Genomic DNA, 130582 nt, shown 5'->3' on the forward strand with positions numbered 1-130582 from the left:
CATTTAAAACATCTTTCTGATGCAGCTATATAGGGAGATGTTATCTTTGCCCTGAAATCACCAAAAATACACTTGCAGATAAAGGACTTTAATTTGACTCACTGCCAGGAGAAAGATCTCTCTACTCTTTATTCAAATATTTGTGAAAAAATGTGCACATGTTGACAGTTTCAAGAACTCCTCATAGAAATACTGTATGTGTCATTCCTTTTTTGTATTTGTCACACTACGGTTTCCAGTTAACATGCCAGTAGGTGAGCGTTGGCATGGTTAGTCACCGAGAACCAACCTTTTTAATCTGCTCATAGAATTTTACTGGCTTTGTATTGGATTTGTTAAATTAACACATGTGACACTCCATAAGTTGTGAGAGTCAGCTAATTGCAATGAGCCGTATAGAGTATTCAATACTTCTAGGATATGCTGCATGCTACTGAGTGTGTACACATGTGCTAATCAGCTGATGCTTCCAAGAAGTGTAGGATTTATGGACACATGCGCTAAACCATCCACACGTTCATGTGTTGGTCCTGCAGGTCAAGCACTGTACATCTGATCTATTGATGCTCTGAGGAAATATCGCAGCTTTCCAGACATACAATAGCTTGGTTGGAGTTAGTGAGAAATGATGCCAGCTGCCCAGAAATCATAGGTGAATGTGAAAGATCCTCTCATTCTGCTCAGGCAGAATTTTAAATGGAAAGAGACCATAGCTGAGACATATGGGAACCCAAACTACACATAAAATGCAGGCTGTGAGTCACTGTCATTGTCTAATGCTGTACAGTTAGAGCTAGGAAAAAAACAAGGCTATAATTTGCAATCTTCATTCTGTCCTTAGGCTGGCTCTTTCAGATTATCACTTAGGCTACTAATTAACTTACACATGGCAATAAATGATCAGACATGAGCTCATATTTTCTGTTGATTCCACCATTTTCTGCTTGTCCTTTGCTGTCTAAACTTAATGAATGGCTCTTGTCAGGACACTTGCGCAGCCAAGTGCCTTTGTTAAAAAAAGTTCCCCCTGACCTCATCTACAGTATAGAAAGATATTGTAATTGTGGATGAAATTTTCAATCAACTAGTTTTATGGTGCTTTTGGTTTAGATAGTTTATAAGACTTCAAAGGGGCCTCATATTTGAAAGCCATGCTTGAAGCTTCTTAGGAATGGATCACATTAAACATCTGAAAAGCAAGGCAGGCAAAATCATGAGTCACTTATTAAAAAAGTAAAACATATCTGTGCTTTACCAGTGATACAATTATGTGCATTATGTTAAGAAAGCTCTTTTTATTAAAAAGAATTTTTAGCATGCACCCTCCTGAGATATAAGCAAAGAAATTAGCAATAGAAATTACCTGTTTGGTCATTAAGTCCATCCCTTCACAGCAGGATAATTGCTGTGCAATAAAGAACACAAATAGCTCAAATAAGCTTAAATTTCTCATGGAGAAGGCTGAAGGCAAGATATGACTTCTTTATATAGATTAAAAGGACTTGCCTTGATGAAGTGGTCAGCGTTCGTTATAAAAAGAAAGAATCATTGTGCCAAGAAGACAGTGCCCAGCCTGACCCAGTTTCTGAAAAGCAAAAACTGTGGTTTCATCTTTTCTGCTCTCTTTGAGTATATGGTTCCTGTGAGATATGAGAAAGATGTGCTATTGGAGACTGATTAGAAACAGGCGTGCTAAATACCATTTGCTGTGAAGAACTTCTCCCACTTCTCCCTTACTGATCAGAGTTATTTGCCATTCTTCACTTTCTGAGCAAATGTGTTGTCCTATTCTGTAAATCTTGCATGAGTGCCATTGGATATGTGGTGTACTCTGCCGGCATTCCCCACACCCATGTTAAATGTAAAGGTGGAGGGCAGGGTGCAGGGTTTCACACACATTACCCATGGCCCTCTCTGCTAAACCAGTGGAGCCGGCTACCTCTGAGTCACCCCACTGTGGGGGAACCACCAGTGCGGGGGAGACATTTGTATCAGATGCTCATAGTGCTCCCACACATGCTGCTTGCTGGTAATTTTTATTGTAAGTCTCACAATACATCACTTGTTTCCTTGAGTTCCTATTTCACTTTTCTTCGCCATAGCCAAATGGCAGAATGGACAACAGTTGTTTTTCAGTCTTGGATGAATCCTTGGGAGCATGTAAGGGGGAACCAGGTATACACATTTGATGGACAATTGTAGAAGTTAGGAACACTTCTCAGCTGAGATCAGAGCTTCACACCTCCCAGATATGGGGTACAGCCCAGAGTTGGGCTGACAGGTGTTTTTGAGAGTGCTCTCTGGTTTGCTCTCTTTAAAAGGTTGTGGCACTGAGGAAGCCCTGGAGCACACTGAGCACTACTTTACATTTTAGCATATTTGCATCTCAGCTAAGGAGATCAAAAGAGCAAAAACAGAGGAAGAAAGATAATGAAGGAGCCAGAGTGGTCTGAACTTACCCAGTAAACCTATATACAGGTGCTGCTAAGATGCCCAAGAGTGCTGTGTGAAGCATTTGAAGTAAAGAAACCACAGGAAATGAACCTGGAAGAGTTACAGGACATCTGGAAATGCTGAAGAAAGAGGATTGAACTCAAGGAAAGAGATAGCTCCTGTCTGAATCACAGGAGAGGCTCATGAGGAAAACAATAAGGCTGTAATACTCTTAAGCCTTTCTGAAGCCCACCTTCTAAGTTGTTGCCTTCAAAATTCTTGGCAGTGCTGAGTCACCTTGTACTCTGCGATGACTATTTCACTTGCTGTTCACAGCTTGATTACACTTGACCAGGTACCTCTAGATCTATCTCCATTGCCTGATTGGTTTTGTATCCATCTGAAGTTTCATAAGCTACATTTTGCATCACTATAGTAAGTCATTCCCAACTGGGTATGCTGCCATCCACAACAACAACATTGTTTGAAAAAGAGAGAAAAGATCCTGTGAGAATTTTCAAGGCTGAGGTGCATTTTGAGTAGATATAAATAGACTAAAGCAATCATCACACCTGCTTCTCTTTTTCTAACAGTCCCACAGATCACAGGCTCTAAGTGTCACACTCAACAAGGACAGGAGAATACAGAAGAAAGAAAGGAGTACTGCTGGCAGTGTAAAAAATACAAAGTTCAAATTTATTTCTGGCTCACAGGCCCTAAACCATGACTATTTTGTGCAAGTTGTGAGTTCAACCGTGAAAGCACTTTGGGTCACCTTGCTACCAATATAACTCACTGCTGTTTTCTCTCATTGTCTCATAAAGTATGGCAGGTGACGTTTCAGTTCTGCTTTACTGTTCCAGCTCTCTGCCATTCTGCAACATCCCTTTCCTAAAATGTTTTCTCCAGTCCCCTCTGTAAATGAAAAATGTTTCCAATTCAGCTTTTGGGTTTTTTTTTAAGATGATAGCAGTTGCTACAGAAAGTCAGACTGACAGCTTAGCTGGCCCCACATTCTGTCTTTGATGGTGTCTAAAAAACCAAGGATATTTATTGAATCCCCGAAAGATACTCTACTGAAATCTCTCCCTAGCTAATACTTAAAAGGACTCAGATGCCTCAAAGCAAATTAACAACCTGAGATGTCAAAAACATCTCTTCTTATCCCAAACAGTGATTGCAATGTCCCCATTAATGAAAAGAAAGACCAAGATTTAGGCTTACAGTTAGATTCAGCTTCAGGCATAAATACTCCAGTGACTGCCTTGTAACTATGTGCTTATAATGACCTTGCCATGTACCACCCTGCCCAATCCTGCATCGTATCAAGCCACACCTCTGCAGCAACTGCTGATGTGGAGGCTTTAATTCAAGATAATTGAAGGCCTCTTTAAAGACAGCTTGATGTGCACTGTGGTACAAGAAAGTAGTGATGCTGGAGCAACAGATGTGTTCTTGTGGAAGGTGGTGTGTTTGCAGCTCCCAGATCTCTTCTACAGCACTCTGTGCAAAGGCTAAGCCAGTGTTAGGACTAGCACTGCCTTGTAAAAGCACTGGTGAGGCTTGGGAAGCAGGGTACTGTATGGGGTGAGGCACTGGAGGTGAGCAGAGAGAACATGGGAGAGGTGGAAAGGAAGAAGACAGCCATGGGATGGGCTCACACTACATCAGGGAAGGTAGAAGTGCTTAATTTAGAACTTAGATCCCTGAAGCTGAGTTTGGCGAGTGGCCCAGTCTTTTTTTCAAGCCAGTCATTACAGCACACATTCACTCCTCACCAGAGAAGGAGGAGAATTTTCTTCACAACATCTGAGCTGACAGGACCAGCTGGAAGCAGAGTGGAAAAGGGAAGGGGGACTTTGAACTAGTCTTCAACTGGCCTGGTTGATGGCAATAATTTAATTTGTTCCTTCAGCTCAGAGGCTCTGCAGAGAGCAGTGTCTCATCAGCATCCCAATTTGTGTTTATGACCCTAGGGCAGAAATCTGTGCTGTATTTTTTGCATTGACCTCTCAGATTTAATTTTTTGTAAAACTTTTTTTTTTTTTTTAAGAGAGGGCACAGGAAATTCCATGTGCTCTAACAACATTTGCTGTTTGTTATCCTCCATCTCATTCAGATTATGGCTTGCAGCTTCTGCGCACTGGGGAAGTCTGCATAATAGTTTCAGTTCACTTGTTAACAGTAATTATTTTTTCCAGACTCTCTTTTGATGTAAGTTGAATAGCTTGGCCTCTAAGAGATGTAATTAGTGATTCCTGCAGTTTTCTATGGAGTGGGGCAATTGCATCATTAAATTCAAGATAAGTCTTAACTTGGTGTTTCAGGCACTCATATAATATGTTATGCAACAAGGGAATAAAAGCTGCGCGATCCTGCTCATAAGAACTTTGCCCCAGTTATTTCTGCCTCTCCATAGCTTTAATACAGAGAAAGAAAACACCTATTTAACACTGCAGATGAAGGGATATCAGCTGCCCAGATAGCATCAGCTGGCATATCCTTGGCTTGTGTGACATGGGATGAAGCGCTGCAGCTTCCCCTGCTTCCTTCACCCTTTTGGCTGTGTAGCTAACAGAGTCTGGATATAATATATGGAGCAGCAAAGACGAGAAGCGATACTAACTCAAGAGAAACAAAAAAAACAGTCCCAACGTATTTGGAAGGAATTGTGTCTGGGGAAGTCAGGTCAATCATTCAAGAGTATTATCATTTACTGTTTTCTCTCAGTTTGTTTGTTCTCTTCTGTGGAAACTCAGTTACTGTACTTGAATTTTTTTTAGCATTTACTGCCAGTGGATCTGAAAACTCCTAATATTATTTAAGCCTCATCTCACTCCTGTAAAGTAATCATGATGTTATTAATAGGAATATCTATTCCTTACCTCATAGGGAAACCAAGGCACAGAAATTGTAATGTTATGTGTGAATGGCTGTACATAGAATAAGTGGTGGAGTGAAGAACTGATTCCTAGTATCATACAGCTTTGTCACTTCCTTACCTTCCAATTTTACCCCAGTAACAAAATAATTCAGAAAAAAAAAATCACAGGGAAAAAAATAGAATTTTATTTAGTAATACTGAAATCTACTGTTTGAAATATTATTTACTATTTTCATTTTATTCAGCCCCCTTCTTTGCAGATAACTCAGGTTGATTTTAAGGTAACGATTCCTGAAGTTTACATATAATCTCCTCAAAAACATCCCTGCTTTGAGATTGTCCTTTCCTCAAAGTCATTTGGCAACCCTGTGACGAGGCAGTATTGTACCTTCATACAGAAATCCTAACACTGCTGCAATGATTGATAGGACACTGCCACATAGGAGACAGGAGCACGGTTTTAACAAATTGCAGTCCTGTCTTAGGATCAGAACTGCATGACACTCAAAAGAGGTGGCAACTACACCAAAACTCAGCACTTTTATTTCTGTCTCCCCTGCCCCGAAAGCTAATACATAGCTGGATGGGTATCTCCAGTATTTCTTATCAAACCATCAGTTGTTCAAACCACACAAAACACATGGAGTCATTCTTTGACTATTCTCTGAGGTGCACCAACATACATACCTCAATTCTACAGCTGTAAGACAGTTTTGCTAGGGTTAATGCCTTGTTCCTCTGGCATTATCAGAAAGCAGAGAGAGAGGTGAATAGAAATGTTCTCTTCTTTCATTATGTTGCCTTTCCCCACTTATTTTTGTGTAGTGTATCTCTTGCCTAAATACATATTCTGAAATTCCCCAATTGTTTCTTTTCCCCCCCTCTCTTTATCTGTTTTCCAACAGTTTTCGTTCCCTTTTCTCTCCACTCTCCCATTCCAATTCTTCACTTTAAGACTCCTAGAAGAATATCCCAGATATCCCAATGGATCCTGTGAATAATTGGCCAGATTTAAAATCCATTTTAACTAAGGGTAATCTCTCCATTTCAGCTATAGACAAAAATAGCATAACAAGAACTGGAGTTTGGCATATCTGGTGTCTTCTTCCAAAGTACAGATCACACATTGGAATTTGGCAGCTCTGTCCCATATGTTGTTTTTTAACTTTGCAGAGATACAGTCCATTAGTAGGCCTTGTGCATGTTTCCCCATTTCTGAATTAGCCAGAGCTCTTCTAATTTTAACACCCAGATTCTCTCATAAACATGTCTTATTACAGCAGTATCAGTATGTCCTTGAAGATAATATCCATTGCATTTTTGGCTTTCTTGGACAAGCTATGTCTTGCCTAAAACCTGGAATCAATTTTTGAAGATATGCTTTTACACTCAATTAATTTGTTTATCATATCTCATGTATCAGGCATTTAATTCCTCCTTCTTGCTGTGGCCAAGAGCAAGAGAAACATATCATTCGTCTAAAACTTGCTACCACAGGGATCAAGCCCAACTTCTTAGGATGATTTATGGGATATGCATGGCTGCACTCAGGTGACTGATCCTGTTTCTTTTCCCCACCACTGCCTTTCTCATTGATGGATGCACATTCTTGGGATCTGTGATGTGAGAAGGACTGGTCATTATATCTCTTCCCAACTTTGGTTCACATGATCCTTCTCATCTCTGGATGGAAATCTCTGATTAAGCTGAGAGCTGAAGCTGTCCTAGTGACATATGTGAAGAGCAGCTCCCCTTGCATTCCCAGGAAGCTCGGCTACCAATAAATGTTAATTAGTTCATTAGCATCCTCATTAGTGTCTGACAGCATGTGATTAAGTTGCATAGCACACAGTGGGGAAGCTAGTCAACAAGTTAGGAGGAACTAAAGTCACTCTGAAGAAGGCTGCCAGCAACACAGATTTGGAGGATACTGCTCTACAGTGTCCACACAAGTCACAATGACTTCTGCGGGAGTGAAAGGGAACGTAGGTCCCACCATATGTGAGGGAACATGAGATGAGTGCAGCATTGCTTGCTTTGGAAAGGTTGACTGGGTTGCTCTCTTCTTTCTCAATCTCTTCTTTCACAACATCCCTTAAAAACACAGACCTCTCATTGATTCCCAACATGAGGCAGTTCCATGGAGAGCACTGTCCATCTGTGGATGATAAAGGCCATAGCCCACCTCTGACCTTTGCCTCTCTCCTCTCCTTAAGCTAAGGCTTAAGGACTTGCAGCTCTGAGCAGAGTAGTGAGGCACGGATGCAGATAGGTGTTCAGCAGAGCTGGCCCACAGCAGAGTTGGCACAAGAAGAGTGTCACAGACAATGGAAGCGTGACTGCTCTGCTGTTTTGGTGTTTTCGGCCCCGTGGCTGTTGTAAGCTGTCATACTACCCTAGGATCACCCAGCACAGGTTTCTATGTTCTTATAAAGGCTTCTTTCTGTAAAATAACTGGATATAAAGTTTTCTGAAAGCACAGCTGTGGGGATTATTCATCCATTCATTGCTAATGCAGCACTTTCTTACACCTGTATCTTTCATTGCATTAGCATAATTTTGTTACTACGGGAAGTCGCTACCTAGCACTATTTCTTCTATTTTTTGTTCTTTTTAATGTGATGAACTGTATTGCTGATGGAAAAACTGTGTCTCGTTATCTATGGTACAGATTCTGTGCATTGGCTATCAGCCATTACAGGTGGATCCTTGACCACCAGACTAGAAAAGAGTCTGAACTTCTTTCTTTTTCACAGAGAGGGAAAGGTGTATGATTGTTTGTCTTATAGCTCCTCTGTTTCCTAGTACCCACAAGGCTCCTCTCCTTGGATGGGAAGTGGGCAGGAGCATCACTTTTGTGTGTGCAGGTGGTTCTGCCTTAAACAGATGCTCCATACCCAGGACTCAGCAGTGAAGATATGCAGAGGTTGCAGGTAACATTAGCACTGGCTGGACAGAGCTTGCTTGCACAGGCACTTACACCAGCCATGCTCTGCCCTGCCTAGTTGATTAATCCCTCACAAATCCACCAGGAAAAAGAGCTCAATAAATACCTGAACCCCCATTCTGGTTGTCACCATCTCCCACTTCTTCTCAAAGCCAGAGGGCATCACATTCCAGGTCAATGCACATGTAGGCCCAAATCCAAAGGGTGGCATGCCCAAATCCAGAGCTGCAGTTCTTTGGTGTCCCGTTAGGACAATACAGCTGTTAAAAACACCTCCTCCACAATAGCTACAGATTGTTTTGTAGAAGTTATTTTACAATCAGCTAGGGAAATAATTTCTCCATTCATTGACTATTGCAATGACTTTGCAGTTTGTGAGAAGCCTGGGCCTTACTGATTTGAATGATTCTTTAAAGTATCCTCAGCTCTTAATTTTTAATAAAGTGGCTTAAGAAAGTTCTAGTAACTATGTTATAGACATTTTTTTTCCCAGTGTGGCTGTCCTGGTTCAGCTAGGATAAGGTTAAGTTTCCCCAGCAGTGGGGGGGAGCTCTAGCTGGGTTATTCAATACCATGCTGATGTCACCTCCGGGCGCCCAAGCGCGGGACAGTCGGTGAACGTGTGTGTTGTGCGATCTCTCTGCTCTCGCTGCTGTATCGGTAGATACCTTGCTCTGTTCATTGTTATTACTGTTATTGTTATTGTTGTTGTTTGCTGTGTTGCTGTTGCACCGTTGTATTAAACCTCTCCTTATCTCAGATCGGGGCTTTGTATTTCACTCCCTTTGTGGGGGAGGGGCAGCGGCCGCATGGTCTCAGACCCCGGCAGGGACTAAACCGCCACAGTGGCTTAGGCACTATTTTTCCTGCAGTTTTCTTACTCTGATGAGGAGCATAGATCATCAGTTGTATAGTACTGTACTAGGGATACATCCTTCAAAAATGTGAGAAATAAGCCAATTACTGTAGCAATTATTTTGGATAGCTGAAGAAAGCTGCCTTCACATGCCAAGCTTAGCTATCTTGACAAGTCATTAATATTATGTTGGCAAAACCCTTCTTCTTCTTTTTAATCTCTATTTTTTAATTCAGCGTCCCCACTGATTTTACAGAAGACTAATACTGGACTAATACAACCAGTTACACAGAGGAAACAATAAAAAGGAGAAGAAACATGAAAGAGCATATTGTGGCAGGGACTGAGTTCCTATCACTGCCTGTAAGTAAGGCTGCCTGACACTTCCCAGATAAGACTGCTTTCTGCTGACTATAATTATATAACTCTTTAGCTGTTCAGGATGAAACTTGCCTTGCTGGGTGCCTGCCGAAGAGAGATTTTTTTTTTTTTTTTTTAATGCCAACTAAATACTCAGTGACAGAAGAGAAACCCTGGGGAAGCTTTCCCTGATGTTCACCATCTGGGACAGTAAATTCCTCAATGGCATCCTATGAATCAGGACTGTCCGGAAAAGCCTCTTTAACGGTTTATGATATATGTGGCTATTGGCATAAGCAAATAAAAAAGCTTCCTGCTTCTCTAACCTAAGTAGCAATGCCCTGCCTTGGAAACCTCAGCCTCATTCAGTGACCTACCCATTTTTAAGAGAGCACTCTTTCTGTGATGGGATGCAATAACTCTGTTTTGCAAGGTAGTGCAGTATATCAGATCTATTTTTCTGAAACTAAGAAAAGCAAAGGTGAGCAGCTTTGCCACTAATGAGGAGAGACTAAACCTCAATATGTATTTTCACCCTTGCAAGAGACAGCTGTGGTCAATGTTGGGAGCTGCAAGTGCAGTAGCATGTCTTTTCATGTTAGCTTTGCAAGGTGACTGTTCCTTTGTGCTTCAAGACCAGTGCTCCAAAAGTGCTTTCTGACTTCACCTGTTGATGGCTCAGATCCCATCTCTCCTATGTAGAAGGATGAATTGTGTAAAAACTGTCACTCTACCCTGAACCTCTCCATCCCTTTCTTCAGCCATCACCCCCATGTATACTCCCATTCATTGAGGTTCATGTTCATCCTTAAGTTCATCCATACCCACTTTTGGTTCATTGTGAAGGATGGATCCTTCCTGTTGCTGTAAACACTGCCCACACCCCTTAGCTTCAGGTCCCTCTGCGGAAAGCAAACAACAACAATACTTGCCCCAGGGATCTATGATTTGTGACCTGCTTTGGCAGGGTTACTTCAGCTCTGCAACATATGACAGACCCAGACCTCATTTCTAGTGAATGGAGAGTGGCCAATGGACCAGTCTGAGGCATGCAACACAGAGATCAGCCACAGTGCCCCTAGGGACTGGTCATTACTTCTCTGAAGTGTTTATGGGTTATGTTATATAAGTGTATAAAGAACACACTGCCTTTGGAAGAGACACTCACATCTCAACTTTATTAAAAACTAAGGAAATTAGTCATGACACAAACGAACTCACTAAAGCACTGCTTTTTCTAAGCATAACTTCTGAAGCTAAAGAGAAGCTGCGCTTCTTTTTTTCATTCTCAAGGAATTCTTCTGCAACAATTGGAATTAAAAAACATCAGGTTTGTCCTTGTATGATGTAGAAAACATTTCCTTTTTGGGTTCTGATATCCTGGTCAAAATCATATTTTTAATATGACATACAATGGTGAAACTTGGCTTGTATGCATACTATTGCCGGTTCTACCAAATCAGCTAAGTAAAGCTAAAAATCAGTGAGTCATAGCTGGATTCAGAATGCTGGTCTATAAATACACCCTGAGCTGAAATTTCTGTTACTGATAGGAATGGTAAGAGTTGCCAGATTTTTAATGATTTTGTAGTTTTTGCCTTCAAATCTTGATTTAATACTGAACTTTGAGACATAAAACCTTTGAAATAGATGGCTTAAAAATACTCATCTGTTCCTTTGATTATCTGAATTTACACGTCACCTACTTTTGCATTTTCTTAGAATATTTTTTATTATTGGGTGCTTAGAAACCTCATCAATTTCCAAGCTTCTGGTAGCATTCCTTCCAGAAAAAAAGTTGTGGCTTCTTAACTCTTTGGGTGAATGGAAGTGAATTGAATGTTGTTTTTATAAGAGGGTAGTTGACAAAATGTCCAGATTTTGCAGTACTTTAGAGAGATTGTTCATAGTGTTTCAGTAGCAAAGGGGAAGATTAACTTTTCCATCTGACTTGACGTACCCCACCATTCAAAGTCTCATTTCATGATATTTCACTGTACCCTTTCAAAACATGCTGTACCAGATAGATAGCTTTGGAAAGCAGAGTCAATACCTTCACACAGACAGTTCCTCTCATCGGATTAAAGACTTGAATGCCTGATGCTGTGACTAACACTTCCCACTTTATGTCCTGAAATGCAGCATCCTGTTTGGATCATTTCTTGCTTCCTTTTTCTTCCCCTCGTAGTTATGTAAACAGCTTTTGGCCTGTATCTTATGGTGGTTTTGGCTTGTTACATTCAGAGCATGTCCGTGGCAATAAATACATGTAGTTCATATTTCCTTCTGTTGCAGTCTGCTTTCTACACCTGACACAAAGCCTGACCTATGAGCAAAATCATCATTGTGTGTGCTCTATTTTTCCTCCACAAGAAGTTGTTATTGTTCCTCATAATAACTAATCTCAATCACATCCATCATGTGACTTGTTTATTTAATGTCCTTCAGTTTATTTATAGGTCATTTGAAATCATCATCAGCTTTTCCCTCATGCAGCAGAATATTCAATCATGGAAGCTGGTTCACAAAATTGCCCTGAGCAGGATGGCTTGCACAGGTGCTTATGTTAACCCTGTGTCCAAATATCTGGGCAACACAAGATTTTCCTTGGATGGTTCTGCACTGGAAATGCACTTTCTACACTTTCAAACATTATGCTTTCTGTGTAATCTCTTTGGTGGCTGTCTTGATTGCACATTGGAAGTACCTGAGCTGGACATTGTGTTTACTTCATTCAATGTATAAAGGCACTTTTGGTCAACACTTTCTGTGTAGCCTTTTCTCCTTAATTGCAAGAGGGTGCCCATACTGAGTCAGAACAAAGACTCCTCTAACTCAGGATTGTGTCTCCAATACTGGCCAATACAGATACATAGAAGAAATTAAGAGAAAGGGCAAATATAAAACAATGTTTATTCTATTTCTTGATGCCTCAGCTGTTGAGGCATCAACAGCTGGAGGTTTTTGGACCAGGAGGTTTTCTTCACCTCAGAGACTTAACTGGAGAATGTTTGAAATGATCCTTAGTTGACTTCTGCGTTAGTGAATATGTCTAGCAGTTTTTTTAACCCATTCATGCTTTAGTCTCCTCAACACCTGTGGCAAAGTGTTCCATGGTTTAACTACCTGCTGTGTGAAAAAGCACTTTTTTTAAAAATTTATATTTGCTGCCAGCTATTTTGTTTCAGTGCTCTTTCATTCTTTCACTATGAGAAGCAGTGAAGATCTGTTGTCCTTTTCCAAACCATTATCATTTCATAAACCTTAATCATATTTTTCCCCAGTCATCTCTTTTCCAAGTTAAAAGGCTCTAAGCTATTTCCATAGCTTTGAACAGACTTATTTCCTTTGTCCATATCTTTTCTGAAAAAAAAAAAGAAAATTTTTTTTCTCTGAAAAACTGTGGACACACATGGTATTTATCTAATCAATGATGGTTTCTATTTGTGATTCCCATTCTTTTTTTTCCCAATGTCAATAGCTAAATTAGAGCCCGTTTACTTTTATGTACACTTAGAAATGTTTTTCCTGTATGTGATACAATGATTTTAACCTTATGTTTCATCTGCCATTTTATCTTGCAGCTATTCAGCATTGTGAAATCACTTGGTCACTTTTTGGAGTCAGCTTTAGAACTGATTTTACTAAACCACTTTTTATCATCACAAAAACTTTGTCACCTATGCATGCACCTCCTTTTCCATGCATCTGTAACTGTTTCACAAGTCCCAGCACATAACCTTTGGGATTCTTGGTGGTAACTTCCCTTCATTATGAAAAGTGACAGTTTGTTCCTATCCTCTTTCCTCTATGTCATAAGCACATTTTGATGACAAGAGCTCCTTCTTTTTCATGTCATGATAACTATATTCCTTTAAGAGCTTCCTGTGAGAGCTTACTGAAAGCTTAGAAAGGAGCCCTGGAGCAGGGGTGACCTCTGAGAGCTGGGGATTCAGATTACAGCACCAAAGCATCTGGGTCAGCCAGAGGGAGCTAAAGCTGCTGAAGGTCATGACAAAACAGCTGGAGAAAATATTAAGGAGACTTAAAATTAGGTCTGACTGGGAGAAAACAGGTTGGAGAGGCTAAATGATGAGCCCATATCAGGTCTTGCTCAGAAAGCTAATTCAGATTAAGCCATGCATGTGAATGCAAACAATTATATTAAAACCATGTCACAGGAAAAGGATTAGATGACTTCAGAGAGAGCCTGTATGTCTTATTCTTATTTGACTGTCAGTTTAAATCCAGATCAGGGCTGTGTTGCTCCAGACTTATTAGCATCTTGTGGCTCACCCGAGTACAGTATGAATCTCTATTTGCAAGTGCTAGTCATTCAAATGAGGACAGCACAGAATTTCCTCTGGATGTCTGCTCCGTCCCTGGGCCAGTTCTCACGACCAAGCCTGGTAGTGTGTACAGATGGCACTTTGTCCTAAAATACCACATTAGAAACTGTTCCTCTTTGGGTGGCAATTATTTCAGAGGGGGAATAGCTCTTCAGAGAGATAGTGGAGGTGGGTATCTTAGTTTGTCCCACAATAAGTATTGAGGAGTCAGAACCCAAAGCTGATTTTCTCATCAGTCTGTTAGTGATGAAGGGTGCCAGCAAAGAAACCAAAGACTGACTGGGTAGGAGGAAAAACCTCATTCCCAGACCACCAGCAAATCCATTTCCAATGGGCTTGTACTGATGACTGAAGACACACAATTTTTGGTTGGTGAGATTTTTCACTCAGGCTCTTCTGTTTTCTCTTTATGCCACTGCTTACCTCTGACCCAGCTGATTTATACATGTTACGTCACTTTGAGAGAGAGGCTCAAAACTGGTTTTGGAAAATATTTGGAGTTGCCTCTTCATTTCCCAGCCCTGGCTTTTTGGATGTGCTGCATACCCAATCTATCTTTGTAAGGGTACATGGAGCCTGCTGCCATCAAATTGTCCTTCTCAGTAATAAAATTGTGGTATTTAATCAAATGTAGTTATTCCCCAGACTTCCATTAACTCAAACTGCTCCTTCTGCAGTGTTAATATATATTTTAAAAAGGCAAGGAAACAAAAATACCACATGATCTATTTGAAGCAAAGTAATGTCTGACAGGGAACTTGAGTTATAAAAAAATACATGTTTTAGCTGACTGAGACAGGGCTTTAACGACATATCAGAAAATTCCTTTAATGTGTGTTGTTATGTGACCAACAGAATTACAGGGAAAAGACCTAGCATTTCTTTGTATAGTCGTCTCATGTTTCATCACAGAAATGCATCTGGTTCATCACTGAAGGGATGTTTTTGCTGCATGAAAAGACAGAGTTCATTATGATATGTTGCTGTGCTGTGCTCTGCTAGCGGTGACTTTTGTTATGCCATGCACACAGCCAAAAACTCTTTCAGTTTAGATTACTTTAAATTTCAGATAACAAAGAAAAAAGAAAATTTCCATGTCAGAGATAGTACAGTGTGTGTATGTGTCTTTTCTTCTCAGAGTATTATGAACTCCCAGAGGATTATTAGCTTGAAAAGTTAGACACATAGAGCCATGAATCTCAGAAGTTGTCTTCACTGCCTGTGTCTAAATTAACATTTCAATTTGAACAAGTAGTGATGTTTTTAAGAGAATTCTGTGATTGTCTCCACTTATGACCTGTTCCTTTGGTTCACCAAGTGGCATCCATGCACAGGAACTGGATTTGCTTGAGAGAAAATGAAGCAGGAAGCTCTGCTACAGCTGTGCACAAAATGCCCTCCCATTCTTACTGGGAAACATAAAAGTCTGGAACAGTTATTGGTCCTTGGGACAGCTTTGAACCACAGGCACATAGGACCATTGAGTCCAAGAGTCCATTGAGTAACAGTAGTTCAAAGTAAACCTTCTGACTTGGGTATATTGTAGACAGAGGAGCCTCATCTGCTCTGCTCCAATCAGCCCAACTTAGTTGCTCATGCAGACAGCTGCTGCGTACCCCAGTCCACAGTCAGCAGTACTGCAGAATGGGCAAAACCAGACCTCTTCCAAAGATAAATTACCTCTGTCTAACTAAGACTTCATGGCGTGGATGGGAGGAGCAGCCCATGGATGCCTCACTGTGTGGCAGGGCACTGCCTTGCTTACTGACTGGAGATCAAATAGATCATCCTCAAAGTTCAGGGAACAAGTTGTGCTCTGGTCCATATACCTGCTTCCCATGTGGAGTCAGGTTGGTTAAAAACTGAGTTTCCAGTGAAAAAAGATTTTCGGTAATAAGACATACTTTCAGCTGAAGGTGTTCTATTTCCAAGCAAAACATTTGTCTAGAACATTTTTGTCCCCAAATTTCCAGTCTCTTAAAAAGACCTTCAAAAACCTCCTTGCCATCTTCTCTGCCTTTAACCCAATGCATTTGCTGATCAGTTTTCATTGGGAACTTGATGGCTGAAGCTGAAGACACCCATTTTGGGAATACCCTTCCACTCCCACCCATTGCCCCTTCACTCACCCTTTCCAGGTAAAAAAGAAAAAAATAATAGCTTTGTGTTTGGGTGGGTGTGGGTGGGTGTGAGTTAGTGGAGTAGGTGGAAGGTGAGAGAGGCAAACTGACAAGAGTTTGGATGTTTGAAACAGTGGGTAACCAAGGGAATATTTAAAGGGGAAAAAATAAACGTGAGTTGAAATGTTTGAAAAAAAGGGCAGAGAAAAGCAAAAAATGCTAGAACTGAGAGAGAAAAGGGGCAAAGGAAAATCAATGTTCAGACAGAAGGAAAGAATAAAACTGTAGGGAAAAATAACAAAAGGGGTGAAAGCCTAGAAGAACAGTGTTAAAAAACCGTCAGTATTTTCATGACGAGAAAGCAATTTGGTTTTACGCATTAATGAATGAAGTTGGCTGTGGTGCCAATTAGTTTCTGAGGGCTTACAACTTGTCCTCATTTTTCACTGCACTTTTCCTCTTGTCTCAGCTGCAGTTTCATTTCATGAGCACAGCTGTAATTCTCTTTTCTCTTACTGGAGTTCTGGGAGCCATGACCTGCCATGTCACCAGCATCTCAGTGAACATGCATGGAAAGCTGCGGGGGCTGTCGAAAGCAGGACAGATGGCAGCTGTCTTTAGACAGGGCTTCTTCAGCAACCATGCACGTTCCTCAGCATAAAAACCAAACTGGTCAGGGTCCAGCTTCATCTTTGCAACTGCTGACAGGTTCTCAAATGGCATTATTGCAATTCGAGGCTTCAGAAATTATTAATTTGGGGGATTGTTTGTTCTTGCTGTCTAGCCCTTTAAGGCGGAGACGTACTGTTTTTCAGAGGAGTTGATGTGCTTTTGGTAGCATTTTAAAATTCTGGGAAAGGCATAATTTTGCACTGAAAGTTACGGACTTTTTAAGATGAATTTCAATTGAACTCGATTCAGACACTTGAGCACTCTGTATTTCCTAGAGGTCTCTCAGAGGAGAGGTCTTCCTAAAGCCACAGGATGCTGTGCAGAAGGACAACAGGAGCAGCAGTTCTGAAATAATTTTTTGGCATAAGGAATAAAAATAAAGTTTCAACCACGGAAAGGAGAAACCTCTCACATTTCCAGCTGCATGGAGCATAACAGCCCATTTCCAGAGCTCCCTGAAAGAAAGTGGTGAGATTTATTTTTATTCTGCATGTGCCACAGTGCTGTCTCTCAGCCCTCCTTTTAATCTAAAAGCAAGGTACCCTATGACTAATTTGTTTAGCATCAAAATACTCCTTAATTCCTATTGCATTCATCAAAATTTGTGGTGGAACAGCAGCGCAAAACGTTTCATTAAAATAAAATAATAATTGAATAAAAATAAGTTTCCTTGTGCATGAATACTCCAGTAAGAAACTTTATGGAGAGCATTTTCATTAACAACAACAATAATAAGAGTAATAGTAATAATAATAATAATGATGGCAAAAGAAAGAAGAAATACATTTTGCATTTATACAAAGGAATAATTTCTCTAGAAATTTGCTTCCAAAAGTGATATTCTTCCAGTCCAGAGATGTGCATTTACCATGTTACATACATATCTAATTAAATCTAGGCAGCAATACTCTAATTTCAGATATCTTCTATTTTTAATAAACTGTACAAGAATAATATCCATCTGACAATAGCATGAAGATCTTTCAGGGGCAGGCTTTATTAATCTTTTTTCCTGCCAATGAGCACTTAGTTACATGGCGATTCCTGCCTAAATGAATGTGAGAATATTGTGGAACTTCTGCATCTCCATAGATACAACTTTTAGATATAGCGCTTAACTTTGGGAAGAAATCTTATCAATGCTGTCTAACCGAAGGGGATGGCTGACCAAGACATTTGTAAGTCACATATCCAGATTTGTAAACAATGTCTGAAATGGAGATTTTAAAGTCACCTGCTATTGGTTTTCATCCAATTTTGGGGTGTGCATGGTAAACATGTCTGTTAATCTAGCCCTTGTATTGACTCCAGCAACCAACATAGAATGCATTCTGCTTATCAATAATGAAATGCTTTCCCTTGCATTACTGGAAAACTGCCATGTAGTATCAGATTTGGATGGTATAATCATGAGTCTATATTTTCCCTCTGACTTTGAGCCCCTCAGAGTTCCTTTAATGACTCAAGTGGTTGATATATGTTACAGGTTCTGTGCTCCTTAATTTAAATTTTTATTATTATTATTATTATTACCTACTGTTCTTCCTTCTTCAATGTGTTCCCTCATTGGCAAGAGGAATGGATGTGGCAGGTTTAACAGAAAATTTCTGAAGTCCATGCTTATAGAATTATTTACATCTCTGTTCACTCCCTATTATCCTTGGATTTTTTAGATTCAGGGAAGGTAAAAGATTAACCATTATGTTGATTGCTAAAAAGAACAATAACATCAAAATCCTTTGATTATTTTTATCGTGTAGTAAATTCTTATATTTTGATCATTTTTCAGTGTAAGTCAAATTCTGCTCAAAACTAACTGCCAATTTCTTTTTAGATTGTAACTGTGCAGGTATTACACTGGGGGGTTTTTTTTTGATTCTGGAGAAGTTTAGATACCTGCCTTTTCCTTCATTGATTTACCTCTGGCATTTCTGGTACTTATCTCAGCAGAATTATTGACTTAAACTAAGTCAACCACAACAAACATATGCAAAGCTACACCCACACACCCACAATTTCTGCCTGGCATCATGCATGAATGACAAATGCTCTTTTGCCTATTTATGCCAATCACCTATATTCTTCTTCAGTTTGAAGGCTGTCATCATTTGTCCTTTAATCAGGTAACTCTAACACCTCTCCATTGCTGCAGCAACAATTTAAACAAGCACACTTGCCCATCAGTGCTCATACTCACTTTGAGTGGGCACTTGTGCTCAGGTGGAGATGTGAGTGGGTATAAGTCTCAGAGGATTTTTCTGGTAGCAGTTCTTCTATGTGAGTCAGATTCTACATGGGCCTTGAGAACATAGATTGAAAGCCCCTCCTCTAACTCAATTCTATACATTTTCTCTACATTTCCAGCCTACAGCTGTAGGCAGGCATCAGCAGCGTCTGCAGAGGATGTCATGACTCCAAATGATGCAAAGGAAAGGGCATTTGAAAGTCAGCAAACTATCTCTCAAGAGAGGACTCAAATTTTTTGGCATCCACTCATCAGGACCTACAAAGGACCTGCAAATGAATATTAGATATTAATTTTAAAAACTAGCTCAAAATTTGCCCCAAATATCTGTTCCTTAACCATGCTTGCATGCTTTCTTTTGAAACATGCCTGGTGAGCAAAAGGAAATCTAATGAAAATAATGATTTTGCCTTTTCATTTGACTAGCCCATTACCTGTGTTCAAGACTGGGGACTGTTCACCACCTGAATTTTGTTGCTTGAAGCCATCTTGATTTTGTGTTCAAAAAGCATTTTCAGATGTAGTGAAGAAGCACTTTTCCTGCAATGAACACTCTTCTCTCTGTGCTACTTTCTTGTTTTCTTCGCAGTGATTTTTCCTTTTTTTCAGGGACAAACAGCATTTAGCGCTGAGCATTACCATAATGTTTTCTAAAAGCACTTTCCATGATTGAAGACACCGCTGCTGGATTCCTCACAGACCCGCTTGGTAGCCTTGCAACAAGCTAAAAAAATAAAAAGTAGGGTAATGAGAGAAATCTGCAAACTGACATAATTCCCCACGTTAATAAATATTTCAAGTCATCCCACTAATGCTACGATTTTCTAAGAATACCCAGAACCTTTCATTAATGACCTCTGCTAATGCCTTTTCCTGGCTAGAGTCGTTCCTCTCAGTCACACTAATAGCAACATGACAGACAGGCCAGTAATGGCATCCTGGGGGCCACAGCCACCACAGCCCAGATGAGGCCTTATGCCGGGGAAAGCAAGCTGGGGGAAGCCATGCCATTCCCCTTATGATGGCCAAGGAGTTGCCGTCAGCGGGGGATGCCTCTGCCGGGATCAGCTGGCAAAGAAGGGGTGCCCATGGGAGAACTGGGATGATGCAAAGAAAGGGAGAGGTAGCGCAGCCCATGAGCTGCTTTGAATTACGTGGGGGGATGAGGTTGCCCATAGCTGCTTCAGCAACAGAGAAGCTTTGTCCCCACATTAGTTGCTGCACCCAGGAATGTCATAGAACATTTTTACCATAGTATTTACTTTTGATGTTAATATTTCTGAAGCAACATCTCCTACAAGTGCAAGGAACTAGGAGCAACTGTTATTTGTGTAACAAAGGTAAAAAAGAATCTGGATTTTGGTAATTATCACTCATTCATGATTTCAGTCTCTATATACAAAAAAGTGAATTCTGAACTCTTCCCATGGAACATTTCTAATGCATTTTTCTAGTATCTGTTGAAAATGTAGGTATGCTTCTACCCCCATGGAGGCCACTGAGGAGTAGAAACTGTCATCACCTGACACTCATCTGGAGGAAAACGCTGCTGCTCTGTCAGACATGCTGGGACATGTTCATGTGGACCAGAGGGGAAGGAAAAGGCTGAGGGTTGAAACAGCACCCTGAAAGGTCTGTGCCGGTCACTGAGGCTGGCAGAGGACCCTTTGGGAGGGCCTTTAACTCTTTAGGAGCTCACTCTGCCACCAGCACAGAACTCACTGCCGGACCCAGCCTCTTCTGTGCACCCCGGAACACAACTCACCAGCATTTCTTTTGGAAGTTCCTTGCCCAATTTTCAATAGCAAACTTGCCAGGGGAGACTTTGGGGTCACCACTGACATCGGGATTAACAGCTCTGCCAACAAACACTCATTACGTCAGCCATTCCCCAAACTACTGTTCCCCCAAGAGGGGCTCTTGTGCACTGTATTGCCCACATGTGGCCATTACAGGAGGGTTCTGGTTCTTTACTGTGCTTGAGCTGATCCCAAGCATAAGTCGTACTAGGTGAGGAGACTGATGGGAAGAAACAGTGATCTCTGAATCCTTGCTTGCAGCAGAAATGTCTAAACTGCCTGTGTATGCAGAAGACAAACATGACACTGCTCCTAACATTTTCCAGCACTATCTCTGTCATGCAGGAAATTATTGACAAACAGCTCCAGGTTATGCAAAACAAATGCACCTGGTGTGCACCTTGTGCTGTAATGCCTTTCATCTTCACCATATCAGTATCTTTTCAGACAGATGCCAAACAGTTGTTGCAGGGGTGTTTTTTCAAAGAGGCTTCTGGTGTGAACATCTTTTCTTGGTTCTCCAAATGAAAAAACACAGATCTATAACTCAGCATGATCAGTTTCCTTCCCCAACTTACAGTCCTCAAAATAGCTCAGAAGCAAAGAATTTATAAAATCTAGTAGACTGAGTTTTTCCTCCATGTTCTCCTTAAACATGCGGAGTTAAGGAAGAAACTGAAGGAGCAAAGTTTAATCAAAAGTAATGCAATACAACAGCTGCTTTTGACAGAGATGTCAGATATGCCTAACATCAAGCCAAGGTGAAACCAGGTTTGCCTCTGTGTTGCATCTTGAAGGGAGGAAGATATTTCTAATCTTAAACTGATTGAAGGACATCTTTTTTTTCTTATTCTATGCTGAATGGTGCTTTAACACGTATTTTGGGTATAGACAGAACAATGGTCAACTACAGCAAACAATAAGGAACATTAAGGGTGAGCAATCAGAAACGCAGAGCTCACAAAATAGTGGGCCACATCTGCAGCTGATAAAATTAATTTAATTGTAACCCAAGGACAACACTGGTCCATTTGCTTACAGGATATGTCCAACACTCTTTCCCACACATTCTCGAGCAAGGCACTAGAGAGTATCACAGACTACCACTTCCATTGTGGCTTTGACTTAATACTTAATAGTATGCAACATGTGTACCTCTCAGGGACATCAACAAAGAAGTCAATACAGGAAAAGTTCTGGTGAGTGAATTTCATATGTTCCACTTTCAGATATATAATCTGACAAAAATGCTCCTGTAAAACCCACTGAAGTGCTAAATGAAAGTAATTTTCTTCTTGATTTTGAGATCAAAAATATTAATTGTTTTTCTTTAAATACTGCCCTTGATGAAGATTATGTTACCCTGAAGCAGCCTTAATCTGGAGATTTTATAAAACATTGAGCTATTGCAGTCCCTCCACTGGGTGAACTCTAAATGTTTCATAAATGTTCATAAACTAACCTCAGCACTTACCCAAGGAATAGAAAAATCATGTTGCTTTTCTGGTTTTACAAACAAGGATGTGCCAGAGCCAGTGGGAGGGACCAACTCTGGTTGTGATTCCTGACTGCCGCCATCTCCTCCAGAGGCCGGTTTCCTTACTGGAACTTACATGTCTTCCTTCATGCTGCTGTGAACACAGGGGCATTTTGCACAAAAAAGGGAATCACCTTCACGTCTAGCATTTCACAGAGCAGTGTGCATGATCAGTCCAAATTTGGATCAACCTAAAACCATAAACAAACAGCTCTTCACAAATAGGAATGTTTCCACTGAAAAATACATGTATTTTCAAAAAGCTGATCTAATTCTCCTCCAAGTAGATTTAATGTTTTATCTCTTGTAAGACATATTTGGACTCACCAAGTAGAAAAAAGCAAGTTCTTTTCTATCCGCTGCTGAGTAATTAATACATCTAATTTCTAAATTGATATCTCTTAAATTACATATAGCTGAAAGACTCAGATGGCCAAAGAAATTCTGTTTAAGCTTAAAAAAAAAAAAGTCAAATTGGGCTGAGACTGAGAAATCAGATTTCAAAACCCCCCAAAATTAGCTGATCAAAATTGTGTTTGCTTGCATTAAATAAGAAAAATACTTTTCTAACATATAACAGAGTTCCTTAGAGAGTTTTTTATCACTCAAAATTTATGCATTTAGGAAAAGAACTACATGGAAGTAAACCCTCCTAAAGAGTTCTCAGGCCAAATTTACTCTTGGTCAAAGATGATACAACTCTTTTGAATCAATGAGTTACAGTGGATGAAACCTGTGATGCATTTGGCCCTTTGAATGAAGCTTTGGACCATCAAGGTAGTTTTCAGCAAGCTGGTTTCCTATGGAATGATGCTGATTCATTCAAGCTGAAACGGCCTGCAGGAAAGTGCCAGTTCTGGTAATTTTTTTACCATCAAAATTTTTCAAAAGTGATTAAAAGAAGTTTCAACATAACTAATTTTCTAATTTCAGCATATTTCCATTGTGTTTAGAGGGTTTCCCTATGTTGAAACACAAGCCATGGTTTGAATAAGATAATTGTGGGTGGAAATGTTTCAAAGTTTTTGAAACAAAAAAAATGACACAAATTAAGTTTCTTTCTTAATTTAGTCAGAAAAAAACCCAAAATACCAGGATTTCACCTCTTGGTCTATAGAAAAATGGAAATTTTTATTTGCTTTGTTTTTCCTAAGAAAAGTTTGGGTGAATACATCTAGTACATGAGTTAACCAGAAACAACAGTTTCAAAACACTGACTAATATATTCATTTGTACTTTTTTTTTCCCAAAAGAACCTGATTAAGTTGTGAAAGAAACCAATGTGTTACAGTTCAGTACCATAAGGAAACTACAGATGGTGAATCAAGCCCATGAGAGACTCTTTAACAGAAAGGAATGGTCCTGTAGCTTATAAAGACACAATAAAGGTCTAAGAATTCCAGTGTGAATTCTATAGGCTGTTCTCAATCCTCCAGCAAAAATTAGCACCTTGGAAATTTCTGCAGTTGAAAGCTTCAAGACCAGTCTCACGTTCTACTACCAAATATTAGCATCTGTGGTTGTACTGTATAGTACCTCCAACAGACCTCTCACTGACTAAACATGACCCATTAATAACAAGTTATTTTTTAAGTTGACATGCATACTCATATTGGCAATTAGAAGATCAGTTTGTGTTATTCAACTGTCTTCTGTTCCAAGGTAGCATCAGGTCACTTCCACCCCCTCACACGCATTGGCATGTTAAACCCCCCAAGAACTGGTTATCATAGTTTGCATCTGTCTTCTAGAAGCAAAGGGTGGCCTGCAGTGTGTTTTTCCATCATTGTTTGTTGGTTTATCATCTCTTGGTCCTGAGAACACTGGCTTTAAAATACAGACAGATATATGCCAGGCATATATGACAGACACATATATGTTTCTGCTATGGCCCACAAGGCTGTATTCTCTTGGTTTAAAAATTAATTTTAGTCACAACTGAGCAACCCCACTAGCATTGCAGAGGTAAGAAAGGCATAACCAAGACTAAGTTTGTCTCCATTTGTAACTGCCCTTCTCACCCTGGTACCTTATGCTACTGTATTTTATATATTTGTTTATTTGTATTCTCAACATCTTTAACAAACAATGCCTGCATTCAACTGTTTTTCTTGTTAGAAACAGCAAGATGGCAAACAGACATAACATGAGGCCAAGCCTGCAAGTGAAAAGGCCTTGCCTCTTCCTGAAGGACCTCGATCCAGCCCCAGTATCCTGTTAAGCCTACTGATCAGTGATCTCCTACCTGGGTTACAATATGAACCTTCCACGGTGGCCTTATGCCAAGGCTTGATTTGGTTTCCTGAGAGTACAGGTATTTCCCCACCTCCCTGGACTGTCCTCAGCTAGATGATAATCATTGCTTGTGCACTGACAACGCAGTGACAAAATGGCCTCTTGACTCCCTCCCTTTCCTTTCTATAATTTGTTACTGTCCTTGTCTGTTTAGCGATGCGTTTTATCATGGAAGCTGATTCATTCGAGCTTAATAATGCAGCCAAGCGGCTTTCTGGCATTATCCCAGAATAATCACTATAATTCCTTCTGTTTCCAATATAGGTCAGGTTATGCCTGATTCAATAAAATATCATTTTTAAGTAAGCATCATTCATCTTAGGGTGTATAAGTCTGTTTCATTTTGGTAATTGGTCTCTATCATTTTTGTTTGCTTTTTCAGATTTTCCTTGCTCTTTAACTCTCTAATCACACGATGGATTATTAAAAAGTTGAATCCCTGTTAAATAAGGTGACCGTATACAGCAATTTCTTCACAGTTCAATTTCCATTCTTTCAGGCTTCAGTATTCATGCTGTCTTTGAGTTGAGCAAAGAAATGAGTTCTAATTTTCAATTACAGGCATAGAAAAGAAGAGGAAAGAAAGGGTCTAGTTGCAGTCAAATCTGAAGCTGAATAGGAGTGGAAGTAATTTTAAAAATAACTGGACTAACTGAGAAGGTTTAGGGAGTCCAGGGACTGGAAATCTGGTATTTTCTTGTTCAGCATAGGATAACTTTTAGAATGTGAAAAACATCACTGATATTGAAGAGGGAGAGAGATAACTGTAGGTGTATGGGATTATACTTCTCTTTATTATTAGATGTGTCTGAGCTCAGACTCCAAAATGACAGACGTGCAAGTCAAAGAGATCAGTAATCAACAAATTAAGAAGAAATACTAATAGCTTTTGTGATTATAAGTGGTTTCAGCCTAAAAGGGTCCTCTCTGCCACATGCAGAGATACCTCAGCAGATGAGGGTCCTAAATGTAAAGACTTACATTCAGAAGAAGCAGTTTTTCAGAAAATTCCCAACATCCATGGAAAGGATACATGATAAGAGTTAACCAGAACTTCATTTTCTTTTGGTATGTAGTACAAAGTTGTAAAAAGAGGTTGTATTTTGTATAAAAATGAAATTTAATTTAAAAAATAAAAACTTAAATTCAGAATTTAGATTAATTTAAATGTTAAATACTTTATTCTGATTCTACTGAAACACATCAATAGTGTTAAAACATTGTAAAATATAAATATATTTAGTACACGTTCTGATAAATATAACATTCTGTGTAGCATAATATTAATATTTTAATATGAGTTAAAATTCAGTATATGAAAACAATGCAATCTGAATGGAATTATCAATACAAGACAAAACCAAGCTATTTATGGCTGTTGCCTATTGAACATGTGAAAGAAATTGGCATATTTCTGTGACATTTTTAGAGGGAAATCACATTTTTAGGGAAAATGGGTATATAGATGTCTTTTCAACTAACTGTGTTTCCGGCAAGCATTTTTAAGTAACACTGCTCACTGATGACAGTTGAGAGTTTAGCTTATACCATGAAAACAAATTAATACTGAAAGTAATTGCCAGCAATTATTATATATTATTTATTCTTACTTGTATGCCTGGTGCTCTTGCAGCTCCATAGACCCAGCAGAAGGGGTGGTGCCTTCCCAGGAGAGCAGCTGGAAGATTTTGATCTACGACAACCTTCCTACTCCTTCAAATAAAGTAAATGTAGAGCAGAGGTCTCCCTCCTTCTTGCGTTATGCAGAGAAACAGCGGCGCACCCTGCCTGTTTTAAAAGTCTCAAACCAAATTACCATTAAGAGGTGTGTGAAAAAAGAAGAAAAATGAACACATCATGTGCACTTTGCAGCTAAACCTTTGCGCTGTTGAGAGGGCTGGATACGCTGCAGCTGCGGGACCAAGGCCATCTGAGTGGCACCAAACCCACCACAAACACAGAGGGAGAACTTAGATCAGGCAGTTTTTTATATATGTATATGCATATGCACATATAGGACATTGATATTTGTGCTTGGGGAAACAAGCTGATAGTAGTTGGAAGAATAGTCTCAGCAGGCCAGTCACTCCATAATTATATCTTGTACCTGCCTCTCATCCTGGGCACCATCTCTGGTTAGGTGGATTCCCAATGAGGAGGGAGTGTGTGCACATGAGGAGCTCAGCCCAGCAAGCAGAGGGAAAGCCAAAGGTGGGATGGTGAAAGGAACACCCAATCTTGTGGCTGTACACCGCTCTGCTGCCATAATTATGCCCACTGAGAGCAGGGTGGCTGCTCAGTACAGAGGCATTTTAGCCAAGTTCTGGTTGGCTCTCAGCATCTCTTCTTCAGATCAACAGAAGGGATGGGACTCATCTGGGTGATCTGGGGCTCTCCAAGGCACTGCTGTGCCCCAGAACCATGTGCTTGGCTGAGGGAGCGCAGTTTGGTGGGACTGATTTCTGGGGAGCAGTGAAACCCTACAGATGTGTAGAACGAAGTGTACAAGAGGAGTGTATGCTACCCTGGCTGGGGGGGAGCAAGCAGGAGCTGGCATCTCATGTCCCCTTCCCTCTGTCCCCTTCCTCCTCTCTTTACAAGCCAAGGCTGTTTACCGACATCTTACATGAGAGGAGCAGAGTCCTTCTCATGAGTCCTAGGAATATCTAGGGCATTAGAAAGGGTGGTAAAACACAATCACTCTCCTGAGCCACCACTTTTTGCCTGTGTGTCTCTGTATCTGAAAAATAACTCAGCTTGTCTGCACGGCTAGCAAGCCTGAGGATCGGAGCTCTTCCTCCCTTCCCATGCTCCTCATGCAGCTCCTGCCTGCCTGCTCTGCACTTCTATCAACAGCTAAAGAGGGAGGGCATGGGGTGGCAGTGAGGGGGACAAGAAAGAGTGCGGACAGAGCAAAGAAGTCATACAAAAAAATAGGGGTGGATATTTCTGAGCATTAATGATCTGACCCAGCTCTTGCACACGAGTCTCCCCATGGTTTTCTGTTCTTATTTACAGGTATTTCTGACAGGAAAGGAAACAAAGGGTAGATGATCATATAAGACAAGTGAAGGGCTTTAAACTTTTACACTTCTTCACAAAGAGCAGAGAGAATGCACTTTTTCCTTAGGACAGGATGTGTAAAATCACTGGGAGTGGTTGTTTCGGACTGAAGACAATGTAGCAAATGCAGGCTGTCTCAGCTCAGCCACCTGTTTGAGTCGCTCCTGCTCTAAGACAGCTTTTGCCTTTTTTTCAGGTAAGATTTATCAGGCTAAGAAGGGGCCATCTGTTTCTAGAGTGGATCACCTCTTCCTTTTTGGGTACGGCAAGGAGACTAAGGTAGGACAAGTCTCGCGTTATGCAGCTGTCTCTGTGCTTGATCCTGTCCCTCTGAGCACATGGACACCTGGACAAAGTGTCTGTAGCTTTTCCTTCAAGTTGCAAACCTTGCCCTTTTGGCTTTGCTGTTGGGCAGCAGGCTGCCAGCATCACCGAGCTGGTGCAGAATATGGAGGCTGCCTGGGAGCCTTTGGCATCTGTTCTTTAGGACTTGCACCAGATGAGAAACCTTAAGTAGTATTTGTAATCCCAGGGACCTATCAGTTAGCAATTGTAATCCTAGGGCAGACTGCTTCTCTAACTCTGCCCTCAAATACCCAGATTATAATTCTCACCATGCTATTTAGCCAAATAAACCTAATAAGACTGTGGGTTCAGAGGCCAGAAACTTTTGTGTTCATTTCTACATTATAAATCTGGAATCACTGCTCAAAGTTTCTCCAGACTTCATCCCGTCCCCTAACATCCAAAAAGGCTGTCCACAGTACATTGATCATTGCAACAAAATGGATGAGAAAAATATTTTAAATTAATGAATTGTTAGACTGTCACAGATTATTCACCCTGGTTTAATTCCATTTCCTTCAGTGACTAACATCAGTAATCATTTGGCCCATACCTTTTGGATCTGTGAGTTAAATAGCTATTAAATTCCATACATGAAGTCAGACCTGTCAGCGTGCCTAATAAAATTAATACAACTCTTGTCTGATTTGACATTTTTTCCTGGGCTGGTCTAGAAGACACTTTTACCACACTGAAGAGCAATTGAAGATGATGTGATCTCTTACACTGATTAAGTCTTTGACATGACTTCTTGAGAGATCTACTCTTTTGAAGATAATAACTGTTTTATTTAAGAGTGCCGTGATTTCCAAGTGCATCTGTGTGGGAAAAAAAAAAAAGGGAAATTCATCTCTGTCAGGTACAGCAGCTAGGGTTGTGAGTTCCTGAACCAGCAGTCACTAGCTTTTAGTTACCTTAGAGGATGACTGAAATCAGAATATGAGAAGAGGTTGCTGTGCAAGAGGTGATTTTAAAAGTAGTCAAAGCATGATTCAAATAACAAGTGAAGTGGAAACAGCTGTCTTAAGGAAAAGAAAACCTTGAACTTCAGACTTTCCCTAGCATTTTATTTTATGCACTCCAATTCATGGAGGCCCAAGAGACTTCATAATTTTTCCAGGGTTTTTGCTCGTGTAGTGGAGCTTCAGTAAGTGGCAACAGCTTCTTATTCTGGACACAGTCTGACCCCAGGCACTGGAGGAGATGGAGGCAGATTTTCTTCTGCTGTTTCACTGCCATTCATAATAGTGCATGTGACTAGTGCTCCAAGGAATCAAAAAGTTTGTCTGCGACATCAGTTAAACATGGCTAGCCTGGTTTCCAGATCAGACTTATCCAGCATTGATTGGCCTGAAGGTGTCCCCTCTGGCAGGGTGACAGGGCATTCCAAATGGGAAGCAGAAATACCCAGGCTTGCTGGATGCTTTAGCCTGTACCCAACATCTCTTTTGGGTGGACTGGCTGGTCTCAGCACTGCCAGAGCTGAGCACATGCCAGCCCAGTCCACCCGTCCTGAGTGGAGTTCTGCTGAAGCCTGAGGAGAAGCTCCCAACCATGGCCAGCCGTGGCCAGCCACATGGACTGCTACACTGGTGCAGTGCTAGTGTTTCTCAGTGCTTAGGGACAAGAAGATCCACCAAATTGTCTTTGTTGTTCTCACCAGAGGAAGAGGGAAAATTGCAGCAAGGCACAATAGGTTTTTCTCTTCTAAGATTTTCTGTCTCTGGTGCCTGGGGGACACCACCAGAGGACTATAAGGGCCATTCATTATCTCTGTGCTAGACCTCTAGTGAAGTAATGGGACAAGTCAGATACTCTCCAAGCCCTGGGGAAACCTGCTATAATTCTGCATCATTTCTGGATAACAGCATGGTGTTTGCTTGTGTTTGGAAGAAGCTGCCTTTTTCCACTCTGACCTTTTTATATAAAGGGACAGAATAAACCAGTTTCCAAAGATGCTATTGCTATCTGGATTTCTTCAATGCTGGCTTCTTTCCCCCATCTAAGTCTACTTTAATATGCTTTTTAAATCTGTTAATGAGTACATTCATCACAATTCTCAAATATTTTTTTTTGTAATTCACTGACTTGTCTATTCTGGAAATCACCATGTTACACTAAACAATTCTTTCAAAGCAAAGATTTTAATTTTAAAACAAAGATTTTACAGCAAAGTCCATTTTTCTTCAGGCTTTCCAGATTTATTTTTTTTCTTAGACTTCAAAGTAACCAAGAGTTATTAACTGAAGCCAAATCAATTAGTCAGATAAAAATAATAAATGAGGAAAAATCAGATTTATAACTAAATAGGGAGAAACTGTCTGGTCTCTATCCTGTTCCTAGTCTAGTAACACTTTTTACTAGAGTAATCGGGAGAAAAACAGGTTAATTTAGCCATTTAGACATTCATGGGGTCAACAGAGAAGTATAAAAATCAGTTTGATTGATTGTCATCTCCTTGCAAGGGACTGAAACGATTAAGCTATTCAGATAGTATAAAGCCAACATATGTGCACCATAACCCCCTAGGTGCAATAAAGAGTAATACTGCTTGGAGCACATGAATTTTCACATGAAATATTCTAAGACAGAACTGCTGGAAGCCACTTAAAGCAATAATGGGTGTAAATTCATATGTAATTCATTAACAGAGGCAATATATTACATGTGAAGAACCTTACTGTCACTAAATGTGTGGAAAATTTTAATCAAAATAATTATTTTCATTTATTCATTTCATCTTTTCACAATTTAAAAAATATCAGGAAGGGAACTTGGAACTAGTCTTCTAGTTTTTATTGTTAGTGGTACTGTGTGCTTAGTACAGGCAACAATGCAATAATCGAAATGAGGCTGTTTACCCTACCAGCTGCTGACATTCAACCCTTGCTTCCCCTGTCGACTTAAACTGCACCTGGGCTCCTCTGACAAGTGCTCCCTGGTGCAGTTGTGTGCTGAATAGCTACATCATTTCTCCTCTCATCTTTCCATCTCCTCCTTCAGACTCCACTGAAATGCCATCATTTTCACAATTGCGGCATCTTTGATTATTTTCTGTCCTCACCAGGAATTACACTAAATGCTGTTATTCCTCATTGATAATGTCTACTTCATTCAAATATGAAAGGAGAGGTTGTATGGTCCAGATCTTGGTCATCTCTTACCTCTCACGCTGCAAATTGCTTCTCTGTAGCTTCCTCTCATCAAGCTACCTGTTCTTTCTGAAGATGGGCCGAGGAAAAAAAAGTCTGTATCATTTATCTTCATATGAATTTTTGTATCCTTGTTTCCTTTTCCACACTTTTGTCTCTATTTTTGCATTAAAGCACCTCAGTTCTGAAGGTCTGCATCTCATTATGTTCTAATCAGCAACTATTATTCATGAAATAAAAATTGGATTTTTTTCTGGATAATTCTTGAAAGCATCAGTTCAATATTCAGCATCCATGAAAAAGGAAAATAGAAGGCTAAAAACTAGTAAGAAAGGAGTGGAAAATAGAATAGAAAACATCAATAGGTCATTGCCAAAGTTTGCAATGCATTCACACCTTGAAAACTTCATGCAGTTTTGATTAATCAATCTTTAAAAGGATACAGTAAAACTTGAAAATGTACAAAAAATATAAAGTCATATAAAAATAAAATATAAATTATATATATATATAATAATGAACACCACAGAGAAAATTAATGAAGAATAATTATTGACTGTTTCTCACAATGCAAGAACTGAGGGACATCAAATGAAATGATCAGGTGGAAGGTTAAAAACAAAGGAAATACTTCACAAGCTGTTCTTAAATTGTGGGATTCATTGCCACAACATGCTGCAAAGGGTGTTGAGAAAGTTGCAAGTACAAGTCTGCTCAAAAAGCAATTAGAAAAATGATTGGAAATAGAGCCTACCAAGGCCATTAGACAGAGAGACGTAGTTACATCCATCTCTGAAAGTTCCTAAGCAGATGAGAGCTCAAGGCTGGAGGTTAACCATGGCAGCATGACAGCTCTGTCTCGTTAGGCTTTTCCTCTAAGCTTCTGCTACTAGTGCTTGACAGAGAGAGCATGTAGGCAAAAGAGACCATTGATTTGCCCCAGCATTATCATTCTTATTTTCTTTCCTTTGCTCTTGCTGGGACCCTTTGTCTTTTGGTCTTCACCTCCAGCAGGTCACCTTTCCTACTGTAAACCTCCCATATCCTCCACCTCTTTCACAGGATTGTGAAATTCCTGGTTATTGAGTCATCCTGAAAACACATCATGATTTGTCTTATACCTTTAGTGTATATGTCATAACCTGAACTGAAACATCAACTGATTTTGGAAGGTGTCATCCTTTTTAACATTTGCAGATTGCTGAGAATGCCTTCAGGGATGAAGAAATGTCACTGTATCTTCCAGATTCATAATATCATGCCCAAATGTCACAGACTTTCTCGTGGTAGCAGAGATCAATAGGAAAACAGAAATAGGAGAAAGAAAGAAGAGATGGATGGGTGCACTCTGCATTCAGCATTGATCAAGGGAATGAGTTTTGCTTCTGACTTAATGCAGAAAAAGTTAAGGAGGTGCTGGAGACATCTGAAATCCTGCCCAGCAGAGTCTTCATGGAAAGGAGGCTCCATGACAGAGGGTTGCTTCCGATGGAGGACCCAATGTCGCCCATCTCCTGTCTTGTGACAGGATGTTCATGTGGCATCTGGGCATGGCATCTGGCACTCTCCATCAAGCAATCTGACACATACCCATCACCCAGTGACAGCACTGATCTCTTAATTAACATGATGGGCATACATCCAGTCACTCAGAGCTGGCTGTCACTGCTGGAACAACTCATCCAGCAGCCAGCTATCCGCTGTGTCTGAAGAGGCTTTTTGAAAGAACATGGCAGAGCCTTTGTGAAGTAAAAAGTGGCACAGGTAAGGTAGACCTTGTCAGTGTCTCACAGGATCCAGGCTGTGAGCCCAGTGAGCCTACATTTCTGTGTTGCTCCCCATGCCATGCACAAGGTGGAGGAGGGGAAAAACTGCAAACGCAAGCACTGACAAATAGGAGCTTCCTCAACATGATCAGCATATATCTTATGGCCAGATAAGGCTAAGAGGGCCAAATATTATTGAATCAGACAGTTACAGCCCCAAATCATCTGGCCTGACTTATTGATTGATCTCACTTAGTACTTGCCGCAAACACATATCCTCATGAACAAGCAATCATTCATTGACATGGCAAATGATAAATATAGGATATTTATGTGATGAAGGAGTAGCCAGAATTTCTGTAAAACATGAGTACATTTTTGGCAATTATATAAATTCAGGTATACACCCTTGTTCCTGAAGAAGTGCACATATATGGTCAGCTATTTTGTCAGTAGCCTTTAGTTATTATTTTCTCTCAGCGGACTCAATGTCTCTTTACTTAAACCAGCAGACAAAAGGTGCCCAGTACTGAACAGATCTATTTAACAAGCTTTGCAAGATAAATTTTGCAGAATATATATTTGGAAATACATTTCCAAGACAGCTAAATGCTCAGGTTTTTCTTTTAGCTTTCACTGTGCCTTTGTGTATTTCAATATCAAGGAGATTTATGGGATTTGAGCTCACTGAACTAGGAGAAAGGGACAGCGTTACAACCAACAGCTGATGATTTGACCTCTGCTCATCTTTGTAGAGTCTCTGCTTGGAAAAAGGAGTTGAAATTAAACAAAGCTGACTTAAAAGTATAAATCCAGCTGCATTCATCATACAGTACATTAAGGCTGTGAAATGACTGAACATTCAAAAATAACTCTAATAAGTGTCCTTGGAAAATAATTGTATCAAATTATTAATCTACACTAAATAAATTGGTTTGGCTTGTACTGCAGCTGCCTGCAGCAAATGTCTATTCTACTAAGAAGTTCAAGACTCCAGAGAAATGCAATTTACATACCAATCTTTAAGTACTGCTAAGACTAATTGTCTTTGGGAGGGGGGTATAATTCTGGCAGTATGCTCCTGAGGTACCACCTTGCTAGTAGGTGTTGAAGATGTTGAAGATGTCCAGGATGCAAAAGCTGCTGAGTAGTTTTCCTGGAGAAGACAGAGGTCAGAGAAGACATCTAGTAGCAGTAACTGAGGATGGGAAGAAATCATGAACTAGATTTTGCCTTCTCTCTGGAAGGCAATGACATGGGTTATGCAGGAAAACATGAGAAAACAGAAGCCCAGGAAGGGCACATGCAAATTTACCCAAGGATGGAGAAAGAAGAAAAGCTAAAGGGACTTTAGGTTAACAGCATATCCATGACATTTTTTTGGTGGCCCAGTGGCTATTCAGTCCATACTTGTGAGAAAACTGTGGAAGTTATTACACAGTACGGCTTGTGAAGGAAGGCTGTGTCTACAGAGCATCATGATCGCCCCTCTTTAATGGGTAAGGAATTGTAGTCAGAAGAGAATGTTTACTCTGTAGTTGTAGCAGTCACTAATAAGGATGACCAGGGTCAAAATCAAGCCACACAACCTGTTTTTAAGAGTAATGACTACAAATCAAAAAAAACCCACAAGATGTTTTTATGTCAGTTAAGTCAGTTAAACATAATGTACTGATTCCTCATTGCTCCCCAAATAGATACCAGGCAGTGATATTAATTTGTACTTTCTTTTCTGTATTTTGAGCATGGAGGGGAAGAGAATTTGGAAAAAAAAACAGTGAGCCACTGTGAGAAAAGACTCCTAAAGGCAAAAATGAAACCAGGGGAACCTTACAAGGAAGATGAAGTCCATGAACCTATGCTCAGTTAAATCAGTGACAAAAACCCTTACCGGTCCTGATGAGATCAGGGAGACCAATTCAGGGCTGTGTGTAGGGGAAATGCAGGGAACCAGTGTGTCCTCAGCCTACAGACTGCAAAGGAAGCTCTCATCTGTGGCATCAGGCTTCCCAGAGGAACATGCAACAGTTGTATAAAGTGGGGAAGATGAAGAAAGATGCAGATGTTGTGTAAATCAGGAGAGTAAAGTCATATTTCTATGTGTAATTTGTGTAATCTCCAGGGGTTAATTTTACCCAGAAAGAGCTTTGAAAAGGCAGGTGACCCAAGTGAGGAAAAGTAAGTGGGCACTGCAGTGAACAAATGAACGGTCTGACAGCAAGCAGATAGAATATTTTGTGTAATATCTGTTTTAAGCTTCAATAACTAAACTGGCATTCAGAAGGGTTTATCTTCTTTCTTTTTTACTAGACTCTCTGTGTTACAGAGTAACTTTGAAGGACTAATAGTTAAGTATCTGACAAATATCAATGTCACTCCAGAATTTAGTGAAGACCCAGTGCCTTTACCCACGGTTTCTCATTTACTTCATGAAATTAAGCAGACTAGGACATGACACATGAAGCACTGTCATGTTTACAGTGGTAGCTGAATTTCCATGAACATTCTGCTGCTTTCAGCATATATAGCTTTGCCAAAAAAAAATCTCAGCAAAGCAGTGCTCACCTAGCAGGAATTTTTTTTAAAAAAGAACAAACATGAAAATGTTGTGTTTTCTTTGTCCCTTTTTTGAGAAAGCAGACAACAGAGAAGGCTGATAGCCTGATGTCAGAGAAGGTACTTGCTCAAATCCAGGCCTGATCTTTGTAGAGTTCTGGTAGCTAGTCGATGTTCTGACTGAAACACAGTGGTGATACTCCAGACAAACTACAACTCGAGTGGCTGACCAGTGACAGAATGAGTACAAAGACTGAAGTAGATCCCTACAAGCAGTCTCTGCCAGTTTACGAAGAGTAATCCCCAAGCAAAGACACTATGAAATATTCCAACGTCTGAGGACAGGACTAGTCTGCCACGAAATCCCAGTGAGCGGCAAGTAGCTCCATACCATGAGACAATGCACTGCAATAAACTGAGATACAACAAGAAACGGTGGCTTTATATTTCATATTTTGGATTTAATCCGTAGGTTGGTACTGTCAGAAAGAAGACACTGTGTCACAAACTGTTCGTAAACAAGAAACTGTTTGTAAGGAGGATGTCTCAAACAACTCGAGTGGGATGCCCTGTGGGGGAGAAGCGAAGCGAGCTCTGCAGAGGTGGGGCAGTGGGCTGTTTCTCTCCCCCTCCCTCCTGTTGTTGCCCAGAGACAGAACTTGCCTAACTGCGCAGGTACAAGCCAGAGAAAATGAGAACCTTCTGGAACAACCTACTGCACATGCATAAGAAAGACAATAAAGGCAATAACACCACGTGTGTCTTTGTCGACACACCACCTACGGACCGAGCTGGCTACTCTGCGACGATGCGGGATCCAAGGGTGGTGATCTCCCCTTTTCCTCTCCCCTCCTCCTCTCTTTTCTCTTTCCTCTTTCTGCTCTCTCTTACATATATTCATGTGTATAAGTTTTGTAGGAGTTGAATTGCAATGGGTTGACATTGACAGGTCTTATTACCAAAGTGCAATAAGATTCGTTCTCTGGATGGTTATCAGTTGATTGTTGCCAAATTGCCTCCATTCATTCACTAAAGTGGTCAGTTAATAAAATCACCAGCACAAATGTTCCTCTGAGTCGTTGTGGTGACTTGGCCCGCCCTGCCGCTCTGCTAAGCAGAGACTAGCTCTTCACAGAATCACAGAGTCTTCTAGGTTGGAAAAGACCTTGAAGATCATCCAGTCCAACCATTGACCTAACACTGACAGTTCCCAACTACACCATATCCCTCAGCGCTATGTCGACCCTACTCTTAAACACCTCCAGGGATGGGGACTCCACCACCTCCCTGGGCAGCCCATTCCAACGCCTAACAACCCGTTCTGTAAAGAAATACTTCCTAATATCCAGTCTAAACCTTCCCTGGCACAACTTGAGGCCATTCCCTCTTGTCCTGTCACTTGTCACTTGGTTAAAGAGGCTCATCCCCAGCTCTCTGCAACCTCCTTTCAGGTAGTTGTAGAGGGCAATGAGGTCTCCCCTCAGCCTCCTCTTCTCCAGACTAAACAACCCCAGTTCCCTCAGCCGCTCCTCGTACGACATGTGCTCCAGACCCTTCACCAGCTTCGTTGCCCTTCTCTGGACACGCTCGAGTAATTCAATGTCCTTTTTGTAGTGAGGGGCCCAAAACTGAACACAGTAATGGAGGTGCGACCTCACCAGTGCCAAGTACAGGGGCAAGATCACTTCCCTGCCCCTGCTGGCCACGCTATTTCTGATGCAAGCCAGGATGCCATTGGCCTTCTTGGCCACCTGGGCACACTGCTGGCTCATGTTCAGCCGGCTGTCAATCAACATCCCCAGGTCCCTCTTTGACTGGCAGCTCTCCAGCCACTCCTCCCCAAGCCTGTAGCACTGCTGGGGGTTGTTGTGGCCCAAGTGCAGCACCCGGCATTTGGCCTTATTGAAACTCCTACAGTTGGCCTTAGCCCATCGCTCCAGCCTGTCCAGGTCTCTCTGCAGAGCCTCCCTACCCTCGAGCAGATCAACACTCCCACCCAACTTGGTGTCATCTGCAAACTTACTGAGGGTGCACTTGATGCCCTCGTCTAGATCATCAATAAAGATATTAAAGAGGAGTGTCCCCAAAACCGAGCCCTGGGGGACACCACTCGTGACTGGCCGCCAACCAGATTTAACTCCATTCACCACAACTATTTGGGCCCGGCCATCCAGCCAGTTTTTTACCCAGCAAAGCGTGTGCCCATCCAAGCCACGAGCAGCCAGTTTCGTCAGGAGAATGCTGTGGGAAACGGTGTCAAAGGCCTTACTGAAGTCAAGGTGGACAACATCCACAGCCTTCCCCTCATCCAGCGGCACACAGGCTCTCGGGGAATTCAAAAGATTCACCCCCCTCATAACCCACCACGTGGGACCAGACACACTGCAATAGCTGGGGCATTGCCAGCAGCTCTTTGCAATGGTGATTCATTCAGTGATCCACCCTGTAGCAATGATATGGCATACATGGAAAAGCGGTGTTCTGGCTTTAGTTAGCTGCAGCTGGTCACCAGCATTGCTTTAATGCCTCTCAGACTACATCATCTCCCTGCAAAAAAGGATCAGAGTAGGATTCCATCACATAAGAATGTTTTCACGTTTTCTTAAGATAGTCGGAACAGGCTTTTTAAAGAAAATGTTAAGCTTCTCTTGAAATGTAATCAACCCAACACACAACAAGGTCACCAAACTGTGAAAAAGCAAGAGAGTTTGTTAGGGCATACCCATCTGAATGAAAGTAACAGGAATTAACCAAATTATCTAAGCTATACAAAAGCAAACAAACAAAGGGAAAACATAAATCTGACGTAAAAAATTATTTGTATTATTTTTTCATTGTAAAATCATTTTCAGCATCATATAGAGGGAACTTCTAAAAATGCATTTCAGTTAATAGTTTTCTCCATCTCGCATACCAAGAAGTCTGATTTTTATCTTGACAATGCTCTTTGGAAATGTTCCTCTTTTGACTACTGACTGCATGCAAAAACTGGCATGCAAATAAACCATTTCTGACAGAGGATCACAAACATTTTTTCTAGATGTCTTTTAAATATCCTATTTCTAACAACATTACCAGCTATTTAGAGACTACAGCTTCTGGAATTGGTAGCTTCCAGTGGTGCATCTCAGAATAGAAATTCAGAGTGTGCCAAGCCAGCAGTCACTGATGTGCCCTGAAAGGACTGTTTGATGGGCCAAATCCTGAGAGCTGGGAAGTGTTTCTGTGTTTCATTCACTGCTGCAGATGTCCAATTACCCTCAAGAGCAAAGCCCACTTATTTTGTGATGGTTGAACTTTCAGCCTTTGCTTGGAAAAATAAATTATCTCCTATAGGGTAACAGATGTCAAACAGAAGGTATTTTTGAGATTAACAATTTTTTAAAAATGAAAATAGTCTCTCTCACTTTCTTCTTCCCTGTATCCTCACACACTTTCAATATTAATCCCTTTTATGATCACATTTTGACTTCTGAAAGATTTCTTTTGCAGGAGCTAATTGGGAACTGGATTCTCTCGTGACTGTACTGATGGAACAGAGTGGGTAAACTCTCTGAATTTAATGGTGACTAACAGCCATCTGCCATATTTTGTGACTAACATTATTCCATTTTTGTGGGAAGATGTGATTCCATTTCAGATCCTTAAGCAATTCAAATCACCCTATACAGAAGATATTTTGCCTTTTCAGCCTCCTTTTTTTTCTCTGGAGAGAAGCTACACCCCCTAAAAAATGTGATCAAGGAGGCTGCTTTTGACCAAAACGTAAATGAATTTGTTTGGTGTCTGATGAAATGCAACCGAGTGTCAGTCTGAACTTACTCTGCTAACCTGTACTGCTTTGTAAGGACTACCCATTTCAATACGATTATAATTGTCTGACAAGTTACTAGCACAAAAAAAAAGAGGTAATCTCTTATGAGAAGGTTTGGCATAGGTTGTTGATGGCTTAGAGCCTATTTTGATAACACTAATCAATGCATTTGGCAACTGCCAGATGGGATACTGCATTTCCTGGTGGCTTCAAAAGGCGTTTTAGAAAAAGATGCTAAAAACCAGAATGCATTTCAGTATAGAAAAGGAAAGTGGTGTTGGATGGCAAGGATAAACAACTTGAGGAACTGGTCTGGGGCATTGTGGCTTTTCTACCCACTTATGGGCTATGTTTTTTGTCTCCAAGAAAAGGTTAGTGTATCTTTAGGGTCACTTTTCAATTGTATCTTATATTTTTATTATTACTCTAAAGTTTAATGTTTTATTACTGGTATTGGTAAAGTCATTATTAACTAATCATTAATTATTAAATATTTATTATAATATTATAAATTATTAATGTTTGTACTTCTGTGTTAGAAAGGTAAATTTTCAAGCCCATACACAAAAAGAATAAGCAAGTTCTGCAGCTGCAGAACCCTGCAGTTTGAGCTGCAATGGGAAGAATAGATGCTGGTGTAGTCTGTAGAGCAAATAGCCAGAATATGGCTGTACCCATGCACTCAGGCGGGCAGGCAGGCACCTGACTCGGCAGCTGAAGCATGCCTCTAGGAAGGTCTCAAGAATGTGAACTTGGAAATATGCAGACTGGTGGTGATAAAGCAAGGGCAGCCATGGCAAAGCAAATGCTATGCAAGACAGAAAACAAGGAGCCAACCTGGATGGGATCCTGTTCTCTAGTCACCTACCTCCTTCATGTGTAGCCACAACATAGCTTTCTCTGAAAAAGGTTTTATATTTGACAGAGATAACAAACAAACAGGATAAGACCTGAAATTATAATTTACAGCAAATGGGGTTATAGATGATAGAAATACAGGTATGTTTGAATGTGTTATTTGCATAGTAAAGAGTGAACGTGTTATCACAGACCTGACTGTGAGTTGCAGGTCCTGAGGAGCAAAGTTCCTATCACTAGTTTTGGGCATCATGCCCTGCAAACATAATGATCCTGTAGTGTGTTTTAATAGAACTAACTAGCTAAACAAAGAGCCTCCAGATGCTACCACACTTCCAGTCCCAGGGACTTTCTAGGCTTCAGTCCCTTGTTGATCAAAAGCTGAACATGATTTATACTGTGGGGGACACAGGCTGTTGTAGAGCATTGGCTTAATGACTGCAGCCTTTAACAACGCTCCCATGAGGCTCTGCCTTACTGGATCAGGTCTTACTGTGAAGTGTGTGCATGGGATCAGCCCTTCAAAAAGTGCATTACAAAACTACATGATTTTCAATGGAAAAATAAGTGCTGCATTAGAGCACTCTGATTTTTAAGAGACAGCATAGTTCTCTGCTTCTGACCTACTGATATAGCTTCTGCTCCATGCACACATCAGAGAGCAAGACAGGGCTTTTGCAGACTGTTGCAGCATACTCTACACACCCTCCATAAATTATTGATGAAACAGCTAATCTTCTATGCATGCATGAGCAACACACCTTATCTTTCTCTTTGGAGCTTAGGTGACACTTGTTCATAATATAGCTTTTGCTAAAAATGTACCATGCGTGCACAAAACATGGTTTTCAAAAGCCCTTAAGCCAAGTAAATCAAGTGTTCATCACTGAAACACTCAAATTTCTCTGCTAAATTTTAAATTTCAGCCCACACCTGTTTCAGCATGAGAAGTGTCAAAAATCACCTCTCCCTTTTATATTATGAGAAAAACATATTTGTTCCCTTTCTCTCACTTGAGAACAGCAACTTACTTTTTTCCTTGAGCTTTGAGTTAACCTCATATCTGAGCAATCTGAAATATCAATCCAAGAAATAGAGGGTTCAAACACTACGAAGAAGCTGAAAACCAGAAAGCAAAAGGAAATATCTACATAAGTGTTTTATTGTTGCTATCATTCCATATGTTGCACATACCTGAAGAGTTTAAAAGAAAAAAGCCCCACCTGTCATCAATGTTACTTCCAACAGGAGAATTGTAGGGAGGAGGAGAAAGAGCTTCACAATTCCCTGCATGGAGCAAGTACATTACGCAGGGCACTACAGTGGCAAATCAAGCCTTACAGAGCTGCTTTTCCCCATGCCATGCAGCCAGGCACGTAACAGAAGCCTTACTGCAGAGCATGGAGACCAATGTAACATGACTGGCTGTGGTTGTGTAAGTTTCTTCCCTGCGAAGTAAGGACATCGCATGGTGATGTGCTGAGAAACAGCCTGATCTATGATCTCTCCCAGGGCCGGGGCAGCTCCTCTCTGCCTCTTAGGGGCTTGGGAGGAAACCATACACTGGCTCCAAGTCAGGACTGTTTGCAGTCCTGATGAAGCCTTTTTGCCAAGTTTTTCTGTTCACCTGAGGCAGGGCAATAATGGAAGAGGGAACTGGAGCCTATTGACCTCACGCTGGATGAACAAATCGACTCTGACTCTACAGACTCCTTTTAGGAGGGCATTGAGATGTAAGACAGTTTGAAATTCAGTTTCTGGGCTGCACTTGCAGAACAGGGGATTAGAAAAGAATAATTTTGTAACCTGATTAAATATTATTCCATCTCGATGTATTTGTGCTGTGAAAGGACCAGGCACACACCAGGGCTTAGGTCTACAAACTCTGTGAAATCAATAGGAAGTGAGGAACCTTAGGTAGGAGATAGAAATGTCAATATTCTGTTGGATCTAGGCCAAAGTTTGACAGTGTAAAGTACTGTGCAAAGATGGCACAAGACCCTTCCTCAAAGAGCTTGATGTCTAACTATGAAGAGTAAGTTACTGAGAAGTGAGAAATACAGGACTTCCCACTACAGGCACAAGGCCTCACTTTTCTTAACCTACCAAGTTTAAACCCCACCATATTACATGTAGGTTTAGCAGACCTGCTCGAACTAGCCCATAATCCTTTTCTTGTAGCACGTGTCTCCAGCGAGAGATTGCCACCTCCTGAAATACATGGGAGAGCAGTACATGAAAAAACTTGACACATTTCTAGCTATCTTTAAACACTGTAAAGGGAAGTGGTTAGAGGAGGAGAGTTATAAACCTGTGATTTGCCATCTTCCAGTGGTTCAGTTTCTCAGCCAGAGTCCTTCAGACAGCCCGCAGTCAAGTTATGGGAGCTACAGAGCCACCGAAGCAGGCAAATGTGGAACTGAAGTGGCCTTCCTCAGCAACCTAACTGAGAAACGAAACAAGGGCCCAATCCCACTCCCAGAAGAGACCACGCTGATCCAGGCATTGGAATTATGATACCTTTGGCTGCAATGGAAGCAGAATGAGGTTTGAAACTGTGCAAAGTGAATACAAATTACTATCTGACCACTAGTGCTGACACTGCCCAGTGTGCTTGGCTATGCATGATGTGATCTAACACGCATCTTCCTCAAAATATTTTATCACTTGGTTGAAAGATAATTTAAGGAATCAGCCACTGGCAGTTGGCCATCAGGTCTGCAAGGGAAATGTTATAGCCTTTAATGACCTCTTGCACAGGATAAGAGGCTCAGGCCTAACATAGTCAACCTTGAAGGTTGTCAGGGTCAGAAGTAGCATACAGAAGGCGCCACTGCTGTTGCAATAAACCCAGAAAACTTCAAAGAAAAAAAACCCAAACATTTTCTCTGTAGGCAAATTAAAAGTGAATCCACAGGTTGCCATAGATACAAAAGTCTGTTTACTCTAGTAGTGTTTTCTAGCAGCTAAACACAAGTGATTAAGGAGAAAACACAGCTATGTTTATAATGTTCCATTAGGTTTACATAATTAGCTCTTTCAACTGCAAACCACCACAGGTAACCTTTTTCTCAACTGCTCATAAAAACCCAGCGGGCTGATGAGACCATTTTTAGAACCACCTGTCCTATCTCTGCCTCTCCACAATCATTTGGGTTCAAATGACTACTAGCATGGCATACACAGCAATTTTCACAATCAAGAACCTTCATTTTGGGTTACGGTAATCCAACTGTCAGTTTGTATGGCTGATCTGAGAGGAACACATGAACAGCTACATCTTAGACCATAAGGCAAGCCAAAACCCTAAGCACACAGCCCTGTGTGGGAGTCTGTATAGCCCTGTCTCAGAAAAGTGATCTTCTCTTCCCATGCATGCATGAGAGACTAAAGCAGTCTTTCTGCTTGTGGGACAGACAGAAGAGCGACTTGTCTTTGTATAGACTGGGCTGAAAGAGGGGAAATTTCCACGAACAAAAGGTATGTATGGCAGGAGACTCCATCATTAAAACGTCATGTTGAATTGGTAAGTGCAAGTGTCAGTCCTGTCTCTCTCCATTGGTGCAGTGGTCTCCTCTCAGAGCTCTTGTGTTCAGTATTCTCTTCAAAAAAGGAAAGCTGAAGTCTTGACATCTGGCATGCCATTAGCAGGGAAGGTCCTGGCAGTGTGCCTCAGCCAGCTCTGTGATGGCAGCCTGTTTTTGGAGTGAAGCGTGCAAGAGTTGGAAGAAATTGTCTTTCTTCTCACTTTCTGCCCAGCTAGAGAAGGCTGGGTTTCTTCAGTCTCTGGACTGTTCCCATTAATACTTTTACTGGGAGCCCATTCTGATAAACCTTCTTTTTCTGTCCTGGTCTTCAGAGCAGTCCTTCCTGCTGCTGTTTTTTACTGAAAAATAGCAAATTTAAAGACATTTGAGTGTCCATGGACATTTTCAAAGAACTGAGGTGAATTCTACATCACATGGATCGAGCCACAAATCAAAAGTTTATTTTGATGTCTCCAGTACAAAGAACCTGTCAACATCTTTAAAGTGGGTTTTTTCAGTCTTAAAAATCATTATGCGAGAAGGTCGTCGCAGGGCATCACTATTTTTTGTTTCATGGGAACTGCATATAAAACAGACAACATTTGTAAAGAAAAATCTGTTGTTTTCTACATGCCAACCCAGCAAACTGGATTCATGAGGTTCAAGCTGGTCGCTCATTATTACCAACAAGAAAAAATCTGCAAGTCCAGTTATGCCTTCCTGTCAGAGTATTCCGGGTATTCAGAGTGGCATGGATGCAATTAAAAGGATAGCTTGGCATATAGAGCTATGATTTTCTGGTGACCAGTGAGATGAAATGAACTCAGTGTGATGCTCAAGTTACAGGCTAAGTTGGCAGTAAAAAAATTTTAAAAATCCATTTGTATATAAACGTACTAATTTTTTAATATAATCAATAAGACACGAGATTTTTTCAAGGTAGAAATACAGCTTAAATCTCACCCCTCAAATAACACTGGGCTTTTCTGTTAGCTGAAGGACGCACAGGAGATGGATTCTTTTCTCTGGATTTGGCTGTATGCACTACACAGAACTTTAAAGTTTTAATGAAGTCATTGCAATTTAAAAATATCTGAATAGAACATAAGATTGGTCTTTTAAATACCTACACAGTCCAGCTTTTATCATATTCCAGGTTGTGCCAGAGTCCTTTAGAATCATCAGAAGGACATTAATCTTTGTTTTTTAAAGACAGAAACTTTCGGTATTATAACATTTGCAAAATTTGTAGCACTAACAGATCTTCAGATTAACCTACACTGAAAGTTTGCATCAAAAAATGCAAATAATATGCCCCACCAGTTGCATACAATCAATCCACAGAATCCGATTACTGTTTATTTTGAAAGCAGTGCTGTGAAAGGGTAGGCTCCATAGCTGCTATCGCTGTCGGCGAGAAGGGAGGCAGTGACTGTCTTCTTAATGAGTGTTTGTACAGTAAGCAACACAGTAGGATGCCAATAGTAATAATAATAAACCTTGATCAGAGATTTCAAACATTCCTGTAACATCAGAGAGACTGTTCTGACTGCTGCACAACCAGGGGCTTCAGCTGCTGTATGAAATCCTTAGGTTACTCCAGGGATATTTCTGAATCCTGTTTAACTAACCCAGTCAGGGCATGGGTATTTTCACTTTCATTGTTTTTCTTGTGCCACCACATTGCTTTTAAATCAGTGTCAATGTTGGAAGAGTGGTTACTTCACACCATACTCACCCAAGAAGCCAAACCACACACCACAGATGCTCAGCCCCCCAACCTGCAGCGTGCTCAGTGCTGGATCCAGCGATGGGCAGGAGCACGCGTGTCACCCCACGCTCGTGTAAAGCCCCCCCAGAGCCTAAGCCCGTGGGGCCCAGGTGCCTGGTGCCCCGCAGCCCTGTGCGCCAGCAACCTTCCCTGCTTTGCTTCAAGGGCCGCCCTAGCGCTGGAGCTCTGTGCCCTGTTTTGGGGCAGCGACACCAGGGCCCCGACCGCCATGTATGTCCCTGCTCACACTCCCCGGCCTGCGCGAAGCCACAATGTGCTGGTGCGGCCCCGGCCACACCGTCGAGGCCCCGACCCACCGGGGCCCTACCCAGCGCCTTTCTCCTCCCTGGGGAGGCCGCGGCTGCGGGAGGCCCTGCAGCCAGACCCCGCCGGTGGCTTCGTACCCGCGGGAGCCCTTCACCCCCCTCCCCGCACACCGGGCGCTCCTGCCAGGCCTGCAGGCAGCGAGGCCGGCGCTCCTGCCTCTGCCCTGCCTGGCTCCAGCACCGCGGGCGGGCGGACAGCTCCGCCGGGGTCGGGGTCAGGGTCGGGGCCGGGGCCGGGGCTGGGGCCGGGGCCGGGCGCGGCGCAGAGACCCGGGGCCGGGGCCGGGGCCGGGGCCGGGGCCGGGCGCGGCGCAGGGACCCCCCTTCCGGCGGCGGCGCGCAGCGGCGGCCCCGGCACAGCCGGTGCTGTGGTTTTAAATGGGCGGAGCGGCGGGCGGCGGCGGGGCGGGCGGGGGGCGGGCGGCGGCGGCCCGCGGCGCCCATATAACCCCACCTCCCGGGCGCGGACTGCCGCGGTAATTGGCTGGATGTGGTACTTGGAGATGTTGAGCTGGCTCCTTCCCCCCATGTCCCTGCACACACACAGGGGCGGGTGGTGCGGGCGGGAGCGGGAGGCAGGGCTCAGCCCCGGCGGTGGCGGCGGGGCTCCCCCCACTCCCTGCCTGCCCGCCGCCGTGCCCGAGCCGCTCCTGCTGCTGGGCTGCTGTCTGCGGCCGCAGGACCCGGCCGAGCCGGGCCGAGGGGAGCGCGGGCGGCTGCTGGCGGCGGCCGAGATGATGGCGGAGGGCGGCGGCGGGCCGGCGCGGAGGAAGGCGCTGTCGCTGCTGGAGGCGGCCCGCTCCCGCTACGAGAGCCTGCAGATCTCCGACGACGTCTTCGGGGAGTCGGGCCAGGACAGCAGCGGGAACCCCTTCTACAGCACCTCGGCCGACTCCCGCTCCGCCGCCTCTTCCCAGGACGAGGAGGACGACGAGGACGATGAGGGGCGCCCGGAGGGGCTGGGCCCGCGGGGCAGGGCGGCCCGGCGCCGCACCCCCAGGGCGGCGGCCAGCCCGGCGGAGCGGCGGCGGCAGCGGCAGGGCGGCGGCGATGCCGTCCCGGGCGGCCCCGGCCCCATGGAGGAGGAGGAGGAGGAAGCGGAGAAGGGGGGCTGGACCCGGTCGCTGCGAGACGTCCCACCCCCTCACTTCAAGGATGGCAGCGGTACGCGGGGGGCGGGCTGCCGGGGCAGGGGGCGGTGGGGCTGGGCAGCCCCTGGGAGCGGGGGTGCCCGCGGGGGGTGCCCAGCCCGTGCCCGGCCCCTGGCCTCGGGGAGGGGCTCAGGTGGCTCCTTCCCGGGAGCGGCTCTGCTGTCAGGCCGCGGGTGCCCAGCGCCGGGCGCGCTGGTGCGGGGAGCGCCCGGCCGAGGGGAGGCCGCGGGTGCTTAGTCACAGGCATCGCCTGCCCGGCGCTGCAGCCGTGCCCCGGGCGCCAGCAGCCCCGGGGATCCCCGCGGGAAGCCGAGGGGCTCTCCCCGGCGCGGGGTGCGCTGCGCGGGCCGCTGTTGGGCTGCGCTCTGGTGTGGCGGGGGGTTCCCCTCCCCGGTGGGGGAAGCCGCTGGTCCGGCGGTGCGGGCGCCCTGCCCAGCGCTCCCCTGCGCGGTGCACAAGGGCTCTGGGGCCGGGATTCCCTCTGGCTGAAAGGCTTCTGTGCAGCCGTCCCTGGCCTTTACCCTTCTTGCACGGCTCCCGGCCGCAGTGAATGCCAGGAGGGTGGTGACATGACATGACGTGACCTCCAGCAGCAGTGCACAGCACTGAGATCTCAGTGGACTGGCCTGTGTAGCCAGTTGCACCACTGGTTTGCCTAGGGAGCCATTATAACATATCTGCAGGCCTCAGCAACCGAGCTGTGTAGCAGCAAGGCTTTGCAAAAAAAGATTAATGGTTATGAAGAGCTAGGATGTGAAATAAAACATTTGCATCTCAGGACAGGATGTGATGATTGCTGTCAGCCTCAACCAAGCTGACAGTTTGCCTGTCTTAAGGTTGCTTGTCTTCGCTGTTTATTTTTGTAGTGTTTAATTCCTTCGTTTTGCTGTTAAAAGATAAATGCAGAAGAGTGCTGCTACACTTGGTGTAGTGTGCTGAAATTTGTGCAATGGGACAGACAGGAACCTCGGAGGAGGCAGCTTGGGATGGGGGAGTAAGGTGGAGCAAGCACTGGAGCCCAGAGAAAGTTCTGTCATGCTTCTGACAGGTGTGCAAAGAGAAGTTGCATCTACCTCTAGAAATAGCTAGACCCTGTAAAATGTTTAAAGATCAAGCTGATGTGCCTCTTTAAGAATCATCAGTAAAGCTTACCGATTTCTTTACTCAGACTACTATGAATACTCCCCCTGCTCTGCTCTTGTGAGACCCCATCTGCAGTGCTGTGTCCAGCTCTGGAGCCCCCAGCATAAGAAGGACACGGACCTGCTCGAGGGGGTCCAGGGGAGGCCACAAAGATGATCAGGGGGCTGGAGCACCCCCCTTTTGAGGACAGGCTGAGAGAGTTGGGGTTGTTCAGCCTGGAGAAGAAATGGCTGTAGGGAGACCTTATAGCGACCTCCCAGTACCTCAAGTGGGCTACAGGAAATAAGTGGAGGGACTCTTCATCAGGGAGTGTAGTGATAGGGTGAGGGGTAACAGTTTTAAACGGAAAGAGGGTAAATTTAGATTAGATATAAGGAAGAAATTCTTTACTGTGAGGGTAAAGTGAGGCACTGGAACAGGTTGCCCAGAGAAGTTGTGGCTGCCCCCTCCCTGGAAGTGTTCAAGGCCAGGCTGGACGGGGCTTTGAGCAACCTGGTCTAGTGGAAGGTGTCCCTGCCCATGGCAGGGGGGTTGGAACTACATGATCTTTAAGGTCCCTTCCAACCCAAACCATTCTGTGATAAGCATATGTAAGATCAGGTTCTGGACCATAGGCTTCATGGTATGATGCTATTTCAGCATCAGTTATCACTTAATTTCTCTGCCTTTGCTGGCTTATTTCTTCATATCATGACTTTATAGTAATATCATTTTTAACATAGACAGACCTGGGATTAGTGTTTTAATGCTGATTTGCGAAAGAACTAAGTCGATGACCTATTAATTCACAGATTCAGATTCCCTTTGAAATAAAGGAGTCTGATTTAAGGTTGTCAGAAATAGATGCAGATGTCTCTTGGGGAAGCTGTATGGGTATTGCTGTGAATATTTCCTCCTAGTAATAGATAGAGGAGAGGTTGCTGCTGCCCTTTCATTCTGTTGGTCATGATGATGATGATAGATGCTGCATAGCATGGTGATTTGGTTTGGCCGAAGTTCAGTTAGTGTCTTGATTTGATATGTGTGAAACATGTACCCTCTGTGATATTTTTATTTTGACTACTTAAATTCCAAGCTATGGAAACTACTGCATTGTATATAACTAAGCTCTTACAGTTCTAGTTTGTAGATTGACTGGTTTTAGACCATGCATATATCATAATTGGAGTCATGCTAAGCATACTTGTACTGGCACCATTGTCACTTCACTGGACACTGTTCTGACCCAAGAGTTCAGATCCATACCTACTGAGGAGAAGGTCTCCGCCGAGGTCAAGACAGCTGTCCGTTGCAGTGACAGCACATCTTTCAGTCACTAGTGGAGTACAAGCATGAAATGCAGGATCAGACACAGAGCACTAACAAAATTGTATTCTCAGTTCTGATGTGTTGGATGTAAGAATCCTTCTTCTTACAGGTTCTGAGCTTAAAAGGAAAAGGTTTTCATGAGACTGAGATAAGTTTTACCTTTGGTTAGCACCAAAACTTCCAAGTGTGGACTTTTGGTCAGAATCTCAAGAGAAGAATCCTAGTGGCATGTACTTGACATCATCTGATGCCAGAAGACAAATGTCCTTGTGGACTGAAGTCTCATGAGCCTTCAGCTACGTCAATGCTGGAAATAAATCCTTGAATCAGACTAGGATCAAACCTAGTGTCAAGCTGTTCAGTTTGGGAGACTGCCTCTTCATGAAAGGGAATTGCAGAGGAGGAAAAGGTTTAAGTTACTTAATGAGAATGAGCTAAAGCTCCCAAGAAAAAAAAAAAGAGCCACTTATAAAACTCTCATGGTCTTTTTAACTACAAATAGAAGATAATACCGCTTCCTTTTTTCCTTTTTGTCTTTTTGGTTTTTTTGAGTAAATTACTTAATATTGCCTTTCCCTCCCCAGCCTCAATATTAAACTCAAGTCTTAAAAAAGTATTGTATCCATCCCTAGAATTAGTTCTGAGCACAAACAGGCTAACTGATACTTCATCTCAAAAATACACTAGAGGCCCAAATGTGCTGGGGGCTGCTGGCAGTGTTAGATGGTTCAGAGTGTCCTCAATCTGGAGTCAATCACTGCATGTGTTCGTGGTGATGCTTGCCTTCCCGTGCGGCAGGGTCTGACAAGCTGGGAGAGGTCTGTATTGGCTTCTGTATCAGGAGAGAAGTGACTGGACGGCATCGCTACACAAGACTGTGCTGTTTGTGTCCCTGACTTTTGTTTTCTGCCCCTTCTTCAGGGATCTCCACTTACTGTTGTTCCTGTTCCATTTAATAAATATAGTGGGTGCTTCAACTCCTTGGGGGAAAAAAAAAAACCAAACATTAACAGATTTAGCTGACTTCCTTTGTGGAAATCCAAAATAGCTGTTAACTTTAACACAGAGGTTAGAACAGATGGCTTGCTGGCACTTTCTGTTATTTCCAGTTAAGCTACTCTGCAAAATCATTCTCTTTAGTTGCTGAGAAAAATCCCAACTGTATTGTGACGGCATCCATGATCAAATGTTGGTTTCAGGCATGTTTTGGCATCTCCCTTCTCATTCTCTCCAAACCTTGCTGTGAAGGGGAAGCAGAATTGATTTGTTGGGAAGTAAACCTACAAACAGATATCCTTCTAGGAAAGGAGGTCTGACCTCTGCCCAAACTGTACTTAAATTCTGAATGGACAGATAGCTGGTGCTCCTCTGGCTTCCCTTCCTCTGAAGGCAGGACAGATCTAGTTGTGGAAGTGCAGAAAGAGTAAGAGAACAAATTGCTGTGAGTATAGGGTAAGCATAATTGAAATGGAGAGACCGAGCAAGCAACTATTACTTTGCAACGCAACCCTTCATTTCTGGTCGCTCCTGCCTCAGACTTAATTGGTGTGTTCTTCCTTCCTTCAGGAGTGGGGTGGCTCTGGGTGGTGCTTTCCCTTGTTAGGTCAGTAATCTGGCCAGGAAATGTTCTGCAATAGGTAGAGGGACTATTGGTTCTGGTCTTTCTTCATGGAGGGCCTTAGAAGGTGCAAATATCCTGATGTTGCTGCAGCTTGCTGCTCCTGAATTGGGGTAGCTGGCGTTCTCTTCCTAGGGTCCAGTGCTTCCTATATCCGTATAGTTCAGCAGCCAGAAAATTGGACCTCAGCTGTAAGAGCACTTCCTGTTGTTAGGGATGGTATTTTAGGGTGACAGTAATAGCAGGAAAGTCTGAGCAAAAGTTAATGCTGAAGTCCTTGAAGTTACAGCCAGTTGGTGCTACTGTTTTCTTAATTTTCTATTCCCTCCAAACTCTATTCTTAAGCCTAGACCCAAGGACAAAATGTTTAGAATGTTCATTGCTGAAAGAGTATAGCAGCTCATCTTCAAGCTGCATTTAGAGAGTGTAACTAGCTTTTTTTTGGATTTCCAGAGTATTTATCTGAAACACTAAATGTGCTGTAAGTTACCATCTTTGAAGAACACACTCCAGAAGAACAGCATGCTCTTAGGGAGAAGTTGCATAGACCGCATCTGGCAATCAGGCTCTCCTTGTCACCTTGAAGAGGTTTAAATGAGTATTTAAAGTAGTTTTAAATATTTTTTTTTTTAAATGAGACTGTTCTTTTCCAGAAACAGCAGGTTAAGGGAAACCGTCTTTGATACCATCATGGTTGCCACGTGAGAGATGGCCTTCTGCTCAAGGGAGGGTATGTTACCTGAGAGATGAAATGAGCCTGCATGTTCCGGTAAAGTCAAGGAAGCAAGGCACTGCTTTAAATTCCAGGTTGTGTCCACCCTCACAAAAAAGGCATTTCTTGTGTTTAATTACAAGTGTCTGTTTGCATGTCAGCTGATAAAACTTCACTCTTGGATTTTTTTCAGAAGTGTTACTATTTTATGAATGTTAAATAAGGAAAATTAATTTAGTTCTTTCAAGTTAGTCTCCAGTGAATCATACAATACAATATATATTGATATAGCATGGAGTGGTTCATTTGACCTGTGTTCTAAATAGTTTTAGCAGAGCTAAACAATTCAGTTAAATAATCAAAGGAGAGGGAAGTGATACAAGTAAAGGGAGAAAGGCTTTTAGCTGTTATTTGAATGGATATAATGGTAACTGAACAGAGCTGTGGAAAGTCTTTGCAGGATGTAGGGGAAGATCCAATGCACATACTCTTCCCAAGAGTGTGGGCAGGCAAATGGGAAGGCAGCACTCCAGCAGCAGGCAACCTGGAGGAAGAGCTCTTGGGTCAGGCTGGGCCATAAAAGGCGGCTGTATACATGCCATCATCTAACAGTGGTGGTGATCTTGGTTCAAGTCCTGAATAGAATCTGAAAGCTTTAGTCTTATTAGATTGAGGTCTATACTTAAATATTCCAGAGGTGGAAGAAAAGCTATGAAAGCTACTTAGTCGCTTATGGCAGATTCTGCTTCAGAAATACCCAGGCCAAATTCTCTGACTGTAAGTGGATAAAGTGCCGCTGATGTGACTTGTTCCTGCTTATTTATGTCATCAGATAATTTAGCTGCTTTTGACTTGCATAACCATGGAAAATACTGAAAAAAAAATGCATATCTGTATAAACTGTTTTTGCATTCTAAGTAGAAATTACTTAAAATGATAGCATCACAACACTTCTAGGAAGATATGATAAATACGTCACAAAGGTATACACTACTACTTTGCAGAGCCTTTATAGGATGACTTAAAGGCTTTAAGTTTTGCTAAATAAGTGAATTATGCAAAGTCTTAATATCTCATATGTCTTACAAAATCTAAATGTGCTTTTCAGATGGTTTTACTGGGTTTAGAGCACATTTTCTTGCTTCCATTGTCACTGAAGTGGAACAAGTGCACAACGTGACAGCCTTATTGATTCTAAAATTTAGTGCAACTTAGCTGTGTTCCCTTCCTTCTTTTGCCCATACCTCTGCTAGTAAACATGCACTTCGGGAATAGCATAGTGTTGATAAACTACATGGAAAAATCTGTTCTCTGCTTTTATACAGAGTACCAGTTTTGGTTGGTACTTGAGACATGAAAGTCTATAAGCACTGCAGATCAAGGTCTTCTCCATAGACACTGTCTAGCCTTTTACAGAGAAAAAGCATATTTACTCCTAGATCTGTTACTGTGTGAGTCTTTTCCCCTTGCAGCTATTGATGGGGTCATTTAAAAGAAGTAGATTAGTTCCTACAGCTACTCATGTCCTTTTGTCAACATCACAGGAACAGTACAGCAAACAACTTCCTTGTCTGAATACCTTTAAGTCAACCTGGAGAGGAAATCAGCCTCTCTGCTGAGTTTTATGAGGATGCTAATAGTGGAGTTGACTTGCTAATTCTGTATAGACTGCTAGGTCACAGGAAGCTGTCCTGGATGCCATAGACTTAAAAGAAGCTGGAAATTTGTCTTAGGTGTGCTTGTTCATGTGTTTATGGTCAAGCTTCCAAAATTTTGAAGTAGATGGATTTAGCATTTTGGAAATAAAAGAGGTCAGTGGAATATAATCTCTCAAATACTTCAACCTTCCAAATACTGCCAAAAATTCGGCATGTTTTAGAAAACAGAACAGATGGACTCAAAAGGAATGTATGGCTAAGACAAATGCCTGAGAATACTAGCATTTGACATCTTGTTTCCTTGTGGCAAGACATCCTTTCTAGGAGCTTATCCAAGCTCCCACTTTATACTCCTTAAAGAACAGGATGTTAATCAGTCACTGGCTCTATCTGAAAATGAACGGACGCATAACTGAGTGGGTCTTTTGAAAACTACGCGAGAGCTCCCTGATTGAGGGACTGCAGGGAAATAGGCTTGGAAGGCTCCTTAGCTTATTTTGGCTCTGTATAAATTATTCCTGGATTATCTCTTGATTTTCTGTGAAGACAACTGGTATTAATGGCACATGATAGAAAGCATGCTTTCAGTTCTGCTTTCTTGGACAGCATGAGGGATTCGCATGACCTGTATTGACAAACTATATTTGCCTTTAAGAAGGACAAAGAACAAAACCAAGCAACTTCTATTCAGCAAGCAAAACAAAGCTGTAGCTGTGCAGTTGAAAACTGGGCAAACTGAAGTAGTCAAGGAGGCATACTGTAAGGATGCAAAAATCATATCAGACAGGGATACACAGGAGACAGAAGCAAAAAATATTGTGTATGGATGGGGGGAATTGGCTGTGCGTTGGACAGGAAGACTGTTGGACTGAGATAAAAGATACAGCGAGCCCATCAGTGAGCACAAGTGGAAGCGTTATTTCTAGTGAAGAAAAAGCAGAAAAAAGACTTAAAGCAGCTGCTGTTATAACTGTGATTCATTTCTGATTACATATAGCAGAGAGGTGGGTGTGTATGAAAGATTAAATTGGAGCAAAAAATGAGAATATCTTTCTTTTTTTAAGTTACTTACGAAATTCACTGTTGTGGAAAGTCTGACTATCCAGTGCGTATAGTCATCTCTGCTTTTTCTGAAAGGTAGATGCTGGCTAACTTCCCGGTGGGTAGCACTTGTAGGTGTGCAGCGTGTAGCTGTGGGTGTGTGGCTATTCCCATTGATGTCACTGTGCTGTCTGCTGCTGGAGGGATGCACCCTGCTGATACAGGGCTTGGGCACTGGTAATCTTGTCAGTTCATGCCCAGGAAAACTACTTTGAAGAGGTTATATGTATCGAAACTCATACATGTATGCTCTTACGCATATGGCTTATGGCATTTGGGATGGGAATCTAGTTTTACTTGTTCTTCTCCGGTAAACGGAAAACAGTTCAACTGGACTGCAAGGCAGGAGGTGGCCAGCCTTCCCCAGAGGGCAGGGTGGTGGTTTGTAAACCTTCACTTGCTGCAGTGGCCTAGCAAAAGTGAACCAGCTTTGGTTTGGGGCAAGGGATTCCCAAAATGATCTTGAAAAATATTAAGATGCTCTTACATCTGTCATGCTGAATATGTTGCATTATGGATATAAATACATATGTGGATATAAATTCTTATTTAGCCTTTCAAAGGGCTTCTAGCTTGTTGGACTATATTTCTGAACAGGATCACTAAATGAGAAGACCTCCTTAAACTGAAGACTTTTCCTCATTTCTTGTCTGTCATGGTTATTCCTTACTTACAAACTGGTCCTGTTATGTAGTTATTGGTTGGTTTGAGATGAAATAAAATACAATGTCTGAAGGTTTATACTTGTGAGATCTGTGTTAATTCCCTCTTGTGATTGGCTTTGAGATTAAAAGAAATTAAGTGCTAAGATTTGGCGTGCCTTTGAGTGATCTGTAGCTGTATGTATAGTGCTAACTAACATTGCTGCAAGTAGTCTCAGCCCTTTCTTTTAAGGGTAAGGAGAGGAGGTGGCTTTAAGCATATCACGAATCTCCCCCATTGGGAAAAGAGTGATGGGTTTTGGAGTAAAAGGCATCCTGCTCTTTCCACCTGACGGGGTTGTGCTTGATAAATAAGGAATGACCCTCTCAAAAAGGGCCTTCATCTGCTTCTGTAGTACTGGGTAATGACTCACACTTAAACTGACATCAGAGATGGTCTAAAACAGCTTGTCAGACCTGTACAGCAGCCCCATGTCATTGTGCCCCGTGGGGTCTGGGGGCTCCCTGTGGGCTGGGTGCTATGGGGGCCTCCCCATGGGGGTCTGTCAGAGCAGGGCCTGTCAGCCAGAGACCCTCCTACTGCCCCAGCCAGGGCAATTGCAGCCAAGGACACCGAGGCAGCCCTGGGGATGGACTGAGGCTGGTTCAGGATGTGGGCCCCTGGCTGGGCAGGGCTGTGGTGAGCCAGAGCCCGGCCCTGCTGGGGCAGGGGCTGACAGCCCTGGGGGCTGATGTACAGCCCTGGGCCAGGGGGCAGGGCAGGGACAGTCAGCCATGGTGGTGCCCCTGGGGCACTGGCAGCAGCTCCTTGAACAAACTCTTTGGCAAAAGCCATGACTTTCTGTAATGTCTTTTCCACAAAAAAAGGTGTTGAGCAGGAATTTGGCAGTGCTCGATTGGGCCGCTCTTCCAGCCCACTTTGCAATGGCTCTGGGCTCTCCTTACCCTGTCCCTACAGCTCAGGCTGTTGGTAGCCAGCTCTCCCGTCAGCCACAGAAAGCCTGGCTACTGCCACAGAGCAGCTGGGAGATAGCACTGTCTTCTCGTTACCTTTCTATTTCATAGGTGCCCCACAAGTTCCTTTTGGTTCAAATTACCTTTGGTGTTTATTTCTTATGTATGAAACAAGTTACCAGCTCGTGGTGGTTTTGGTGCCTGGAGCAGTTGTGCGTAGTTAGGATCTATCTGAGCCTTGTGGAGGCCCACCACTATTGCTGTGTTCCCCGTCAGACTTGCCTCCCTGTTTTCTATACTGAATTGGAAGCAAATTCTTGAGGCAGAAACCACCTCTGCATTACTAGCTCAGAGTTTCACATTGTGCTTTGTGTTATGCTATATCTGTTGCAACAAACCTTGCAGAGATTAAAATGTATAGGGGGAGAAGCAGGCAGATGCAGAGACATTTGACTGAATAAATACCATCTAGTCCCTGTCAGGTATTCTCACTAAAATCGTCCTTACTGCAAATGTCTGTTTCTGTCTCCATTTGAATTCAATAAGGTCTGGCCCAGAATCTCCAAAAATGTGTTGCATAAAGATCTGGCAAAAGCTTAAATGTTCTGATGGAAGGATTTTTATTTTTTTTAATTTAATGAGAATTTGAAACCGCCTTCCTGACTGGAGGTGGACTACTGAATTTGTTTATTAAGCTTTTGGATAACATGAATTTGGGAGTGACTCCACGTACACTGGAGGACAGGCTGAGAATCTGCAAGGTTCTTGACAGCCTGAAATAGTCTGGGGGGGAAAATGGCATGGTGCAAGAGAGAAATTCTTAGTGGGAAGGCAGCAGTGACTAACAGCAGAAGTGGAAAATGGAGGGGAAGGGGAAGAAGTGTTTAGGTGGAAAAGGAACTGGAGGTTGAAGCTGAACACCAGACAAATGTGACTCAGTGTCATGTTGTTATTAAAAGGCAAACATCCTCCCCAGATATTTAAACAGAGCGTACAAGACTTGCAATGAGACTGGCTTGCCATTTAGGAGAGTGAGTCTTGGTCACCAACCCAGGTGAGAAGCAAATAGTCAAATGAGAAGAGAAGGGACTGAGAAGCAGAAAATCTATTAACTGGACCCACTTTCTGTATTCTGTTTTTAAGCTAAGTGGCCATATGGATAAGTAAGGGCTATTATAGGAAAGGGAATTATCTGCTTTATTTGCTCTGAAAACTGAATGTTGAATTGATGGATAGTTAAATCAGACATGATAGAAATTCTCAGAAGTGCAGTGCTGCAGAAGACATGAGGTGTGTCACTGGAAACCTAAGAACAAGTGGTGCTAACCCAGTATGTGTGCTGAACGAGGATAGAGGCCTGGACTTAAAGGACTTCCTGAGGTCCCTTTTAGCACGCTTCTCCTTTTGGTTAAGATTGATTTAGATTGCTTAAGATAAATGCAAACACTCAGAAAGATGCTTAGTGGCAAGTTGTATGTTGGAGTGCTATGCAGAAGGCTTGCTACTTGCATCTCCAGCATCAGCTTTGGGAGCAGGGAAAAAGCTGTACAGCTTGTGGGAAGGAGCTGTGTGCTCACAGAAGGTCTCCTGATCTGTTAAGATGAAACTTCCCTTTGCCCCAGTAAAGTGGTCCAGGCACACTTGACAGTTAGGGTATTGTTCTCATGCTCAATTCTATGATAATGTGTTGTGTGTCCATGAATCTTTTATCTCTGCTCAAATGACATTCTGAGCCACCTCCTGCGTGTTAAAAACACTAATCTGATGCCAGGGATCCCTGATAAAACACTGCCCAAATACTTGTGAGATTAGCGATGCTAATGGAGGCACTTAGTTACTGCACCATCCAGCGGTGCCTAGGTTTGTACTTGCCTTCTTTCATGACTCTCTTTGAGGTATGAAGAGCCTCCTTGCAGCTGAATCCCAACACAAATCTCTGTAGACCATGAGAATGGATGTGTGGAGGAAAATAAGCACAGGTCTGGAATAGGCCCAACTAAGTCACAGTCCAGATGCCTGCAATAACTGATGATCATGTAACAGATGTCCTGACAAGAAAGGACAACAGAATTCTACTTCATGTTTCTCCAGTTCATGGACTGGGTATCAGAAGGGTGTTTCTTCACTTCTTTGTGAGCATTGCAAAATTGTTTCATCTTGCAAAGAGGCACTTAGGTCTTCTCTTCCTGATATTTACATCAAGTATATTTTAAGAGATTTGCTGCCTTTTTTTCCCCCCCTAGGCTAAAAATGAGACAGTAACAGGTTTCTTCACAATCTTCCCTTGCAAGAATAAACCCCTACTTCTAGTAGTAGTAGTCTTTCACAGTTTAGGATCAACTCTTTGTTGGGAAATTGAACACGGTTCCAAGTAAGGTCTTATAGTTCCTTATTCAAAGGTACTAATATGTCACTATATTCACTACAGATAACTAAAAACCTGCCTAATGCTACCTAGAAAACCACTGGTTTAGAAGTCAGTTGTGCATCACTTTGTGCAAAATAAGAGATTGTCTTGGAGCAGATAATTAGAGAAAAAACTTTCATTACTGGTTTGCAAGATTTATTTTGGCCAACAAATCCAGCTACTATCTAGTAGGATGATCAGCCCAGCATTGCCCATTAGTGTCTTGATCATACACTAGGTTCTAGTTCCATGTTATAGTAAAAAATGGAACAATCTCTTTCCCAAAGTCACCTGCCTTCATCCAGACAACTCCTCTCTCAGTCAAGGATCTGGGTAAAGAGGAGACATTCTCTTGCTTATCTCTATTGTTGCCAATAAACAAGTACCTAGCTAGAAACAGAACAGATAAATTCAGCTATCCTGTAAGTAATATCTTCGAAGCTTACCCACTAAAAATGATTCTGAGGTGACCTGTCTATGATACAAATGCTTTGCATTTGTCTTGATGTCCTTGATTAGTCTTTCCTCCAAAATTTATTCAGTCTTTGAGGAGTATTGAGATCAGAGTAACAAGTTTAAAGTCACCAAGTCGTCTTATTTCTCTTTGAAAGTCTTTCTCAGTTTAACGTGTTACCTTGAACTTGGATTCACTCAGGTTCTTGTTATGGGGCTCCTAGTATTTGATGATTAGAAACAAAAATATATACTAAACTGCAAGATTTGGATTTTTTTATGCCTTTGACTCTGCCACAGGTATTGCAGCTTCTGGTGTCCTGTCCTCAGACTCATAAAACCTACTCTCCTATGAACTTCATGAGTTGCCTTGAAAATGAAGGCAAAATCTTTGCCCTGACAGCTGAAGTGCACCTAGTTTATCATGAATCTCTGTGTCCTGAGAATTACATTGGCCTCAATTCCTTCTTCTTCCCATTTTATTTGGTTAAAGAGCATTTTGGATCTTTCTGTACAAGGCACGGCTGTTTCTGGGTAAGAGGGGTGGGAGTATAGCCAGAAGTACCTAATCCTACAGTCCCACTAGACTGGGGTAAATACAAACCACGTTAAGCTTTGTTAAGTGCATATTATTGCACAAGCACCTACTTGCTTTTGGGTACAGGTGGTGGGTGTAAAATATTCAGTTCTGGATATTTTTGAATTGGTACTGTCAAAGTGGGTACGGAATTTGAAATGGACTTGACACTGTTAATGCTGCTGTTGAGATTGTACCAGTCTTTAACTCTTTTCTTTTTGGCTGTTGACTATCACTCCCTGAATTCAATGAAAAGAAAGTGAGCATTAGTTTCTTTCTAAAAGCAGCCATTTGTATTGTATGCTGAAGCAGAAACATTTGATAGCATGTTATGGGCAGATATTGCAGTTGAGTGAGTGAAATGTTAAAATACAAACCATGCCTTTTCTTCAGGTCTTTTGCTGGAAGGTTGACTCAAAAGGGGTCTGAGGGATTGACCTGGAGCAGCTTGACATCGAGCAGTGCACTACCAATTGTTCTAATGTCAGCTTTCTTCCTAAGATAAAAGGGAGATGGGATTCTTTCTTTTTAAGCTGAAATGGGCACCTAAAGGGAGAATGCTTCAGCACAGTACTTTAATCAGAAAAGGAGCAAGAAACAAGTATAACAAAAGCTGTTCAAAACTTTACTTTGAAGATTTCCATTTCTATTGAATCCTTTTAATCTGTACCGTAACCTTTTCCTAACCTGCTCTTCTTTGCTACAGCATTTAGTTTCTCTAATTGTATTTTGTTTCCTAGAATACTTTGCTGTTATAAAAATGAACGTTTCTCTTGTGTCTTAATATAGATCCTACCGATACTTCACATTTTAACATCATGTTCTTAGTCATTATGCGACATCTTTTTTTTTATTCTACTGGGCTCTGCTGGACACCATGTCTCCACTGTTTCTGTTAAAATTGCTGGTAGTCTGGGGCAGGGATTCATTGTTCAAATTTTGCTGCTTAGTAAGCCAGGCTTTTTGCAATTTTGCTCTGCCCCATGTGCCCAGGTCCATTGCAGTGGGAGGAGAAGGTAAAGGTCTTCCAGGTATTGAGTTCTCACCTACCTTATGCAAAAATAGCTGATGGGGGTGACAGCCTTTTGAATTGCCCTTGCTGAAAGATGCCTTGCTTGAGTTCAATCCTTATTAGACAGCATGTTTGTAGTGAGAAGAGCCTGTAGGCTCTAACAGCATCTCCTGTGATGAAAAAGCTAGTTGATGTTGAGAGGCGAAGCCGTGTGAAACCAGACTCTGCCTGTTCTTGGGTTCATAGTGTCATATAAGATGACAGCTGGTACTTCTAACATACCAAAGCAATGGCCAGATGCCCCTGACCACGCTGCTCACCCACATCCGCTACAGCGGATGATCCAGATCTGCTTGTGTGGGAGATGCAATATGTGAACAACTGTCACACCCACTACAACATCAAACTTAGCATTAAAAAGCTGGAAGGACTGCAGCGTGCAGCTCAACAAAATATGAGTTTCAGATCTAATAGGAGTGGTGCTTACCTATGGGTTTGGTTATCCCATGATTAATCAACCTTCTGTTTGGATGAAGGTTGCACCTCGGGGGTGTCAGCTGCCCCTGCACAGAGCTTTCTGTGAGCATTTTATTGGGACTGAGGTGTCAATGCATCTGTGCTCCTGCTGCCTAGTAGAAGAGACTAGTGGAAGTTTAGAGGCTAATGCACTGAGTAATGAGCCCAGTTCTTTGCAGCAAGCATTTAAGGAATATTCTCCCTTCTCCCTCGACTCTATTGGTGGGGGTGAGGATTGGGTCTCCTATGTCTGGTTCTCCCCTCGTTTGCACAGTGTACTCTGGAGCCCCCTATCCCTCAGACACTGGTTCTAGAGGCAGGAGGATGTGGTGAACCAAGTGACAATTTCTATAAAGAAAACAAAATGTTATGTTTAAATTGTTTTGGTGTGGCCGATGCTTTTCTCTTCCTCTTTAAGACTAGCTGAACTCACTGTTCTGCATACTGGTAGAGCTTGAATGCTTCCTAAAGAAAGGAGACACAGATACATTTTATGTTTTGCTTTCTGTGACCACCGCTGACCACTGTGACAGCCATTGTTAATTGCCGTGTCTGTAATTTAGATGAGGGAGGAGAAAGTAGGCAAGCTTTTAAACTCAAGTAAAAATATTTTTTTTCCTAAGCAGAGTCTTTAAGCGCCTCTTTTGCTGTATCTTCAAGGACTCTGTACTTTACTTCTCACTACTCATTCTTTTGTAGCTGTTCCTGGTTTTTTTTTAGATAGCATCACTTCATATTATAATACTTATACCAGTAAATCATTTGTTTGGAGCAATCCTGGGCTATAAGAAACATGTGTAATCTCACTTCAAAAACATGCACTTCACTGTAGTGTTGCACTGGTGCCTAAGAGTAATTTGATCACTGTGGTTTAAGGTTAAGTATCTGCCTCAAATGCTCTCTGCTGGACTGGAGCCTAAGAGACCCTAGAAGAAAGATTACTGTTGTCAGTTAACTTCCGAACTGTAGCCTCAAAAATTTCTTAAAAGAGATCGCTTTTGATGTTTACTGAAAGCACAACCTGTTTGCTTTGACTATACGATGAACTTAAATGCCCAACATTGTTACATACCTAAAATTCAATGGCAAGTTGTGTGACTGGATTGCTCCCTAAACATAGCATTTAATTAGGTTTTAATAAGCATTTTATATACTTACAACAGTGTAGTACGTTTGGTATCAGATCTGAGTATAAGTGGTAGAAACTAACATTAAGACGCACAAGGAAAAGGAAAAAGCCATGTTCATTGAAGAACACATCAGTTGCAATTTGATTGCCAAGGTTTGAGAAGAGTGACCAGAATCTATTGAGTGGTAGACCTAAGGCCCTGAAGGAAGGACAACAGGGGCTGCAGAGAGACTACAGAGCATTTTTATAGTAAAAAGACATTTCCCTCCTTTCCTACCACTATTGCAACCTCAGTCTTTCTTACAGGATTAATAATTTGCATGGCTGACTGCACAATGAGTGTGTGCTCTGGAAGCTTATTTCCACTAGAGAAAAACACAAGGCTGTTAAACATCCTTTTGATTTGTGAGTGATGCAAATTAAAACTCAAAGGTGAGTGTTGAGGGATGTTAATATAGTACATTATCCTTTGAATCGAGAGAAGCATATAAGTACATGCTTAAATAAATGCATATGTGGTACTACTTTAATGATACAGTACAGAATCATGCTAAAAGCAGAGTGACATGAAAACTGTTATACCAATGCAGAAGTACCTCTGACTGATACCACCACTCCCCTGTTCTTACAAAAAGAACAGTTTTCTAGGGGGACAAAGGGAAATTACTCCTTTTCAAAGCAAGCTGGTTATCCTGGTATAAAACCTACAGGCAGATCAGCTGAAGCTTAGAGAATTGAGCACGCACTCAGCTCTCTGCTAAAGTGAGGGTGAACCGTGGCTGCTAGGCTGCTTTAGTCCTGAATGCAATTACTGAAGAACTCTAGGGCAGTTATTCCTCAAACATTTTTGATCATGCACCCTTATCAGTAGAAGTTTTTTGAGCAGGTACCCCCAGTCTGCATATATTTATTTATAAATTATGTACATGCACTACTGTACTAATATACTATGTACATTATAAAATGTATGCAAAAATAGAAAAAAATGAGATAAAGATGAAATAAACACTATTTAAACTTTTTATCTTGTATTTGTTAACAGTACAAAAACTACTTTCTTCCAGCGCCCTCATGGATTCTCTTGTGCACTCCCTGGCAGTCCACATTGGAAACCATTGTGCTAGGGCCTGTGAAAGGATCGTGGTATGAAGTTCATATATGGCAAGCAGACAGTGCCTGGCAAGCAGGACTGTGGTCATCTGTGTCCAGCTCTGCCAGACTGCTTCAGTCCAGGCCCAGAAAGAATTTCTGTAAAGTGGCTCAGTGCTCTCTGCCAGGAGTACTACCAGAGCCAGATCAAACATTTAGCTATGATGAAAAGCAGTATGTTTACCTGCTTTCTCTGTCTTCTCTCTCCTCCCCAGATAAATAACATTCTAACTTGCCTAGCAGGCTTGAGGTTTTGATCACACAAGGTTATAAAAACTTCAGGGACAGCCTTGCTAATAATCTGAAGGTTTTGTTTTTTTCCACTAAAACATGGATGGGGGTTATAGCACTTAGGACCTAGTAGAATCTGGCCCTAAGGGAGGAATGTAATCAATTCTTGATGTGGAAGGGAAAATGCTACCTATTCAGGGCCGTTTACAGTTAGTGAGGAGGAAAGGAGCCGCATCACAGATGATGGGAGAAGCTGATGGGGTTGAATGCAACACAGCAGGTCTCTCTTAATTTTATTTTGAGGCAGTCAACATAAATAAAGAATGAATGGAGAGAAATGTTGCTCAAATGAGAGACCTTTGTGAACATAGCAAAAAGCAGCTGAGGAAGTGGAAGGACAATGCAAAGGAGCAAATCTGTCCATAATATAAAACCAGCTTTAGCAGTTAAGTCTGGAAGGCTTAGGAAGCAGGAGGCTCCCTGTGGAGATAGATATTCTTCTTCTGTGTTTGCCTTGCTATTCCTGCACACAGAGCCAAGAGAGCGGGGAGAGACTTAGCAATCAAAACTGGATTGGATACTCCTTTTCCTGGGGGATTCCATATTTAAAGAGCGCTTAAAAACCAAATCAGAAAATGAAAGGTTTGGAAACATGAGCATTCTTGACGCCAGAGCTTCAATGCTGTGATCCTGACTGGAGCAGCAGCATAGGCTGATCTCTCCCAGGGAGCAAGTTGACACTGGTGTTTCTGATAAATGAACACTGACTGAGGCAGCGTCTCAGTGAAGGCAGGAAGGGAGGTCTCAGCTTTCTAGATATAACACAGTGGTAAAGAGGCAGAGATGCCTCGATGTCAGTAGCGATAAAAGGAAGAAGAGTTTTGCCATGTGAGAGCAGTGACTTGCTTAAATAACCTTCAATTGTTTGTTGTTTAAGTGGAGTCTGAGAGGCATCTAGAGAATTGAGTTTTCCTTGTAGAAAATGTTGTGGTGCTAGATAAACACTGATGTGCTCTGTACAGATGCTGGGCACTTCCTTGCCAGCAGGGACAGGCCAAGGCAAGAAAGGGGCTTGCAACAGCAGCTCTGTGTGAGTTGTTTCATATCTGCTATGAAATTAAATTGATTTTGGTTGGCTGGCTAGCTGGGTTATACAGAAGAGTATATTTCTGCCTTTGCTCTTTTGCGGAAATGTGTACGTCACCTTTTTGGTGTTTTGTTTTTAAGCCCACAAAATTTGAATCCACACTTTTAAGATTCTGAATGCTTCTTCCATTCTGTTGAGCATGATTGAAGAGGGTGTAGATGCGGCATGCTCATGCCTGTGCATTGTAGGAAAAGAGGCAGGGAATAGAACTTTCAACACTTTCACATAACATTACACTGTCTTCAGAATGAAAGAAAAGTCTTCAGCAGCCGACCTTCTTCACCGGTAGTTACAGCATTTTATCTGCATTTACCTGCTAATTGGGTATTCCTTGCCAAAAAGGATTTAATGGAAAAGTGATGTGTGAAAGTATGACTGTAGACATCAGTACTGTGTGAATTCACATGGGCTGGTGCTTGGGAGCAAGGGCGAGAAGTGGAACAGGAACCAGAGGGGGTTGGGACATCTAATTTTTCTTTTTGAGCCGCCACAGGCTGGCCAGGCACAGGTGCAGATCTTTATTCTGTAACTTACAACTGAATAACACACAGTTGGACGCACTCCTAACCAGTGCTGATCCAGCTGACCACCTGTTGTATCTGACAGCTAATCCTTGTCTCCAAACATGTATTCTCAGAAACCGCAGTTGTAGACTTGAAGAACTCATACTAACATAAGCCTCATCTCATCACTTAAGTGAAATGCCAAGAGGACAAGAAACACTGAGGTATGGCAGTATCTCAAAAACGCAGGCGGAAGGGTAGGGAAAGCGACAGAGAAGTGGAGCCTGGGGAAGTTCGGGGTCAGATAGCAGCAAGCAGCTGGGGAAGGCTGGGAATGTGCAGAACGGAGCAAAGGAAAAGAGGGCACAGGTCCCAGTGCCAACTTGAGACATGGATAAGCCAGGAGCACAGATGATATAATTAGCCTAAGGTAGCAGAGCATGTCAGGCACAGAGTAAAACATTCAGGGAGGCTGACTCTCAGTTCCTGAGCTCAGGAAGTATTTGCTCTGGCTTGGTGGGCAGGCAGTTTGGAAGGGAAGCACAGCTTCTGTCTTTGAGCAGCAGTCAAAATTCACAGCCTTTATTTAAATGGGAACTTTTTCAGTTACTTGTCACCGAGTAAAATACGCTTGTTCATTGTATCATGAAATCATAAGCCAGCCTGATATGAAAACAGCAGCTGACATCTTTCCATTTTAAGAAAATCAATCTGTAAGTAGATAAGAGCATGCAGGACAGAACATGGGGCCAGGGTTTACACGGCAAAAAACGTACTCAGAAACTTCCTTATTACTATCTTAGTAAAATATTACCTTAAGCATGCCACTGACGCTACCTATGGGTCTAATCAGGCACAGGCTTTTCTTCCAGACAGATTTTTTCCAAATTGTGGAGGATTTAGCTCTGTTATAGTAATCCAAAGGTCTGTTCTGACCTACTGTGAAGTCTGTGAGCTTCTTCTGTAAGAGGAAGAATATAGCTAGGAAATGTGAAGTTCCAGTCACTGAGGTCTCAAGCTATAAATGTCCTAATCTGTGGTTACAGAATGGGAAGCTGTTATTTCTGTTGTGATAATGCCCAGAAGCCTCTGTAGGAATCCTTAATGTGAAGTGCTTGGCACTTTGCAAACAGAAGGACATGCTTTGCAGTGGTTGTTCCCATGTTACTGATTTAAATTTACATTCCAGGTGCATCCTGTATAATTATACCTGCAGATTCAATAAATTAATGTTTGGGCCAGGTTTTTGTAGAGCAGAAAGATTTATTGGCTTTATCTTCCACTCCACTACTTAATATGACCCAGATTTCATCACCAACAACCTCTTTTTTGTGAGCACACCATGAAGTTCTTTGAAAACCTGCTGTGTGAAATCTCTGTTGCTGCTAGGTCCAAAATGAGAAATACAAGCTGCTTCCTCCTTTTATAAGCTGAGGTATGTTCTTACAGTGATTAAATCCTATGAGGTCTTTCAGCTTTTATTGGTTTATATGTTGGCAGCCTCCAAGAAGCGTGGAGAAGATGACCTCCAAGCATAGCTGTGATCTGGTGTGATGGATGGCTACCAGTAAGCAGTGTCTGTCTGGTGACCTCAAATCTTTCCCCTGCCTGATTTCAGAGTACAGCATACTAAGACTGTGTTTGGGGACGTGGACTTTGGCTCCAAAGTAAAAAGCATCTCTCCTGAAAGGCTGTGGGGGAAGATGCATGATGCTCTTCTTTGCAAACCTAGTTCTGTGGCCTAGTTGCTGTTCTGCTTGCACCCTGGCAGCAGTGCAGCATGGCACAGGCTGTGGGGGGAGCTGGGTGCTGAGCAGTTACCCTGGCTGCACACAGTAGCTGGGCAGAGGTTGTGGGAGAGGTGCTGTGTTGCTGAGGGACTGCTGTTGGTGAGGATGAGCAGTGCTGTTCTGCTGAAGATCATGCTCTGACTTCACGCACTGTTTAGCTCCGAGTTGTGCTTCTGGCTCTTTCTCTGCAGATACAGCTCCCTGAAAGCCTTCCCTGGGGGTATAAGTGGTTTGTAAACATGTCTGTATCACCCTGGAGTTAACACAGACAGTACAAGTAATAAATCTGCCTTTTTGCACAGATGACTGCTTTTTTTTTTTTTTTTTTTACATTTCATTGTTGAAGAAATGCTTTGGTTTCTTAAAACTGAGGAGTTGTGGGTTTTTAAGAGTTATTAGGAAGCCTAAGCAATTGGAGTGCTGTGGCGTGCGTCATGTATCCTGCAAGTGGTAAGAGGATTAGGGATGTTGATGTGCGTGGTATATAAAAGTCATTTATTGAACTTTCCAGCTGCTTGGTTATTTTGAGTTCAGATGTTCAGACAGCCTGTGGCACCAGTCACTTCTAAGGGCAGGCAGAACAAGGATGGGAAAATGCAGTCTAACAAGAGGGGCAGGAGTAAACGAGCAAAAAAAAAACCAGAAAGCACACAAAGTGGTACTGTGCCAGTGTAAAGAAGCCCTGGCCTTAGCAAGGACTGCAAATACATGACCTCCACTTACATCTTTGGTGTCCTAAGAAAATATTTATACTTTCATCTGCCCCTAAGCCTAATGCACCAGCAAGGAACATGTGGCTTGTAACTGCTTGTCCCAAGGTATTTGAGGGTTCTGGGAAGGAACATGGAGAATATAAAGTGGGGAAATAAGTTTAAAAGCAGCTGTGTAAATGCAGATGTATTATGATCACAGATAGAGGTGGTGCAGCCTTCAAATGAGGGTGCCTGTGATTGAAGTGTTGATTTATTTTATTATTATGATCTCTGAAGTGACGAGAGCTCATTTGCCTCCTAGTCTGGGCTGATCACAACAGAGAAACCTTGTTTTACTGCGCAGTTTGTGAAGCTCACCTAGAAATGCATGTGCATACTTTCCTACAGAGAGCAGTAAAATCCGAGGAAGGCTGCTACAACCTAAAGGAAGCAGGTTTGGAAAAAGAGCCTGAATATCATCCCTATGCAGCATCTGGCACCAACCTCCTTGGGCAGATTCTGATTTTTGACTCTTCTAGCTGGGCTGCAGCAAGAGCACCCTGCTTATCGCCCTCTCCCAAGTGGGTGCAGCAGTAAGTGCTTAGTTCTGTTCATGGGAAGTAGCATCGAACACTTTGCGGACTCACGTGCTTACCCTAACAACTATTCTCTGTCTTTTGCAGGAAGAAGCTGTAGTTGCCAGGAAGCAATTGCAGAGACCAGTACTGTAGCTACCTTAGCTCCTTTGGGATGGGGACAGATCATTAGGAGGTTCTGTACTGAAATGAATGTTCTTGCATGAAAAGGTTGTCTCTAATGCTCTACTATATTCTTTCTTTTTTTTTTTTTTTTTTAAATAATTTTTGAACAAAGCTGAAAACCATTTTCTTATGAGACTTGCTCAAAACTTAAGAGGTTCATTTTTCAGTGTTGTATGTGTGTGTTGCATGTAAGTGCAGGAGTTGACGTGAAGGATTTCAGCATCTCATTAGCTGGGTCACTTGCTTATTGACTTTTATTTACAAAAGATAAATTAACTGTCCCAATGATTTGCCTGCAAAATTTACTAGGCTATTTTCCCTTCTTTAAACACAAAAGCCCTCCCTTTGGATACGGGGTCCTGACATCCAATATTGCTAATGCTTATACAGGTAGATTTTTATTTTAAATTGCTGGAAAGGAGGAAGTTGCATGTAGGTAATGGTATTTGTGAACAGCGTGCACTAGAACAGACCAGGAGCCTGTGAAAGATGTGACAGTGGATTGCATCTGCAAGAGTTCCCAGTGCAGGGGTCCCCCCTGGGGACCATCCCAAAGCAGCCTTCTGGAATTTGGTTATGAGGGTCACCTTGCTGGAACGGAAGTTGTGCTGACATAAAACTATCCATGCTGCTTTGTAGAGTTATTTCCTAAATGTGCACAGCTGTGCTTACAGCCAGATGTGTAACTGCTCTGTGATCTACCAAAAGCTGTATTACAGATGATGTATGAAGTCGACATGTTGATGGTTGTCTCTAACCTGCTAGATATGCTCAGTGTCAGCTGGACTGCCAGGAGAAGCCAATCTGCTCTGATGGTTGAGTGCAGTAAAATGTTAATAGAAAATTGCAGTGGCAAAAGAAAGTGCAATGGACTATTGCCATGGAAGCTGCTGCAGCAGAAATTCCCCTGACGAGGGACAAGCATGTTCAGTCCCACAGCCAAATGATTAATGTGCAAAGGATTATGTCAGCTGATGCGATGTGATACTGTTTCTGCACTGACTGCTGCTTTAAGGTGTTTGGCTTTTTAAAATTATTGTAACTATAAGACCTTTTTAAAGGCTTTTAAAATGTATTGTAACCACGTTGATAATAGTGTTTGGTAGGTTGTAAGATCTCATCACAGAAATGAAGTATATAATTAAAGGTGTCAACATTACATGCAGCAGGCTTTTTATTATTTCTGCTTCACTTGTTGCATCTTGAAGGCTTTGTAGCCTTAAAACATGATTGTAAACACACAGAAATACTCTCTTAATTAAATATTTTTTGACTGTAGCTTAAATCTACACAAGCCACACTTCCATGGAACTGCCACAGCATCTCTCATGTGTTCTCATTCTCAGACAAATGCTGTTGGTGGCACAGCATACATTTGGTCGATGGGACTTGCCTTCTTGGTCCCCTGAAAATGCCTAGGAGTTTAACTGTTTTCATAGTGTCTTATCGCACATGGTAATCTGCTGAGTGGCAGCCAAAATTCTTTACCCTTGGCATTACAGTGTTGTTCTTGGTGCCCCACTGAAGTTCTTCATCTTTGCTGAGCTGAACTGCCAACTAGCGCACAGCAGCGTGGGGCAGAAGGAATGGGCAGGGCACCTTGGTCATCACCCCGGGCCTTGGTTGGCCACCGTCACATCAAGGGGGAAGGCTGTCTTCTGTTGGGTGGGAACAGGTACATTACTTGTCCCTGACCTATGCCAGGTTGACATACTAGACTTGACTCTCAAGAGTTTTGCTGTAACGCTGAAGAAAGTTAGATGGGAATCTGGATCCAGTACACAGCAGGGAAACAAGATGAATTGCAGGAAGTTCTTTAGTTTACTAAATACTTGGCTAAATTTTACCATTTAGTTTAACTTCTACTCTTTGTTTTACTAAGTAAGTTCTTTATTTAACTTGTCATAACTCAGCCCTGTATGGTATGGAGGCCAGGGACTGTTTTGACCAGAGTCAGCACGGAACACCTGTGCACTGGTTTTCAGTCCTTCTTCATTTATCCTTGGATTGCTTTTAGTCCCAGCTCTTAATTCTCTGTGTGGATAGGAGTCAGACTGCAGTGTGTGGATCACTTTATTGCTGATGCTGTGAGGAAAAAATCCTTTTTAATGCTGGGGAGGGAAGAGAAAGTGCCCTTTCATGGAAGCTGTTTGGAACTACGGTTATTATGTGCAGGCATGGAGGCATTGTCAAAGGCTTACTTATAGAGGTTGGAAAAGTGCAGTCAGATGACACTTTGCCAAATAGTGTGAAACAAACTTAACTGAAATCAAATGTAGAGCAAAAGTGTGTGCTACTGATTCCTCAGGCAAGGGTGCAAAGTAAGTTTTTCAGGGAAGATGACCTAGTAAAAACTTACCCAGAAGCATGGGCAGCTGAGAGAGCCCTTATGGTCTAAGAAGAGAACCATCTTTGGAAGGACTATGTCCAGTTTCTTCTTTCTCACGTATAAAAGCCAATATAGTGTCTGTTTGGGAGTTGTTTGGTTTCTTTTAATTTCCTCCTCGTAGGCTGGCTCTGAGCTCCCAGCAACTCCACGGTACAGCTCATGTTTTGATCATTTATATAGCATTCTTGTGCTAGGCAGTCCTAAAGAAAACTAAGATTCTCTACCAATATAACAAATACAAACATCTGCTTGCCCTAAAATATTGGTCAGAATCACAGCTGGTATAAATTAGGATGACTCCTTTGACTTAACAAAGTGGAATTGTCACTGAAGCTTTGGTTGCTTTTTTTAAATGAAGATAAATGAAATACACGCAGCATAATAACCTACATTAAAGTCCTGGATACTTGCTGCCCAGTTCCTACAGGAGAGCAGTATCTGAAATAAACTGGAATAAACCGCAGAAGAGAACTGTTACATGCACTTACTTCAAGCTGTCTTGACAGGCTTGTCATAAGGCCATCAAACTGGCTATGGCTTGAAAATTGTCTGATGTGCATTTCTTCCAGGCCATTAAGAATAAAGCTGATATGAAAACTGATTTTCTGGCAAGCTGGATAAGCTCCAGTGCTTCCAAAGCTTACGTGAGGGAACTTAGTGTGAAACCAAAATTCTGAAAAATCACACTTGGGAAATATTAAAACATTGTTTTTGATTTTGTTGCTATTTTTTCATCTCTTTGTATTGGTCTTTACTCATTGAGAAAGATGAAAAATTGTTTAAACTGCCTGTCATATTTCATCAATTGACATTTTCCATGGAAACATCATGATTTTTTTGATGAATGTGTATATTGTCTGACAGAAATCTTCCATCAGCATTTTTTGATGATCTCTAAATAAGACTCAAAAATCATGTTGTGTACTTTTGGAGAGGTAACTTCTCAGGAATATGAAACGATCTCTAATTGCTTGGACTTCGGAAGAAAGAATTAATTGGCTTTTCAGACTGGTTTTTGAAAGCTGTGCCATATGTCAGAGAAGCAAATACTTCCCAATTGCCAAAAAGCATCAGGTTCTGGATAGATTATTCTTAGGTATGTATCTGTATATAATACACCTAAATGTGCTATCCTCATGCATGACTGTAAATTGTTAGATTTTTGTGCAAAGTGGACAATAAAATGACTTCTGAATTCTTAAACTGATGCTTCTACCACTCCTATGCCTGATTCAGAAGTATTCCAGTCTGCTCAGTTGCTAATGAAGTTAAATTAATTTCAAAGTCAACCCTGGATTAGCTCTGTACAAGTTTGGTTTTCAAACCATGCAACTTGGATGAGCATACATATGGTAATACGTGGGTCTGTCAACGTGACGGGATATTTTATCATGAACCTCGGTTACATGTTGAATGAGAGCACTTAAGTCTTTTGCACAGCAGAGTAAAAGGAGAATTTTCTTCCACTGTGTTTTTTTCTTACACATCTAATTTATCCTGTCCAAAATGACAATGCTTTTGACCTCCTTAAGATTTGTATGTTACATTGTAAACACTGATAGATTACAGTAGGGTTTGAAACTTCCCATCTTTTATTCTGAGTCTGTGAAGTCTGAGCTGCTAAATAACAGGTTGATAATCAGAACAGGAAAAATGGAAAAGGTTATATTAACCTATTAAAAATGTGCTCAAATTACTTAGTCCTGCAAACCAGTTAAGTAAGTAAAAAGCAGTTAATTCACTTGGAGTTCTTATTTTTTTCCTAACATGCTGCTCAGTAAGGAAGGCTACAAACCCTGGTGGGATTGGAGGCGGGGGAAGAATGTGAATGTGACCCATCCATGAGAGAAGACCAGAGATTGTAGGAGGACGTGCAGGGGCTGCCTGAAGGATGGTCACACAGAAGTTTCATGTGAACTTTTTCTTAAAACTTTCTGGGTTTTCTGCAATGTGTATGTTTGCTGGGAAGTTGAGCATGCAGCCTGCTCTCTCGCTAGGCATTGGACCCAGCAAGGCTGCTGCAGTTTGCCTTGAGCTGAGGTGAGCCAAAATGGGCTCTGCAATGTGCGCAGTCTGAGGGCGAGGTGCCAGCCTCTGCTCCACAATCGTATCTCCGGTATGGAAACACAAATGTCTTTCCATGCTTAGCTTCTTCATTTATTTTGAGTCTATTCTTACAACTTAAATAGCTAGTGCTCTGGGGAAGACATTCCTTTGGAGTGCAAAACAGAAAATGGAACCAACCTGGTCGAAATAGGATCTAGTAGCAATAATGACTTGCAAGGTGACTGCTGCTGATTGCACATGCAAGTTTTTGCTGGTAGACAGAGTGAGAAACAAGAAGGAGAGTTTGCCTGTGCACGTTGTATTGTAACAGAGGAAGATTGTTATTTTCCATGTTCTGCAAAGTCATTTAAAGCAAGCCCAAACTGCTAGTGCTGGCGTGTGTGCTGCCCAGCCAGAGGTTACTCAGTAGAGCTCTGTCACTGCCCTGGGTGTGCACAGACCACTGGGTCTAGCTGCAGGTTTGGAAACTCCAAGAGTTCTTTTGTGCTCTGACTCTATACTTATACAGGAAATCCTGATTGTTTTTTAAAGCAAAAAACCCTGTGTAAATAAATACTTTCTCCATGCACACACTTTAGGGCAGAGGAAAGAGAAAAATCTGAATTTTACATACATTCGTGATTGTATATTCATTCTGAGAATGGAAGACTAGGCAATGCCACTTTTTGTTTGACTGAGTAAAGCTTTGAAAGATAAACAGTGCATGTGTGGAACACTGAACTCTTTTCATACCAGTATTTTCTGGGTAAGTGCCATTTAAGTCAATGTAAAAATCCTTAAAAAGTACAAATTCACTATTTAAGTTTCTTATGCAATTGGCTTTATAGATGGGATATATTTGTGTACTTAGATAGAAAGTCATATTTAAATAATTTATTTTAGGCTAGTCATTAACTATGCAAAACCCAATTCATGTTAAAAATTCAGTTCTCTTCCTACAGAAATTCAATGTCACTCTTGTTTTATTGCATCTCAGTAAATTATGAATCAATTGTGCTCACTTTGCCAATAAAGGCTGTTTTTTAAGACAATGAGATTATACAGGGGCTTTCAGAATTATATTTAGTCAACAATTAGGTTGATGTTTGAGTCAGAAAGTGATTCAGCTCACTTTTTTAGACCTGTGTGGGTTCTGCGTGGCCAGTGGGATACAAGTCTTGCATATTTATTTCAAGAAGGAGAGCAGATAGGAGACTCTGTGGCTGGAGCAGGACTGCTGGGTAAGAAAGGTAATCCAGTATACCTGGCAGTTTTCTATAATCACTTTTCAAGGTAAAGTTGTGCAGCTACTGAAAATTTAATTACATCAAAGTACCTTTTTGTGCTTCTGACTGCTCTTGACTTCTTAAAGATGGAGTCCATCACATACCTATTGTCCAAGTCCACCTGTCTCAAGACCAACATATTTCACTTCATAAGACTTAATGCTTTATAAATGCATCTTGTTTGCTGTAGGCAAGGTTTAAAATGTTACCCCCACTCCCAGCTTCTGCTTCTAAAGGCAAGAATTTTAAAACTAACTCTGTGCTCTACCTGGAAGGTTTCCTGGGCACTGGAGTTGAATTCAATAGCTACTCAAGACTTCATGTATAACTAGGAATACACTCTGTGCAGTGTGTTATTAGAAAGCTGTATGTACTGTAGAATGCCAAAACTTGATTAAGTTGTGGGGAAGGAGGAAGTGATGTACTGTAAGTCATTCATACAGGATCATTTGTAGAGCATTTTGTCAGCTATAACAGTCTAGCAGGTGCTAGCAGAATATAAATCTCCTGATCAAAACAAGAGAACTCTTTGTCAAGAGTCTTTATTATTGCAATAGCAGTTAAGGTTAAGTAAGCGTATCTATTCTAGTCCCATAGTTTTCACTTGATGGTGAGAACCTTTTATAATTTAAGCTGAAATTTTTTGCTTCATCCTTACCAGAACGTGGTTTGTATGGAGCTCTTTACTCTGGTCTTGCTATATAGAGGAATGTGCTTTCAACGGAACTGTTTCACTTCCAATTTCTCAATCTCACAAATTGAAATTAGAAAGTAATCTTTAAATATGTGTTTTGTTCCTCACTGCACTTGGGGGGGGGGGGGGGGCGGGGCAGGGGGGAATCCACTTGAATTGTTTTCTTTGGCATTCTTTGCAATCTGAAGGTTCACTGTTTCAGTGTCTTGGTGCTATTTTTGCTGTCCTTCTAATAGCTTGAGTTCACCAGAGTGCACCCAAACATTAAGGCTAAGAGCAAGTCCAACCACAGTATTTCTGTAGTTCCTTGTAGTACTGTTTCATGCAAAATTTCTGCAAGCTATAGTTGTTGCTGCAACTAAGGATGTGAGCTAAGATACAGGGGTACCGGAGAATGGGGCCTGACCAACACGGTAGTGGATCTTTGCGGAGCCAGATTGTAGAATGGCGAATCTTGTGTTCTGATTCAGCTGGGAGAGCCAATACTGAAATCCAAGCAACCACATAGTGTAAGGAAGACTCACTCTTATTAGGCAGAACTACAGATGAGAAGCTGTGTGCCTCCGGCTTTTGATCAGGAAGAGTGTTGTTCAGACAGTCCCAAGACTGAAGGCTGTTAAACTAAGGCGCAGTAGTTATTGGATCCAACTCTTAGTTTGGGTTATAATCATGACACTACCTTTTGCACAGGGATGTTGAACTGCTCTTGAGAGTTTGTTGATGCTGCCACTCTCATGTGTATTGATTTTCACTGCTTCTGTGAGAGAATAGAGAATGTCCCTGTCTCCACAGTCCTTACCTGATGACTAAAAGCACTGGCATGGATGGGAACATGAAAAACACTACTTTTAAAATTGAGCTTAATTATCTTATGGAAGGGATTAGAGAAGAGAGGATTAGTATCTATGTCCCTGGTATTGCAGGCTTGATGTCCCTAGTTCGGCTTAATGTGATCTGGTGTCTGACTGGATAACCTTGTTACACTGATACAGTGCTGCCAACCCGTAGAGCCTCCTTTTTTTTTTTTTTTTTTCCCCTCCCCTCTTCATATGGAATAGTTGAAACTGTCAGAGAAGGTGCAAGATGAGCGAAAAGCTAGAGTAATGACAGCATGGGACTGCAAGGCTTATTATGTTATGGGAGGAAGAGGACCAGCGTATGCATTGTAATGCTAAAAATATTCCCTGTGACATGGGACAGCAACACTAACCACATGGTGTCTTTGGCTTGTTCCAGTAACACGCTCTCTTGGGGATGTCAGAATGCAGGATAAGGCTTCAATGTGGTGGCAGAGACACAGACCTGAAAAGTACATAGACATGATCTGCATGGCTCAGTGTGTGGAGCAGCAGCAGATTTGAAAGTCACACTATTAATGATAATGAACTGAGCAGGAATTGGAGGTGCAAAAGAAAAGGTGGGGTCAGGTTCTAGTGCCCAGGTATATCAGCTGGGGTGGGGGCAGCACGCTCTCTTTGGAGGGCTTGGACACCATCCTTCTGGGCTGTTTTGAGGAAGGCACTGCTTTAACATGCATATGGACAAATAAAAGACTATCCAGAAAAAGGCCAAAACAGTTGCTGATGGTAAAAGGTACAGATAGTGTATAAGTGGAAAAATTAAATGCATGTTGCCTCACAGACCTGCATGCTACAAACTGAGTGTGCAGAGCAGAGGAAGAAACTATTTGGAGTGTGTTGTATTTGTATCATGTAGGAGGAAGACACAGAATACAGGGGGGAAGTTTTCTGACAAGATCTGTCAGACAGTGAGTATACTCTCAGAGGAATTAGCTGACATGCCATCACTTTGGCCTTGTTTTCCTGCTTTAGATTGCTGGTGTTGGACATGCCTGGTGCTGATCAGGAGTGAGCTTATCTTCCCTTCTTGCTTTTGTTCTAGGACCAACACGAAAAATGCCCCTGACTGCCAGTGCCATGGACTTTTTTCAACTCTTTGTCCCTGACAACGTACTAAAGAATATGGTTGTCCAGACCAACATGTATGCCAAGAAATACCAGGAGAGGTTTGGTAGTGATGATGCCTGGATTGACGTCACCCTGACGGAAATGAAGGCCTTCTTAGGCTACATGATATCAACCAGCATCCACCACTGTGAGTCTGTTCTCAGCATCTGGAGCAGCGGCTTCTACAGCAACAAGAGCATTGCACTTATCATGACACAGTCACGGTTTGAGAAGATCCTGAAGTACTTCCACATTGTGGCCTTCCGCTCGAGCCAGACGACGCATGGCCTCTACAAAATCCAGCCTTTTCTGGACTCTCTGCAGAACGGCTTTGACTCTGCTTTTAGACCTTCACAAGCCCAGGTGAGAGTTAACCCCTTGGCAGGGAACATCTAACCTACATGCTGTAGGCCAGGTCATCTCTCTATGACTGAAAGTGCAGAGCACAGCTGCCTGAAGAAAGAGCTGGGGCTTCACAGTGTGAAGCCATGCTGCAGTGTCTCCACAAAACATGAGAGAAAGCAGCACTTTCCTATGCAAGTGCTCAGCAGTGTCTGACATCTCTGCAGTGCAGGTACCTAGCATATTTCAATAGGAATGATGCTGTCTGAGCTGGGACCATTTGCTTTAATGCTCTAAACAAGCCTGGAGGCTTCTCCGTGAGGTTGGCACCACTATCCGGAGGATGGGAGGTTGCAGGCTGCTCCTGTGAGGGAGAGTGGAAAGGGCAGAGCTGGTGCAGCTGGGCTGGAGAGAAAACCTGTAGCTGCTCCTGCTACAGGCTGAGGGTTGGATGCAGGAGCTGAATTTGCTAGGAATGACCAGCCCTGACCCTAGCAGTAGGCGTTTGCTGTACGGTCCAGCAGCACAGCTACCTCCCCCTGACTGGGCAAAGGGAAAATAAGCAGGGGGGCAGGTGCTTTTGCTCACTGTGGTTGTCAGCTGCCGTCAGCAGCACTGCCTGTGCCTTGTGCCAGTCCTGGTTTTTAATGATGGGTGATGCTTCTATGGAAAAATTTATTGATGTGTGGATTTGCAACCAAAGTGCCATTGAACTAGAAATACTTCTAGACTACCAGGAATAAAAGTAAACAGGACTCCAATGAATTTTCGTTTCCAGATACAACTAGGGGTACAGCAGAATGCAATTCTGTAGGGAGACTGCTCCACAGACTGAGTAGATGGTGTAAGGAACTAAATATAGAAACTTATGTAGCTGGTGGTTGTCTGACTACAGCTGTACAGTTGAACAATTTTTTTTTTTTAAAAGTGCAAAGAAATATTTTCTTAATATTTATCATACACTTTTTAAGCTTAGTTCCACTATAAATGATCTCCTTTTGGAGCTGTTGCTACTGGTCACGTTCAGAAGTGTGGAAAGAAAGAAAAATAAGCTTGAAATATGTTACTGCTTGAAATAACTTTTCAATCAACTCTGTGTTTTCAGAATACAAGATTTCACCTAGACATTTGGAAAGGGTGTTGTGTCTATCTTCCTCTTTTTCTTCCTCTTTCGCCTCTGAAACATTGCATTTTTGCCTACTACACAAAGTTAATGAAGACATAGATGCATCACATCCATTGAAGTGTGCCTAAAATAAATTGGGAGTGATTACTGGATTTTTCTATTTTATAGACAATAAAAATCATACCTGTATAATTTAGGACAACACAGCTGTTTAAAAAGCTGTTACAGTAGAGATGGGAGAAGGGAGGAGAGAGGAGTGTTCCCACTGAGCCATGCTAGCAAGGTGCTTTTCCATCAAGACAAAACGGGCAGTGAGAGTGGTATTGTTGGGACCAAGCTCTCATTAAGATATGAAATCTAATCCTTATGGCCACTGACTTCAATGGGCAGAAGATAAAGGCTTCAGAAATGTGATCACTGTGTCTAATGTAAATGCTTATAATGGTGTGCTGTGGGACATGCTGTGAGTACAAATCCATTAAAGGATAAAATCTGATTTGCATGTATACCCCTTCTCCCTTCCCCCTCTTGAGCAAGGTTTGAGAACTGAACTGACGAAATCATAGCATCCTATTTGCAGTGGCAAAACATCTAAATCTCCACAAGCAAAATGTATACTTGTGCTGAGCTTGGTAAGGAGATGCTGCTTTAAAAAAAAAAAAAGGAGGAAAGAAGTGACAGCCCAATTCTGTTGCTTCCCCCTCTACTTCTCTGTTCCCTTGTCAGTGTTTACGTCAGTGATGTCTATACAGCATATTTCAGTGGTATTGAGTGAAACAAAAAACACTAAAATACAGCTTCAAAAATAACTGTGAGAGAGAAAAAGGATTTGATCTGTTGTTAAAAATACTCTAGTGTAGCGCCAGTAGCCTAATGGAGGATGTTCCAGACCTCCTCCCGAAAGGACCCTTGTGCCTAACATCCTCCTGGGTGCCATCAGGCAGGGCTGCACACTACCTGTCTCAAGAGACATGGACCCATCTGCTCAAAGCAACAGGAAAGACCTCTCCCTGGAAATTGCCTTGAGTGCAGATTAGCAGACTGCAGTAAACATCAGACCCAGAATGTCAGGCCCAGTGAGAAATAATAGAAATAATTAAAAATAATAGCCAAGTTGCACAGAAACAGAAGGAAAAGACAGAGGTAAAGACCCATTTAGATGGGGTTTTGGATATGCTGCCTCTGAAATTGTTTTGGGGAGAGGGGCCCGGGTTTCTGTAATCAGTGATACCTGGAATCCCAAGCTCAAAATGGATTTGTTGTTTAAGGTACACCTGTATCTTAAACATAAGACTTACAGTATCAGGATGGTTTGTGCCTGAGCCACGATCTATGCTCAGGCCTTAGGCTAACATCTTGTATGTGGCATGAAGCAGAGGAATGACTTGGGCTCCTTGCTGCTGAATGCAGCAAGGCTGTTTGGGCTGTAGGTAGACATTGCTGACTTTCTTCCTCTGGCAGTGTGGACTCACAGAATACAGGTTAGGGAGATGCCGTGTTTAACTCACCCCTATGGACAGAGCAGGCAGTCTGTGTCAGGTAGGCAGTGCAACATCTGCCTTGACAGTTACTTCTACAGATCTTATATTTTTATTTAGGAGAGATAGAAAAGATTAGTTAAGTGGAATTTCTGTCTCAGAGAATATTTAGGGTTTTTTTCTCATGTGTAACCCCCCCAGAAAATGTGCATGCAAAAATGACGCCAGAGTTCCTATGAAAGGAAACAGAGGGAGAGAGAGAACTATGCCAATATACCAAAACAAAGAAAACAGTCTAGTGAATTATAATTATTTTGCTAAATGTACTGAGCAAACAAAAGGAAATAATTACTCTCCAGTTTATGAAGGTACTGAAAGCCCAGAACATTATAATTGTGGATCAGCAGTGCTAGCTTCAATTTCTGAAGTAAAAAAAATGGTATTCTGACCTAGATTGGATAAGAATGACAGGAATATTCTCTGCATCCTATCCCTCCCCAGAATATTCTGTATAAATAACTGCAGCCTCTACCTGAGCAACGAGAGGTGGAGGTTTGGGTCAGTTCTTGCCATCAGTGTCGTCTCTTTGCTGCTGGGGTCCATATTGCTTTGTAGCTGTGCTACTGTTGATAAGTGGAAGCCTGAAGACAGGGAAGATGCCCAGTCTGAGCTCAGGAGGTATACTGCAACAAATTCAAGGGTACTCACCTGCAAAGGATATACACTGAACTCCAGAAAGCAGAGGAGCTCAGGAAAATAACATCACTGCTCACATATCCTTCTGTGCCTGCTGAGTATTAATATGCTTGTCAGTGGGATGTGACTAGACAGGATTGCTGCCTCTGTCTGCCCCTTACTGGTGTAGGAGAGGTCAGGAGCACAACTCTGGGCACTCTCCTCTTCCCTCTAGCTGCAAAGTGCTTTCTCGTTGGCATCTTGGAACCAAACATTTCTGCATCTGCCCAGTGAAATGTCAGCTGGGAACAGCCAGCTTAAGTCCTTATCTCAGGCAGCAATGATAAGAATATTGAGTAGCAAGGTAAATTTCTGATGTCCTGTAGCTCTTAGCTGGTTGATCCTCTGGTGAAGCCAGATTTTAGGGAGAGTTTGACAGCAGAAAATGAACCTTTATGGCTATTTTAATGGCAATGGAGTGCTGTAAGAACTGATTAATTTTTTTTCTTTAGAGAGAGTCGATTGAAGACTGAACAAATGGGCAGAGGAGCATGAAATAATGGCTCCACTGAAGGTGGGAGTTAACCTTTGAATGATAGCAGAGAGGATCAGTAAAATGTGGATAGGCCAAACAAGACTTTGAAAGTGAAGAGAGAGAATCTGTCTGATTTATTGGAGAAGAAGAGCTATCAGAACGAAATAAAGAAAAGTGCTGTGGCCAGTGTGATGGACTAGGAGAACAGCTTTCCAGCAGCAGTCTGTAAGGCAGGATTGCCTTATGTTGAGGCCAAAAGGAAAACCATTGCAGGATGACAGTGGGTTTGGATGAAAACTTGACTGGGTGGGTGGGTTGTTACTCTAAAATGAGTAACATTTTAGAGCTGTTATTCAGAAAGCATGGAAAATGCAGGCACTGCCTGGCTCAGAAGACCTTGCAAGGAGTTGTAGGTAAAGACTGACATTCAGATTCACTGGCCAGTGAGATCTGCAGCATGAGGAGAGGGATGTCTGCAATAACCACAAAAAGGAGAAGTAAGGGGTTATCTTGATGGGAGGGAGATGCTGTCAAATGTAGCGTAATAAAATCAGATCTGACAGCTAGATATGCAAGCAGAAATGTCAGATACTAGCAAAGAGTTTAGTTTAGACAGGAGGAGCTTTGGAGCAAAGAAGCAGAAACACAAGCTACTATTGCAGGAGCAATGGCTGGATCTGTGCATACAGATGCGGTTACCCAGGGGTCTCTGCAACTGGGGGGTGCCCACCAAAATCCAGAGACAAGGCAAGCTGAGGCAGTTTCTCCAGGAGACAGGCTGGAAAGACAGCTGGTGGGGTGGCCATGGAGCTAAGAGAATATGAGCTGTCTCAAGGACATGTTTGTTCATTATCTAAGGCAATGGAGTCCAGGAAGCCCAAGTACAAAAGAGTTAGTAGCTCTGGGCTTTGCCTACAAGCCTATTTTGGGTGTTGTGAGAGCAGGAGGGATGGAACTGTGAAGTGGAAAGAGCTTTGGAGATGATCTAAAATGGAGAAGAAAGGCAGGCACTCCTGACAGTGGCTAGCTGTTCTGTTCAGTGAATGAAAGATGTGAGATGGAGCAATTGCTGGAGAGGCAAGACTCCAAGGTGGGACTCCAACACTTGAAATGCGTGTACATATTGCAGGGGAAACAAAGAGTGAAAGCTTGGCAAGAAGATTGAGCAGCGATGAGGATGGCTATGAAGAAGAGGGGGGAAAAAAAAAAGGCAATGGGATAGCTGTGGGGGAGTGAAGCAATTAGATGAGGAGCTTCTTAGACCTGAACAAAATTGGGGATTTGAGAGAAGAAAATGGAGACAATGAAGAAGTCCACATGATACCTCGCATCAAAGGAAGTCAGAATAGAAAGACGGGAGGGCTTGGGAAGTGAGTCAAAGATGGTAAAGAGGCAGCCAGGAATATGTGTAGGAGTCAATTAAGCCTGAAAGTAGATTTTTATCTAGGAAGATGAGAAGCAGGAAAGAATATGCCATGGGGACAGTAAGCTTACTACTGGAAAACTGGGTATTGCAGTGACAGCAAGAATGGAGAATGAGGAAGGAGCAAATACCACTTTTCTTGAGGATCTGGCAAAGAGATGAAGTTGAAATTACAGGAGGAGCAAGGAGACTGAGAATGGAGGAGGGTGAACAAACTAATAGGACTGGCCAGTGGCAATAGGGCTAACTTTTGTCATAAGAAAACCATGTCAGTGCAGAAGCAACAGATTTGAAAACAAGATGGGGATCAGCTGTTCCAGAAGCAGGCACAGCCCATACAGTGCCTTGCTTGCAAAGGCCTTTACAGCTGTTGAAGCAGTGGTTGCATATGGCGAGGTGACAACACTTGTCTCCCCACCCTCTCTGGAGGAAGAAAGAAGAGCAAGCTCCAGGGTTTTCATTTCAGTTTCCCTGTCCACATTCCCTCGTTGCAGCAACAGCAAATCTTGCCCTACTCTTTTTCCATTTTCGTTCCCTCTTCCCAGCAGTTGGAACTGAAAGTAGGGACTTTGGTGGAGCATTAGTCGTCTTATGGAGAAATGGGAATGACTTAAACATTTGGGATGGGGGAAATGAGGGGAAGCCCTGGGCCCTAGAGGAAGGCAGGTTTGAGTGTGGACAGGGTGAAGGGGAAGATGGGGAGAGGTTTTCATTCAGATTTGCTTTCTAAATGTAAGGCTGACAGGCCTTACTGTGTCATAGAAGGCAGAAAGAGTGTGAAGGGTAAGCAGGATGCAGTAGAGTTGCTTTGAGGAGAGCTGATGCTGTGGTGCAGAGGAGAGAGCTGAGCTAATGACAGAGGGTAAAAAATGTCCTCAAGTGATGCTTATACAGCCTTTCTGCTGCTCTCCATCCTACGGTGAGGGAGATTATAACAGTTGAACCACACCACTCAGTGGAATCTGGCAGGTAAGAGGGCCTTTCCAGTAGCTCAGGAGTTCTTAACGGTGTATCCAACCCCATCCGAAGGGATATGGTCTTCCCTCTGCACAGAAGAGGCAGAAAGGCAAAAACAAATGGGGGCATGTTTAATATTTGCAAAATGCTGTCAGAATTTCCTGAGGTGGAAGTGTGAAATGCCCCAGGTGGCCTTCAGAAAGGAAGAGCAGTGTTTTGTGTGGACCTTGAGAGAGAAAGAGGCTTTTGTTTCAGTGGGGAAATGGGGCAGCTGCAGCTTTAAGAACAAATAGCTTTGTGTGCAGCTCTCCTTGCTCGCATCTGCATTTTGGTGTATAATTTGAACATTTCACAAGAGTGCTTTCAGATGGTCCTGTGAATGTTTTATGAGCCGTTAAGAAGTGGAGTGTGTATAAATGAAAGTGTGCAGCCACCACTGCCTGGGGAGGGCACGGGTGCCTATTTTGGGCTGACAGAGTGATGTTCAACAACCGTCTTGTATTCAGGAGACCAGCAGCTGCTCATCACTGATGTTTAACTGCTTACCCACCACATCTCTCCTATGAGCATCGCTCCCCGGTTTAATGCAGCTTTGTTCTTGTTTCTGCCACTGGCTGCATGCAGATGTGCACAAAAGTAGCACCCATGCAGATGTGGAAAGGTTTGGTGTGAGGGTGAGAGCCTCTGCATTGTGGATACCTGTATCTGAGCCTGTCTCCTGGAGTGGTAGTCACTGGAAAAGAATGGGCTCCTTTAGATCATAACTTTAGATCTGACTTATTTTACATGTCTTTAAAAGGGTGTGAATTACAGCCTGCTGGGATTGCTTTCCCCTTGTGTACTAGGAGGGGAGCCGACAGTGACTTGCTCTGATTTAGATGTAGATGTCTGATTTTGGTTAGCGTTCATCAGCTGAGACCTTTCAGCAGAGACTTGCTAGACAACTCGCACACCATGCAGTCAGGGATGTGTATGTTCTGCACAGCTACCTGTGAGCTGCAAGGAGGTAGTAGTACTTTTCCGTAGGTGGGTTCTATAGTGTAAAACTTAATGACTTTGCCACAGAATTAATGGAAAGAAGTATAACAAAACAGCTATAAGGAACAGGGAACCACTTACGTCATCTGGATGCAGAATGCAGAAATTTCTTTGCTTTCACAGATTTTCATTACTTGTTCCAGTCTGCCTTGTCTTTTTCTATTTCTGCCTCTGGCCCTTTATCTTTCTGTCTCCTTTTGTCAAATTTTTCAGCTCCTGAGACAGGAGAGGCTTCCCTGAAGCTGCTGCCACTAGGAAAAATGTTTTCTGTCTCTTCACCACCTCCTTAAATGGAAGCAGAAAATATCTTTTTCTCTCTTAACTTCTCTCCCTCTTTGGTGTGTGTTTTCCTTTGCTGTAACCAAGGAATGTACCTTACAACATATTGTAGGGGATGTTTGGGTGGAAGACATTCTGCCAAACAAGATGAAGCTTGGAGAAGGATGCTGTTAACAATCCCTCCTGCGCCCATTCCCCACCTCGTTTTGGAGGGATGTTAAACTCTAGCTGATAGTGAGAGTTAGAGGCCGCATTTTGGAGGAATGTTAAACTGTAGCTGATAGTGAGAAGTGAGAGCCATGCCTTGCAGTGTTTGAAAACCACTTGTAGAGCAGCCATCCACAATGGAGTATGCTTGGCCAGGCCTTGTTTTTTGTTGGATGGTAGCATTGAACAAAAGTGGGTTTGCTCCTTTATGAGGTGATGTGCACAAGCACAATGCAAGGATTGTTTTCCTTGGAAGAACCTAAAGCACCATTTTCTTTCAGCAATCACGTACTTATCTGTTTCTTTCCCCTCTGCCTCTTTTCTTGCCAATTACAGGTACTACATGAGCCCCTGATTGACGAGGATCCTGTTTTCATTGCCACATGCACAGAGAGGGAACTGCGCAAGAGGAAAAAGAGGAAATTCAGTCTCTGGGTTCGGCAGTGCTCATCCACTGGTTTCATCTGCCAGGTGGGTTTTACCTTTTTAGATGTCTTGATTCAGTTCCAGCAGGCCCTTGAATGTATTGCAGGACTAAAGATAACATCACTTCTTTTCATTGCCTTGCTGGGGGCTACAATCTGAATACAACAGGCCTCTGACTCCTGTAGATACTAGATCTGATGGCCAGTGGCGACAAGTTCCTGATGCTCTGGTTGCTGTATGGTTTAACTGAGGGTGCCTGTCTCTAATACTGTCCATCTGGCTGCTGGCCCTAAGCTAATTAAATTGAAATAGAGTTAAAAGGTTTGTCTGCTTGTACATCCTAAGTTTATCTAGATGTCTAGGTACTGTGAATTCTGTCATTTTTAATGAGTCAGCTTCTCTCTCTAACGCTGCATCTGTGAGAGCCAGCGGTGTCCAATAGCCTGAATCAATATGGTATCAAGATGTCCATTTTTCTGTGAGAAACATATTAGCACAGTTTCCTATTACATCTCTTCACACCTCTACTTCTCTAACAAAGAAATAAAATCTGATGTGACTTCAAGGTGAGAAATGAACTTGAGTGAAAGATGTGTTAAAGCGTTTGGTTTTAGCATTGTAAAGCATTTGGGGACAACTTTTTAAATTCTCAGATTCCCCCATTGCTGATGAATTTTGAGAGCTCTTGAAAAATCCAGCTGTCTATTTTGATACCTAAAGATGAGGGGACGGATATTTTCTGATATTTCTTTTTCCCAAGAACTTCTGTGAAAATGGTGCCCTGCATGTTCCAGAGCAACAATTCAGGGGTGCAGGTAGGATGTGCATGCTGCCTGCTCAGGCTGAATGCATGTCAGAACTGCAGGGCCTGTGAAGTTGCTGCAGTTGAACATTCGTTCACAGTAAAATTTGATCCGTGAATCACCACGACTCTTTGAGTAGCTATGCAAGAGAAGAGGCTCGCTGGGAACAGGGGTTTGCATTTTCAGCAGCACTATTCACTCTATGGAGAAAATTAGGATCATACATCTTCCATCCAGGTTTTAAAGCAGTTGTTTTGTCCAATACAAAACAGATTCACCTTGTGAAGCATCCTTGGAAGATTCTGCTCTCAAGGCATTTAGAAAGCCATATGCTACACAGAGGCAGTGTCCTTCATCTCCAAGGTCAACTCCACCAGTCCCACACGCAGCTTATTACTGAAGCATAATGGGTACAGTGAGCACGAAGTTTGCTGATCTCTCTTGTGGTGCTCCCCCCAGCCAACTGCCGCCAAACTAATAAGTCTTCAGACATGCCAGAGGTTTCAGATTCTGAGCTGTAATTACGTTGCACCTCCCGTCCTGTTCATTGAGAGAGTAAACTAATGGAATGTCAAATTAAACAGAATAGGTGCTCAGCACCACCCTAATCCTCCTGCTCCCTTAATGAATTAGATACGCTTGACTTGCATCTGTATGACGTCCAGGATCATCTTACCAGCCGCCTTCTATTTTCATTCCATGACTTGGCTGAAATTATCATCATGCTGAAATGACTGGGTGAGAGGGACCTTAGGGAAGGGTGAAAAAAAATATACAGGAACATGAACATTCATGCTAAAATGGAAAAACCTAGTCTGGAGAGGATGGGGATCTTCAACTATGGCATGCTTGAAATGATGCATTCAGTTATGTGTCACACTTGCAAGGGATCTTGCAGAATCCAAAGCACTTATTTGGTGGTTGGTTGGTTTGTTTACTGTATTAAAACAGAGGTGGTTTTTTTCCTGTGTTTAACATATGGGGAGAATTGATCTAAACAAGAAGGAAATCCAATGTTTTCCCCTTTCATGTGCACACCTTCCCCTCCATCTCTTGTGAAACTGCTATCATGAAGGAAAGACTTGTTGCCTGATAGTTAAGGACTATCACCTGTCTGCTGCCAGAAAAACCTTATGCACCCACTTGGAAATATGCAGAAATTCTGTAATACTGTCTGGATGAATTCCCTCCCTCCCTCTCTCATTGTTTCCACATTATGACATCGAGGTCGATTTATTCGGGATAAAATATGACTGTAAACACTTCACAAATCAGGCTAATTCAGTTTCAAAAGTCTGAATAATATGTATCTGTAAAAAGGGGAGGCAGCCCAGGCAGAAGAGGGAAGTGAGCTACATATGACTGACTGGCTTTCAGGAATGGAAGGAACCTCAAGAGGTCTCTGATGCTCCTGGACAAAAGCAAGGACCTCTAAACCTGAATCATGAGCTTGATGTTAAAAAATCTCCATTTGAGGACATCCCAGTTTTCCCAGTGATCTGCTTTTGCTACAGTGAAAAGGGTTGGTTGATTTGTTTTCGTAATGTAAAACTGATACCAGTGTTTTGAAGCCACGTGCTGAGCTACTCTGTGGACAGCTCCTGGTTGGCAGCTCACAGGGCAGTTGCTAATGTTAGGAGTTTTAGCTGTTTGACTCCCCGGATTCCTCTGCTTGTTCTCATGAACAAAAACTGAATAATTTTTTGAGGCGTGAGTAAATAGTTCTGTTTGATGGCTCATCATTTGCTTTTTTAAGCAAATGGTGTTTGGTTAAAAAAACAGCCCAATAAGCCATTCGTGGAACAGAAGTGGCATAAAAACTAAATATTGTTTGTGGATATAAGGAGGTGCATAGGCTTATATATGCATAATATAAACAATGTATATATAGTAGACTACTGTTCTGTCTTCTGTAATACAGATAACCTGACTCTGCCCTGACAGTTAAGTCTCTCTCTTAAGATGGATGCACAATTTTAGATCATATCTCTGCTTCGGAATTTCTCAAGCAAAGCATCTTGTTGCAGTGAATAGCTTTCTTGCTGAGTATCTTTTCACGGTCAGCTGGCCAAGTGGGAACATGCAGGAAGGACACATCATTCAAACAAAGTAAATATATGTCTGCAGCAGCTGGGAATGAACAAAACCTTTCAGAGGGTTAGAAGGGCCCCAGGAGAGCTGACTCTGGCAAAGTAAGCAGCAAAACTGCACTGATACTGTTGCCTTTTTCACCCATCCTTGATGCTGGACATCAAGGTGGCAGCAGCTGCTGCTGCAAGAGAGGGCTTGGGCCTTGTTGTTTCTTTCTTTCTAATTCAATGAGAACAGCAAACTTGGTTTGCAGGATCTCAGGTGTCCCTCTCTGCTCTATCTTCTCTTTGCTTTTCTCATTTCTCTCCAATATATTTCCCTACGTACATGTTACCACTAAGACACTTTTCAAACCAATATTTTAATATCTTGATTGCAGTTTAAATGATCACAGTAGCTTAAAAGTGTTTCTTTCTTAAGAGTATTTTCTGAGTAAGTCATCCTATTTAAATCAAAACTCTATGTCAGGTTTTATTTCTTTTTTTCTCAAAAAGTCTGGAACACTTGCTTGTAAAAGATGTTCATAAGACTCTCTTTCATTTTAGATATAGCAACAGAGCTCATCAAAAACTGCTGAGTTCCCAAATATCTGATCAGGGCAAGTTATTTTGTCCTGGTAGGATACATAATGCTCTCTCTTTCCTTTTCTTGTGTGGCTCATAAGAAATGAGCGTGGTCCTGAGTAACTGTTACTAAGTGATGCCTAGTCCTTCTGTAGCTCCTCCTCTACAAGAAGGTTTTCTGGTCATTTTGCAGGAGAAGGAAGCACAAGAAGCTGGACCCATGCACTGAACCCCACGGGGAGTCAGACAGAACAAGTTATTCCCATGGTGCTTTGTCCTGAACCACAGGCCCATGGCCCAAACATAACCCTAAAGACAGTCGCTGACCCAAAGATCCATCAATCAACAAAATGGAAGGCAGTATGTAGATGGTTGAGAGCACTGCAAAGGGACGGTCAGGCAATATTAGTCACTATGATAGGCGGTAATGGAATTAGCTCATCAACCTAATTATTTGCTTAAAAAAACCTGTGATATCATGGTAGACAACAGATGACTTTATGGATGTGTGTATCTTTTCCTATTCCTTGGGATGAAATTTGTTCTCTGAGGCTATTCTGGACACTCTTCCCTTCCCACACACCCTCCCCACCCCCAACTGTATGGGCTCTGCACTTGCTTTTATTTACTGGCAGAAAATTCTTGCAAGAATGCATTTCATTTTCACTAATATCCCTGTGAAACATGTCGCTTGCTTAGATTTATGAAGTGCTTTAGATTCTTGTACTGGGACTGAATTTGAGTTTCCACCTTCCACTGCTTACCCTGAAGAAGTGGTGTGTCAGACCAGATTAAGGAAAAGGTCTGTGTCTGCAGCTTGAGTCTTCCCACGTTACTGAATGATCAGCAACTTGCACTTATAGTGGTATTTAAAGAGTGCAACCTGGATCAGGATAGCCCCTGCATGAGAGGGTAAGAAATGTCTCTCTCCCTGAAGATCAGCAGTCTCAGTGAAGGGAGATGTCTGAGGTCCCTCCACAGATCAGTGGCAGAGCTCTCAGTTGCAGCAAAAACCCCCAAACAATGTAAACATCATGCTTTTATAGTAAATGCTGTAGTTCATTCTTGATTTCAAATGGGTTAAGTACAGTCAGCTCGAATACTTCCCATAACCCTGTTGATTTTACAGAGTAAGAGCTTAAAACTGAGATGGTGCCCCAAAGAATTTATAATTTCACAATACACCACATAAGTGCATTCAGTCACTGGAAAAGGGAAGGGTAAATAAGCCTGGAGTGAGTTTTGTTTTCAAGGTCAGTGTTGCAGGAGAGTTAGCCATCTGTGGATTTGTTTAATAAAGCTGTTCAGAAACGTTGGTGTTTCAGCCCGTTTAAATTCTGTTTAGAGATTAGTCTGAGCCCTTGGGTTTCTTTCAACAGGGCCCTGATAATTTCTCTGATGCTGGAACAGTTGCATCTGGAACACACAGATGTAGCAGCTGCTTTGAGGAGGTTCTCAAGGTCAGGCTTTGGCTAGGAGGGGATCCCAGGAAATCTGATCACCTTCATTTGTCAGTCACTGGTGGCTGGAAAATCCTATCTGCTTTCTTCCTCTGGCTCCACCAGGCTCTGGCTTTTTAATGCATGTGGTTCTGTATTGTCAGCATCTGAGAATCTCAGATCTCAATTAAAAGTCAATTATCCTCTTGCTCACCAGTATTAAGTGGGAAGGTAGTTTTGCAGATGTGTGATGGGCCAGCCCCATTCATTTCTGTGGAGTTTACAATCTTACCGTGTTTCTAGATGAATGGGAAAAACAAACATCCTAATGTGACCTAATAGAAACATCTCTCTCAGAGTTTACATGTAGTCCTAGTGTCTATTTTCAGGTGGGAATGAAGGTTATTTTTTAGTTCCCGTCTGTGGTGCTTGGAGTTTCTGATGATAAAACCACTTGTGCAGTTGTCTCCTTCTTGTAGCTTTTCTCACTTAGCACAACTCTGCCTGGTGTAGGAGGCTAAAAGCACCAGAGCCTTCTCTCTTCCTCACTTAATAGTCTTGCCATAGGCGTGCTCCTCGCGGATCCATGATTTTATGATTCTATTCTGTGAAAGGTATTGAAAAGCAAAAGGAAAGAGCTTTGCAGAGGTTAGCAGTGATTTCCAACCAGGCAGGAGAAGGGCAGCATGGAAAGAAGCAAACATGGCATTGTTTGGCATCAGGGGTTGGATGCCTGGTTTCTCAGGGCAAACGCGGACAGGAATCAGTATACTGAAAAGGTATAGGAAGAACTCAATAGGAAGGTCCAAACAGCAAAGGCCTGACTCCATTTTCCAGCCCCACTTCCATTTCGTGCTGCAAAGAAGAGGGAACTGGCAGAAGGCTGAGGTGGTTGAAGCAAAGGGTTAAGCAAGGGGTCTCTGTGGCAAAGCACTGTCTGGATGTCAAGATACATTTAAGCAAGGTGAGAGGAAAGAAGGATGACTGCAGAAATTGGGAGGAGAGACAGGCAGTTCTTGGGTATTTGAAAGAATAGGAAATGCTTTATCGTGGAGGTGTTACAGATAATAAGTCTTCCTGATGTAGATGTGGCTGGCCTGGGAGAAGCTGCAGAGAGAAATCTCTGGTGATTCACAGGTTGCTGGTCCACCATACAGATGTATGTAAGATGTTGTAATGTCCTCAGTGATAAAGAAATCACATGGAAGAGGGATATCACAGAAAGGAAAACAAAGAGCTTTATTTTTAAGCCATATTGGGCTTGCATTGTCAACTCTACCAGCATCTTTCTATCAGTCTTACAAAGATCTTGCTAGAAGATTTGAAGAATGTGCAAGCAAAACAGATTTTCAGTCCTCAGCACAAAGATGTTATCTGGATCTGTGTGTTAATGCAGGTTGAAGTGATTCAAAATAAGAAGCAGAAGGAGAATAGAGGGAGACCAAGGAAAGAGCTTTGTAGGGAACCCCAAGAGCTAGCTAGGAACAGAACGGGAAGGCTGCGTGTCCCTTGCGTGCATTTTCAAAGTAACATTTAGATGAGTAGGAAGAGAATTAAGAGAGGCTCAAATAAAAAGATCCGGTCTCAGTAAGAGCACCATCAGTGGTGCCAACAGCTGCTGAGGAAGAGCTAGACCTAAGAGCTGGCTGGGAAAATGGCATTAAAGAAGCGGGGAGTATGGGCTGCAGAAGGTTTGGGGTGAGACTGAAGGGGAGGGTGTCCCAACAACGGTGGTAATGATAACAGTTAGAGATGAGGTTTAGGATACGAGGAGAAGACAGTGAGGCAAGATCTAGAGTGGTGCTAGGAATGAACAGTTGAGTATTTGGCTGTGAAGTCTATAGAAAACGAAGTTATGTTTTTGATAGCTATTTAGCATCCAAAAACTATGACATGTTCTTTGTTCTCTTGCTTTTATAACAGTGTCATCTAAAAACTTGGCTTCTGTTGTTGTTTAGGGTCTGTCCTTGTGAGGTATTTTGCACAATGTAGTCCTCAAAATTTTCCTCCTGTTTATTAATATCCTGCCCTTTTTTTTCTTCCAAATGTCATCTATTTTATTTAAGAATTGTACCCTGGGATGCTTCAATTATGTATGAATATGGAGTATTTGGGATATGATATTCACAAGTGCTTTCAATTTTCTATCTGGGCTTTGAATATGAGCCCAGTCACCAATATTTTAGTTTCTAGGATGCTCTTAAATGTGCAGTTAAGATGCAGCTTTTGTTCCTAAGCGCTTGGGTTTTTACCTAGTTTCTAGCGAGACCTTAAAAATCTTCCACGTGAATTTTCCATAGAGTAAATTGCTAGCACAGAGCAAAGAAATTCCTGTTGGCTTGTAGCACAGATGCCTACTCTGAGATCTTCCTTCCTCTGATATCACTCTCTCTAGCAGTCTATGTAGCTGAACATACTTGGTTTGAGTTTCTGAATGGCAGGTGATTGACTTGCCTCTCATCTGTCAGCATGTGAAATCTCCTGCTCAGAAATGTGATGTCTTTTCGGATTGCCTCTGTGTAGGCAAACGGTCTTTCCAGAACAGTTTGCACTGTTTTTCTTGTTTTGGAAGAGCTCAGCACAGTCTTCACCTGTACCCTGTCACTCGGGCATTCAGGTGTATTGATTGATACCTACTTTTGTGTTTGTGATGGGAGGAGGCAGAAGCAGTTGTAGGTGGAAGGAAAGATGAGCCAGAGACTGTGAAGGTCTTTTCTTACTGTCAGGCTTTCAAAGGGAAGAGACTGTAGGCTGAAGAGAGGAGGGTTTGAGGGATGAGTTATACAGTGTGAGGAGAGCTGGTATTGTGCACACAGGATTAAAACATGTTGAATTGAAAGCATCTGCAGCAGTAGGGCTGCAGTAGATAGAGAGATGGCAGAATTGAACGTGTAGCTGTCTGATAAGAAATAAATAATAGAGGGATGACTAGAGAAAGCTCCATTTCGGTTCCAGCACTACCGGATAAAGAGCTTCAGCCTGTAGTTGTCTCCTAAGACAGATGATGTCACACATTATCTCATTTGGTGTTGTAGATCGAATGGATCAGTAGCCACTAGGAAAAAGATACTCAGTAAAAGTGATCTCTGCAGATATTCAAGAAGCATTGCTTTGACTGTCACCTGCAGAAGCAGAGGATGTTGCTGCTGACATCTCCATCTATTGTCCCGCAGCAGTTGTTGAGCCTGTACTTCTGACAATCTTTTGCTGTTGAAGCATATGGAAAGGGCACAAAGTTCTAATGGTGTCACAGGACAAACCAGAAGCTCTGGTGAATGGTTTAACAAACATTTGGGGGGAGCAGCTTCTGACTGTGACTGTGAAGGTCTTGCAGCCAATTTCTGGCAATTCTGTGCTTTTTCTGCAGACTGCTGACTGTTAAATACCACTTCTAATGCATTACAGAATGGGGGGGAATGCTTCAGGCTTCAGTAGGCAGGATCTTAATGATTTGAGGTAGAATGCAATAAGCTAGATGAGAGGACAGGGAGAGAGAAAATAAAGGCCATATGGGATCGTAGGCACTTGCAAGGATATTTGAAGCTATGCCTTTGCCAGTTGTCTGTACCCAGCCGCTGTTTCACAGCAGCCTTAATGCCTTCCAACATTATGCTGCCATCACCCATCTTTCCAATAGAGCTGAGCATGATAAAGCTTTGAATGATGCTTCTCCAAAACAAGAAAAATCGTGCCAAGAACAAAAGCTGTGCTTGGATGGGCAAGGAAATGCCCAAGGAGAAAAAAGAGAGATATATTTAACATTGGAGGAGGAGAGAAGGAAGGTTGAGCAGTGGGTATGGATGTTTGAGTAAGGGGTACTGGTGAGGTGAAGAGAGCAAGAGGGAATGGGAATCACAAGGTGGCCATTACAAGGACCCTCGAGATAGAGGGAAGCACAGTGGGAGGATGCCAGGTGCACAGTGAACACTGCTAACACAACCTATGGAGTATGTAGCATCCTAGTAGGAAAATAGTGATATCTCAGTAGACGGTTGCATGGTGGGCATGCACTTTAAAGTAGCTGCTTGCAGACCCAAACCAGCCCATGGTGAGGGACCAACTGGCTCACCAGCAGACTGTCATATCTCTGGAGGGATACTCTACAGGGAACACGAAGTGAACATGGAGCAGGAGAGACTCTTGGTTGGCTGAGTCTTACTGCAGTAGGGGAGGGGAAAGTGTAGGACACTCTCCTAGACTTAGAGACTCCTGCTTTGTTTTCAGCTCAACTGCTAATCCAAGGTCAAAACTAATCTGTCTGCGTCTTTTGTCTCCAATGCCTTGTCTATAGATTCTAAGGGCTTGATGTGTGGTCTCTGTGCTGGCATGCTAGTAACCTAATCTTAATTTTGGTGTCAATAATCATGAAATACCTTTGCTGTAAGTTTGGAACAATCTGCCCTTTGTATGCATTCCACTATTAAGCTGCTCTCTTGAGCCCTGATTAATAACCTAAATGACTTACTGTAATTAGCTAGTCCTCAGCCTTAGCATTGGGGAAAGCACAAATTTGACAGCTTCCGGAAGTGAGTGGAGCTTGGTCAGCGACTCTACAAACATTCCTGCCTTTGTCCTCATCTGGAAACAGTTTCAATCAAATAAGGGATTTTTTTTTTTTAAGATAAATAATGTATATTTAAGACTTCCTTTTAGTATGTGCTGTACTTGTTTTTAGAATTAGCATGCATTCGTCCTTGCACCAGCTTTGTTCTTTAGCACACCAATTACTTCAAAATACAGATTAAGTTTCATTTCTCAAAGATTTCATACCTAACACACTCCTTTGGGGTCTGTTCCATGATGCATGAATTACTAGGGAATATTGCATTAATATGTCTAGAATACCAGTGTTGGGAGATACACCAGCTAAAATAGGGAGAAGCTGTTTAATTGAATTTCATTCCCCTCTAAGATCATTGAGATATAAATTATTGGGAGCACTACTGCAACCATGCAAGCATTTTTGTTCTATGAGCGTTATATTGAACTTTCCTTTATGAAGGAGTGCGTTGATAAGAGAAACAGATGCATATACAGGAAAGCAGTGCTGCATATTCTGGATGGTTGAGGTCTCAAACAAGTTTAACAAAAGCTCGTTGTGGATACATCAGGAAACAAGGCAAAATTCCTTTTCCTTGCCCCTGAATACTGAGCAAGTTTCTCTGATGGGTAAAATTTTCTGGAATTCCTAAAAGATTTGAGTATTTCAGAGCCAAAGTCACAAAGGCAGGCCTGGGCAAATTTTTCAGAAAATTTGCATTTGTGGGGTTTTTTTTTTGGTTTTTTTTTTTTTTTAAATCTTTCCAAGTTCCATGGTGTTACAGTACTGATTGAGTGACTGAGCACAGTGTTTGCTGCTTCTCATTTCTCTTTCCAGCAAGTTATTTCTGCTGACTTTTAGAACAAGATGAAGGTTGGATATCAAGCTGATTTTAGTAGATGTTCAACTTTGGTGAAAGTTATACTTGTGAAATACTGTCAGTGAAATAAAATCAAAGGCTTGTGTACAAAGGAAGAGTTATGTGTTTTCTCCCTCTGCATGACAATGCAGAAGACTCCTCTTCTAGGTGGAATGTCAGAATGAAGCAATAGCTTTACTTCAGGGCTCTTTCAGTTAGTGGGACTGTGTTCAGTTAATTTTAGTCACGTTACTAAGGGATAAATGTTCCTGCACTCTAACACAAACATATATGTCCACCTACCGGTGATGGTGACAGCTCTCTTCAAATGCATAGTGAAGTGGACTGCACTGTAGCAGGATACACACTAAAGCTACTGCAGCCTGCTACAAATGAGCCAGGCATTTCCCTATTAACAGCAGCATATTGTGCTGTACCCTGCTTCCTGGTCCAATCTGTTTCAGTGGGTTGTCTCCACATCATGATCTAAGTAAAGGATCTAAGAATTAGCGCTGTGCCTGGAGAGTTTGATGAGGGTGTTCTGGCTGGTTGGGTATGTATGTGTATTGCTGGCTCCTCTCATTTATGGGGGTGCACACGCACTTCTGTCGCAGCCTAACGGTTGCTGCCAACAGAAATAAATCTGAACATTACTGCAGTGAAGCTAATGGGCCATTTCCTTCTGGTCATCTTCTAGTGGCCTTTCTTGAAACTGAAGTTCCCATGCTCTCCTTTTGCTGGCAGCATTAAAGCCGATGCAGATTCAGTATAACACAATCTCAGTTATGACTTGAATCTTTTCCTGCCAAGCAAACAATCTTCAAACTACACAACAGTGACAAGAACCTCAGGAAGCCCTTAAGCTGAGGCAAAGGACGCTGTATTTATTGGTAGCTGTGCCAGCTAACCTGAGGTGGTTTTAAAGCAACAGCCGCTTGAAAGGGGCTTTATATATTAGTTTATTAAAAGTATCTGCTGCCTAGATTCTCAGCTTGTCTCCTGTTGAGTTGACGAGGTATGTTCGCATTGCATCTCCTCCCTCTGGATTCCTTATAACTTTCTGACTTTTCTCCCTATTTCTCATTTAAGATTTACGTCCATCTCAAGGAAGGGAGTGGTGCTGATGGGCTGGATGCTTTGAAGAACAAACCGCAGCTCCACAGTATGGTGGCCAAAAGCCTTTGTCAGAATGCATCTGGGAAGAACTACATCATCTTCACTGGCCCAAGCATTACCAGCCTGAATCTCTTTGAAGAATTTGAGAAGCAAGGTGTGTGTTGGGTGACTCACTGGGTTTTAATGATGACAGACCTGGGTGCCCTCCTGCCACTGAATTCAAAAAACTCCCCAAAAGCTTCACTGAGATTTCAATTCTTTGTATAAATAAGTTGGTCATCTCTAAGAGAAGATCTCATTCATGAAAAGGTACTATGCAGAGGACTTTCTAAATTGCTCTTTAAATCTTCTTCTTTAAATATTTTTAAAGTTCAAAATGAGGATGTAAAACCATTTTTAATAAGGGTATTTAAAGCCCTTGCTCTTGTTCTTTGCTTTAGAAACGTGAGGTCTGTTCTCCTCTATGGCCTGGGGAACTTTTCAAGGGATTTCCTAGCTGCTTGTGATTTTTCTGTTCCCATTGTGAAAGACTAGGGATGGGATGAATCCTTAAAGGTGTGCCTTAGAAGTCCTTGCTGGTTTAATATCTGTTAAAGATATGACTTCTTTAGTCGGCATTTTATGTTATTGCAAAAGCCCTAGCATGGTTCACTTTTTTTAAGGTATAAGCATGCTTTGGTAGGTGATTTTTAGTTCTGAAAGCATAATAAACTCTATACTGGCAAAAGCACACTTGCCAGCAGAATATCTATCAATATGGCAGTGTGGCTCTCCCAGCCAGTTACTTGCTAGTGCAGAGAGTAATCCCACGACATTGTCTCTGTCCCCTCATCTTGGGTGTGGAAAAGTCATGTGTCACCATGCTTTCAGAAATGCTGAGGACTTGTGACTTAAAATTACAGGTTTCTGCGCTCTTGACAGTTATTTGTAAGTCATCTCAATGTAACTGTTGGGTTGTTCTTCAGTCAGCACGGCCTTTCAGAGTCAGTATGGTACGTACAATAGATCCTTCATAACAGCAAAACTGGAGGTTGCCATTATGAGTCATGTAGGAGGAGCCTATAGGGACATTTCCCTTTTCAACACACCACTGACGATAGAGTTTTGGTTTTGGCATGTTTTCCATTGCAGAAAATTTAACCCACCTGGGGCATGATAGTAATGAAACGTGGCCCAAAGCAGGGGGAAAGACTGGGAATTGAGACAGTATCTTGATTCTCATTTAAAATGAGAACATCAGTGAGCTGCACCAGTGCTGTAGTGCAGCACTTCAGACTGCGCTGGCACTGAGGGCTGTCTCTGTTGAGCTGCATGCAGGACCTAGCTCCTACATTATTTTAGGTAAGCTGGGAGGTCACAGAATGCAGTGGAATACTGCCATATTCTCACAAGAGTCACGTTTCCCAAATGCTGCAAACAGCCAAATTGAAAAGAAGTCAGTCATATATGTGATTATATATCACTGGAGTTTTTCCTCTGAGCAGAGACTGTTCTTTAGTAAATTACTGTTTTCACAGCTGATTATAAGCATTACGTTTTTAAGACTACCAAAGCAATGATGCAAAATGTGGGTTCAAAAAAACATAGACCATAACCCACGTACTCCTAGTACCTGAGATGTGTCAGGTTTAAATGTAAAGACTGACAGACAAAAACTTGACTGCTGAGTTGCACCCTTTATGCTTAGCTAGGGAAGGGTAAAGACAATACGGCATGACCCAAATGGTCCGTAACCCTGGTGAAAAAGGTGCATGGCTCCTAAACCAGCTGAGTGTTTTATTACTTACAGATAGTTCAAATTGTTCACAGGGGTGAATTATTCATGGGCTTTACACTGAATAGATCATTCAAATTAACAGTTTCTAGCAGGTAGCAAATTCAGTAATGTCTTTTTAAAGCATGTAATTTTTACTTACTAACTGATCAAATATGCTAATGCTCTACTGAGATTTCAGTTTGGTTCATGATTTGTTATATGGCTTCATGAGACTTTTTATGATATTTGACAGCTGCTTCCAAAATTAAATTTCAGGTCTGGTACATGCTATCACCTTCCTAGGGGTGAAGCTGTGGGGTGGGTGGGGGGCAGACACTAAGATAGCATGTTTATTGGCTTTGCAAAATAGTGTGGCACTCCTATAGAAAGAAGTTCATGGGGAGACCATGGAAGTGTTTCTGTTTAATAAGGCCATGCGATTGTCTGCATTTGCCATAAGTTACTAAGGCCTAGCTCAGAGGTTTTGCAGGGGGGTGTTGAACTGGAAGAACTATGAGACACTGGGAGAGGTGAGATGCTAGAAATGTCAGGCAGTGGAGAAGTCAGGAAGAGCCCTGAAGGAGATGGTGTTTACTGACTCTACTGCAAAGCAGCTAATGTATTGCCAGCACCTGCTGGGATCTTACTGCATTGACAGTACGTCTGGGGAGAGGCAGGCAGAGAAGCCTGGACTCAGCAGAGATCTCTCCTAATGTATCACACAGTCACCCTCAGCAACGACCTTAATGCTTGTTTTTGGTTTGTGGCTTAGCCAACTAAATCTGAACAGGATCACTCCATGACCAAGAAGTGTCATGAGAGCCTGTTGAAAGACATTTATGCTCAGGTGCTCATGACAATCCAAGGCCCATTCTTAAACTGACAAATTTAATTTTCTTGTTGAAGAAAATTTAGTTTATGGGCTAGAAGAAGGATCAGTGGTAGAAAGATCCCATTGAGAACTGAAAACGAAAACAAATCGGTATTTCTCTTAATTGCTTTATGTGGTTTGGGTTTTTTTTTTTTTTTGTGACTATCAACAGAGAAATAGGGGAAGATTTAAATAAGCTAATGCTTAGAAACTGTAAACTTTTGGGGAACCTAAACTGACATTTAAGGGAACTAAAGGAAATTCTGGAAAATCTAGAGAGAGGCACCCACTAAAAATGTATTAGTTTCTCTCAAAATTCTTGATGAAACAGACCTGGGTTCTTGGTAGCCAGTGAGTTGAACGTGAGTCAGCAGTGTGCCCTGGCAGAAAAGATGGTCAGCACTACCCTGGGCTGTGTTAACAGGAGTATATCCTGTGGATTGAGGGAGGTGATTATTGCCTCCTACGCAGCACAGTTTTGGACAGCACACTCTCCGGTACAAGAAAGGCATTGATAAACTGGAGTAAGTTCAGCAGAGGGCTGCCAGCCTGACCAGGGTCTGGACCACATGCACTGCTATGGGGAGGGAACTGTGCTTGTTCAGCCTGAGTAGAGGAGACTTCAGGGGGACTCAGCAACAGCCTTCTGCTACCCTAAGGAGCTTATCAAGAGGATGGAGCTGGCTCTTATTGGTGGTGCATCATGGAAGAATGAAAAAAAATTGACGTAAGCTGAAACAAAAGAAGTAGTTCAAACTAGATGTAAGGTTTTTCCTGAGGGCAGTGGAGCAGGATGCCCAGACAGGTTGTGCAGTTGCTGTCCTTTATCTTGTCCTTTCATGACCAGACAAGATAAAGCCCTGAGCAGTGCTGTCTGACCTCAGAGTTGACCCTACTCTGAGCAGGGGATAGGACTAGAGTTATCTTCCAACCTGAATTATCCTTTAATCCATAGGATCACAGGATCCTATGAAGACTTTTGTGGAACCTTAACTATCATTTGCTTTTCCTAACCCTAACCCACACGTGCATTTCTGCAAACCCCAGAGTGTTCTTTATTGAAAGCCTGCTGTGTAGCACCTTCACTGTACCACAGTAGAGAATATGTGCCTAGTAATATAAAGGGATGTCAGTGAACATAATTCTAATATCTGTGAAGATACTGAGAGCTGAGAAAACTTAAGAAAATAAGACAGGGCACTTTGATCTTTTTCAAAATCAAAAACCTGAATAGACCTCATTTTTATTTTTCAGGAGACATACAAAGCATTTCTTTCTCTGGCTTCTGAATAGAACTGGAAACCTGCACTGAAATGACCCAGATTTTCTGTTCTGCGAGCAGACAGCAGCATAGTTATTTGCTGTGACCCTCATTCATAGTACACATTCCTTTTCCCCCCTCTAGGCATTAGTGTTGTCCATTACAAAGTACAGCACCTCCTAAAGCCCGGTGTCCCATGCTTCCCTTAAACATATGAGCCCCAAAAGTCCCTTTTGCACTTTCTGAACCAGCAGGAGCATCTGGCTCTGCCCATGGAGTGACTGGGGTTGGCAGTGCTGCAGGAGTTGCCAGCCTGGGTGACCATGGTGCTCCCACAAGCTTTGCAGGATCCTGCAACTCCAGCATATGGACTAAAGCAAGCTGTCATCTCTTTCCCACAACAGCCCCCGCCAGTTGCCCTAGCTCTGACTTGACCCAGCATTGTACGCAGGATAAATGATTGCAGAATGTGTATTTTTGCCTGAACTAGCTTGAGCCTGGCTGCCTTTGCAAATGGTGCTGATGATGTGGTGAAACAGGCTTCAGCACAAGCTCTCTGGGGTCTGGAGACCCTGGGAATGAATCTTGGGTCACTACACCTCATTTCCTCATCTTTGTTAAGCTAGTTTGGCTGTATACATTTATATTGCAGTTACAATTTAAGAAGACCAGAGGAGGGCAAGCTGTCTCCACTGACTCCTGTGTATGTTGCAAACACCTGTTGTGATTCTGATTTAATTACACACAAAAACTTCATTGAGCCAGATGGGCATAATTTTATTGCTTCTATTGCTATAGTAACTGGGTGGTTTTAAAAAACTACAGCTTAAGGGTGTCATCCATGGTGAGAGACGCTAGTAAATCTGCAGAAGTGCTGCACTTTTCTAGGTTATACAGCAGGAAGGTTACACAGTGTGTTCCTCAGAGAGGAATGGTTCCCATTATTCTGTATGAGGAGTGAAACATCTGCTGGAAGCTTTCTGCAGGCTTATTGCCTGAGCTAAAGGAAAGGCTACAATTAATTATTATGGCATCTCAGAGATGGCTGTTGCTATTTTGAAGCTCTAGCACAATAATGTAGTTATTAGCTTGGTTTTATACCATTGCAGTCTCCTGGAGAGAGTATCACCCATCAGTGAGTCATAAACTTCAGGCAGCTAAGGAAAATCTTCTCAGGCTTGCTTCTTATCAGACCAGGAAGATCTTAATATTGGCTAGAAGAAACCTTTCTAAAAGTTTGCTGTGTTAATGCCAAAGTTTGCAGGTATGTGACCTACACCGTTTGTGTACTTCTTAGCAAGACAAGAAATTAAAAGAAAATGCAAAACCTTCCACTGGAGGTGCAGTTCCTCCTATATTTATTGTAAGCCTGTTGCCACCAGGTTTTTTTGTGTTGCCTTTTGTAAAAGGAACTTAAGGATTTCCAGGGACTGATTCATTTATTAGAAATAACTAATGGAGTGCAGATTTCCTCCTTCAGAATGAAGTTGGCCCGTTGCTGTGTTGGTTGACCTTCTTCTAACATGAGTGTCTTAAATTTCTGATGGAAGAGCTTTAGCTCCTTGTAGACCTGCCCACAGCAACTAGATCAATTCATGAGTATTAGCAATTATTATATTAGTATTCCTGCAGTATCTGTGAGCTGTTGAGGGGATGCTCAGCATGCCAGGCACTATATGAATCAAGGACAAAGGCTGCACCTGCACTCAAGAGCTTAGGTCATTCCAGAAAGACAGGCAGAAGAGCCACACAAATGGAAACCCACGAACAGAGGTGACATGCTCAGGGGAAGCCAGACACTGTGATCTGACTTAACGTTTCCCCTGTAAGGGTATCCAGTTATACAACGTGCAAAATTCAGCATGATGAAAAATTTGATCAAGCAGACTTAGCTGACAGATGAGCTGTTAACTACCACAAGCCTCTGCTGCCATATGAAAGATGTGCACAGATGTCACCTGCTTCCACGCCCGTGGCTTTTTTTCCATTCAGGTGGGTTAACACAAAACCTAGGGAGACTGAGGAAATTCCCATCCAAGATTTCCTTGAGTTCATTTAATTTGATCAAGACTATCCTGGCTTGCATCAGAAATAGCGTGGCCAGCAGGGACAGGGAAGTGATCTTACCCCTGTACTCGGCACTGGTGAGGCCGCACCTCGATTACTGTGTTCAGTTTTGGGCCCCTCACTACAAAAAAGGACGTTGAATTACTCGAGTGTGTCCAGAGAAAGGCAACGAAGCTGGTGAAGGGTCTGGAGCACATGTCGTACGAGGAGCGGCTGAGGGAACTGGGGTTGTTTAGTCTGGAGAAGAGGAGGCTGAGGGGAGACCTCATCGCCCTCTACAACTACCTGAAGGGAGGTTGCAGAGAGCTGGGGATGAGTCTCTTTAACCAAGTAATGAGCAATAAGACAAGAGGGAATGGCCTCAAGTTGCACCAGGGAAGGTTTAGACTAGATATTAGGAAGCATTTCTTTACAGAACGGGTTGTTAGGTGTTGGAATGGGCTGCCCAGGGAGGTGGTGGAGTCCCCATCCCTGGAGGTGTTTTAGAGTCGGGTCGACATAGCGCTGAGGGATATGGTGTAGTTGGGAACTGTCAGTGCTAGGTTAATGGTTGGACTAGATGATCTTCAAGGCCCCTTCCAACCTAGATGATTCTGTGATTCTGTGATCTACTTCTCTTGAACTAACAGAAACGGGCCATTATTATTTCACAGCCTAATGATAGATTCAAGCATTGTCATTATTAATGTTGTTTCCAAATCTTGTTTGTGCCCACCTGGCTGCATTGAGACATGTTTTATGGTGTTAGATTTTATTCATTGCCTCTTTCACATATGAAAAGGACAAGAAGCTGTGAGCAGCAGAATGTGTTGCCTGTGGAGCCTCTGATGTCTGTGCAGGGCAAGATGAGTGCTCACTCAACTAGGGCACTGTTTGATTTATCTCCTTTCCCTAAAATCCATTTTCATTGAACCTGTATTTCTATATTCTCCATCCTTCTGACACACGTGTTTTTTAATTCAGCCAGTGGTTTCAGTGGTTCTTAATTGCTGAAGCAGCACTTCCTTAACAAATCTGATGCAGGTGCAAGGAGTAGTGAGCTGAAAATGAAGAATTGGGCAGCACAGTGAAGCAGTAGATTAAACCAGAGTTTGTCAGCTATGTGTATTGTGATTAAAAGCATCATGGGAGTCATGTAGGAGAATTTATTTCAGTTAACATCTAAGATGCTGCTAAGATTCCCTGCCTCCCTGCTCCCTCCACAATTTATTCTCTTATTTAAACATCAAAGACTCTCTTGGATCATAAATTCTGATTTGTTCCATAGTGCATATCACCACTGGGGTTTTTTTAGTCCAATTTTAAACATGTTGTGAAGACTGTTACACAGAGAATAGATGTAATTGTTGGGAAGATACCCGGAATTCTTCTCCTTGTCACTTCATCATGACTGCGCAGGAGGTGTCAATACATTTCATCAAGAGAGCAGGCTTTCTGTGCTCATGTAGGACACAAATCTTTGGTATTGCAGGAGAAGGTCAGTTGGACTAGAAAGCTGCAGGACAAGCTCTTTCTCTAGTCTGGTCATTCAGACTTGCTGCACTGCTCTTGCTTTTTTGGTCCATGCAATGACTTGCTGATAAGCATTGTTGTTTTTTCACATGCAGAGATTTACTGCTGTGGGTTGCTGAGCACCAGGAAGAGTGACTGCACAGGCCTACCTCCGTCCATGCTGAACAATCCTGAAACTCCCCAGTCCAGAGGACAGTACAGAATAAGAATGAAGGGAAACATGTCCTTGATCTGCTGGTACAATAAAGGGCACTTTCGTTTTCTGACCAATGCTTATTCACCGGTTCAACAAGGTAAGCAACATTACTACTGCTCATCTTGAAAGTGCACATGCTTTATGTGACAAGGCAAAATGAGTCACTGAGTTTGATAATAAGCCTGAACAAAGAGCTTGGTCATAATATCCTAGATAAACAGTAGCAGTAGTGATTACTTCCCTTTTGTGTCCTCTTACAGCTATTCTTGTTTCCTATACAGAGGTTAAAAGCCTACTGCTAATGCAGCCTCCTTTGCCTGAGCTTGTGGCATCATGATGTGCTCAGAACTCTCAGCAGATCCTACAGTTAATTTATCCAGTAAAAACTTAGTCACAAACAAATGTCTTTTTGTCAGAAGTAAATATGATTAAGGCTTCCTGTTCTATGTTAATTTGATTTTAGCAATTGATGAAAAGAAACCAAAACAGATAACTTGGATAGTTGAAATAATCACAAGGAACTTCTTGACACTGAAATCTTTTCCTTTTCAAAAGTATACAGGTAGTTTTAAGAAGGTTTGGAAACTTCTGTAACGTGCAATATGATTAGGTAACTCTTTGAAACTCATCTTTCAGTGAAAATATTGTTTCAGTTTATTTTCATTTTTATTATTCAAATTTATGTATAACTGCCTGAGACAAATAACAATAACCTAAACCTTTAAAAGTGAAGCCAACAATTCAAAGGCATCTTGTAAACTTATGTTCTGAATCCTGAGTGACTCTCGCATGTGTGTACAGGCTACAGAAGCAAAGTTAAGGCTTTGAATTACTGTATGGTAAGCTGAGAAGTTGACTTAGTGTGTCATTCAGTGCCTTTCAAGGAGGCTCATTACCTTAGCAAAGCATGGCTGATCCTGAGAAATTCTGCTGGGCACCCCAGCAGAGCAAGGATTTGGTGACTCAGATGGACCAGTGTCTGAACACAAATGCTGAAAATATGTATGTGAAGGAAATATGACACTTTGGCAACCCTTCTGAAACCAGTCCCTGGAGAAGCATTGCTCCCCATGAGGGGTGTTCACCATCAGGATTTGTGCTGTTTCCCTTGTGCGTTTTGCTGGATTTAGATTATTCAGCTGCACTAACTGAACAGGGGTTATCACAACATGTCACCTGGGTTTTATAGGCTAGCCCAGAGCATTTGGTTATAATTAATAAATTTTACTATAAAAATACTCTGTAAACATCAGTGTTAACTGCCCCATTAAAAGAGGGAGCAAAAGCAGACTCTGCTCTGGCAACATCCTTTACAAGCAGCACACGGCAGTGTGAGCTGTTGTGCTTGTGATTGACCTTGGGTCAGTTTTGGCATAGATGGGATTGTAGGTTGCATGTGTGAGGTAGTTTAACGTCCACTGATTAGGACCCGTGTGTGTGACGGGCAAGACCTACCCAACACATCGTTCCCCAAATGCTGACTGGGATAGTTGACATAGTTCACAATGAATCAGAGCAGAAAACAGAGACTGGCTTTTTAAAGAGTGGTGCTGGGGTGAAGAGAGTCTCTAGTGGAGAACTGGGAACAGATGGAAACTCAGTAGGAAGGCAGGAGACCAGATTGCCTGCCTCTAATTTGGCATCTCCAAAGTCAGTGCAGCAAAGCTAGTTTAAACCAACTTGAAGCTGGACTGCCAAAGTGTCCTCTAAGGCATGTAAACATAGAAGAGGAAGAGGAGGAATCTATGCTCCTTGTAGCACAGACCCGCTGAGCATCTGTGTTAGGTGGGAGAGGAGGTAGGGACAAAGGGGAATTAAACCCAGGCAGGGTAGTTGGACAGAGACTGGCGCCAGTGGGATTGCCTGACAACGCATGGTGCGTGTTTGCACTTGGTTGAGCGCAAATGTTGACAGGGGCGGAGGAGGCCGTGAAGAGAAAACCTTAAAAACAGAAGTCAAGAGATGATCAAAACAAAACTTAGGATGAGAATAAGAGGTGGATGTAGCTAATGATGAGCCATTTATTCCAATTTAAAGAAAAGTTGAGAAGGTAAATCTTGCCTGTACTCAGAGTGCAAATCCCACCCAAGCCAGAGGCACCAGGAGGGCAGTACACTTGTCAGAGCTGATATATGAATACTATTCTTAGATGCAGCAGGTTATTTATTATGCATGTTTTGAACCAATGTGTCATGATACATCATCTCAGATGTTAAAGGATGAGTCTTATTCCTTTAGTCTTGCAAAAATGACCTGCTTACTCTGATATTAATTATGAAGTTTCTGCCTAGAACAAAATTCAGTGGGGTTTTTAATTTCCCTTAAGGTTTAACTTGAGTTTATTTTATTCCTTGTGCCTGTATTACAGAACTGAGAAAACAAAAGAGATTGGAACCCCCAGAGAGTAAAAAGTTACCCTTATTCTAAAGCAGGTGATGTATGTGCTGGCCCAAACCTCCCCATCTGTGAGACAAGGCTGCATTTTTGTTTTTCCACTCTAGATCTGGTTCCCAGTTTTGCAGCATCTCCATTACTATGTTCTAGAAATAACTACAATCTTCTCTATTTTTCATATGAAGCAGGATGGAGCAGGCAGCAACCTCACTTGCTGCACAGCAGGATGACCAGAATGACATCTTTAGCAAAAACTCATTGAACCCAAGATCTTTTTAAGAAGTAGCTTCTTTCTGAGGAGAGTTTTAACAGCTGCTCTTCACCAACCAGCTCTACTTAAAATCTAAACAGACAACAGCTAAGGATAGAAAGAAGGCAAGGACTAAAGAGCTGCAAATGGCTTTTGACATCTCACAAGTGACTTGTGAGAAGATGGGAGATGTTGTGGAGGCATCACAATTGTGTGAAGCAGTTGTATAAGTCCTTGTGTGGTTCTTAGCCCAAGAGAAGCTGGAGTGAGGAATGTCTGATGACAGTCTAGTTTCCTGAAAATATCAGTTTGGGAGATTGGACCAGAACTGGAAAGTCTGGGGAAAGAAACATAATGTTAAAAAGTTTGTTTCAGGACAGGGATGCTTAGGGTTTTAACTTTAAATTTCCATGTATCCTTTGTGAGACTGCATTCAGGGGGTTGTGTCCAAGTATGGTAAGAGTGGGGATGGGGCCGGAGGACTCTTATGGGAAGACCTTGTACAATGCTGACTGTCTGCAATTCTGATTAAGAACTGTAACAAATCTAAGTCCTGATAAAAAGCTATATAGCACTTGGAACATGCAGCGGCCCCTCTCTTATATCACGTTAATGCAATCTCAGTGTTTGCCAAGGTGGATGCAACTGCCAGTATTACTGAGCCTCCATTTTTAAAAACATGATTCTAGCTCCTAAAATCACAGATTGGCTTAGAATAAGTGTTTTGAGGAAACAAACATATGTGCATCTTCGTCTTTCTGCTTCTTTCTTTTGGGGTGGTATTTCCCAAGCTTTGTTTGACAAAGCATAAAGCTTAAAAATATTTTTAAAAAAATAAAAAACCCAAACCTAAAAGCTGATGCCTGTCCACAGTGGTGGCATGGAGGCCGGCAGCCAGACCCACCGGCACTGTGTTCCCTGTAGTGCTGCCAGGGATGGGAGCACAGCAATGCTGGGGGAGGACCAGGAGGGGAAATAGCTCCTTGGACCTGCTGGTGAGTCAGCTGGCTTGGGACTGCTTGCCACAGAGACCGGCAGCTAGGAACGACCAGCTCTGGCAGTTGTCTTCCCTGGAGAGGTGGCCTATGGCTACAAAACAAGCCTAGGAAAGGCTATAAAAATAATGTGCCTGTAAAGCTATTTATATTCTTAAAACAAAGGAATGTTACGTGGAAAATAATAGAAAGTGAGAGGGAGTATATGGTACCCACATAGCTGCTACTGAAATGCATTTTTTTAAGGATTGTGAATACAAAGCAAATTGTTAAGGAAATATAAATCCTCCAAAGAGAAGAGAGGAGGAGGAAGAAGGGGATTTTTTTGTAAAACGCTGGCACCAGGAACATATTTACCCTTTCCTGACCTGCCCAGGTGGGATGGCAAGTGATTTTTGCAGCACTGATGCATCAGGCTGGTGATATATCAGCCCGTTTTAGCTCATGCTGACCAGATTTTTGTTGAACTCATTAAAAGGATCAAAAAAGCACTATAATAAGTATGTGTATGTAATGAAAGATTTATTTATTTGACTGTTTTTTTTACCTCTCCCCTTGGGCTACATTTACACCTAGCTTGGGGAAGCAGAGGTGAAAGGAGAATGTATTGAACAATTTAGAGGTAATATCATTTTGGACTCTTGAAAAATCAGACTTTAAAGGCCCCAAATAAATTGTTGCATGGCTCAGCTGTAACATGACATTTAGTATGTGTCATAAGTCTTGCTTCAAAATAGAACCTGTCAGCTAGGACAGCACAGGGGGCTTGACAGAGATAATGGATGGTATGAGACTTCCAGCTGAAGGAATAAAATGGTGAAGTCTGTAATGAAAACGTGAGGAGCATTTTAGGGATGATTGTAAAAGAGTTGGCAGAAGGAAGGCAATGAGAGTTTGAAGGCTTCAGAAATGAGAAAGCCCAGAATTGTGCCTGTGCTGAAATAATGCTGAGAAAGGATGCAACCAAGCCTGTGCTTCTCTAGACATGGAGAAAAATAATGTTGTGGCTGGGAGAGAGTAGGGATCCTTACTAGACGGTGTGCCATAGACATGGAGCAAGGGGTGATCCGTACCCTTGAGAGCTGACCATCAAACCCTGTGTGAATATAAAGTCAAAATTTAGGGAACAGACTCCTGTACTATAAGTTTGTTTAACTCATTCTTCCCTCCTACAAGGAGCTTCCCCTGGATGGGGAAAACATGGACAACAGGAGCAATAAATCAGAGAAGAGCTAGGGGAGTTTCTTGGGAGAGCATTGGACTCATAAATATTGCTGTAGTGTTGGAGAAGGCCAGGTCAAATATGCACCATGTGAAGGAACAGGGCCCATTCTTGGAGTAACCTGCTCTAGGTACCACATCTTTGTCTATGCAGAGAGTGGTTGGTAGGTAGTTGCAGGTGACTTGTTGCCTTGCCACAGATTTCTGCAGTAGGCAGGATAATCATCCCCTCTGATGAGCTGATTTATCTAGCCAGCTGACCAGGAAGGGCGGAAAACATCACTTGCAGTCAGAGAAATGTGTACTTGGCTCCACTGAGCAACCTAAGTGTACATCTGAGCTCTGGCTCCCCACAGCAGTGAATCAGGCTGCTTCTCATTTCAAAGATACTGTGATTGTGGCTCCTTCAACTCACCCGCCAGCATCACCTCTGTCTTGACTGGGTTTAGCCAGTTGGCTGCTTCTTGTATTTTCTTTTCTTTGTCAATTAGCACCCAGTGGAGTGGAGGTACTGTTGCTTTTGGCCCCCATGGGTGGAGATAAGCTGTTCAGTGCATGACTAATGGAAAAAAAAAAACACCCCACATTAGCATCTCTGTTACAGATAACTTCCCAGTTTTAGGTCAGAAACTGTCGATAAGGTTTATTTTATAACAAACCATATATAGAAACTGTATCTTTTTGCTAGACCTATGATGTGGATCTAAAACTGTTCTATTTCTAATTGATGCAGGAGTTATAATTAAGAGAAAAAGTGGAGAAATTCCATGCCCATTGGCGGTTGAAGCCTTTGCTGCTCACCTTAGCTATATCTGCAAATATGACGACAAATACAGCAAGTAAGTAAGAATACGTGTGTGTGTGTGTGTATTTCTTTCTCTCATTCTTTGTTGCAGCAATGTTTGAGTTCTCCATGCTGAGCTGCAACTGAGGGCCCAATCCGGCTTTCACAGAATTTATCTCTGAGAAAACTCCTGTTTCAGTCAAAGATCTGAAGCTGGCTCTGCACAAGGGCAAGAGCTACATTGCTGTCTACCCATCCACCAGTCAAAAAAAACTTGAGACTTACGTTCTTAGCATCTTGTAGATGACTTTTAAGAAGTGTTGGGGAGATGAGTCAGCAGGCTGATGTTCTTGTCCACATCAAATTGAAGGCTAAATAGAGAATTCAACAGAGATGTACCAGCCCCACAAGTCTCTCAGGCTAGCTCAGCTCTCCACTGCTATCAGCAGATGGTGTTTAGGTGGTTATCTGTCCCAGTGATACTCTGTCACCTGGAGCCTGAAGAAAAGGACATTCAGTTGTGGATGTAAAGCTGGTCTAGGTGATCTGGGAAAGCAGAATATAGATCTTTTGGCTCCTGAATTCCAGTTGAGGTCCTCAGCATTAGCTCTTAATGTAGTAGGGAGAAACAGAAACAAGTGAGAATAGCAGTGGTGAAGATTGGCTGTGGGAATAGTGATGAAGTGCAGATTTCAAGAACTAAAAATTGAGGAGAGAGAAAAAGCAGCAGGGATTTTCCAAGCCAATTCTGGGCAAGGCAGCAAGAATTCAGTAGAAGAGGTGAAAGAGGAGAAGGTGGTTACTGGAGACTGATGTTGGGATCTGGTCTGAGGAAATCAATATGAAAAAGAGGTGAGGTTTAAATGGTTACAAAAATAATGAAAGAAAAGTAGGAAAGTAGGAAATCTTATGACCGAAGAGCGAATATTCTGGTGGTACTAGAATTAGTCAGAACCTAAATATAAGGATGTCAGTCCTTTCTAATCCTGCCTCATGGAGAGGTGTTCCACATAACAGTACTGCACACTCTGGCTCTACCCCCACATCCTCCCACCTACAGTTGACAGCAGCAGAAATCATTTTTTGCATGGAATAGGGATAAACAAGAGGAGAAGCATCAGCAGTCTTCCCTAAACTGTAACGTAATGTGCCTGAGGTTTTTTTAGTTACAAATTGAAGGGATTCAGACCCATAGCTGTCATCACGTGCATGTTTGTCACAGGTGAGCTCAAGGAGTCTGTATTGGTACTCTTATGTGGTGTTGTACAGGTGTTGCTGAGGGTTTGCATCTGAGAGCAAGGAAGTCTGTTCTCTTAGACGCTACTAGAAATTTCAAAAATTGTGCAAATTAACTGTAAATGACTGTCAAATACATTGTACAATGTTTCTTAAGATGATACTTGCACTAGGTTTTAAGTCCTTGGCCTGCTTCCCCTTTGGGACTGCAGAATCTTTGTCTGGGATTACTTCTTGCATCCCAGCTGCAAGAGTTTGGCTGAACAGTGTTTTTCCCTCCCCTTCTCTCTTGGCTTTTTAGGTATTTCATTTCTCACAAACCAAACAAGACCTGGCAACAAGTGTTCTGGTTTGCCATCAGCATCGCTATAAACAATGCCTACATCCTCTACAAAATGTCAGAGGCCTACCATGTGACAAGGTATAGCCGCGCACAGTTTGGTGAAAGACTTGTAAAGGAGCTTCTGGGCTTGGAAGACACCTCACCCTCCCATTGATGCATTGTTCTTGGTGGCATAGGCAGGAGGTGGAGGGTAAGCAGAAGATGATACCACACCTGGAACGGCAAAGCAAGGAACTTGTGACACCACCAGTGCTGTCCTTACCCAAAAATGCCAAGTGATGCCACTAGAGAGGTGGAAACTTTGTTCCTAGTAGCAGCTGGATGTAAACATGTCCTGCAGAAAGTGCCACTGGAAAAGCTGACACAAAATTGCATATGTGAATGCCCTGTGTGAATCTGTATACGAGAAACAGACTTAAATTAGTTGTCATCTCAATACTATTTGTTGAACAGGGTCATATTGTAAAATTCCTCTTGGGCTAAGAGCTTGTCATAAGCTGACATAGCTCAGCAGTCCTAGGCGGGCGTTAGAGAAAACTCTGTACCTTACTTGGAGTTACTCAATTCTGAGACACACAACGTAAGTCTGCACCATGGGCTGCAGTTGAGAGTGCCAGCCATCCTGTAAGGCATCACTGCTGTCCTCCCAGTGTGCTAAACGAAGCAGTTCAGGTGCACGAACAGTGAAGCGAGCATATTGACAAACAAAACCTTCATAGGCAGGCAGCCAGGAACTGAGGACCAGTTAAGACTTTTCCTTATTTTTTTTTTTGTTTTTATTAATGTAATGTAAGGCAATTTGATCCTGGTTAGAACACAGCAGAATTAGGAGAAACCAAATGCATTAATGAATTTAAAATGGAAATACTTTACATTGATTTTCTTTTTTAGCCAGGATGAAACATTTTGTACACAAACAAACAGTGAGTAATACTGTAAGTATTAACAGTGAGTAAACCAGTAAGTAATACTGCCTCACATCTTAACTGCCACGGTTGGTGTACAGGTGAGAAATCAGAGTATAACAATTATATTTTTTCTTGATTTCAACTGTATCTTAAATGTTGCTTAAAAATCTAATGTAATGGACTGTTAAGTTTTTAGGAACAACAATTTCTTTCTTTTCCTTTTTTAACTGTCAAGACTTCTTTTGTCCATTTTAGAACTTCATTTGGCACACAGTTGGCAAGAAAAAAATAAGTCACTAATAGCAGTGTGTTTCCCATTATCACTGCGGGGGTGTTCTGTAGCAATTTGTCCTGTTAGAATTCAGGGCTTGTCACAGTAGTTGTAATTAAGCAGATTACATGTTTAGCAAAATAATATAGTATTGTCTTTTACAAAAAGAAAGAAGTCCAGTTGCAACCAGACCTTAAACCTCACTAAAACAGCAAACCCAAAGAATTCTCCTGTTCTGAGTAACACTGTAGAGGACAAGCGTTGTCATGAGCTGGTGCCCAAGGCTGAAACATCACTTTTTGGTGCTGGTGGAATCTGAAGGCTGATGAAGTTTTGGAAAACAATGCTGAGAGAGAGAGAGGTATGATTGAAAGAGGGGAGAATTGATACTGAGGTGAAATACTACTCTGCCCTCTACACATTATTGATTTCAGTCCACAACTCAATCAGCAAAAAACTCTGTATTCTAAAGGTTATCAGAGATAGACACAAACAGCACTGCATTAACTTACAGGGCAGAAACCATGTTGCTTAGAAGACTAGCTGGTTTTATGTCCCCAAGCCCGAAAAGTTTTACTGAAGAATGACTTGGGTTGATTCAAGAGGAATGGATTGATTGATTTCTTTATTACTGTAAACTTTACAAGGTTATATGTGTCTATCTGGCAAGAGACAATAGAGGGTAACTAACACAAATTTGAGAACTCCCCAGATTTCATCATTATGTGATGTGCAAATGCATAGCATGTAAATCATAACAGAGGAAGAATCCAGCAGGGGTTAGTAAATTACTGACTAGCCCAAAGAGCATCCTTCCACTGACATCTTTCTATTTCCACCAAAGTCTTTTTTTTTTTTTTTTTTTTTGAGTAGACTTAGAGGCAGATCTCAGCTGGTTGCAGGGAGAGTGAGGGGACAGCCAACTCCACAGTGCCTGGAGACTGTCCTGCACGTCCTGCTCTGCCTGCTGCATGATGTACAGCAGTGGGTTTGCAGGTGGTTTGTACCACTCTAGTCCTTGGCAATGCCAAGCTGCATAGGAGCCCAAGGATGAGTTCAAAACTTCTTGGCCCTGCAGAGAACTGAGACCACCCCTCTTCAGACTGTGTGAGCTGGTTCTTGTCAGGCTTGTACGTATTCAAAGGCAGAAAGGAGCTTGTGTGAGGCATGAAAAACAAATGTTCAGCAATATAAACTGGAATTCCGTAGAGGTACCTAAAGGCAAATGGTGTTCTTATTGCCTGAAGCTCCCTGCTTCAGGCAATGGCAGCCTATATTGCGACAGTAAGAGTGGCTACAAGTTCATTATGTCCTGTAAATTTATACAATTGTCAAAATTGGGGTAGTAAGAAAAGTGGCTGAACTTTGCTGATGGGACAGCTTGAACGAACAGTAGCTGCTGGGAGCCCAACTTCCTTGCATTCCCCTGCAATGCTGGAGCCTTTTCAGGGTGTACATGCCCCCCAGCAGAGAGGGGGAGGTTTGCAGGACCTCCTCGGAGCCACTTGGCACTTCTGAGGAATAAACACAGCACTCTCCAGCTATGTTGTAGCCTCCTGAGATAGATCTGGAGCCCTTGGCCAGTTGCAACATTACTGTGTATGCTTAAAGGCTTGGATCTAGGCCATCCCGTACAGAAAATGCCTTTTCTTTTTCAGGTGACAGTAGGTCCAAAACCTTGGAGTGTTTAATTTTCCACTAATGTATGCTGTTAATTATGTGGATTACTTGAGCTAAAATCATGAGGTCCTAGCTTTTGCCTCAGGGACTGGGTCCTGAGTAGTTTTCCCTAGAATTGGTGTTGATGGGGGATTACACAGTGGCTGACTATTACAGGGAAGATGCTTTAGTCTCCTTCATAAAGGAGAAAAATTAAGACGAAATTATAGCTTTGCAATGAATTTCATTTTCTTAGCCTTAACCATCCCTCATCATTTTGAACTGGTGCCCTAAACATGCACAAACATTCCATAAGTAAATGAAAATATTTATATATATTTATATGTACAAAATGCCTGAAAGTTGGCTCTCGAAGCCAACAATCAAAAGCCACCAAAGCATAGTCTATATCCACAGATGACAATTCCACCTCATCTTTTCCATCTATTGACTGGGAGTGGGTTGGGGAAAGTTAAGATTTCTCCTTGTTGAAAAAGCATCTTGCACTTTCTCTATGTTACTACAAACAAGGCAAAGTAATTAAGGAAGAAATTGAATTGTTTTTAAAAGGCAAAATTTTGTTAACTGCAGCTCAGCTTCTGTAGCATTTCCTTTACTGCAAACTGGCTTGCTCAGATTTGGTTCCCCACCTGCTTGTAACATTAAAGCTTCTCCCTAGCTAAAGGGGAAAAAAAAAAAAGGGGGTTAGTCTCAAAGTAGTGCAAGGATGCTAGTTATAGTGTATGCGTGTGTGTTAATTGTGCAATGGCTTGTGAAATGATAGCAAGTTTGGGTTGTTTAAGGGCTTTTTTGTAGCCTTAAGACAATCTGGGTAAGAGATCTTAAAGCTCAGCAGTAGCTAAAATGCAGTGGAAATGCCAACCAGGTCACAGAGGAATGTCTCAAAATTTTTCTGGGAGGGAAAAAAAAAAGTTTGAAGCTGAAGTAAACAAGGGAGCGGCAAGGCTTGCTTCTCTCCTGCTGAACTGAAATTTCATTCACACATACTTCTGAAAACTGAAAATTACTTATTTATGGTATGCAAACTTTGTTTCAGAGAACTGAGACCATCAGTAAGACATACTGACCACCTTCTATGCACAGTAGTTCTTTCAAGAAATGTCTGTTGTGCCACAATCCATTCTTGGAAACCATTTATTTTCCCAGTGTGCAATACAACACTCACTAGAGCTTAGAAGACACTGTGAAATGGTTTCCACTGCTGTTGCCTCAGCTGAAAAATGCTTCAAGGGCTTGCAGAAACTCTGCCACCTTTTACTTCAGTCCATTTGTGCACTTGACACTAGGGCACAAGGTAAAGAAATGTCATCTCCATTTTTCATTTCAATTCTCTAGCCTCAACCCTTCTACATTTACAAGGTAGTCCAAGAATCCAAATTTATAGAAGTCTCAGTGTTCCTAATGGGTACAACTTTGTTTTCTTCAGACAATTCCTAGAGAAAAATGAGTTTAGCTGTTTCCAGACTGACATTAAGGACAGCAACTCAAAACAGCATTCTCATTCTTTACCTCCAGCTACACTTCTGTGGCTTTTTTTTTTTTTTTGTCTGAAGAGGGTTTTTTTTTCTTCTAACATTTATTTAGTAGACTGTCTTGAGCTGGTGGGTAGAGAAAGAAGCCTCCAGTAGCTGTCTTACATATCTTAGTCCCCTGGTCCGAGGGCTGGTTTTGAGGCGGGGGTGGCAGGGGGAATTTTGCTGCACTGGTAATTCTGAGCATCTGTGCTACTTTCCATGCAAGGATTGCAAAGTGCTTTAACAACCTCAGCACTCATGAGACATCGTTAGCTCCTCAAATAGGAGCTTCCAATCCCATAATCAGAGACCGAGGCACAGCACAGGTAAGGGGGTGATGAAACTGTAGAGTTTGCACTCCTGCTGATTAAGTCTGCATTTTCAGTGACTTGGTTCTTGTTCAAATGCACTTTTCCAAACTAGAAATGAAAGCACGCTGAACATCATTTCACCCTGAAGTAAGGGCTGTGGGACTTGGTCAGCACAGGTTCCTTACTCCATATAGGCTGCTATGACTCAAAACCAAGTTACACTGAAGGTAAGAGAAAACTGGATAAAACATAGCAGCCCAACCTGTCTAAAGGAGCTTAGAGGAGATAAATGGAGAATCTGAAGTTCTGCTATAGCCCAGTAACCAATGTGAAATTCAGATGAGTAATTACTGACTTGGGAAAAGTCACTGAGGCTTAGATGTAACATGAAGTCTTCCATCCATCTCTGTTGTGGAGTTTGCCATGACACTTTCTTGTTGCTAGGACTGATGTGAGATGAGTTGTTTGTAAAACAAGAGCTCATCTCAATCTGGTTGAGAACACTGAAGTGTCAAAGGACTGTTAGCAAAGTTTCACAAAGGCAGGGAACTTCTAAGCTCAAAACATGTGTATATTTGGCCTGTCATTAACTAGGATATTTTGCCCAGACAGATCACACCTGCTCAAATGCAAGCCTATCACCAGTGCTACTTGATAGATACTCCTTCTTGAAAAAACCTACCTTTGTTTCCAGAAGCAGCATGAACTGGAACTGGAAAAGCCCCTGTATCATCATTTCGCTGTTGGGGAACAGCTGAGAATATCTGTGCTTTGTACAAAAAGGCCTCTTCCTCTTCTTTTGAGAGATGGCTCTGTGTCTTCAGAAATCTAGTCCCAGAGAAGTTCCCTGTCTTATGTTTTCCTTTATTTCCCTCATTCCATGGATTTAGAGCACATCCAGATCATCTCACAGGTTCTCGGTCAGTCTGGAAGAGGTGAGCACACAGAGAGTTGGCCTTTCAGTTTACTTTTATAGCATTACTTTGCTGATCCTTTCTGCTATTTCGCAAATCTCAGATGAAACAGGGTATTGTTTCTGAAGCCTATACTAATTGCAATCACTGTGAAGGTGTTGCCTGCTTTGCCCCATGAGTGCTGCCCGTCAGGTTCATATGGACCCAAAACAGGTATCGGCACCACCACACCCACTGCTCCCATTGGAATGGCTGTAACATTCCTCAGCTTTGGATCACTGTCAAAGAGGGGCCTTTGACATGGTCTGGGGAGTCTTTTGGTGTTTTGGGTTTTTTTAAGCCCTTCCACTCTGATGGGTCTGGTGAACAGCTGTTAGGTATCACGAAAAGGCCTTAAGTGGTAAATCCCTTTTGTATCACTCTTCTGAAGTAATAATTGCTTGTATTAGATGTCAAGGTGGTCCACACGATGTGTAGTGCAAAAATCTTATCCATGAGAACATCACCCTGCATCACCAGTGCTCATTTGGTGTAACTGCAACAACCCTTGAATGCGTGGGAGATCTGGATGAAGAACCTAGTGGGAAAGGACAGTAATGCCAGCCAGTAAGGCCACGATGTGCAGGACCTGATTGGATAAACAAGGAGGGGAGAGATGAGTCAATTTGGGATCCATGCTTCTTGAACAAACAGACTTCATACTCAAGCTGGTCATGTAAGTTTTATTAGGGAAGGGAAGATGCCAGGCCCATACAGTTTGCTCCCAGCCCTGGCAATTCTGTTTCTAAAACAAAGAAGCTGGCAAATGCTTTCACTCTTCAAGTATTTACAGCATGTTCTGGACTTCAAACAGAGCGTTTGGTCCTGTTTTCACTAATTACCAAAAAAACCCTAGAAACCAAAAAGCAAAGCCCAGTACACTAGGTTCATCTGTCCAGAACCCCAACTCACTTGGTGTCAAAGTAACTTTGTGGTCTTGTTCTCCAATTACTCTGTGTCAAGGTGTATGCAAAATGTGACTGCTGAACAATTCACACTTCTCTATGAAATGGACTTACTCATTTGGTGAAAAGCAAATTGCAGGTCTCTTGGACTTACTTTTGCAACCTGGATTTTTCATCTAGTTGTAAGCCAAATCTTTGCCTGGTATTTCATTACTGAAATGAAAAATAACTTGACCCCATGGTCCGGGGTGAGATGAGAGACAGCAAAACTCAGATTTATGCCAGAGATTAATCTGATCCCGTGTAGGTGAGGCTAGTCAGCACAGTTTGATACAAGGAGGAGTTTAAGGGCAGCAGCTGCTTTGAGGAGGCAGAGGAAAGCTCAGAGTTTGGGCATGCAGAGGGAGAGGAGCCAGGTGATTCCTTCTAACTCTCATCCTTCCAGCATGTGTACTCCCCTCCCCTGTTGCCTTTGAATTAAAAAGAAAAGGCTGCTGTTTAACACCACTGTCTGCACAGCTGCTTTAGCAACATAAACCCTGCTTTAGCTGCATTGCTGGCCTCACTCCATGCCTTTCCTTATACTACTATACATGTTCAGTAGTCATCAACCTTAGAGTCAAAGCACTGCTGCATGTCAGCGCAGCGTGGAAGCAGCAGTCTGAGTAAGCGCCACAGTAGAAACAGGAACAGTGGGGATTCTGGAAAAGGAAGCTCCCCCTCTACGTTTTGTTTTCATTTTTTTTCAGTATGTGCAACTTACCTTCCATCAAATGCAGTGACCGTACCAAATGCAAAGATGGGCCTTACTGGCCGAGTGCTTTCAAGATGACTCCAGCGGGCTGTGCTCACAACATCAGTGACTGTAATTCTGTTGCAAAGTTCCATATTCTTTATAAATCTAAAGATTTCCTTTGAAAGTGTAGATTCCAGAGGTAAAGCATACACTGCAGTTGCTTTTGTTTTTCTTTTTTTTTAAAAAAAAAACAAACAACACTTCTCAGAGCAATTTTGTAACAGCCAAGTCTTTCAGGAAATGCAGGTGTGTGACCTCTTCACAGTAAGAGATACACAACTGTGTTTCTGCATGGGACAGGGAACTACCCTTGTGACACCAGTTTTGTTCTACACAAAGGCACGCTTGCAATAAATTTTTACAAGTTTTGTACACCATGAGCTAAATTCTGAGTTCCAAAAATGTGAAGTGTGGCAACAATAACAAAATGGATTTATAGTATCACTCTGATATCTTGTCATGTGATTTTATTTCTTCAACAAAGTTTGTTTACAATCAACAACTTTGAAATACAGTCAGATATATTACTGGTTGCTTTTCCGTCTCATTCTTTCCTGGAATAGGTGGGGAAGGTGTTTGGTAGTCCTCTGGGTGTGTAGGTGAAGGAATATGGAGAAAATACCACTAGATAAATTACAAGTTCTCACTCTAAGAGCATTATAGACAAAAGCCTGACATCTTTATCCAGCCATTGAGCACAAAGGCATTTTCTTTAGAAAGAACTGAGTTTAAAAAGCCTTTCAACATGGTCTGCACACAGGCATAGCAAGGAGGACTGCTGCCCTGCCATGCCCTCCCAACACCCACAAGTGGTGCTTCACAGCCACCTCAGGGCAGGGAGGGGGTAGACACAAAGACGCGGGTGGCTGTCCCAGCTTTCAGAGATTTCTCTGCTGAGCTGTACCAGCCCTTTGTCTTCACTGTTCTGACTCTTCCTTGCAAGGTTTGTCTGTACCACCCTTGGTACCCACCGAAACCACGACCTGCATGCCAAGTTAAGTGGCATCATCTGTTTCACAGCCCCACATCAACAAGTTACTACAATCTGGTTTAAACCTCAATCCACAAAGGGAGCAGAAACCTTGCAGGAGAACACGTAAGTGGGGTTACAGTGGGTCTTTGCCAGCAACCACAATAAAGATGTCCCCCACGCCTTGGGCCTGCGGCCCTCATTCCCCGTGGCCGCAGAGCCATCGACAGGGGACCAGGCTGCAGAGCATCCTCCAGGTATGTGCTAGTGTGGCTCAACACTGACCTCTTGCTGTGATCTGTCGGGTGTCTGCCGTGCCTCATTTGCACACGGTGCTTCTTCATAGTAACTTGCGTTTTCCACAGGAATAAACTTAGTTTGCATCTAAGTTGTCCAAAGAAAAATTCAGATTTTAAGGGAGAATAAAACTTTAACAGAACCAACCAGCAGCGAGCCCCTTGACCTATTTAATATCTCTATGGACCCAGTCTTTAGGAGGTGACTATTTTTCTTAAGTTTCTTAGCTAGTATCAAAAAAGGGGAGGGCAGGATATCTTGGCATGTTCAACACAGCCAACCTCTCAGAAATCTTTCCAACATACAGGTATCTGAATTGACAACCCTTAATGTGCTGGTCTGAAGGGCAGTCTGGACCCTTCACACAATCAGCTCCTCCAAGAAACAGGTTCCTTTTCTCCTTTGCCTTGTATTTAGAGATTATTTATTTTACTATTTATTTAGAGATCTGGACAGGCTGGAGCGATGGGCTAAGGCCAACTGTAGGAGTTTCAATAAGGCCAAATGCCGGGTGCTGCACTTGGGCCACAACAACCCCCAGCAGTGCTACAGGCTTGGGGAGGAGTGGCTGGAGAGCTGCCAGTCAGAGAGGGACCTGGGGGTGTTGATTGACAGTCGGCTGAACAGGAGCCAGCAGTGTGCCCAGGTGGCCAAGAAGGCCAATGGCATCCTGGCTTGCATCAGAAATAGCGTGGCCAGCAGGGACAGGGAAGTGATCTTGCCCCTGTACTCGGCACTGGTGAGGCCACACCTCGATTACTGTGTTCAGTTTTGGGCCCCTCACTACAAAAACGACATTGAATTCCTCGAGTGTGTCCAAAGAAGGGCAACGAAGCTGGTGAAGGGTCTGGAGCACATGTCGTACGAGGAGCGGCTGAGGGAACTGGGGTTGTTTAGTCTGGAGAAGAGGAGGCTGAGGGGAGACCTCATCGCCCTCTACAACTACCTGAAGGGAGGTTGCAGAGAGCTGGGGATGAGTCTCTTTAACCAAGTAACAAGCAACAGGACAAGAGGTAATGGCCTCAAGTTGCACCAGGAAAGGTTTAGACTAGATATTAGGAAGCATTTCTTTACACAATGTGTTGTTAGGCGTTGGAATGGGCTGCCCAGGGAGGTGGTGGAGTCCACATCCCTGGAAGTGTTTAAGAGTTGGGTCAACATAGCGCTGAGGGATATGGTGTAGTTGGGAACTGTCGTGTTAGGTTAATGGTTGGACTAGATGACCTTCAAGGTCTTTTCCAACCTAGATGATTCTGTGATTCTGTGATTTTTTGCACCACAATGGTCACCACTTGAGTGGCTGGGGAGGAACCCACAGGCTTCTACTCTGAGACATGACATCTAAGATCAAGCAGTGATGAAACCACAGTGCTTGCCTGCAGCACACAGTGGAAAGTGTTGAGGCTGGAAACGTGCAGGTGCATCATCAGGGTGATGGACTGGCATGAACGCGCACGGACTAGTGTCCAGGCTCCCCGAGATGCAACCAGCCATGCACGGCACAGCACCGGCACCTACATGGTGGCTCCGTACATTGTTCCGTAGGCACCCAGAGGCAGGAGGGACCTAAGGAGATGATTACAAGCCTCTGCAGCAAGACCAGCCGCACACCAGTCGAGATGTTCAGCTGTGTCACAAACCAAATGAGAATTTCTCTGAGCTCGCTGTCATGGTTGGAGAGCCACCTGCAGCAGCACATTGCTTTGCTTCCTGGTCCCTGGATGTGCTGTGACCAGAGCTAATGCTGTGTGTAATCAGACTACATGATCAGAGTTGCGAGAAGCACTGCAAATCATCTTTAACACGCTAATTGAATAAAGCAAGGAATTTAATTTCTGAGATTATGCAATCCAGAATCTGATTAACACCGAGACGTGCGCGCACACACACACACACACACACAACCTCAGCACTGTCATTTAAAACAACACCATCCATTCAGATCAGGCCAGGGCCTGCAGTAACTCAATCTCCCATGAAATTATTCTCAAGAGAATTTGGAATTAATAATTCCAGTAATGTAGCCTTTCTTAATTAAGACAAACAATGTTCCATTTTGCAGTGTTTTCTAATATCCTGTTCCTCTTCCCCCTCCGCAGAGGAGCAGAAAAAAAGAAGTGCCAAGTCACAGACACTGCAGAGAAGGATACCCCCAGCCATCAATAGGTCAAAGCACAGGCACGCTTAAAGCACCTTCATCCCAGACTTGAAAAAGCACTTTACACGGGGTAATGAATGGCATCTCATCAGCCCCCTGGAAAGCAAAGCCATCTTGACTCTTCAGAGACTGTCTCCATGCTCCAGTTCCCTTAGATTATAGCACAGGTCAGATGATCAGCCAGCCACAGTTTTCTCTTTGGGAAGCAAAAGGTGATGAGAACTGAGGAGCCAGAGACCTTTCTCTCTCTCTCTTCTACTGTTCCCAGTTGCCCAGGTGAGGACCTGGACAGAATTCCCCAGGAACGCTGGTACTGACATCACTGGAGATACTGGCATGCGATTCAGGTGTTTTACCAGTCTTTATTCTGCTTTTCTTTGCCAAATTTTTTTTGTGTTATAGGTTTTGCCTAGGAACCCCAAATCGTTCCATCATCTAAGAAGCAAGAGCAGCAGCAAAGCAGGTTCTCAAGCTCATGGGGGATTCGTGATCCACAAACCTGGATGCAAATAACCTCCCCTGAGCAGAGAAGCTCACCCACCCCAGCACAGCCCTCGCCCCGACACAGAGGCAGCTGTTACCAATGGTGATGTGAACATGCCCAGGTGCAATAAGCCAAAATATGGTCCTTTTCATACTTCCATGACTTGGGGCTGGATTTTAACCTTAAAAGAAGGGTTAGATATTCTTTCTGCCAGATTCAGAGTCCCCAAGAACAGCAAGTCAGGATTTAAAATCACAGCATTGTCTCATACCCTTTGGAGAAACAGCAAATCAAACCACTTCAGTCTCTTCCAGACAGACCCAAAATTTTTAAAAATGGAGAATCTTGTCAAGCTTCCAGCAGCCAGGTACAATGATACCAAATAATAAACTACAAAAATGGAAAGTTGTGAGGAAAAGGGGAGGAGGGGAGAAACATTTCTTTAATTTGCTGTGAGTAAGATCAGCATCTGCAGCCAGCCACACCGGAATAAATTGCAAATCACTCTCAGGAATCAGAAAGGTTCATTTCCTACTAGTCTATCTGCATCCCAAAGCCTTTTAACACCAAAACTATTGGAGATAGGACAAATACATGAATTAATGTATATATGTATCTCTTGAACATTTGGACTGAAAAACTGGTCTCCAAACACAAGAACTGTATCTCCACCCAGCCACAGAAGAAAGTCCCCATTCAACACTCACAAAGAAAAATGTAATTCTGTACCTGCCAGCTTTCCTCCAGTTTGTGCATGCTGTTCCTTTTCTCACTGTCTCTCTGATTCATCTTTTTTCAGTCTTCTCCATTATTGGGCTCAAGAACCCACTACCACCTTGTACAGAGCTACTTCTGTGATTGAAGAGAAGCATCCCAACAACTAGCTTGGCATAACATTTTTGTGTTTAAATAATCACCTTCTTACGTTCCTATCCCATGATTAATATAGAGCAGGTAGTGCTCTGTTCAGAAAAGCAATTTTAAAAGTGCCACTGCAGAGTTCCACAGTTTCTGTCTTTTCAAACACCAGATAATGTCAAGTATTTACTAAACTGAATATTGATGATGATCCATCTGCAGTCAGAGCAATCAGTGCTATTAAATACTGCAAGTCAGGTTTAATAAACTTAGTAAAATAGGAGAGATATTAGCACTTTTAATGAAGAAAATTTGTTACTGCAGCCAGGAGCTTGGTGCTTGTGATCCTGGGACTAGAGCAGCTCTGATGTACCTGAAAGGTACCTCAGCAGGACTCTGACCAGCTGCTAAACAGTTATATTCCTTACAGGGGTCCTGGCCAATGCAGTAAACAGATATTAGATAGTTTAAACAGATCATCTATATTCAGCAGCAATCTCTTACCTGGGATGACAGTGGCCAATTTCAAGGCATTGTGCACTACAGTGATTTTAGAAGCTGCTTTTACATTGCATAAAATACACCTGCCTTGCCCCTGGCCTGGGGCAAGTACTCACTCACCAAACATAAATACTCGAGTGGGCTCACTGGGTACCAGTAACAGCTTTCTTTTGCTCATGCAACAAGCAAAGGAGATTCCCCAACTTTTGTTCCCACAGGCCACAATGAACAATCTGTTTCTTGGGATTTGTCCAATAACATCACCAAATTTGAATGGAAACATCTATAGAGGCAGGATGGTTCAGCAGACCAGTTGTAAACCATGTATTACGAACATCTTGCAAGGCACTGGGCTGTACATTTCTCCAATTACTTTCCAGCAGAGCCCTCTGCAGGAGTGATGACCAGCACCCTCTGAGCAAAGGAGACCAGGTGCCAGATGAAACTGGGCTGTAAGGGGGCTTCCGGAACTGCTATAGCCCAAACCTCAGCGGTGCTGGAAATCCTGTCCTGCAGCTGTGTAGGTGGGAACCCAACCTCGTGCTTGTGCACCAGGTTTAACCACCAGATATTCCAGACCAGCCCCCTCCTCTTCTCTCCATGTGCTCACCCTACCTGTTGTATCCTCAGTTTTGCAGCTCCTGGTCCTGACTGGCTCTGCTTTCATGCTGCAAATAACCGAATTGCTTTGACACTACCAAAAAGGGAGAAAACTAGAACAGAAAGAGTGAAAGAAATAATTTTTCTCTTACTGTTTCTTTTCAAACAATGAAGAGTTATTTATAACATGGTCAGGTTCATTGTTGCGAGACAGCAGTGCCCTTTCTCAGCTGACAGAGCCTCTCTAGCAATGACAGCCTCGAAGTAGCCTGCAGGATTTTATTGCCTGAGGTAGCTTAACCCAGTTTCTCATGTGGTTAATGAAAATCAGCAGTGGATGAGATTTGCTGTTGCTGCTGTTCTTCAAGACCCTACGCAAAGGCTGAAGCACCCAGGAACACATGAGCATCTCTATCTTCTTAAGACAGATTTACTTAAAATTGGGTGGTTGCAAAGTCATCATCCCTCACTGAAAACAAAGCCTTACATCTTATCTGGAGTCTAGGAGATTTACAATCTGGTTCAAAAGTTGTCCTTCTCTCCTGTTGGCATCTCAGGGCTGTGTGATCGAGGCACTCAGCAGAGAGCACACTGCTCCCTAGGTAGGTGGCCTAAATCCTGCTTTGCCCATCGATGCTGCAGGGCACTGAAGGGTTTTGTTGCCCCCTTCCCTCCCCTCCCCATCAGTTAGGTGCTCCAGCATGCTTTCACACCTGGCAGGCACCACAGGACAACACAGGGGCATCCTCTCAGTTTGGAGCAATGCAATCGGTCCACAGCTCCCAGGGCTGAGGAGAAGTCTCCCCCACAGAGGGACAGCCTTCAGAGGCACTGGTAATGGGGCCAGTATCACATGTGCCAGGCCCTAATCCAACAATCTGCATGTCAGCATGGTATGGCTGAAGGGCCCAACTCTGCCCTTCCCGGCTTCCCCTGCAGCGGTCTGCAAGAGCTCGCTTTGGCACATGTCCAGCAAGAGCATCTCTGGCCAAACAACACATGAATGTCCCAAAGAAATGGCAAGAACAGCAGATTTGTAGGTCTCTAAGCTGCTCAAAGCAGTGGGGAGAAGATGGAGCAGGAGTGTTTTAGGAAAGGATGATAAAGGGTCACTATCGTGGGATGTTTTGGATCTTTGGCACCTTCACACAGGCTTTGAGTTTCATGGGATGCTCCCTGGATAGGCCAGATCCTCCCAAGTCAAGCTATGACCAAAGAGCTTCACTGTTACTTTGCAGCAGCGGTTGGAAAAAGATGCAGGGCTTGTGTTTGGCATGGCTGCCAAAAGTTAATTAAAACAACAAAAACAAACTAAGGAGAGGGCTGTGCATATGACAGGGTTCATCCGTCAAATCAGGTAGAGCTTGTGCTTATTACATGCATCAGACCAAACTCCCCGCAGTGAGCTTTCTCTACCTTTCCACCTCCTCAGGGCTAATTTAAGAGCTGTTCTTCTCAGCCCATAATAATCGCGAGAAAAAAAAAAAAAATCAAATTCTGTTCTGCCAAAAGGAGGAAACTGGAACAACGGAACCATCAGGAAACTTGTCTTGCTGCCATCTCTGGCTCTTCTAAGAAAACTTGTGCTCCAGGGCACCCAGTCAAATCAAAACGGAGCTGCCAGCAGGATGCACGGCTTGAGACCTCCCCATGAGAGAAGCCAGGCAAGCAGGAGCTCATCTGCTGGGAAAGGAAAGGCCACTTCTCACAGATAGAAAAGGAGTGGGCTGGTATGTATAGGTGAACACAGAAATAACCGTACCGTACAGAGAAGCATTTTCTCTGTGGATACCTTATGCTCAGACAGCCTCTTCTGTACCTACAATCTCCCTCAATCTTTCCTGTGAGGAGCAAGACCTCCCCAGCCCCTGACAAAACAGAAAGCATCAGCTCACTAACAGAGCTCTTCACACATTATAACCCCATCTCAGCAAAATGCTCTAAACACATTTGTGGCTATTCTTGCTCCAGTCTTTGCAGATGCAGGGAGCAAGGCTGACATGAATGCAAATATTCAGGCAAAGCCAGAACGAAGTGAGCAGGCTAAAAGGTCATGTTCAACTCATGTAGATTTGGGCCCACCCTTTGTGTCCCCCATGAAATGACCTTTTATTTGGCCAGGTCTAAATGAGATATTCCTTTTCCTCTTAATGTTAAAGTGAATGCTTTTTTTGTTTTTTAATCTTTCCAGAAAATCACTCATGGTCCCTCAAGGGCATTTCTCACTCCTGCCAGGCTCAGTTCTGCCCCACACAGGCTGGGCACGTCTTCAGCTTCATTGCCAGAAATTGCTTTCATCCATATGAAACGGATCACAAAAGTATAGTACTTGGACTAACAAAAAAGGTGAGGCCTGTTCCCACCAATCCCACAGTACAGAAGTTCCCAGGCTGCAAAAGCCACTTCCCCTTTTTGTCATCATTTCTCTAGCAATGGAACCCAGGGTGACCTGTCTTGAACCAGGACTCGCTTTGTGCCAGGTGAGGGTATTCAGAAGCTCATACAAGCCTTTCTGTGAGCACTGCTAATAAAGGTCTACATTCAGCATTGAATCCAGGCTAATGGAAAAATCCCATGGCATGTTTTCAGAAGTCTATAAAAACTTGTTTTCTTCAGAAGGTCTCAAAGTCCTTAGGGACTGTGCAGTGAAGAGACACCAGAATGTCAAAGATGCCATCTTCTACCTAAAAGGCTATTGAGAATGCTGATTCTTATGGGTTTATATCTATAGCAGTTTTGGATAGGAAATTCTTAAAATGGCATGTGGAATTTGATCCCTGAAGGCACTAGACGTATGCTATTCATAATAAAATACAAAATTAATTTCCTGATCTTTTCTAGGCTCTTTTTTTCATATTTCCTCTTTCTAGGTGAAAGTCTGAAATTTAAAAACTTTCTGCAGCCATTTGCCATTATAATATCAAAATCAACCAAAAACCTTTTCACATTTTTTGCAAGAGGTTAAGGAGACCACTTTGTAAGTAAGCTGTAGCAAAGAAAGGTAATTTGAAATGAGAGCTGGAGATGGGATTCTCTACCTAGCATATTCAGTATCAGCTGCTTGGTAATTACTTCTGGGTATGCTCAGCTGGCAGTGCTGCCTCGCATGTTCCTGGCAATGCACTGTTGCTTACCTAGCCTGCTGTTCTCCAAGACACTCTGTGCAGCCTCAGGTATGAGCTACCCAGGACATTTCAGATGGAAACTGTTAGCCAACATGGACCAAAGGACAAGGTAACCCAGTAACCAAATGCCTAAGGAAAAATCAAAGGAATGAGATTAACATGGAGTAATATTTCCTCCACCTGCCCTTCAAGCTCCCATCGGTCTCTGACTTAGAGATGTCTTCCTGATGCATGTTTTACACGTTTGCATGTTTTATAGCCTTTTTTTTCCACTGAAAGGGCTTTCACATCCATGGGGTAATTTTCAACAGCGTGAAGTACTTCTGTCTTAAACTTGGTACCTGAAAACATCCTTTTTTGCCTTCTCATTCACTGTGAAGAACAGCTGAGAATTAACTCCCTATCTATATTCTCCTTACTGTTCATGATCTAACCTCTTCTTGTACAGTCACCATGCCTTTCCAGCTCAAATAAAATGGAGCAAGACAATTCCTGCTCCTTGCTGATAAAGGTCTTCAAATTATCAGGGAAAGAAAGTGGGCCATGGCATCTGCTCTGTGCCACTCAGCTTGTAGTTGAGCTCTGTCTGATTCCCTTATTCCATTTTCTCCATGTCTCTCAAGATTTACCAGCATGCTGTGTGAATACTTTGATCTATTCCAGCACATAATCCTGTTCTGAAAAATGGGAACCACAACAGGTCAGAGATCCCAGGACAACCAATTTTTGGTATGTTCCTTGAGTAAACTGAGAGACCCTCAAGTGTATCAGTTAAGATCAGCAGCCTGCAAGTACTGCTCGTGGACATCTAACAATGTTTTGTTTATTGATTTCATCAATAAAACCACACACCCTGTCTTATCACCTACAGGCCCAACATTGATTTACCTTGCTATGCTGGATTTGCTAGAAGCCAAGGAAGATGTCCACCCCTCAGGATCATTGACTCAGAGCCTCTCAGAGCACTGTCTAAAAGCTGGCTGTCCTTATTACAAAGCCCAAAGTACAACGTGAGTGGTAAGCATCAGTGGGAAACTTACACAAGTAACAGCCGTAAGGGCCTCATCCTATTTTTACTGGAGTTGAGAGGACCTTCATTCCCCACCATCCCTCCGTCTACCTTGAGGACAGCTCAGGGACCAGCTGTAGCAACGGATGGTCTGAAAATTCTGCTTCTCAGCTAGTTTAAGAGGCTCAGTCTGTAAGGGGAAAAGTTAAAAGATGACAAAATCAGACTCCAGAAGCTCTGATACAAAGAATATTTTGAGGAATAAAACTTAATTAGCAGACAAAATGGCTGGGAGTCAAAGCTAGACATTCAGTCTGGAATGAATTACTCATTGAAACAAACTTGGAATAGCTGACAAGAAGAGAATTAGATCGGCTGAAGAACAAGATTTACTAATTCTCAAATTCATCAGCTTCTCAAGATGTTTTTAAAAACTGTCCTAAACACTTCTGAAAATTGTATCCAGTCTTTCACATCCGAGCTGAATGCTCTTGTTGGAGGTCACATCCAAGCAGAAGCTGAGGACTTGGCACAGATATCACTGTCAAAGATGTTACAGCTTATGCTATAGAGCACAGGACACCTAGATCTTATTTTACCTTAAACTATGAATTTACTGACTTTGAAATACATTTTAAGCTGCACCTCTGCAGCTGCTTCTCCACACCCTCTCACTTTGCACCTCTTTCTCTTCCACTTCACTTTCTTTTCATCTTTTCTGTCTAGACATCAAAATACCAGTAAGTGTGTCATCTTCTTTTGTAGATCCTACTATGACAGAAGCTCTGACCCTCATCAGTGACCTAAAGATGCCACCCTCTCTCAAATGACTTTTTCTATAGGAAAAGTAAAAGCAACATCTTCATACAATTCTGAAACCAGCTGGCAGAGCACTTAACACCAGTATGGTTTGCACCATACCACACAAAAGACAAACTGCATGCAAGATGGAGCATTTTCTTTCTCAAGAGTGTCAAAACCAAAGTGTTATGTTCCTTCCAAGTAGGAAAGTCTCTATAAAGCCTTAGGTTGATGTTGAAACCAAGACCTTGATGCAACTTAAAACCTTCTTCTCTCTCTCTCTCCCTCTTTCTCCTCTCTTGCCACTACATGTGCTGCTGGCTTAAGGCTCAGATATCAGCATGTATTGGTTTTGCATGGCAAGGTTTTGGTAGCAGGGGGTTACAGGGGTGGCTTCTGTGAGAAGCTGCTAGAAGCTTCCCCTGTGTCCAATGGAGCCAATGCCAGGCAGCTCCAAGACAGACCCACCACTGGCCAAGGCCAACTGCACCAGCGATGGTGCTAACGTCTCTGTGATAACATATTTAAGAAGGGGAAAAAAAGCTGCACAACAGCAACTGCAGCCAAAGAGAGGAGTGAGAATATATTAACAAAACAACTCTGCAGACACCAAGGTCAGTGAAGAAGGAGGGGGAGGAGGTGCTCCAGGTGCCAGAGCAGAGGTTCCCCTGCAGCCCGTGGTGCAGACCCTGGTGAGGCAGGCTGTGCCCCTGCACCCATGGAGGTCCATGGTGGAGCAGAGATCCACCTGCAGCCCAGGGAGGACCCCACGCCAGAGCAGATGGATGCCCAAAGGAGTCTGTGACCCTGTGGGAAGCCCACGCTGGAGCAGGTTTGCTGTCAGGACTTGTGACCCCGTGGGGGACCCATGCTGGAGCAGTCTGTTCCTGAAGGACTGCACCCCATGGGAGGGACCCACGCTGGAGC

General features: G+C 42.6%; 1 protein-coding gene across 1 annotated transcript; it reads left to right on the forward strand.

Moving 5' to 3' along the window:
* The first annotated feature begins 46210 nt into the window (after positions 1-46210).
* Positions 46211-119379, forward strand: PGBD5 (piggyBac transposable element derived 5). The gene is made up of 7 exons (XM_074863101.1): positions 46211-46839; positions 76667-77094; positions 85128-85262; positions 96602-96782; positions 104191-104388; positions 109885-109990; positions 111473-119379. The coding sequence occupies exons 1-7, from the start codon at positions 46410-46412 to the stop codon at positions 111666-111668; spliced, it is 1674 nt and encodes a 557-aa protein (XP_074719202.1). The 5' UTR covers positions 46211-46409; the 3' UTR covers positions 111669-119379.
* Positions 119380-130582: the final 11203 nt, after the last annotated feature.

This window comes from Strix uralensis, chromosome 3 (assembly GCF_047716275.1).
Source record: "Strix uralensis isolate ZFMK-TIS-50842 chromosome 3, bStrUra1, whole genome shotgun sequence".
In the NCBI taxonomy this organism is placed as follows: Eukaryota; Metazoa; Chordata; class Aves; order Strigiformes; family Strigidae; genus Strix; species Strix uralensis.

What these genes read in the sequence shown, in the direction of transcription:
- PGBD5 (XM_074863101.1), top strand. Translation starts at nt 46,410, where the DNA reads ATGATGGCGGAGGGCGGCGGCGGGCCGGCGCGGAGGAAGGCGCTGTCG. An exon ending in TTAGACCTTCACAAGCCCAG is followed by an intron (nt 77,095 to 85,127) that starts GTGAGAGTTAAC and finishes TGCCAATTACAG; the next exon opens with GTACTACATGAGCCCCTGAT. An exon ending in TATGACGACAAATACAGCAA is followed by an intron (nt 109,991 to 111,472) that starts GTAAGTAAGAAT and finishes TTGGCTTTTTAG; the next exon opens with GTATTTCATTTCTCACAAAC.